General features: G+C 37.4%; 1 protein-coding gene across 3 annotated transcripts; it reads right to left on the reverse strand.

Moving 5' to 3' along the window:
- Positions 1–33,430: 33,430 nt before the first annotated feature.
- On the reverse strand, positions 33,431–120,695 carry CD109 (CD109 molecule). Of its 3 annotated transcripts, XM_070932903.1 has the most exons (33): positions 120,358–120,686; positions 119,555–119,715; positions 108,237–108,265; positions 103,920–104,150; positions 102,122–102,247; positions 101,652–101,691; positions 101,031–101,112; positions 98,578–98,671; positions 96,413–96,536; positions 95,688–95,797; positions 94,771–94,989; positions 93,740–93,841; positions 93,579–93,641; positions 81,031–81,207; positions 77,551–77,703; positions 76,657–76,731; positions 75,883–75,943; positions 73,279–73,420; positions 70,967–71,081; positions 62,929–63,042; positions 61,566–61,784; positions 60,483–60,621; positions 58,965–59,141; positions 57,331–57,412; positions 56,820–57,048; positions 55,052–55,217; positions 52,734–52,924; positions 50,664–50,819; positions 50,506–50,571; positions 41,955–42,097; positions 39,575–39,731; positions 37,301–37,403; positions 33,431–36,190 (listed from the first exon to the last, which is right to left on the reverse strand). In XM_070932903.1, the coding sequence occupies exons 1-33, from the start codon at positions 120,465–120,467 to the stop codon at positions 36,018–36,020; spliced, it is 4,329 nt and encodes a 1,442-aa protein (XP_070789004.1). In that variant the 5' UTR covers positions 120,468–120,686; the 3' UTR covers positions 33,431–36,017. The 3 variants fall into 3 exon arrangements, with proteins under 3 accessions (XP_070789004.1, XP_070789005.1, XP_070789006.1); XM_070932904.1 differs by lacking the exon at positions 61,566–61,784 and having other exon boundaries at positions 120,358–120,695; XM_070932905.1 differs by lacking the exons at positions 61,566–61,784; positions 62,929–63,042 and having other exon boundaries at positions 120,358–120,695.
- Between the last annotated feature and the right edge of the window lie 1,714 nt (positions 120,696–122,409).

Raw genomic sequence — 122,409 nt, forward strand, 5'->3', positions numbered from 1 at the left:
TAGTAGTAGTAGTAATAATAATAGTAAAAAGGGGGAAAGTGAAAGATGTAAAGAAGAAAAATGTAGAAAATTGAAAAAAGAAAAGTAAGAATATAGTAAAGAAAGATAAAATAAATATATAAAGAACTGATGTCCAACCTTCATCGAAACAAGTATAATCCAGAACTTTTTGTAACTCTTTTCTCCCTCTTAGTTGTCACTTCCCACAAGAATCTTCAAAGCTATAGCAAGCCTCTTTTGTAAATCTAATATTTTTTTAATTACCCAAATTACTCTTTGTTTATTTCTATTTTCCTTTTGATTTTTGAAATATCAACCCATTTTATATGTATCCTTTTCCATGTTATTTTCATACTTTATCATTTATAGATGACTTTTGATACTATCTCTGTCTTGCCAAATAAAACTTATTCTTCAACTACCATTTCTTCCATAATATATTTTGGACACAGTTTATCCATAATAGCAAACTTTCTATTGACACTAATTTTTGATGCCATTTTTCAAAAATGTCCTTCAGTATTTTCAATGTTTTTAATATTTTATGCCATAAATCCCAATTAATTAGCTTTTAATCAGGCTTGCATATTTTTCTTCTTTAATTAAAATCCTCAGTTCCCTCATGTCCATTTTTTAAAATTATTTACATCTTTATTGTATCTTGCAAAAAGTCTAAACAAAACCATTTCCCACAGGAAGGATTCTTTAGAATTAATTCCAAAAATCTCATTTCAGATTTTTCTGGACCCTTAATCTATTTATAACTTTCTAAGATCAAAATATTATTTAACTTTTTACTGTTTCTTTTAAATTGTTTAAATTCTTAAGCTTATAATTAAATTTGTTTTGTTAAGGATGGAAGGCAAACCAACCTGGCACTTTCAGATTTGTTAATCTGAAGGATTCCAATAGCCTAAAAGTAGTTAATAAGCAATTTCCAAATGTGATTAGAAAAGACACTTTGCAAATGTAGTGTCCTTTAAAAGGCCACAAACAAAATGGTTATTTTCATCATCTCCCAGTGCTCATAATTTGCCAAAGATTTCTGTCTTGTGGTATCCTTACAAGAAGTAAGTGCTCAGAGTGCCTATGGATGATCTCCCATCCTTTCATTCAAAGGTCAAGATTCTGAAGAGCTGGTTTATTTACCAGTTCTTCATTCTTCACCACTGTCATTCGCTTTTGGCACAGTTACCTACAGTTCATTATTTCTTCCTCCAGAAGCCAATACAGCACTTTTCAGATGCTTTATCATCTGTCCTGTACTATATATCAAACTCTTTCTGACATATTTTGTTCAGCTATTGGGGGGGGAAATGTCATTGATTCAGCAGTTTTGCATCATTTTTTAGATTTTACTGGAATTAGAGAGAGGAGAGTGTATTTTACCAGTTTGAGTTTTTCAAATAACAACTTCTATATTTCACCACATCTCCCTTTTCCTCATTGTGGTACATAATTTGTCACAGTTCTTACATAATATGAGAAAGCATGACCTGAAACGAATATGCAATTAATTACAACTGAATGAAAAGAAACTAACTGCTGACAGATCAAGAAATATGAATTTAAATGTTCCATTAACTATGGAAAAAAAATTCTCTGGTTCCAATGTAGATTTGGCCATTCATCACAATAGCCTTTGTGTAGGACTTGTGAAATATCTTCTGCATGGAAAATATTTCCCATGGATTCATCCAATTCCAGAAAATGTAAGAGAGTGTGTCTGTGTGTGTGTATGTGTGTGTGTGTGTATGTTTGTTTGTTTGTTTGTTTATTTAAAGCAGCACCTTCATCTTTTCATTTTATCCTCAGGGAGTAAAAAAAAACCCTGTTAAGGTAGTTCTAGCTGTGAAATAATGCTTGACCAAGTTCACCCAATTCATCATGGATTATTTAAACTGGATTTCTTTCTCCCTAATCCAAGACTAGCTTCCATATCTGTCATCATGTCACAGATGGGCAGTCATAGAAATAGCTCTCTGGCTTTCTCAGTTTCTACATCTAGATTGTTTCAAGCGATCTCCTTCACACACACTTTTTTTTTCAATACTGTGCATATATCACATTAAATTATGGCCCAGTTAGGAGTCGAGTGAGAATGATCATGTGTGATTTGATCTTGGTCTAAAATTGCAGTTTAATTTTTTCTAGTCTTCTGCTTGAAGAAAAAAACAATTACGGCAGAGAGGAAAAAAAAAACCTGAGACAACCAATTCTCATATGTACTGAAGACAGAATGAGACGTTGATAAAATAATATAGGGTGTATTACAAAATATATGTCATCACGTGATAGAGAATGGAGAAATTCACTGTCATACTATCTACAATATATGAAAGCAAGAATATGCTTTTGGGAGTAGGGCAGCTATAAGAAATCTAGATGATGATGATGATGATGATTGATGATGATGATGTTATTGTTGTCAAAAGGGGGGGCATTAGAAGCAGTGTTGAATCCGAGACTGAAAAGAACAAACTTTTATGAAAATTATCCAGAGTTGGTCAGAGCAAAGTGGTGGCTTGATTCTAAGTGACTCAGCTGTTACCAAGCTAAATATTTGAAGGCAATCCCATCCTTATAAGACTTACTTCATGATGGAGTTCAATTAGAAAGCCCATCCTCAATCAAGGATCTCATGGAGTGAGTTGGGGTCATTTTCTCTCTCTCTCTCCCTAATCCAACCTCACTGGGTTATTATTGGGGAAGGGGGATAATGGGAGGAGGGAGTGCTGTGTATCCTGTCTTCACCTTCTGAACAACAGGCAGAATATGGATGAAAAAATACATGGACATATTTTATTGTCTTGGTTAGGTCTGGGGCCATGCTTCATCGGTCTTCCAGCATTGCTGAGTCACACATTAGACTTCTTTCAACACATTGCTTTGGTTCTCCAACAGGTCCCCGCCATTTTCAGCAAATGAAGCAGGGAAGATGGGGCATTAGCTACTCTGTTATTTATGACTGAACTTACACTGCATTCCTCATTTTTGCTTGCAGGTGCAGTGAACCTGGAGTTGCCTACAGGGGGAAAAAAAAGAACTATGGTACGTGCTTGGGATGGGATAAATTCCTCATTAAAGCTGTACAACAGCAGTTTCTGTCTTGCCTCCCATGATATAGTTTGATATATAGAATATATCTTAAACATAGCAGCTGTAGAAGTACAGAAGTTACTGTACTACACATTACTCATGGTTAGGGAGCAATATCAAGAGAAGGCAGTTATCTTCTTGTTCTGCTGATCAACTCCATGGAAACATCTATTTGTCATAGATGAAAAACAGACTAGAATATAAGGTAGGAAAAAGAGAGGATATACTGAGTTTAAATGTGATCTTTGTTTACTAACCCCACTGACCTCTCCAGAACATGTTTCTTTGCTTCATTTTATTTCCAGGGAAGCAGTCAAATAAGAATGAAGAAAAACACATTATTTTTCTATGGCTTTTACAGCAAATATTTTAATCCCAAACATAATTGTTATAGAGGGCCGTGAAAGTAGTATTGCTGAAGACAGCAGGTTGGAAAGTAGCCATCTATAGTCTATGTTTGCAGTCTCTTGGGTTGCTATCAGCTGTGATTCTATCCTAGTTACTTGGAATATTGTCTACAAGTTTATTATAAACGTTGCTCAGAGGGAGTAACAAAAGACTATTCTGACATATTCATTACTGAAAGATGCAAATGAGGCTTGAGACCATCTCTCCAGCAATAGGATCTCACCCCTGAGTAAGGCAAGACTCCTTTGTATGTCTTGGCACTATCCTCATTTTGCTATTGCTTAAGCAAAGGTTCTTGGAACATCCCACTAGGTAGCTGTGCTGACTGGACTGGGCTTGGAAAGTAAGCAGGACCAGGCCTCCTTAGCACTTGGATCAGAGACTGCTAGGGAGGGCCAGAGCTGTAGGCTACACTGGGAAGTAAAATGCATCCCCAGAATAGCTTGGAAGAAAGCAGCCGCAAGAGCCTTCCATACTGATGCCAGGAATGCTGCAGGGCTACAATCATATATGCCCCCCTCCATCCTGGAATTTTTACCTTTGTGCTCTTGGGACATTGCTGGTCTTTTCATTCAACTAAAATCAGAAAAACAATTCTAGGCACAGCTTCCTGCCCAACTTCATATGGAAAGACTGATCGCATGTGCATATGTCTAAATCAGACAAAAATGAACCTTGAAGTGCCAGCAACCATCTGTCCTGATCCACTGAAAAGTTGGTCAAGAGTGGCACCTACTGGCTATTTCATACAGAATTTTGGAATTATGTGGCTCTGTCCAACTAACCTGTAGCATAGCAGTCATTCATTTCTCTTATCTCAACATTAGGCTTGTGAGAGCCTTCTTGGCTTCCTCCTGTTGCCAGTGCTCTGTGAGGCCACTTATTCCCCTCAGCAAATGGTCTTCTACCATTCTAATGCACACTGAAGAGGCTGAATTCCTATTACTGCAAGGTATACCTGATTGCATGAAGCTCTCTATTATTTTTATTTTGATTCAGATTTCAAATTTGATGTATTTTAGGATTCCATCTCCTAATTCTCTCTTTGAAGGACTTCTCAGCTCAGTTCTGACTTCACCAATTAAGAACCAGAGAAGGGGAGAACCCTCAATAAATAAGGGCTAGAGCAGGAATGTCCAACCTTGGCAACTTTAAGATTAGTGGACTGCAATTCCCAGAATGGGAATTCCAAGCTGTCTGGGGAATTCTGGGAGTTGAAGACCACAAGTCTTAAAGTTACCAAGGTTGGACACCCCTGAACTAGAATGTGACTAGATCGATGCAGCAGTAATCTAAGCACAATGTCCTGGCAAAGTCAAGAGAGCTATATATCTAATTTAATAACACTGTATCTCTGAGTATAGCTATAACATTAAATTGGTATTTGCCAAATTTAGATATACTGTATCTGTGTCCTCTCTAGTTTCTTTTTTTCAATCCATACCTGGATCCAAAACAGTGGTGGAATTCAAAAAATTTTATTACCAGTTCTGTGGGCGTGGTGTGGCTTGGTGGGCATGGCTTGGTGGGCATGGCAGAGGAAGGATACTGCAAAATCCCCATTCCCTCCCCACTCCTGGGGAAAGGATATTGCAAAATCTCCATTCCCTCCCCACTCTGGGGCCAGCCAGAGGTGGTATTTGCCGGTTCTCCAAACTACTCAAAATTTCCGCTACTGCCAGAACCTTATCAGAACTTGCTCAATTTCACCCCAATCCGAAAAACACATTTAGAAGAGATAAAGACATTTCAAGCACCTCCACATAGGGAATAAGAGCTCTACTTCTAATATGGTTGATCACTTGAAATCTATGGTGATTAGTCTTCTTAGTAGGCAAATATGGAAAGTGGGTGAGAATGAAAAAGTGCTTAATACAATTACCTTTAAATCTTGACTATAATTTAATTTTTATGCCTACAGGAGACTGTTCAGAGAAAAAAATTCTGACACCTTTTTCAGAATCGGCTTTGGCTTCCTCCTGCCTCCACCTTCCAAATTCTCAATTAAAGAGCCAAGTCTTTTAAAAATGATTTAGATGGTAGCAATGCAGTTTTGGCTGGAAGAACAGCCTCTACACTTATGTCAGCAAAGTCTGATCCCAGATGACTTTGCTTTCAAGCTCTAACCTGGCTGCCTAAAAGGAAACTTGCCTTCCAGATGTCATAGTAATTTCTTAGGCCAGGTTTCCATGAGGGAAAAGAATCCATTTTATTGAAGACCTAGCCTCTTAGTGCAAGTTATGTATGTACAGGTATGTATGTATGTATATATGTATGTATGTACGTACAATATATGATTCTCCTCAGGGCAACAGGTCATGCCAGGATTTATCACTCTCTCTTTGCTGTGTGTGCATATATACACATTTCTCTGTGTGTGTGAATGTGTGTGTATACACACACACACACACACACACACACACACACACACATATTCTTTGTGTGAAGAATAGGCAAACAAGATTCCTGCAAAAGAAATTTCCTGGCACTTTTGAGGGTATGGAATCCCTTCCCAGAGCTTTCTTGAAATCTTTCCGGGCTTACTGCAAAACCAGCCAGGGGAAGAAAAAAAAAGTTATGGGCAAATCAGACAGATTTTTTTACAATTAATCTTGAAGTTAGAATAAATTAAAATACCATAGCTACCTACCAATATGTTTTCCAATAATAAATCAGAAGCGATCTAAAAGTGTCTGCCACATCATATCTTCTACTAAGCCCATAAGTGTTCAGTCTCAGTGAGAAAAGGAATCTAATTTCTCTTCAATTCCAGTTTGGCATCCTTTGCACTTGTGAAGCAGACGCTGATATGTAAAGCAAAATGTGATTAAGGAAAGAAAAGGCAACATTCCAACTAGCTATTTGTAATGCCCCCTCCTTCATAATACCCTGAGTTTCCAATTGCTAATGATATCTTGGCGGTAATTTGTAGCTGACATAGGTATATGGTTATTATTACGATTCTTAATAGTACTTTTAGTAGTATTAATGGTATCCCACCTAAACTCTGTGTGGTTGGATGCAAGTCGTTCCCCAATGCCTGCATACTAACTTTTCCAGATCCTTGTTTGATGGAACAGAGGCACATGTCTGATGACTGAAAGAGCAGATAAATAAATGAGAGGACAAGAAAAACATTTCTGACAGGAGGCAAGGGCTTCCTAGTGACCTATAGCATCTTCCAGAATCATCTAACCATTTTTCTGCCAATATAACAGTAATAAGACTTGATTTTTTTTTCAACAGCTACTAGGTAATGCTCTTAGACTCTGAGGAAGAAATAGTTTTTCATCATCCACATTGGTTCTCCCCACCTCCTTGCTCTGTGATCAAGCTTTAAATAAACTTCCCTGGTTTTCAAAAAGGAATACTTTTAATCTGAAACTCTCTCTCTGCTTTTGTGTGTCTTTTATGTGTAGGACAGAGAGAGAGAGAAAGAGAGAAAATATAGCAATTTTTCATTCTTTCTGTGTATGTGTGTGTGTGCGTGTGTGCTTTCAAGTCAATGTACTACATGGTACTACATGGACTAGTCTTTACAATTTTCTTGGCAATATTTTGGAAGTGGTTTGCCACTGCTTGCTTCCTTGGGCTGAGAAAGAGTGACTGGCCCAAGTTCACCCAACTGGTTTTGTACCTAAGGTGGGACTAGAACAGCCAGGTACCTGAACTACTACATCAAACTGGCTCTTTAGTATCTAGTCATGCATTATGCTAAATTGTGAAGGCTTCCATCTGGATTATTCTTTGCTGACTTCATTTTGATTTTGGTTGGAACATTGTTATTATTTGTGGATGCCTGATTTATATTATTGAGGACATTTGATGTAATGTAATTTTGTTTGTTAGCTGTCTGGAGTCCTAGCAGATGGCTTAATGTGATGGGGGACTCAGGACTGAATGTGCAAGGACACCAAAACCTATATACCCATGAGGGAGATTTCTTGCTGATTGCTACCTTATGACCTTTGACATTTTTGTTTGAAGCCGGTTCAGTTCTTCACTGAAAGAAGTTCTACACTCTTTGTATAATTTTTCTCTTGGGTTCCCCAGTATAATTTTTCTCCCTGCTTATAGGTTTCTAGCAAACACATCAAGTATACAAAAGATGCCTCCCTGAATCCCCTTTCCCAAGAGCTTGTTCCATGCAAGTAATACTTTTGCCTTTGCCAATACACATGGAACTAAATGGATAAATATGATCATGAAACTGTGAACGTAAACGCTTTTCAAGACCATTACGGCATTGCTCAATTTAACTTTTTGTAATGAGACTGTAGGAGGTCAGTCTAAGGTTATTTATGGTAATGGAAAATATCTGGCTGGCACGTTTAATGGAAGATATTGGCAATATTTTCGAAAATCGCTAGAAGCACAAAAGTATGGTTTTTATAGAAAATAAGGAGCTATTGGCAACATCTTGAACTGAAGACAATTCAGTGGAAAGTTCTCCATTCTGAAAAAAAATAATGTAAAAATCTGGTTATTTGATTGGGTTCTGTGACAATATACTGGCATCTAGTGGTCAAGACAAAGAAATGTAAAAGCAAATCATGCATTGCGTTCAGGGTTTTGAACTCCTCTGGAGCAACAAACAGTTTCTGGGTTTGGTTTCCTTTTGTGAGTGTCTTAGAACTGTGAAGTTTGACTCTCTATAGTAAGATCTCTGTAATAACATCTGCTATATATTCTGTATGTGTGTGTGCGTGCGTGCATGTACACATATATACACAATGTACTTTTCTATGGGTGAAATACATATTATGGAGAGTCAGAAATACTGTACAGAGTAAGATTTAACTTACACATTGAGACCCTCAAAAGAGTTTTGTGTATAAATAAGTCATTCATTTCAGTAAGAGTAAACTAGAATGTTTTGTGTGTATATATATGTGTGTGTGTGTGTGTGTGGTATGTGTGTGTGTATATATATATATATATACACACACACACACACACCTTTCTTAACAATACAGTGTGTGTGTGTGTGTGTGTGTGCATGCTTGTCTGTCTGTCTATCTATCTATCTATCTATCTATCTATCTATCTATCTATCTATCTATCTAGTCTTCTGTCTTGCAATCTCCTTTCAAGAAGCATCTGCCTAGAGTTCATGTGGACAACGTCAAGTCCTCTCCTTATCTGAAGAAGAATGATTGAAGAGCAGGTCAACTTGCCGACTCTTCATTCTACCACAGTCATTGACTTCACTTTTTTGCAGAGCTATCTTCAACTGGCCATTTCTTTCCTGGAAATTCCCTCCATTTAGATCTCCAAAAGAAATGCATGGGAAATAGATGTCTCATCTCTCATGCATAAATATTAAAGCATTCTGCTACACTATGTGTAAAATACCATTTAAGAGATTGAAGTGGGAAGTATGAATAGAAAGTACAAATAGGAATCATGGAGCAACTAGCAGTCTAATCCAGAACTTTGTAGAGTGGAATTTGGGAGTTGCAGTCCTAACATTTCTGGTGAATTCCAGGCTGAAAAAATTGGATTAAGATTATTGTGTATGAGATTTGGAGAGACACAGGAAAGAAAAACGATGAGACAAATAGCATAAACGAAAACATCCAAAGCAATGACAGCTTTTTTATAAAGCCCTGCCAGATTAACATAACATAATTAAGCAATGTTCAAACTGAAGTGATTATTTCTTTTTGCTAGTCCTCATATGGTTTAAAATACTTTAATGCTTCATGCAGATATCCTTCAAACATGTCTTTTATCGGTGTCATAAATTTTGCATCCACAGGCATATATGGAAATATATTTGCAGGGACTTGGTGGATTTAAAGATAAGGTCTTAAGAACTTGTCTCATGTTCTTTGAAGTGTCTCCTCCCTGTGAATTATTTGGCTTCCTCACCTAGGCCTAAGATAAATGGGATGTAGGATGTTCCACTTGAATCTCCTGGAATTTTTTCTTCAGACTTAGAAACAGACTTTCCAATATGAAATTCTCCAGATACCTTGACATCACAACATCCCAAATTCCCAACGAATTTGCCTGAGACAAGTTATGCAGGCTGGAAATTCTGTCACCATGCTGAAAGAAGCTGATTTGAAGAAGCAAATTCCCAACAGAGAGAACAATCAACCAATGGAATAGCTTGCTTTCAGAAGTTGTGGGTGCTCCATCACTGGAGGCTTTCAAAAAGAGACTAGATAACCATTTGTCTGAAGGGCTTCTTGAGCAGAAGACCTAAAAGGTCCCTCCAACTCTATTGTTCTATGTTCTAAAAACAGTGGGAGGGATAATCCTTCCTTCCTTCCTTCCTTCCTTCCTTCCCAAACTACTACTGAAACTTCAAGTTACCAGTTTTCAAACAGTCTTTATCATCAGACCCAGGACCTGTGGGGGCAACCTAACTCTAGAGCCTGGACTCACTCCTTACCACCATTGACCATTAACTCCTCATCACCATCACCATTAACCAGCAATGTTGCCAATACTAGTAGAAACCCCATGTCTCCAGACACCTAGTTGGCTTTCTGAAGTAAACTTACCTGGTGCCAGGGGTACTATTTGGAAAGTTGCTGTGGACAGCAGGCAGCTGCCATATGCTATTCCCTGCAATAAAATGTTTAGTGCCTAATGTAGTTACAGTAGATAGAATGCTGTTATCTCTAATCTCCAGGAATTATATTCCAATCCCTGTTATGTGCACCTGATTCAGCAGGAAACCTTTGCAACCCCCTGAACTGAATCAGAAGCACATAATAGGGATCAAGGTGTAGGACTTACTGTACCAGAACAAAACCATTTTCTGTCCATTTGCTCCCAGTATGCTGTGTATAACAAACAGTCATTGAGAGACAAAAACTGAACAGATCTACTGAACAGATTGAGCTCCAAAGTTGCTTTTATTTCAAAATAGAAGCAGCGACAATTGTATGCCCTTTTTAACAAAAGGGCATACAATTGCAAAAATATGATGACACTTGACAGCCGCAACAGGCCAATGACGTACATTTCGCTGGAGAGCAAAGCAACCTCCATCCTTAAAACAGAGTTCCAAAGAGATGTTTGTGTCCTTTTTTTGATTCCTCACCCCAGCAGTGGATCAAGACGGCCTGCAGATCAGGGACCTGCCTACCCCTTCATCACTAAGAGGGCTGTCATTACCAGTGGCTACACTGTTTTGGCAGAGAGAAATGTCAGTTTTTCTCTAAGCATTGCCACGTCCTATGTAAACAAGCTTCCTATTCTGATAGATTAGCCTATTTTATATTGGCTAACTGTCCGTATTTCACTTATGTCATTCTTTCACCCTCTCCTATTTTTATCCTTTTTTTTCCCTACTGCTAATTCTTAGGCATTTTATTTCTCCTTTGAGTAGTGATTTATATCTATTCATATTTAAAGTCATTTTTTTTTGCTTCCCTCTAAGATCTAGAGATTTTCATCGCTGGGTCTGATTCACTACATCTGTTCAACAGAGTGTTAGGTTCAGCTGCAACCTCCCTATCTAGATATTGGGAAACGTTTGCTCTGGTTTTTTTAATGCTAGGCCTCAATCTGGTATTCAAGAATAAAGCTGACAGGACTTTGGTAATTTCAGTTCCATGCTGAATTAATTAGTGGATAATTCATGAGATTTGTTTCTGCTTTAAAGTTTGAGAAAATTCTTCCTTGAGAAAAATAATAAGAAGATAGAAAATTTCAATATAAAAGTTTGTACAGATTGGATACTCCTATAGAGAGTCCTGGATTTACGACCACAAATGGGCCAAGAATTTCCATTGCTAAGCAAGGCGATTGTTTTATGACCTTTTTGCCATAGTTGTTAAGTGAATCACTGTAGTTGTTAAGTGAATCATATCCACTTATTCTAAACCACAAAAGGAAGGTGAGTTTTTAGTTAAATGATATTTGAAGCACCACAAAATCCCTGACTCTGGCTTAGATACCATGTAAAGATCCATCAACAATATACTTATCATCTCCTATAAGGCCTGATTTTTGTTAGATAACTATTAAAGGGATCAATCTGTTATTAAAATAATTCAAGACAATAAAGCACACTATGTAAGAGATGAAAGTGAATTTGACAAAATATTAAATATTCACACTTACCCAGTGCTTTCTCCCCATCATTTCCTCTTCTATGATAACCTTCCTTAGGGCATGTAGTCCCAAGCCCCATTGTTGTTATCTGCAAGTCCTTTGAGATTTCAGGCTCCCTAAAATAATAACAAAGTCTTTCAGCAATGCCTCTTCAGGTCACCAATCATCATTAAAATCTCTAGCTGTAAAAAGTTTATCTACCCCGACATTTTAAGCTTGTAAAGATACATGGTGAGACTGGTAAAATGAAAACCAATAAATGTGGAACTTATTTTTAGTGATTCATCAATGATGCACGTACGAAAAATAATAACACATGCAAAGTTATATACAGAGACAGAAAAGATTTATTAAAATGGATTTTTTAAAAATTTACTATACTACTCTCTTTCTTCAGAAAATATCAAATGCCTTGGCTATCTTGTCTCCCGCAGATCAAGGCATGTTGTAGAACAGTGTTTCTCAACCTCGGCCATTTTAAGATGTGTGGACTTCAACTCCCAGAATTTCCCAACTGGCTGGGGAATTCTGGGAGTTGAAGTCAAGATATCTTAAAATGGTCAACGTTGAGAAACACTGTTGTAGAGAAAAGATCAGGGCCAAAAGCTTCTTCAATTACTCCAGCTCTGACTTATTCTGAAAATAAGGAGTCTTAGGAAAGATTTCAATACTTTGGCCCACCCCACTCCACCTGGCCTTCTACTCATGCCTATTAGTTGTGGAATGTTTCTGTGGCCAGCAAAGGCTGAAGTGCGATGCCTTGAGAGTCATATTATTGCATAGTCTGGAATGCTTGGCTGCTGCCCCTACAAAACAGAACTTCCTAACTATTTCTACAAATTATTTTTGACTATTGTCAAATGCCTAATTAAAAACCAGCTGAGAAGAAGCAGGTTAGGTTAAGATACCCTTTTGGCTCCATTTTCTCCGCTGACAAAGAATAAACTTGGCCTTTTTGTTTTTTTACTGTTGGCTTGCTTTAGGCCTTCCATCCAGGAGCAGAATTTATTATATTGTTAAACGTTTAAGAAGCCAGATGCATAAAATAGTTGCCACATCACATCATGTAACCCCAAGTAGCTAATGGCAAAACAGTTTTCAATTATCCTCTTCACCACCCATAAAGAAAGTGGTTAAAGTTTAAAATATGGCTTTTCTGAAAAGTACTGCAAGCTGTACCCTTGCTAGAAAGCTTCACACTTAAGAACACTAACGGAAACCTTTCATAATGAAGAAGAATAAGGAACCAATTTTAATCGAGGGTTACATTTGTTCAATTGTGTATCATAGTCATTTAGGTGACATACAATGAGGCCAAGGTAAACACTGCTTATTGCCCTTAATTCTATCATTCTGTTAAGTTCTTACTGCATACTGCCCTATCTTACACAGACATAGGAATACTTTCTGTTTTACACACATTAAAGCAGCTGTGTAGCCCATATTTCTGGATAAATTCTGAGGTTAAAAAAAGTTACAAAACTATTTTGCTCTTCAGTTGTTTCAGAGTAGAATACCATAAATTGCTGTGATTCACAGCTACAAATCTTTTATTTTTCGTTTATTATGCGACGATTTTTCCATTCTTAAAAAAAGGAGGCATTTATTTATCTAACCCCATCCCACCGTGCCCCAGTATACAAAACTTTGCAGAATACAAAAAAGAAAGGTCTTTCTCTACTTAAATACTGAAAAATGTAATAAAAAACAAACAACACATTTACTATAGGAACTTCACACTGGTAAGCCTCATTCCATGCTTTTGATGGATGTAGAAACCATGCTTCTTCCCTTCCCTTCCCTTCCCTTCCCTCCCACATATTGAAGAATTTGTGAAATGAGACTGGCAGTGTTATATCTAGAGACCAGGCCATGGTCCAGCAACTGCTGGCATCTCAGATGTGAATAAGCCAAACAGTAAACTTTCTCAATATGTGTCGGTGTTACAAAGCTTTCTATATTCTACAACCAGGAAATAAGGGTGGACAATATTTCATCTGACTATTATATACTCTAGACAAATACCATTGTGAAACATTCTAGAATATTCTAGAAAAGATGCAAAGTGTTTTCTTTGTGATGGAGACAATATGGAGTTACTAGTAGATGCAGATCTTGCCTGAGGCAAAGCTGTAAAGCTGGCTACCGCTGTGGAAGCTGCACTGAAAAATGGCCAAGTCCTGCATTTTGTTAAAAAAAAAAAAAAAAGTCCAAAAAAGTTCAGACTTCAAACCCCAAAAGAAGTTTAGGAATGTGGAATGTTGTTTCCCATTACTACCAATCCTAGGAAATTGGCTAAAGGAATTCCAATGAAATATTTTGGTCCAGCCACCAAAGACCCAAGAGATCCATAATAAATATTATATCTATTCTGACCTAGGCTTCCTTAGAAAGTAAACAGCACAAACTTAGTCCCGGCAAACCTCTTTTATTTATACAACTGTAAATTACTTTCATTTACAGTCCGCAAGGCTTGATAAACAGTCTTTCAGAGGAAGATTATTATCAACACCCAACTATCTCATGTGGAACGCTGCCAGAGAGCTAATTTCCAGATGCAGGGCAAGGCCAAACTTGGCACAGAGTCACAAACAGCATTTTCACATCTTGAATCAACCAGATGATCTAATTGCTTCCTGCAAAAGCTCATGTTCCATTTGCTTCTATTTTACATCTTATGGGAGGGGCCAATCATCTCCAAGCCTTACTCCCAACTCGACCCTGTTTTCTTAATTGTTCCTGTCTCCTGGCAGCTCTGCGCGTGCGCACACTGGGAACAGGCTCACGCTGTTCCTCTGCCTTACTGATGTCAGACTCCGGAGACTCCGGAGGCAGCAAAGAACTACCAGATGGCCTTGCCCTCCCCCCCCTGACTCTGACTCAGAGCCATCGTCCGAACCTTTCCCAGACTCCAGGACTGGCCCACATTCCTCCCCAACCTCCTCACCATCCGAATCTGCTGCCAGCTCTGGTGGCCGCTGGCAGGCCACAACAATATCCAGGAGGAGAAAGAAGAAGGAATGGATGAAAAATCTTCTATGTAAAGAAAGAGGAAATGGAAACTTAGGAAATTATTGTGATATGTAACAGGCAACCTGTACACAAGAAGATAGATGTGACTTCTTTTGAAGAAATTATCAATACAAGAAAGGAGACTGACTGCAGTAGCCATGAAAAAAGCAAGATTAAAAATTTACTCTGAAGAAACTTGTTTCCTTATTAGATTCAGCCATATATAAAGGACATACTGTAAATACACAAAAAATAGCTGACAAGCTTGTGTGTGTTAATAGCACAAGGAGGAAGATCTAACGTGTACAATCAAAAATGGCTGAAAGAATTTAAGATTATATGGGCCTAAGATCTTAAGTGTCACTTGTATAAGAAACCTTCAAAACGTACTGCATGCAAAGCAGATCAGGAGAAGCTAGTTACAATAATAAGGAAAGCATACATTTCTGTTCAATAGGGCTACCAGCCAAACCAGTTTTAGGCCAGAAAGTTCTCTATGCTCTCCAAGACAAATCTAAAATAGAATTGGAAAAACTGAAAGACAGCAGCCTTACCTCATCAATATGTTTTCTAAGGAGGCAAGACCCACTGTTCCACTGGAACCATCTGCTTTTGTGAGGACTGCAAAGTCCCTGTTAATCAAATCTTAAGCAATATTCCCATTCCAAGAATACTATAAGAAAGGCTGAGCGCCAAAGAATTGAGGCCTTTGAACTATGATGCTGGAGAAGACTCCTGTGAGTCCCTTGGACTGCAAGGCGAACAAACAAGTCAGTCCTAGAGGAGATCAACCCTGACTGCGCCTTAGAAGGTCAGGTCCTGAAGATGAAACAGAAATACTTTGGCCACTTAATGAGAAGGAAGGACTCACTGGAGAAGAGCCTAATGCTGGGAAAGATTGAGGGCAAAAGAAGAAGGGGACGACAGAGAATGAGGTGACTGGATGGAGTCACTGAAGCAGTAGGCATGAGCTTAAATAGAATCCAGAGGATGGTAGAGGACAGGAAGGCCTGGAGGAACGTTGTCCAAGGGGTTGCAATGGGTCGGACACAACTTCGCAACTAACAACAACAACATTGCTGCTGAGTTCCATCAGCATCTGATATTTTGAAAAAGCCACCCCAAACCTCTGAGAAACGTAGCGTAAACACAAGCAAAAGAGATCTAGAACTATCTATAACACATGAACAATGTTTGAAAGAATAAGAAATGCAGGGTTGTAATTGAAAGAAAACTGTGCTTGGGATAAAAATTTAACAAAGATATAGTTATCCTGTGGCAAAGTTTTAGTCATTAAAAGAGTACAAAATACATCAGAACCTCAGTGCTACCTGCAGATGTTTTATGTTGTCCTGAGTAAGGTTTATAGAACTGGTTGTGGTTAGAAATTTTCTTTTACCCAACTGAGAAATGACTCTTGGGTTTAACAAATATTTCCCATTTTTAACACTGATTTGAACTGCCTTTAAAGTTCTTCAACTAAGGAAATTCTGTGAATGATTTTCTATCCCTGTGTCTGTCTCATGGCAGAGCTAAAACATCTTTATTATTGAAAATATATTTGTTTTGTGGCAGTTAAAGTAATAGGAGTCCTAACCCAGATATGCAAACTATGGCTTATTGCATATGGTACAACTGGATAAATCATACATTTGATTAGATTTAGTTAAGCATGTTATATATCTCTGGTCAGATTCATGCTTTGGGAGTCCTAGATTCCTGACTATTTCAAGATAGGCAGTCGAAAGCAACAATTAGGGTATCCTGTGTTCTGCTCCAGTTGGTATTGCCAGTTGCAATTCTTCCTTCCAGAAAAAAAGAGTAGGAGAGCAGAAGACAAAGTTTATAGCAGCAACCTTAATGCAATAATGACATGTAAAACTTTAAATAAGAGCTAGCTTTTTCTGAAGGTATGACACAACTGGCACTAGCACATTTCTTTTTTAAAAAAGTTTTTTATTGTAAACATAGTTAAAAAGACATACATAGACATACAACATATACAAAAATCTTAGTTTCTTTTTCAGCTACTTAACAGTGATCAATTTCTTACTATATATTAATATTTACAGATATTATAATATTACTTATTTCAGCCTTTTTCTCCTATTATATTACATTTCTACTAATATGTTAATTGATCTATCACATTTTTCTCTTTCCCTTCTTCATTCCTTTAATTTATTTCTTTATTTTTCAACCATTCATACCAATTAATCCACACTTTATAGTATTTGGTTTCCTCTTCCCCCTGTATTTCTTTAGTTAGTTTATCCAGTTCTGCGCATTCCAAGATCTTTTTAATTATATCCTTATCTGGTGGTAATTCTTCTTCCTTCCAGTACTGCACATAAATAATACGCGCAGCTGTCAATATATGTAGTATGAGATACTGTGTTTCTTTAGAATAGTTTTCTATTGACATCCCTAATAGAAACTGTTCAGGTTTTCCCTCTATTGAATTCTGAATTATTTCTTCAATCCAATTTTTGATATTCTTCCAGAATTTTTTCGCCACCGGGCATGTCCACCATTGATGATAGAATGTTCCACAACTGATCTTACACTTCCAGCATTTCGGAGAATTGCTGGGGAACATTTTCGCTATTCTCGCTGGTGGGAGATGCCATCTGTGAAATATTTTCATCTGGTTTTCCTTGTATGCGGTTGAGATTGTTAATTTCATATTGGTTTTTCACGTCTTCTCCCACTTCTCCAACTCTATCAGGTAATTAAAATTTTGGGCCCATTTGATCATTGTTTCTTTCACCGTTTCCTCTTCCATTTTATACCATAATAGAAATTTGTATATTTTACTAATTAGTTTTTGTTCATTCTTTAACAAGATTTTATCAAGATCAGTGTATTCTACTCTAATTTGATCCATTTTCTTTTCTTCCATATATTTCAATCTTATTTGTAGGTATGACCACCATTGTACTTCTCTACCTAAATCCTGTTCCAGTTCGTATTTTGCTTTTAAAGTTCCCCCCTCATTAACAATATCCCTATATCTAATAATTTTGGACCAATCTAGTAAATTTGGATGTGTTAACATTTCTTCTGGAGAGATCCAGGATGGTACACCTATGTAGTGATGTTTCTTAACTTTGTTCCAAATTGTTAAGAGTGAGTTCCTAATTACATGTCTTTTGAAATATCCATGAGTGCTCTGTTTTCCCCCCCATAGAAATGCGTGCCACCCTACATGAAGATCGTGTCCCTCTAGTATTAAGAGTCTTTTATTTTCTAATTCTATCCACTCCTTTATCCAGACTAAGCCAGCTGCTTGATAATAGGTCTCCCAGTCTGGGAAAGCTATTCCTCCTCTATCCCTTGTATCTTGTAATACTTTTAATCTAATTCTGGCTTTCTTCCCTTGCCAAATAAATTTAGTAGTTATTCTGTTTAGTAAGTCAAAAAAAATTTTTTCTATTCTAATCAGTATAACCTGGAAGAGGAATAAAATTTTGGACAAGATACTCATTTTTATTGCTGCCACTCTTCCTGTCCATGAAATTTGCAGCTTTGTCCAATTTTCCAAATCCTTCTCAATTTGCCAAATCAATTTATCATAATTTTCTTTTTTGATTGATGAACTTCTTGCGGTTAGCCAAATTCCCAAATACTTTATTTTTTTGGTAGTTTGTATATCCATAGTCTTTTCTAATTCTATCTCTTGTTCTTTTGTAAAATTTTTAGTTAATAGTTTTGATTTATTTTGATTTATTCTTAAACCCGCCACTGCTCCAAATTCCTCTACTTTTTTGATCAATTTAGGGCCTGATTTTAGCGGGTCTTCAATTATAAAAACCATATCGTCTGCATAGGCTTGAATTTTATATTCCTCATTCTTAATTTTCAAACCTTTAATCTCTTGATCTTCTCTAATTCTATTTAACAGTAGTAGAGAATGAGCAGAAAGTCAAAAAAATAGAATCTAAAATAGACTTATTGGATCTGAAACTAGAAATGGCAGAACAGGATGCTCGACAAACAAATAAAGAACTGGCTGATTCTATCGCATTTTTAGAAATGGAGAAAGCTTCCTTCTTTTTGAGTTTTCAGAATGTGGCGGAAGAGAAAGAAGAAGATTTGGAAGGGAAGATGAGTGAAATAATATCAGAATTAATACAATGAGATAAAGAGGAGGTAATAGATTCGATAGACAAAATATTTCGAGTACATAATAATTATATTAGAAGACATCGATTGGCATGGGAAGTACACATTAGGTTTAGTAAAAAAACAATGAGAGACAAAATATATAAAAAATCCAGAGAGAAAACAGTAGTTTATAAAGGGAAAGAGATTATTATATTAAAGCAAATCCCACGGAGAATACGAGACCAAAGAAAACAATATCATCAGCTGACATCCCAACTAATGCAACACAAAGTGATGTTCCGATGGATTATGCCAGAAGGAATCCTTATTACGTGGCAAGATAAAAAATTCAAAATTGACTCAGTAGAAAAAGCGCAGGAGTTTTACAAAAATTATTTGGAAGACGAACAAGAAAGTAAGGATGAATTAGAAAGCAAAAGCCAAGAAGAGGAACAAGAAGAAATAGAAAGAGAGGAAGAATTAAAGAAAGCCCAAGAAAAAGAACGAGAAAAAAGGGAAGGAGCAAGAGAAAGAGCTACAAGAAGTAAAAAAAAAAACAAGTACAGTAAGGGATGGAAGAAGCAATATTGTTATTCTCTGTAAATATTAATACCTTAATTATACAGAAAAAAAGAACACAAACCTTCTCAAAATTAAAGAAGTTAGACACAGATATTATTTGTCTACAAGAAATTCATATAAAAAAAGGCACTAGCACATTTCTAATGTCACAGAGATGCTATCATCAAAAATGCAATATTTTAACATCTTCCATTTGCTAGCTGAAAAGTAAATTATCCATTCCATCCCCTGTGGGACTTCTGTAATACCAGTACTATATTCCCAGGACTAAGGGTGGAAATATGGAATAATTTGACTCAGAGTAGATTCAGATGTTCCTATGTTATTAAACCAGGAATTCTGTCTCTTCTTTGTCTCTTCTTTGATAGTTGTCTCATCGTTTCTGTTTGTTTTTGAATGGAAAGCCTATGTTGAATCCAAGTAATGCCTGGGCTGTTCTGTTCTTGAGTAGCATACCAAGTGTTTGTTTCAAAAAATGAAAAGCAAAAAAAGAAAAGCAAGAAAAAAATGTGTTGGGTTGAGACAGTTACATTGTTCTATTTCTCTAACACTTGCTCCTTTTCTAACCAAACCTAGCGTGGTTATCAGACAAAGAGGAGAACAGAAGGAAATAGCTGTTTTTATTTAATTAGGGTATTTAAAGGCAGCAGAGAAGTTGTAGCTCTTCCCCAGTTAATTTAATTAATATCCATTATTCTTCTTAATAAGGATTGAATGGGATTGTTAAAGCATCTCTTATGTGTTACATTCCTTCACAAATGTATCTCCATAATCTCAATACCATTATATTGACAAGTAAATGAACAAAGGAAAACCACTTTAAAATATTCAGTTTGAAAAACTACAATAGCACACATTCAGAATCTATAAACATTTTTAAAATTCTTAACCCAGAACAGATTAAAAGCATTTAAACGCATTTAAACGCATTCTCCGGTCCTTGAAGAGGTTTAACAGGAGATGTCCATTTAGGCGTAGAATGAACGTTGTACTTAGAACCAGATGATCATATCATACAGTAAGGACACCAAAGTGCAATTGAATTTCTGTGGGGTTTTTTTATGAGATCAGATCACAAATCTGGCTTCTTGTCAACAAAAGCTAAATGGATAAATTATTATTAGCCCCTTGGGTTAGAAAGCAGATACTCTGCCTTATCTTTTCATATTTTCTTGAACTGGTAACAGTAAAGGAGGGGAGGATGGCATCATACCCAGCTTTACTGAGCATTCAGACACCAGTCCACTGCTGTTTATATAGATGGTTGGATATATACTTCTGTTTTAAGCAATAAAAGAAAGGGAATGCAATAATGGGTTTCCCTTATCGTGCCTAAACTGGCTTAAGGCAGGGGGTCTCCAAACATGGCAACTTTAAGAGTTGTGGACTTCAACTCCCATAATTCCTCAACCAGCATGACTGACTGAGGAATTCTGGAAGTTGAAGTTCACAAGTTTTAAAGTTGCCAAGTTTGAAGACTCCTGCCTTAAGGTGACATTAAAGATCCCAAAGGTGCTGTCCAAAGGGCAACTGAACTTCCATGTTTTCTTTTTTCCTTGAAAATGTTTCATTTCTCAACCCAAGAAGCTTCTTCAGTTCTAAAACTTCTTCTTGAGAAGTGAAACATTTTCAAGTAAAAAACAAAAAACAGGGAAGTTCAGCTGCCTTTCGAAAAGTACTATTGGAACAACCATGACCTGGATGATTGAGATCTCCATAGACATTATGACATTGAATAGGCTCTAGCTTAAAATAGTCCTTGAATATCATCTGATAGGTATGGACATAAGTTCATGTGAAAGAGACTACAAAGCAAGGTCAAAGGTGAAGACACAGTATTGACAAAAATCCTAGCTTTTTAACTTCTTTTTCTCATTGTAAGACAAAAAAAGAAACAATGTGTAAATGAGTCACTTGCCTTGCTGATACTTAAGATTATCTATGTTCTAATTATCTTAGAACTGAACCCCATTCTCCCTGTAAGGAAAAACTATAGATATAGCTTTATTGCTGTAATCACATAATTTCCTGAATTCAACGACATGTTGATCTAAAGTTTGGAAGTTAGGAGGATTCAAGTTCTTTAAAAAGTTCACTGACTTTTGACAAAAGTTCTTTTTTCTACCATAGGACTAAGATTGGAGTGGAATGTCAAGAAGCATCAGAACTCAAAATAATAACAGATGTAAGGGAAAAAAATGACTGTGTCTAAATTCTTCATGGCTTTTTGTTCAGAACTCTCAGAGTGAAAGGTTATGCAACTTTTCTCTAGAAAATATATTTTCTCTGTCCCTGTGCCAACTTGTTTGTAGTTACGATGCTTCCAATAGGAAATTTAAATGTTTGTCTCATATTAGGAAGAAGGAGGTGCTATTTAGGTTACCTTAAAAACAGAGACGGAACAATGAGTCCTTACCTACAGCCTGATGTGATACCACTCTGGAATAGATTGTTACTTGTGTAGGAAGTATATTTTAAGCTAACAGGATCCTGTTTAAAGAGGGTAAATATTGTAAGGGACAGTCTACTACTCCTAACTTTTGTTTTCCAATTGCAAAAGTACAGGGGTGCCACAATGTCATTATATTAAGCATTTTCTCACATTGTGGATTCTTACAAGAAACAAAGGTATGGCGACTGTCATCATTTCACAGGATACATGTTACGTACACATTAGAACCAAAAAGAGTGTGGGTGATTACACTGCACATTTTCCATAACGATTACTTATTCTTTCCTATCCAGTACAAAGACCAAAGGTTCATGACATTGTTTCTGGAAACAATGTAGGAAGCTGGAAAATCTTATCCAGCAGGAGACTTTCTGCATACTTTCTTGTCGCAGCCCAGAACCAAGTTCATGACGTTTTCAGTCCTTCACTAGACAAAAAGTTCATGTGAAAAGAATTTTGAGAATCTGTATTCTGAGAATCTGTTCTGCATGTAGCTCAAGTTTGTTCCATTCAGCTAATTTACACACCAGTTGGTATAAAACCACCACATCTGAAGTGCATCAATAATATTTTTTGCTCTTCCAGTAGTTATAAAAATAAATAATAATTTCTTTATTCTCATTCTTTCGTTCCTCCCCAAATCTCCTGCTTTGCCAAATAATTTACATTACAAATAAGAATAGGCCTTAATATAAGTAGTTTTATAAGGCCATGGAGAAGAATATGCAAGGAATTTGGCAAATAAAGTTAAATGGACTCATTCTAAGTTGGTATTTGGCCTTGTAGCAGGTCCTCTGGAGGCTATGGGGCTGGCTTGGTCATTTGGGGGAGTTTGATCTTGTTGGGCCTGAGATAGTGGACAGGATTCTCGTGGCTGTTAGTTCAGCTACCTCTGCATTTGATCCATGTCCCTACTGACTGGTGAAGGCTACCAAAGAGGAGATGTGTGGCTGGGTCCAGTGGTGGTTAATCCCTCTCTGAGAGAAGGGTGGACCTACCATCTGATAAGGAGGTGGTGGTGCACCATTTCCTCAAGAGGTCATCTCTGCACCTCACTATGACATCATAATTCACAAATTATATTTTTCTTCATAATATACCCATCAATGAGTATGTATATATCAGTTAGGTGCGTGTGTACACATCTCACGTCAATTGAGGATTATACTTCATGGTTCGGGTGATGTTTTAAATAGTACATTATAGTTATTTTTTTCACTAGTAAATAATGTCTACTATTGCAACCCAAAATAAAATGATACCTTTAGATTTATTTGTTTGTTTGTTTGTTTGTTTATTATTATTATTTTATTTTATTAGAGTTATAGGCCAGTCTAATTTGTGCAGACTCAGAGCAGCCTACTGCTTGACTTGATTCGTATTCAGTCTGTAATTTATTCTAATGCAGTATTTGGTCTGCTAGACACTTCCATTCTGTATTTTCTTTTTATTTTATTTTTTCTTGTGATATTTTACATTTGTATTTCATGGCTTTTATGTATGGTTTCAAACATAGCTCAAAGAATTTCTTCAGACTATTCCAGTTTCTGGTTCTGTTCACTGAACTATAATCATATGCTTCCAATTTTACATGAATGATCACAATCCTAATTTTTGGCAGAATTCAGTTAACTGATCCAAATAACTTCAAAGTTACGTTGTTCCGAGCCTCATTGTAAAGATGGGAGCCCAGCTGAAGTTCTCTATTGAACACATTTTAATTTGTCCAATCTGGTATACAAGCAATGTATCAAGAAATGAATTTTCTGTAATGGTAATCCTAGGTCTGCAGGTCCAATCATTTTCTTCTGATGGATTTCTCTAGGCAGGAAAGGGCACCTCCATTTTTGAAAAGCAAGAGGCTTTTATCTGGAAGAAAAATTCCCCAGTGCTTGCTTCTTCCCTCTAGAAATTCACTTGCACAATATCTGTTTTTCCACTGCTGTAAACACCTTAAGGAAGATGAACTAAAGTTTATAAAGTCTTAACAGCCCCTCTCTCACAGGAGGCCAATTTGGCTCTTTCTACCTTCCTTTGTACTTATTCAGTGGCCAGGAAATCAATATATTTCAAAACCAGGGCATGGGCAAAATCAGCCTTAAAAAAAAAAAGAATCTAAAATGAATAAAAGTTCAGAGGACTTGTTTTTACATTTTCCCTGTCATTAGACATTTATCAGTTAATATACTTTTAATATAATGAGATGTGATCCAACCAAACGTGAATACTTCGAAGCTCCAGCTATCTCACAAACATCAAGTTAACATTGATGTCAAGTATATTTAATTTTTTAAAAAAGATTATGAACTTCCCGTGTCTGCTCTGTGTATTACAACATTTTAAAGAGTAAGAATGGTGAGAATAAGCAATTTGATATTTAATCAGATATCCCTGCAAGTTTTATTACTGCTACAGAAGAAACTCCATCTCTCATTGGCAGAAGATAGACATTTGCAATGATAAATAATCATATTTAGTTTCTGTATCTTTATTTTTCTCAACAGAGGCAAGAAAAGTTTCCAGACTAAATCTTAGAAGATGGTGGGATATCTTGGGTGTAATTAAACATCACAACTTCATACTTACCAGGTATATTGGACTACAAGTCCCACAATCCCAGCTGTTGAATATATTGCAGGGGTTCCTAAACCTTTTCCCATCTTACTTCCTTCTAGTCCAGGGGTATCAAACTCGCGTCATCACAGAGGTGTCACGTGACATATCACAACTTCCCCCTTCGCTAAAGTGGGTATGGGTGTGGCCAGCGCGTGACACATCCGGCTCGCAGGCTGCAAGTTTGACACCCCCGCTCTAGTCTAATCTTAATGTACTCCCCTAAAAAACACCGAAACGCACACAAATGAATAATGAAAACAACACAATGAAACTTTGGGAAAGGTGGATTTATTGTAACAATGTACAATTCCTCTAGACTTTGTCTGCACCTTCCCAAGGTGTATTTCACAGTTTGGGAAACCGGCTACATTGACTTGGTAACTTTTCCTCCATCTACCATCCTGCATAAAGGTGAACATTCCAAAGAACATACCCTGCTCTTCTCAGAAGATTGATATGGCACTGAATATCAGGATGTAAATCAGGGGTGAAATGCTACCGGCCGAACCAGTAGCGATGGCAGTAGGTGGTTCGGAGAACCGGCAGCGATGGCAGTGCAAGGCTCCGCCCATCCACCCGGTCATCGTTACTTCCTGGTTTTAACCTGATTTTTACCCTCTGCGCATGCGTGTGCACTTCCAAACCAGTAGGGAAAGTAAGAAGATTTCATCCCTGATGTAAATTTTATATAAACAACTGGATCAGTTTACAGTGCATTTTTCCAGATCAAGGGATCAGTCCTTAGGAAACCTTGCCTCAAAGGAATGGGTCACTCACCTAAGAAATTTCATAGCTCTGAAACCTTATAACTACCCCAGCTTCTTCAGTGTGGAAAGTGTGCACAGTCTTTGCACTGCTGAAACATTTGGGATCAATTTATTTAGTACATTTCATTAGCATTAATTTTAATTTCTGAGCCATTTTATAACTCAGTTTGACATGTTTTATTCTGCAAGACCTTAAGAGGAAATGAAAAACATTAAATTATTATTTTGTGGAATTCAGTAATCTGGGATAATATTCCTGGTACATTTATGTAACACCCCATTAGATTTCAAGGACAAGGGAAAATTGACCTATACTTTTTACCAATTTAAAAGCTTGTGGTTTGGGAACGACAGTAACAGCATCAGCAAGAACGGCAATTTCCATGTGGTTTTTCTACTGGAAGCCTGCAGTTCTCATACCTTTGGAGGCCTGTATCTACTTTGGGTGCCTCTTGCCTATCCACTGAAGTCAGCCTCGGTTATGCTTCGGAGGCATATCTCTCCCCTAGCTTCCATCAAATATTTCAGACCAGATGGCTGGACGGAAGGATTCAAAACTGCAGCTGCCAAAGGGACCAAATGTTAGGGGGGGAAAGCCATTTTAGATATGTAAAACCTCTTATTCAGGAGAGATGTTGGTGGGAATAAGCACTTGGTTTGTGGTTTGCATTCACAATGGGCAGCAGAGTGGACAACCAGTCTTCTAATATGTACATATTTTTTTTGGCAACAAGTTGAAACTGCTGCTCTTTTATACCCCCAAAGCCATCAGGAAATAAAAATTGAAGTTTCCCTAAGCACCAGTGGTGAGTTTCAAAATTTTTTACTACTGGTTCTGTGGGTGTGGCTTGGTGGGTGTTTGCTTGGTGGGCGTGGCAGGGGAAGGTTACTGCAAAATCCCCATTTCCTCCCGATCAGCTGCGACTTGGGAGGCAGAGAATAGATGGGGACGGGTCTAGTCAGAGGTGATATTTACCGGTTCTCCGAACTACTCAAAATTTCCGCTACTGGTTCTCCAGAACTGGTCAGAACCTGCTGAAATCCACCTCTGCTAAGCACATCTTTACTGTGTGCACCCAAGAACACGTCTGGGTGCTGCTATCCATGCAAAGTTAACATGTGGCATCCCAAGAACTGTGATTGGCAGTTTCAGCCCCATCCAGCATCATCCAGATGAAAAGCCAATTGGCACGATAGTCTCTGGGTACTGCATACGCTTCATTTTTTTTTTCTTTTCCAGTCATGCAATATTATGATCTGTTCACAACAGTGTGAAATTAGTTGCTAGTTCTTTAGCTGGTGTTGGTCTTCATAGGCATCGAGTTCTTCCCAAGAACCTAGGATGCTGTAATGTAGCAGCGTATTATATGTGCAGATTCGAGTAATTTTTATAATTCATAGATGGAAATTTTGTCAATGTGCACATTATGTAGTGCCATCCAAGGTTTTTGGGTATGACACCAAATGTGTCCATAACCACTGCAACCATCATGGCCAGTTCATGCCATAATCTTTCAACTTTGATTTTCAGATATTGACACTTCGTAATCCTCTCCAGTTCTTTGTTTTCTATTCTGCTATCCCCTGGTATTGCCACATTAGTTATCCACACTTTCAACCATAGTTAAATCTGCTGTGTTATGAGCCAAAACTATCGTTTGTATTCTGAAATCCCACAATGTTTTAACCTGCTCATTTTGTACTATTTTTTTTAACTCTGTTCTCATCAATTTTTACCCACTAGTGCACAATCATTTTTGCAGACGTTCCAGTGAATCATTTTCGTGACTATGGTATGCTGTTGTTCATAAATCAGTTTGCTTTAACTTTTTGCATGAGCTGAGCATATAAACTACTATTTATACTTTTATTTTTTTTGTACAGTCTTCACTTTGAAACATTTGACTATTTTTCAATTATGGCTTGATTGCATAAGTTTGAATAGTTTATTCTTGAGCAGCCAAAATCAAGCCTTTGCTTTCTTTTTTAATGTTCCAGTTGTGAGATATTGTCAGGTCTTATCTGTATCCATTTTCCCCTCCATCTTTTGTAGAAATTGACCATGAAATGCTTTTCCTTGCCAGCATTCTGTTCGTGTCTTTATTCTGTTATTTCGATACTCATTTTTGTTTATTTAATAAGTTCCAGTTTGTAGATTGTATCAGTGCTTGTTTAGGGCTGTCTTTTATATAACCAGCCAATGTGCAATGTGCAATCTTCTTCTTCAACAGTTTGACTTGAAGTAAATCTCTGCCTCCATTTCTGTGGGGCATGTCTATATGCACCTTCAAGTCAATGTTGACTTGAGAAACTGGCAAAAATGTTTAAAGATAAATCAGCCAAATGTTGGAAATGTCACCAGTTACCAGGGTCATATTACCATATGTGGTGGACATGTTCAGAAGCTAAAAACTATTGGAATAAAATTAAGATATGGCTGGAAGAAATGACACAGCAACGTACTGAATTTAAACCAGAGCTGTTCCTATTGGGTATTGTCCCCGAAAAAATTAGTAAAGAAAATATTTATTTGATTATACATGTAATAACAGTTGCAAGGATTGTTTATGCACAAAATTGGAAAGCAGAGAAAATACTGTACCTTTGGAAGGAGAAGTAATTAAAAAAATTCTAGATTATGCAGAAATGAACAAAGAGTCAGAATATTTTAAGATATGGAATCATTTTTACCATTGGTTAGAAAAGAGATACAAATAATTAAATTTATAGCTATGTATAAAAAATATTATGACTAGAATATTGTGTTAGTGATGAATTGCTGTAATGGACTGGGCGAGAATGAAGACAGAAGAAACAACAACAAAAAAAGAATCTTGGGAGATAACACTGAGATGTCACTAGCCTAGTGCCTTTAACCACTATACCAAACTGGATCTTCTTGAGAGGTGAGGGAATGACTTGTCAACTAATTCATCAAACTGCTAACCTCACAGATGAGTGACATAGCAGTTAAAATAGCAAACATTTGGAAAGAATTGCAAACACTTAGAACTGGCACAAAACTGAATTCAAACTGTCAACCCAGTTTCTATTCTATGAGTCACTTTAGGTGTAAAGCTTTTTTTTTTTGTACAATGGGTTTCTGAAAACAATTCCAAAGCCATCTTTTAAAAAATAATCTGCTAATGAAAATGCTGATCCAGGGTTGCAAATCCACTTAAATGTAATATTACACTGTGGTGCTCAATTAACCCAGACCAATACTCTTTCTGTATCCTAGCTTCCCTTCTACAATTGTTGTAGCAGAGAATTTTACCACTGTATTGTTAGCAAAAATGTGAAGCTTTTCAAGGAAAGTTAATGGTCTTCAGAAAACTAATCACTGAGAATATATAAGGAGCATTATATTTTTTACAATATGTTAGCAGTAGAACTTCTCTTCCTGGTTGCCACCTAGTGTCTCCTTAGTTCATTGTATCTTTCTCAGATTGTTTCAGAAATGACACTATGCTAACACATGATGACAACTTTCTATGACAGGGAGAATGCAGGTGATGAAACAAGAGGGTCTTGTGTCACTGTCACTACTGCCAGAGCAGTAAATAATCACACCCCTATCAACATCGAACCTTTCTTTAAACACAATAATTATCTAGTATCTATGTTTCTTTTCAGCCATTTGAAAAATGTGCATTGCAGAGGACATGTTGCAATTACTTAGTCAAATTATCCGAATACATTAATGGAAAGAATTTCTCTGAAAGTATTTCTCTGAAATTCTTTGATTTTATTTACTCTCAGCTTGATTGATGAACTGCATGCTACATTAATTTTAGTGAGAATTATATATGAAACTTTTCTAAGAGGCGAAGTTCCAAAAGAGGTCATCTAACAAAAGAAATGGTTAGGATAATGCATTATTATTTACATGGTATATTTGTAAATAAATCACATGCTTATAAAGTAAGCAGTTGATGAATTGGCTAAATACCTTCTTGATAAAATAAGATAAAACGGCTTATATTTGTTCTTTTCCAATCTCCTGTGAAGGGCACCTATTGTCCATAAACTTGATAATGATTTTTTAAAAACTTGTTTATTTAGTGGGGTCTTAATCAGAACTCCATCTTCATTCTGCAGGGCAAAGTGCCAAGAAGTTGTGTGTCTTGGCAATGAATGAGACACACACACACACACAACCAACCAACCAATCAATCAATCAATCAATCGCATATGATATTTATATCTTGATGCAGATTTTCCCTTTCCATGTGCCTATCTGTAACACTATTGTCTTTGGCCTAGTTGCTGTGCATAAAATCCAGGGGAGTCACATATTTGTTCCTAAAAGACATGTTTATATTTTCAGAATGCTCTTTAGTGACAACTGGTACAAATCAAGCAACATTCTTATATTTAGCATTTAACTCTGAATTCCATCAGCCATAACAAAATCTAGCCGTCAGTATTTCCACAAGCCACAAACTTGGCCTTGAGCAAGGAACACGGCATTCCTTATTTCCAGGAATATTGCCCTCAATATTATGCCCAGCTTGATACCTTTGAACAGGAAAATAGATTTTTGGGATCTATCTGCATTCGAATATGCATGACACATGTTTTGCAGCCAGGCCTGATCCACACATGTAGCCTATTCTGCAACTTGTCATATCAACACCCTTAAAACAGCAGATTGTTATAGCAGAAACTACAAATGTCAAGAACGTAAGATATTCAATAGAATCAGAACAAACATGACTTTGATCCAAAGACTTCCCAAACCTCACTGTTTAATTACCTCCAATCTGCAAAGCACTTGCTCTGACATCACGCCAAGCAAACCTGTTTCTTATTTTCCAATAGAACTTCTTTTAATCTCATAAATATATATATTCTCGACTCTAAGGGACAGTGCTCATCTCCGTTTCAAAGCGACAGAGCCAGCGCTGTCTGAAGACGTCTCCGTGGTCATGTGGCCGGCATGACTAAACGCCGAAGGTGCACAGAACACTGTTATCTTCCCACCAAAGGTGGTCCCTATTTTTCTACTTGCATTTTTTATGTGCTTTTGAACTGCTAGGTTGTCAGAAGCTGGGACAAGTAACAGGAGCTCACCTCATTATGTGGCACTAGGGATTCGAACCGCTGAACTGCCGACCTTTTGATCGACAAGCTCAGAGTCTTAGCCACTGAGCCACCGTGTCCCCATATGTGTGTGTGTGTGTGTGTGTGTGTGTGTGTGTGTGTGTGTGTGTGTGTATTTGTTTTCGTAGATTTTCACGGGTACAGGTATGCAAGTCTTAGTGTATTCAGGTCTTTTCCCGTGTAAGATTGAGATATCTTGGCGACGTTTCGATGAGGTTCCACTCGTCATCTTCAGGCTGGTGTCTTCGGCTTCATGCATCTGCGAGCAAAGCATGATTGGAGATGCCGTCTCTCTATAAATACTGGTGGGGAGGTGGGGAGTGCTGGCTCCAAACAAACTTTGCCAAGATACTCTCAATCTTACATAGGAAAAGACCCGAATACACCAAGACTTGCATATATAGAATCCCAGAGAGATAGGCAATGCACTTACACAAAGCTATGCCCTACATCTGTGAGCTTTAATTTTATATAGTTGTGCTAAGCACAGTTAATTGCTAGCTATCTTCAAAGCAATAAAAATGATTGACTTGGCTTGGTAATTTATAATTCAAATATGAACTGAAGCATGCCTGGGAGGACTCGGCAATAGTTTTCTGAATTCCACTAGTGACATATTTAACTACAAATACACCATAAATGGAAGTGTTTCTTTTGGGCTGTCATTTACACCACACATGATGCTTTACATATTATGAATGGCAGGGGGCATATGATCTTTTTTGAACCATACTTGGTTTTTGAGTGGTGAGGCTAGAACAGAATTGGTTCAACTACATTTTTAATTTCAATCTATTTTAAATTTAGTTAAATATAACTCATATGATCACTTTTCTTATATGTAATAGTTTTCTTATTGTGTCTCGTTTTATTAAAACTTGGCAGCAACTTTTGGAACAACTCAGAAGGCCACCTCAAGGCTATGAGCCTGTATTTTGAATCCTTCTTAAAGGGTCTTAAGAGGAATGAAGTGGTCCACCTTATGCATCAATCATCTAAACACCCTTGTGGCTACTTGGCCCCGATTGCTAGGAATGGGGAATAATATTCTTAGGCGATGAATACAAAATGTCAGGGAGCAGTAGCTAAGCAAAAACTGAGATGTTGAGACCTGAGATCTGGATATTTCCCATTTTCATCTTGTCCTCCCTGAGCTTTAATGATCAACTATTACTGCTTTTTAAAAATGCTAATTATAAATTAAGTCGTTTTCTGAAGGTTTGCCTCAGAACACAGTTGTGTTTTTCTGTTCCCCATGTACTTTGGAAATGCATCACTTTATCAAGGAAATTTTTTTATTTAATTCTAATATAGCCTAAAGAGCTAGACATAACTTTCTTACCTGAATTAGAATTGAGATTGTTCTGGTTAGGTTTTTTTTAGAATTTTTAAAAGCAAGTACATACGTTCTCTTGTTAGTGAGATGTTTCAAATACACCAAGTACAATTTTTTAAAAAATTTGATTTATATGCCGCCCTTCTCCGGAGACTCAGGGCGGCTTACAATGCGTTAAGCAATAGCCTTCATACTTTTGTATATTTATACAAAGTCAGCTTATTGCCCCCACAAACTGGGTCCTCAATTTACCTACCTTAGAAAGGCTGGAAGGCTGAGTCAACCTTGAGCCTGGTGAGATTCGAATTTACAGTAATTGCAGACAGCTGGTGTTAATCACAATGCTTTTAGTCTGCTGAGCCACCAGGCCCGGTCCAGCATTTATTTTTATTTCACTAGAGCTTCTACCACTTTTTAACATTTTTGTATTTTCATGTTCCCACCTTATATATTTGTCTTCTTTGACCCTTAAATTACATGCCTATGGAGTAGATAAGCAATCTTTTCATCTTTTTTAATCTTCTGGAACATTTCAGAGAGGATGATGCTGCAGAAATAAATAGGAATGCCACTGAACATCTCCAGGATCATTAGCCTAGTCTCAGTAAATGCCAACAAATGGCCTCAAAAGAGGATACTCTGAGCCCTGATTTTCCTGTATTGTCCAGATCGGAATCCAAATGAGAAATCCTCAGTTTACCCATCTGCCTTTGCAAATGTACAAATTACATTTCTGACAACCCATAGCCATCTCCTGGGCGTGCTTCCCTTCTGTACTCTGCAACAACACAGAAGCTAAAATAGACCTTCAACACCCTCTTTTCAAATGTTCTTCGGAACTCTTTCAATATAAAATGCTAGCATTTGAGCACGGTGTGGGTCTTATCATTAATTTTTAAAGTGGCAAGTTGTGCTAAATAATTGGGTTTTTGTCAAGAGGCAGAGCAATTTCTTTTTTATTTTGGGGATGATCCAAAAGAGAAGCATAGACCTGAATTACTTGACTGAATTATTTGGAGAAGAGGGATTGCATGACCTTTTGGTTTTTCCCGCCACTCTGTAAGTGGAGAAGAACTTGGGTTTTTATTTCATTAGGGAACAACATAATCTTCCAGTGGGTTAACTATTATCAGTTTGACATGTGTTTGTAATTTGCATAAAAATATTACTGATTTGCTAAATATCCTGCGATGGCTGTGGGGAGAATAACTTTCAGAAAACAGACTGTGGCATTTTTGTTGCCTGGGGATTTCACTTTACTTTTATGTGGCTAATTGAAATATAACCATCAAGTATTCTATAGAGGGACCAAAACCATATGGTGATGTGGGTGAATAGTACAGTACAGCTATTCTGTTGTAATTATTTGGTAATGCAAAATAATCTCACATTCTTCTTTTTCATCTGAGAAGTTAAATAATTCAAAGAGAAAGCCTTTCACGTTTCAGATATTGGTGATCATCTAGTGGTAGAAAAAAGCTAGTGAACATAATGTGGTAATGCATTTTAAAATTACTGTTATCAACAACTAAGATAACTATGTTCATAGCTATGGTAACAACTTACTAATGTATTCTGTCCTTCATTCTGTCTCCGTAGTTTCTGATTCCCCTACAACCATGACTCCATCTTTCTGTCCTCCTAGCATATAATGAAGTCATTTTTTAAAATTTCTTCTAAACGCCAAGGATCCAAGATCCAGCCTTCTATATTCTGTAGATTCCTCCTATACACTAGCTGTACTTAACATCAGTAATTTGATAATCCTACAAGTAGGGCTTACTTAACAATGGAACAATGCAGTCATAAACTTTTGAAGAATATATACAGGCCTGACTCAAAAAAACACTGCATTTATATCAATATGAGACCAGTTTTATAGATATATTTATTAAACCATATGAAGTGGAGGTTTTTCCTTGATCTGGCAAGAATGCATATTTTAAATTTTCAGCACAAAATATATATTTTAATACAACATAATTAAAGACCTCATTCTCATATACATGTAAATCCTGAAATCTTAAACATGTATTTTCTTGCAGCCACAACACATATTTCTTTATTCAATATTAGGCAGATGTGTACATATATGAATAGAGAAATTTGTATTTCCAAGTGTGTGTGTATAATCTTTATTCCATGCACTTTTTCCTCAGGCCTATTCAATATAATATTCAAATTAAAGCATACAGTGCCAAATAAAATAGGCAGATATGCCAAACCCCTTGAGAATTGATTTTATGCACTTAAGATGTAATGCAGCTAAAGTTGCTTAAAGTTCTTTTATATGAATCTTAATATTCACCACATATTTGTCTACATTTGTTCATAGTTTCCTTTCTAAATGTTTAAACCTGTGCCTTACCACATCATTATTTTAATCCAGTGCTTCACCTCCTATCTAAGTGAATTTGACTATTGCAATATATAGTTGATATTTGATAGTCCTGCATCACTGGCAGCCTACAAACACTGGCATTTGTGAACATGGACACAGCTTTACTCTCTACTGGTTCAAGTTTTCTTTTCATTCATTTATTGAACCTTAGTTTTAAGGAAGATGGAAGCAGATTTTGATCCTATTTCAGTGACAAGAACACTGTTGTTTTTACTTCAGATTGGGCTCTTCTTTGTATTCTATTTAGACTGACAGAGACTTAATTCCAGCCATCTCAATGTCAATATTTTGCTTGTTCCTATAGAAGTCCTCGATGTACAACCATAATTGAGCCCAATATTTCTATCGCTAAGCAAAACAGTTAAGTGACTTTTGCCCCATTTTATGACCTTTCTTGCTTACGTAATACTGTTATTAAGTGAATCAGGCTTCCACATTGACTTTGCTTGTCAGAAGGTCATAAAAGCTGATCATATGACCCCAGGTCACTTGCAATCATCATAAATACATGCCAGTTGCCAAGCGTCCAAATTTTGATCGTTTGACTACAGTGATGCTGTAATAGTCATACGTCATTCACTTTTTTCAGTGCAGTTGTAATAGTCACTAAACAAACGATTTTAAGTTGAGTACTACCTACTGTATACTGCTAGTCTTTCTTGTTCTGCAAGGTGTTCTATCTCTGAGTAACTTATAAAGTTTGTACCACATTAAAATTCTTCAGAGGTAGAGTTCCTATTGGGTTAGTCTTCTAGTTTAACAACAACTTTTGTTTTTTGTCCATAGGATTAGCAGGACAAGGTGCGTTCAGTTTGAAGCAAGCCACTAAACTGCCTAATCTTACTCTCTAGCAACAATTAGGACAAGCAATAAATGTCATACTGTAAAAGAAAATACAAGATTTCTAATTAAAAAGAAGCCTTTATCATAATATAAATCTGTTGCTTTCTTATATTTACTTTTAACACACATACAAAAATAATGCACTCCAATGCATAATGAGGCATATTTTATTTTTAGCAGTTTAAGCATTTTTCATAATGTGACTAGTCAAGTATGAATTATGGCCAGCTGCTTGACATGTGGTTTTTTTTGAGCTGTAATTTAGTAGGTCTCCTTATGTGCACATTGTACAATCAATGCATATAAGAGTAATTTAGATCTTTAGAACATAACTGAGGAAATCAGTAATTATTGCAATGAATGTTAATCTGGCCCAAAGTACTTATTAAACTGCTTTGAAAAAGAGGCTCAGTCCTGTACCAGTACAGTCAATAACACTTATAAATTAAGTGTTAGCCTGAAATGTACCATAAACTAAATCCCATAAATTAGGAATGTAGGGCTTAAATAATATATTGTGTAAGTACTAAAACTAAACAATATTCCTTTAAAAAACTCTCAAATTCACTATAAAAATAAGAAACTAATACAAAATATATACTCCATTTTAGTTTTTTCCCCCTGAATATCAGTTTGGCCTCATTCAGACATGCTTTAAATTAAAAAATGATTAAAGTTTTAGACAAATCAATTTAATTTTAATTTAACATTATCTAATTCAGAGCAAAGGTTAGAGTCTGGATCCTCCCTTATTTCACTGGAGAAAATAGTTTAGGTTTCCATCTTATATACACTTATTAAAAGTACTGTAAGAGCCCTTCAGACTTATTACTAAACATATGCAGTATATAAGATTTTGCAGAAAGTCCCTAAGCATTTAATAGATAAAGAACAGTGTTTCTCAATCTTGGCAATTTTATACTGTGTGGATTTGCTGTCTGGGGAATTCTGGGATTTGAAGCCCACACATCATATAATTGCCAAGGGTGAGAAACACCAGTATAGAAGATGCCAATGAAAATAAAAATGGTACAAATGTGAAAAGTTTTCCATTCCGAGCAATTTACCCTTACTTAATTTGAGATGCAAATTCTTTCACAGAGTTTAAACCCATAAGTCAATTTTCATAGGGTCCAGACTCTCCTTATGCAGGAAAATACAATCAATGGTACTCTCAGCAGTGCAATAAGCGTCAGTCACCCAGTTATTAAATCAGACGAAAACATAGCAAGTTGACAGCACTAGCAGTACTAACAATTCCGAAGTGAGAGAAACGGATAAGGAGCCATCTGTTTTACAAAAATTACATTCATCGTCTTCACAGAAAGTACAAGATGACAAACTCTGCATCACCTGGGAGTTGTAGCTTTTCACTGTTCTCCTCCCTATTATGAACAATTGAAAAGCAAAGAAAAAAGGTATTAAGGCCCAACATTTCAAACAAATTATTATTTGATAGTATTTATATGCTGCTGTGAAACAATATCAGAAGCAAAACTATCCCATAACTTCACCACTGTCCTCTGTCAGGTTATTGGGGGCAGCATGCTGACATTATAAACTGGCCAGAGTGGGCTATAAAGCACTATGTGGGTGATATATTTATTTATTTATTTGTTCAACTTGTATGCCGCCTTTCTCCGAAGACTCAAGGCGGCTTACAATGCATTTAAAAACCATATATAAAACATTAAAAGTTAAACCATTAAAAACAATTAAAACCCATTCACACCATTCATGGCCGGATCTCACCAAATCGCAGCAGCAAGATCAACGGCCCCAGGCCTGCCGGAAGAGCCAGGTCTTCACCGCTTTTCGGAAGGCCAATAGGGTGGGGATGGTCCGGACCTCAGGAGGTAACTGGTTCCAGAGAGCTGGGGCAGCCACAGAGAAGGCCCTCCCCTGTGGGCCCGCCAGCCGGCATTGTTTAGCTGACGGGACCCTGAGGAGACCAACTCTGTGGGATCTCACCGGTCGCTGGGAGCTATGCGGTAGAAGGCGGTCTCGAAGATACCCTGGCCCTGAGCAATGTAGGTCTTTAAATATATAAGTCTAAGTGCTATTGCTGTTAGGTATAATGCCCTGATTTCAATCTTCTATCTGGACCAGATGAATAAAAGTCATTTTTTTACTATATATCCATGAATCCGTACTATTGCTAAATTTGTTGAAATGAGGAATGCTTTAAGTAACAAAATCATTCTTGATTGAAGAATTATATCCCAAAATATCAATCTTTCAGAGAACATAAATTTAATGGACCTTATGTTCCACTGAACACTGCCCTCTCCTCACCACCTCCCCCTTCTTCAAGGTTTAAGAGAATTAACATTATTTAAGTTCCTGTGGTTTCCAGTCATGCTTATTTCTCATGTACAGTCTTTACTGTAACTAATTGAATCTGGTCTTTCCTTAACATACAACAGTTCATTTTTCCCTTTCCCACCTAAACTGCATACTTGAGCACTGAATGCATAAAAGTGATTGACACATACTAGGTTCATAATAATCCATCACAGTCACTGAAGCATCCTGGGTATTTGCCACTTTGAAGTCTCTCACAGCTGGAATGTCCACACAAACCTGTGTTTCGTTTAACTACCAAAAAAAAAAAAAAGATAATTTTCAGAGAGGTCTACAGTATATGCTTCCATAATTAATGCATATGAAAAACTAGATGTTTAATATTAAAAAAAAGAAACTTCCTATGCATCCATCTTTAACTGCATTACCCAGAACAGTAGATACAGCTATATATTTACAAATAGCTGCCCTTTCTGACAATCTTACTGTATACTGTTTGCCAATAAGAGTAGACATATTGCACAAATGTAGAATCACAAACAGTAGCTGATTCACACACATAAGCGCAACAGTCCATATCTGTCACAAAGAATCATGCTTACCAAAATTTATTCTTATTTCTCTACTTGTTTTGAAACTAAATACAAGTAGATCAATTGCCTTGGACAGCAACTATTTGAAGTTATAATGATGATGAAAAAGTAACTTTGTGACCAATCTCCATACTTATGACCTTCACAGTGTCTCTCTCTGTTACATATTCACCAATATAGTCCATTAGAATATATTGTCCTGTGCCTGACCTCTTTTATTCTGCACAGCTCCCAGATTGGAATGATTGCTTAAACAAGCTATCATTTCCTGAATTGCTTTTCTCTGCAGTACAGCAATCCCCAAAATGTGCTAATTGCAATTTAACAAACTCAGCTCTGTGACCTTCATTAACCAGCTTATAGCTGCTGCCTGTAACTGACAAGACCTTGGATCAGTTTCACACTTTTGGCTTTTGTTTGCCTTATAAGCTATGGAACGCCCAGCCCTGAACTGCTAAGCAGACAATCAATGCCAGCACATTCCTTTCAATGTGCATTCTCTATTGTGTACCCACTTATTGTTTTATAATCCCTTTGTCTCAAGACAAACATCAACTTTCCTCTTGCTAATTATCTCAGCACTGGAGTGAGCACTCCAAAGGGTGGGGATTAGGGAAAAAATGGGCTACAAGATTTGCCCTTTTACCAGGCTTCCTTGCGAGTCAGGTTCTGGAAACCTTCCCCATCTATTGGACTCATCTGTCTGTTTAGGTTCATATCCTTGTGACACTAAAGCATGGGTGTCAAACTCACAGTGTCACTTTGTAATCACATGACGTATCATGACTTTTCCCCCCTTCACTAAAATGGGGTGGGCGTGGCCAGTATGTGATGCATCCAACCCGCAGGCCAAGAGTTTGACACCCCTGCTGTAAAGGAAAGAAAACCTGAAGTAAAATCATAAGCACCGTCGTAGTCACATGATTTTCCACTTAGTGACTGAATTGCCAGTCCCAACTGTGGTTGCTGAATGAGGACTAAACCAGTTACATTATACTTATTGGCTGCAGCTGTGACCAACAACTCTGTTGCTAAGCAACAATGTCTTTAAGAAGAACATCACGTGAGCACAACTTACAACTTTCTACAGGCTTCTCCATTGATTTTGCTTTTGTTGGAAACAGGCTGTGAAGGTTGCAAATGGCAATCATGTGACCATGAGACTGCATAAATCAGCACTGGTTGCCAAGCACCTAAATCATGATTTTGTGACTTCCAGTTTGTATCTATATGATTTTTTTAGTTTTTGTTTGCAGAAATACAAAACATGCAACTTTGTGAACTGGTTGTCTTGCTTTTTAGCACCGTCGTAGCTTCAAATGGTCACTGAACAAGTGGCCAGTAAGCAAAGACCACCTGTATCATGTGAATCCACCTTTATACATCTATTTATACTTTATTCTTTATCCTGAGTAAACACATAAATGCTTGCACTATTAGTGTGCTTAATCTTGGCACAGTACAGTATGGCCTGTCAAACAGAAAAACCAGGGAGAACAAGCTGGCTATAGAACTACTTCATTCTCGTTTCTCTTTTCCTTAACTATGAAGATAAAAAGTTTAGAAATATAGGCTTCCTATCAGAGCCTATAATTTGATAATTTTAATTTGGTCTTTTGACCCTTAAACATCTCTTTCTACTTATTCTTACAAGGCCTGGTCAAACTTATGTAAATATACTTCATAAAATATGGCCTCTCTTGAATGAATTGGAGGATTCCAATTAAATTTTAGCTCTAAATTTTGTCTATAGTGTTGACCAAACATAATGTTTATTTTAAATGATAATTTAAAAAAAAACTTTTCATAATTTTAGTTTTTGAATCAAAGTTTTATCATCATTCTGACTAGTATGTCTTTATTTTGACTTACAGAGTCCAGATATAAATGGATTTTGCCTTCCTCTTTTTCCACTTTTTTAACTGGGTCAGCTAATGACACAAAACTGGGTGACAGAGAGAAGCCACTCAGTAATCCAATCTCCATGAGAGCCATGCCGGTCTTTGAAGATGAGCCAGTACCCAGATATCTAACAAAGAAAAAGGTATGAGTTACATAGAAATAACAGTGCATGCACATGTGCACACACAACCATGCAATGTTTTTAATTCCTAGTATAGAATTAAAGTATAGACCTTAATTCTCCATTTGTACTGGAGGAAAATAAAATTATGAAAGAGCACAATTAATTAATTAATTAATTTTTGTTTATAGTGTTTCTATATATAATATTGTACGCCCTCCAGAGTTATTCTGTGGAAAGATGGGCAGTCAATACATTTTAAAAATAAATAAATAAATACCTCTTCCCCCCACCCATTTTAAAGGTACCAGATATCTAAATCAAGAACAAACATTGATTTACAACTATAACATTATGACAGGAACTACTGAGAGGACAAGCGAAGTGAAAGCATCAAACGGCAATGACAAAAAGTCATTGGATATTTCTGCTATAATTTTTCCACAAAGCATTTGTCAGGTTTGTGCCCTGAACGCTTGGGAACTGAATAAAACAATATTTCTTGTTATCAGGTAGTCCTTTTTGCCAGTTTTTAAAGTGAATCACTGCCATTGTTATGTGAATCATGTGGTCTTTGAATGACTCCAGCTTCCCTCATTGCTTATCAGAAGCCAAGCTGGGAACATCGCAAATTTTATTTATTTTTATTTTATTTTATATCAAATTTATATACCGCCCTTCTCCCTGAGGACTCAGGGCGGTGTACAGCCAAATAAAAACATAAACTACAAACATTAAAATACTATTAAAAAGATATATATAAATTTGGCCCCGTAATTAAAAAAAAAAAAACAATGACAAACCAGTTAAAAACATTTAAAAGTGTTAAAGCCCGGCTTGCTGAAAAAAGAAAGTTTTAAGGGCACGGCGGAAGGCACCGAGGTCTTAGATTCTCCTTATCTCTGGGGGCAGTTGGTTCCAGAGGGTGGGTGCCCCCACAAAGAAGGCCCTCCCCCTGGGGGTCACCAGCCTACATTGTTTGGCTGATGGCACCCCGAGGAGGCTCTCTCTGTGGGAGCACACAGGTCGATGGGAGGCCGTCGGTAGCAGCAGGCGGTCTCGAAGATATCTAGGTCCTATGCCATGGAGCGCTTTAAAGGTGATAACCAACACCTTGAAGTGCACCTGGAAGACCACTGGGAACCAGTGCAGCTCACGCAGGAGAGGTGTTGTATGGGAGCGCCATGCAGCTCCCGTAACTACCCACGTGGCCGCATTCTGGACCAGTTGGAGCTTCCGGGTGCCCCTCAAGGGGAGCCCCATGTAGAGAACGTTGCAGTAGTCCAGGCGAGAGGTGATGAGGGCATGAGTGACTGTGCGCAGGGAATCCCGATCAAGAAAGGGCCGCAACTGGCGTATCAGGTGAATCTGACAAAAAGTCCCCCTGGCCACAGCCGTCAGATGTTCCTCCAAGGACAGCTGAGTATCCAGAAGGACTCCCAGATTGCGAGCCCTCTCCGAGGGGGCCAAAGACTCGCCCCCAATAGTCAGAGATGGAGTCATCTGACTATATCGGGATGCCGGGAACCACAGCCATTCAGTCTTGGAAGAGTTGAGTTTGAGCCGGTTTCTCCCCATCCAGATCCGCACAGCCTCCAGGCACCAGGACATTACTTCAAGGGCATCGTTGGGGTGGCCAGGGGTGGAGATGTACAGCTGGGTGTCATCAGCGTACTGGTGGTACTTCACCCCAAAGCCACGGATGATCTCACCCAGCGGCAATCACATGAACCTGGGATGCTGCAATCATCATAAATACATGCCAGTTACCACGTGCACAAATTTTGACGATGTGACTATGGGAATGCCGTGGTAGTAGTCCTAAGTATCAGGAGCAGCCATAGGTATCAAACTCATGGCGTCATGTTGTTGTCACATGACATATCGTGACTTTTCCCCCTTCGCTAAACCAAGGGTGGGCGTGGCAAGTGTGTGACACATCTGGGCCACGAGCCACGAGTTTGACACCCCTGGCCTAAGGGAAGAACTTGTGAACTGAGCTGTCTCTTTAGATTTAACTAAGCTTTAACTTTGGTAGGAATTTTTGTTTGATTCATTGATTCATTCATACATTCATTCATTCATTCATTTAGAAAACCTGGCAAAATATGATGGAGTGGTATGCCCAAACTTTGATTTCTCTGAAATCTTAAAAAGATATATTTGTTAAAGCTCAAAAGTCATTTTTTAAAATTGTAAATAAAAGAGAATGGATAGCTTAATACTTACCTGGTGCACACATTTAAAGTTAAGCTATTTATGTCTTCTTTGTCATCCTTTACATAGACATCTAAGTCAAAGGCTTCTTGATTTTGTGCAGATCTACGCCTTTTGCTGGTATGTGAATTTTTCACATTGTATATAACATTGAGCTATAGAGAAACAAATTTTTTTAAAAATGATATTCAGTGAAGATAACAGCAGAAAAGAATAATAATAATAGCTATTTCAGAGTTTATCAGATTAAATTCATATATGCAATACTGTAACATACAATCCAAAAATAAATGTGGGACATTTCGCATCCTTTTCTGAAATAAAACTTTCAGTTTCAAATTCTCAAAACAAATCTATCAAAAGCACCTCAAAATGACAAATCAAACATGCTTTCTTCTTATTGGACCTGCTGTGAACTTGGTCAAATCAAGTTGGAAATAAATCAAAATGTTGTCATCACCCAAAATGCTATTGCTTTAGTGTTTGCCAAGAAAAGCAAAATGGTAAGAATTTACTGGCAATTCAGGAACACCTGGATCAACATACAGGATAGCCTCTTAAACAACTATTTTACTGGAAGGAATTTTACATTCAATTTTTCATTCCTTCTTGGCCTTAAACAAAGATAAATCCACGAAGAAAGAAAACTCTACAAAGGAACAATCAAGCATGATATCCTGTCATAGGCAGAAAGAATTTTACCAACACATTTTAAAAGATATTTTGATATGACAATTTAAATGACAGTGGTAGTAGATATGCATGCAGCATATATTCACTAGCTGGTACATTCATAATGATTGACATCCTGGCTTATACTCATAGCTGTCAATATGTAATTTCTGGAAACTGCAAAACATCATTCAAGACATCTGGAACCTCTGACATAATTCGTACACATTTGCCTATTCCTGTGTCAAACCACACATCTTTCCTTAAAGATTCAGTTCTGTTATGGAATTACTGATTTCTCTAGGCTATGCAACCACTGCTTCTATGATGGATTGTGAATAAGATTGTGTGAGTCTCCCACATCTGGGTCAATGACTCAACTAAACAGATTATGTCATTTTGTAATTCTTTTCTTCTTCTTTTTTTCAAAAAAATTGATTTCTGCTCCAAAACTAGAAAGATAAGCCAACTACATTTTTCTAAATGGCATAGACATTTAGTTAAACATTTAGTTAAACAATAACATTTTGCATCAGTTTTTATATTCGTTTTATGTTGTAATTAAGCACTCTTGGGGAGAGGCAAGTAGCTGTTATAACAGCTATCTGCAAGGGAAAGGGGGATCCAAAACAATGAACAGGAAGATTCTTAGCTGATAAGAATTATCTGGAAATTATTATTTCTGCCAAAGTACTATTGTACTTGTTATAAAGTTCTGCACTTGCCATATTCACTATTTTCTTATTCTGAATATGTTGACAGCTACATGAGAAGAGTTTGATTTACTAATTAAAGGCAAACCACTCCAAAAATATCTTGTCAAGTAAACTGCATAGGCCTATCTATGTAGTTGCAAGAAACAATGACATTAATTTATAAAAAAAGAGTTCTGCATAAGTAATTATGCATTCATATTTGCAGAAAGTTTAGCTTTGTACTTGTGTTCTACTGTTCATTTAGTGTGTCACTCAAACATGCAATTTGACCACAAATGCTAAATTTATGCCTGTGTACATATATTTTGCATGTTATAAATTTATACATTTTTATTTCTGTAGTAAAATTCCTTCATGGTCAGATAAAACATTGCAAACTTGGAAGCTTGAGCAAACTTTAAGTAAACCAGAGTGTATTCTCCTTAGCATGTCATGTCCAGGTTCATTTTCAAAAAACATATGCCATTTTAAAATGCATCTTTCTCATCTACCTATAATTCTTGTTTATTGCATATAGAGACATTGCATATAGAGAATTTTACCTAAGTGAATAGGAGGTAGTTTAGTCTTCGTGAAAGATGCTTGAAGTAGAACATTTAATACACATAACATTTAATATACACATTAAACTACAATATAGGTTGATTTTGGTTTAGTGTGGTATGTAAACCTAGTTATTCTAGTTGGTAAACTATGGTTATGGCCAAGCCATATATATAAATGTAGTCATTGTGGCTTCAACAAATATTAAAATTAATCTTGGCTTACTATAATGCGTTAACTTGGCCTTAGTTTTGCCAGTTCTTGATTGGAAAAAATCTCCAATGCTTTTCCAAGATAAATGGCAGGAAGATGGTATCCTTCACATTTATGAAACTGCAAGACTTTACGCTTCTGGAACTACTTTGCTTCAACAATTATTGAAAACAAGGAGCTTTCTTGTGAAAGCATTATCGAAATCCTTTTAGCAGCAGCCTTTACAATATTCCAGCTAAAAAAATATCAAAACTTTGGAAAACTGCCTGTCAGTCCAGGAATCTTTGCTCTCTCATGTTTATCCTTATGGTTGGAATTTAAACAGATGTCTGGATGAAAGTTTATGGTTAAAGGGTTATTTTCAGGAAGAAATTTTTGGCAGCATTTTCTTTGGCTACTGAATTAAGCTTTGAGAAAGAAAGTAGAATGCTAATGAGCTTGCATTTTAAAACAAATGAACTTCAGCAGGTGTGAGAATGGATGAGAAGATTCACACAATCCTGACCTGGGCTTTTTCTTTTAAGAGGCTTCAGGTATATCTTGTTTAGACTTGATAAAAGTGATTAAAACCCTAACGTCAAAATAAAAACTAATATGAATGTATTCACTTGCTTCAGGAATGAAACACAGACAAACACATTAAGCATGCTAGTGTCTCATTGGGCCACATTTTTTTCACTTTATTGGCATATGTAGAATTGAAAAATCAGGGCTGCTCACTAGGCTGAAAGCTGAAAAATATCTCTGAAGAAGACAATTGGAAATCTCCTTGCTGACAAAAAAAAATGTCATGGATGCAGTCAGAAACCAGACACAGGACCATCTTTATTTTTTTAAAGTTGAAGATTGTTGTTTTTCTTACATTTTGGAGAGCAGTCTGTATATTTATCAACAGTAGACACATAGAAAGCATAATTTTGTTTCATCCAAGATAAAGGTGAGGGGTGCTACATGTTACCTAGTTTGGGTAATGAAATATCTGCAAGAAAATAACCAAGCTCAGAGAATACCAAGGACTCCTCATTTCAACCCTTACAAATATTTTCTTATTGATAAAGTTTCAGACCAATTGGGCATCCATTTGAATTTCTGAATGCAAATTGAATTTTGAATGCATTCAATTTACGGATCAAACAGATGCAAAATAATGAAAAATTTGCAGGGAAAATTGTAAGATTCTTTGAAAAATCAGTTTTATGGAAAAATGTACCAAGAACTGGCATCTCCCTTGGAAGTGGATGGTCATTAGACTTTGCTATATAATATAATACATTATCCAGAAGAGATTCAAAAAGTGAAATAGAGTTCTAAGATGACATGATTCATTCTTCCCAGATGTTTAAAAAGCTTCTCTTTCCCCCTTTTTTCTGTTCCATCCTGTATAGGCATAACTCAGGAAATCCCTAGACATGGTTGAAGGATTGCTTTTGACTTGAATTACAACTGGTAGTGTTGTCATTGCTAACTCTAAAGGAAGGGACAGGTTCCTCTTTACACATGATGCAATGGTAGTAAAATATATCCTTGCTTCACTTCATCTACTCCGAAATTCCAAATGTGATCATTCTTTATAGACAGCTCACATGTAATTCATAGCAGATGATAAATCATGCAATGTTAATTGCTGTTATTATCAGCCATTATTGCATTCTGTATTAGTACAGATTTTTTTAAAATGGGAATTTCATGTATCATTTGCTTAAAGTTTTTTATTGTATTTTTTGGCATATTAATATCAATTCTAATGTTAGAGTACTTTACTAGAAAAGGGTAGGTTGCTTGATTTGACTATAAATAAGTCATGAATCATATTATTAATTTATCTGCCTACTTTTCTCAAGAGTAACTCAATCCTGATAACAAACTGCAATCATTCTTAAAGGATGGAACATTTAAAAGAACAAGAATGGCATAGTTTAATTTGATTTTATCGGGTTTTTAAATTTTGTGTATTTATGTATTTTATTGTTGGCTGCTCACCGCCCTGAGTCCTTCTGGAGTAGGGCGGTATACAAATCAAATAAATAAAATAAATAAATAAATAAAATAAATAGTTTAACGCTCTCCAGCCTAGATGGTATGTCTTAGGATGCTTTAGGAAGAGTTACCTTCAGCTTGCAAAGGTTCTTTGTACAGAACAACTGTGTCATAAATGAGAAAACATTGGTCAAGTAGTCTCTTAATAAGACTTGTGGTAGAATTTAGAGTGCTGCATCTACACGTGAGGACAAACCATCTTCCACTCCAGGTGCCGTGGATTATGAGCTGTGGTTAAGCTCTTTGGATAAGGATTAGAAGTTCTGTTTAATTTCACCAAGAGCCTTGGTGGCACCAGCTGCCTGCAATTACTGCAAGTTCAAATCTCACCAGGCTCAAGGTTGACTCAGCCTTCCATCCTTTCTAAGGTAGGTAAAATGAGGACCCAGTTTGTGGGGGCAATAAGCTGACTTTGTATAAAAAAGAACACTGCTGGGGGGGGGGGCGAAAGCCCTACTAAGCAGGTATATACAAAAGTATGAAGGCTATTGCTTAATGCATTGTAAGCTGCCCTGAGTCTCCGGAGAAAGGGCGGCATATAAATCGAACCAATAAATAAATAGATAGATAGATAGATAGATAGACAGACAGACAGACAGACAGACAGACAGACAGACAGACAGACAAATAATATGCTGTCCTTTCTCTTTATGGAGGTTATCAAAAGATATTCAGGTAGTCCTCGACTTACAACCATTCATTTAGTGATCGTTCAAAGTGACAATGGCACTGAAAAAAGTGACTTATGACCGGTTTTCACACTTACGACTGCTGCAGCATCCCCAAGGCTACGTGATCAAAATTCAGATGCTTAGCAACTGGTTCATATTTATGACCATTGCAGTGTCCCGGGGTCATGTGATCCACTTCTGCGATCTTCTGACAAACAAAGTCAATGAGGAAGCCAGAATCGCTTAACAACCAGGTTACTAATTTAACAACTGCAGTGATTCTCTTAACAACTGTGGCAAGAAAGGTCATAAAAACTCACTTAACAACTGATTCACTTAGGAACAGAAATTTTGGGGGTCAGTTGTAGTCGTAAGTGAAGGACTACTATAACAAGTAAGAATATTAAATGTACCTCAAAAACCTTTAAAGCCTCAAAAACCAGTTGGCTGACTGCACTCAGGGCTGACCTCTCAAAAGGTGATTTCCTCAACTGATGAGACTTTAAATTTCATTATGACCACTCTGAACTGAGTCTGGACAGCAACTGGCAATCAGTGAAATTGTTTCAGCCAAGGGTGACATGGGACCTCCAGGGGACACCACTCACTACCTATATCATTTTTCTGCAATTTTCATTCTCAAGAGCTGCTGCTAAAAAAATGCATGGGCAGTAAATCAGCCTTGAGGTTATCACTGCATGGATTTTAGGATTCTTGGTTTATCAGCTAAAGCTGCGGTGGCTGTCCAATGTTAATGCTGAATCCAGAAGACCCACTAGACTACAAAATTGATTCAAGGGAGTCTCCTTCTAAAACAAGTATTATAGGAAGTTCTTGATTTACAACAGTTCATTTAGTGACTCTTCAAGGATAGGGGTGAAATCCAGCAGGTTCTGACAGGTTCTGGAGAACCGGTAGTGGAAATTTTGAGTAGTTCGGAGAACCGGCAAATACCACCTCTGGCTGGCCCCAGAGTGGGGAGGGAATGGGGATTTTGCAATATTCTTCCCCTAGGAGTGGGGAGGGAGTGGAGATTTTGCAATATCCTTCCCTCAGGAGTGGGGAGGGAATGGGGATTTTGCAATATTCTTCCCCCAGGAGTGGGGAGGGAGTGGAGATTTTGCAATATCCTTCCCTCAGGAGTGGGGAGGGAATGGGGATTTTGCAGTATCCTTCCCCTGCCATGCCCACCAAGCCACACCCTCCAAGCCACGCCCACAGAACCGATGGTAAAAAAAATTGAATTTCACCACTGGAAAAAAGTGACTTATGACTTACGACCATTACAGCATCCCCATGGTTACATGAAAAAAATTCAGACGTTTGGCAACTGACTCATATTAATGATGGTTGAAATGTCCCGGGATCATGAGACCACCTTTTGCTACCTTCTGATAAGCAAAGTCAATGGAGAAGCCAGATTCACTTAACAACCATGATACTAACTTAACAACTGCAGTGATTCATTGAACAACTATAGCAAGAAAGGTTGTGAAACAGGGTAAATTCACTTAATAACTGTCTCACTTAGCAACAGAAATTTTGGGCTCAATTGTGGTCATAAGTCATATTTATAACTGTATTTCCCAAATCCCGATGTCCAACTCCCTGTGTTATAAATTGCCATGTCTTATTTTATTCCTCCACATCTAAGTCTAGGGTCATCTGGAGACATTCAGAGGCCCTAGAAATCTCAGACCTTAAATCTCTAAGAAAGGAAAGGAAAGCTAAATATTATCAGCATATTGGTGGTTTCTGGCTCTCAATTTGAGAACGACACTTCTATGTGATTTCATATTGGAATTAAACAGAATTTTCCCGTCTTTAACCATACACTGACATTTCTGATATTGTCATCAAATCCTACAAGCTGTCTTTTCAATGCTACTTAAAAATAGATAAATATACTGGTAATATCATATGCCTATAGACAGTTGATCAAGTAAAAGACCCTCTTGTTCCATGTGTTAATTACAAACACAGGATAGGGTTTGAGTCTGTGCATTTGGCATCTAATATTTATTTAGATTTTTCTTAAAAGTGTTTTAAGTTGTTGATAACTTGATTGCACATCAATTTTGATTGTTTTAAAATAAACTAGTAATATTTTTGCATGTGTAGACAACTTGCAGCAATTTGACTGCTGTTAAAAACAATTCCAGCTGAGTCCACCACTGTCAGATATGATGGATGAACAATTTATTGCCTGCTGTGTTATTTTCAAACGTTGGCCTTCATTAATGGACCTGAAGTTATTTTCAAATGTATATTTTTTTGATAAAAATAAATATGATTTCTGTAAATGCATATACCCAAATAATGGCATTTTATAACAAGCCCAGCCCCCTCTGAAATTTTATATATAACCTATTCTTCAAATTCTGTTTGTGGGGTTGCATTGCTAATGTCACGTATTCTACTGTTTATTTGTACTGGATGCTAATCAACATGGAATTTGACTCATGTAACCCAATTGTTTTACAAGGATTAAAGATAAAAAGATGTAAAACAGGCCTGGGGTTTCTATGCTAACTGGATTCTGTGTCCCTAGTATCCCTTTGATCCACAGAGAACACCATTTCCTTTGACAGGAGTCCAAATATGGAGACAGGTCTCACATGCCAAGATACTTTTGTAAGTTGTTTTCATTCTCCTTCTCATCTTCCCCTGGGCTACCAGACAGCATTTGATTTGCTATGTCGGGTAGCGTTGTGAGAATTGGACAAAAGAGCAATATGCTACTGGCCGACAATAGAATGATGTGTATGCATTTTGCCAGGGTTAAAAAAGAAAGATATATAATGAACACTGAAAAATCTAAGCAACAATTTTTGTGGCAGGGAAGAGAGAAGGGAAGCTTCTCCTGGAAAATCAAGTGATTATTTTTTAAACACAGTGGAGTGGGCAGAAAAGCTGAAGAACGGGAGGAAGACAGTGCTGCAAATAAGGAATTGCATGAAAATTACTGCTACCACATTCCACACTGCTTACGAGAAGCCCAAGATTATCATATTGAATTATGGACTGGGCAGCATTTTTATAAAGGACAACCACTTCAATACTGATAGTAGTGATGTTCAGGATTTCCTGAAAGCCACTATAGATCCAAAATGAAGTTAACAACATATCTGCCATCAGAGTTCACTGTTATGCTGCAAGCTGTACTGCAGTTCAGAATAAAACTGTTCACATCAAGAAGTCTTGGTGCTGATTTAGAAGATCCATCCTTTACATAGAATAATAATCTTAAAGTGACATTTAACAGCATCCTAATGCTATTACAATTGCCTTCTGGGAAAACACCAGGAGTTTAGCAGGAAAGGAGAAACAAAATCTCTTTTGGTGAGACATTCACACAGAGTAATTAGAATCTAAATCATACTTTCCAATATGATAGGTACATTGGGAATATTACATAATTACTAGAATTAATTAATAGCATTCTATTAATATATAATTGCTATATTAATATGATATTAGTAATCAAAGCAGTTTTAAAAAGACCAAACAAAAGAATAACATATGGAGAAAACAAACTAAAGTAATAAAGTCATAAGGACAGCTGTGACTTGATTCTGAATCTAGTTTGTACTTAATATAATATTGACTCCACCCTTGATAATTCAAATATGATCCAACCAAATGGAGTATCTAATTCAATCCAAAATCCTTAGAGAAAGAAAAGAGACAAAAATGACTATATACGCCTACCTGAAAAATAGCAAAACCACGGCCATTTGCAGAAATTGTAATTCTAACAGGCTGTGCAGCTGGAAACTAAAAGAAATGGCAGATTTTATTATGGTCAAAAAAGCATTCCAAATTAGATGAATTTCCTGAAATCAGTTTTTTTAAAAAAAATTCAGTACCTCTTTGGTCTTGAGAACTAAACGGTTTTCATGATCAATTCGGAAAACCGTTGGATTTTCTTCCATGGATCCACTCACTGTAACATCTATTTCTGTCATAGAATCAGCTGTAAGTGTTGCAAAGGTACTCAAGGCTTGCAGAGCCACTATAGTGTCCTATCCAGAGAAGAAAGAACAGTTTTGTTAATATGAATATGAAGTAAGTAGGTCAACCAGGTTAGCAAGAGCACCTAATGAAGCCTGGTTGATTTCAAAAGCTAAGCAGGTACAGATCTGGCTAGTACTTAGATGAGAAGTCATTTGGAAATCCTGGAGCAGGGGTGTCAAACTCAGGGCCTGGGGGCCGGATCTGGTCTGCAGGGTGCTTAGATCTGGCACCCAGGGCTACCCTTGAAACATTGAAGGACTGGCCCATGGTGCCTCTGCCAGCAAAAACGGAGCTTGGGAGAGCCGCAGGTGGCCCTCCCCAGCTCTGTTTTCGCTGGCAGAGGATTGCAGGAAGCCGTTGCAGGCAAAAACAGAGCTCGGGAGCCAGTTTTTGCTAGCAGAGCGCTCAGACACCAAAGGCACCCTCAATATGAGTGATGTTGAACTGGCCATGCCCACCCTGGCCATGCCCCCTGTTGTGGCTCCGTTACCTGAGCCTGTGTCATCGGCAGGAGAGGACTCCGAGAGTGAAGGAGAGGAGTTGGCAAGGCCTCCCTCTCCAGGACCCTCCTCTTTGGCAATGCCTTCGGTGTCCGCCAAAGGGCAAGAGATAGGGCCGGGGCCAAGCATGTCCACGCAGCCACAGGTGGACAGTGATGAGAGTAATGAGTCTTGGCTGGATCCTTGACAGCGTCGCAGAGATAAGCGCACGCAACAGAAGAAAAGGCGTGCCCGAGATAAGGCTGAGTCACTGGACCACACCCCACAGGGTATAAAAGGGAGCGTGATGGCCAGTCAAGCCTTGTGATGAACAAAGCTGAAAGCTTCCACGCCATTCTGCATTGCCGGACTTTTGCTATAGACTTTGCTGGATTATCTTTGAACTTAATTCACTCTGTAATTATTGAACATTTTACTTTGATGCACCAGAAGCGGAGAGAAGTTATCTCTTCCCTTTGTGAGTAATAAACTCTTGGCAGGCAGCCATTAGGTTGCTGCCAAGTTCCGTTATCATAAGGAAAATGATTTTGTCGGCTGGTTTGGTTTTTAACTCTTGGACGTCTGTTGGTGTGTGTGCATGTGAGACGGGGACAGAACATCCCCCTGGCCCCACAAGATCAAATGCAACCCTCATGCGGCCCGCAATGAAATCAAGTTTGATCCCTGTCCTGGAGAAATAGGTTACGCTGAGATTTTTTTTAAAAAAAATCTTCACATATTCAGTCCAAATGCTCATTTAAGTATTGTGTTTTATTATTAGAAAGGGCAAAGTCAGCAGGTAGTCATTCATGACAGCAATTATAGTTTTATCTTGCAAGGCACACATTTGCTGACTCAGTAACTCTTACAGAAGTAGGACAGATGTAATTTATCATAATTGATTTGGTTTGGCTTAACACGATGCATGAGCTCAGTCAGTGGGCCTTTATCATCATATCAGAATCAGGCCTCTTTTGCTTCTCTAATAAAGCACATTTACAAAAAGCTTATCTTAGCAATGTGTATAACATTGCATAATAACCCATAACATTGCCTTGGTGTAAAGATATGAACTTAGTCTTCCCAAGCCAGAATTCAATTTTCTGACATTTTAAAATAGGATTGATGAATCAAATGCATCCATGGCTTTGGCCCATGTAGAAAATTAACTGAATCTTTGGAACGCACATAGAGTAGAATATTCTGGCTGGCTTTCCTTAGAGAATCGAAATCTTTTCTAATTGTTTTTTGAAACATGGATATATACACATTTCTGGCAATGCAGAAGGCCCTAAGTGAAAAGCTCATCAATCAAATTTCATATAGGGTTTGAGAGATTCCTGGTTCAAAATTTTAAATGAAAATAATATATTCCTAAGGCCATATAAAATTTTAATGATTAATTCCATAAATGAATTAGTTTTTTTTTGGATGATTTTTAACCTGTGTTGAAGAATAACCTCCCAGATGATTTCTTTGCTTGCTTAGCCATTTCATAATTGGAATCCCCTCTAATAGTCTTCGTTGAATAAAATGAGACAAGAGAGCATATCCTGCAACTTCAATATCTGCAGCACGTGGCTGCCAGGAACTGGAGAGTCCAGAAGATAGTGATGTCCAGAACCTTAATTCTCCTGGGAAGAAGAAAAACAGAAAGAAGCTTTCACGTCATAAGAAAAGTATACAACTTTGTAAGGTTGGAGAGTTTATTCTTCTAAAGCTTTTTTTTTTTTTTTTGAGCAGAGTGAAATCAATTACTTCTTAATCCTATAGTTTCTCATATTTAACGGTAATCATTCCCATCCATATCCCAAAATCAATTTCACATTTATCAAATTAATAAACTATAATTTGTTCTACTACATATAAAGTTTTTCTGTACTGTAGCTTTTGGCTGCTTGTCTTTTACTGGCTAGAAGTGAAACTGGCTGAAGAAATCCATTTCTGAATTACAACCCTCTCCTTTACTTTGGCCACACTGATGACTAGATGTTCAATTCAGTGTATAACATGGCTCCCAACTGGTGAATTTTTCTGCTTTTTTATTTTCAACCATGGCAGGAAAACAAGCACCAGTTATTTTTTCTTCCATCTTTAAGTCGCACTTAATAGTTTCATTTGGGCTAGAAGGAGAAACTTGGTAAAATTCTTGTCAATTTCACCCAGTGTAAAAACAAAGAAAGAAATGGCCAGTATGTCACAAACCATCTGCTGAATTTTAAAAAACAAACAACCAGGACACAGGAATGGTTGCTGAAGATAGTCGAACTCGCTGAGATAGTCAAATTGACCTATGTGTTTAGAAAAAATACTACCTATCTTTTTACTCTATTTTATTTTGTATTAATTTTCACTTTAAAACTTTCAGTGAGATTACAGTAAACAACAACAACACAACTATAGTTTCTCATCACTTGAGCTAAAAGGAGAAACTTGGCAGAATATTTGTTAGTTCAAACAAGCAAACAGAAAGAATACAAAATGGTGATCGAAGGAAAAAAAACGGAGTCTCACTAAGGACATGGATGTAATCCATCCTGTAACACACTTCAAGCATTTGGAACAGAGATATTTGTATAGGATAGAATGAAGCCCAGCAGGCAGATCAGACTTCCCTGCTTGTACAAGAAAAAGAGGAGAAAAGAAAACCACTAATTTTGATGCAATTTTGAAATCTCAGGTGGGGTTTGCCTTCTCAGGAGATAAGGGATCGGCTAAGGACAATATCATCTGTTCCAATCATCCCCAAACAGCAGTTGGTCCATTCTCATGTTGGGGCAAGCAAGAAGAGCAGACCAGATCATAATCAAACAAAACCCATTCCCACTATATATGTTTTCAGGCCTGCTTTTCACATCCATATTTCACGCCGGCTTTGTAGTTTACATTTGCTATTGCCAAAGTGGCCTCTAAATGCAAGAATGTTTGCTTATTAGAAATTTTTCCCTCCCTGCAGGTATGTCTTCATATCATTACATCCCACATATATAGTATATATGCTAATTGTACACGCTAACTGGAAATATGTTCTCTAAGACTTGATTGCTCCAAAAATATCCAGTGATATCAGCAGCAGTAGAGAAATACTCAGGTTTACAGAAGTCCCTAAAGAAAAAGGGACATTCTTATAGAAGGCAGCCAAAAATAGCCCAATGGGAAGTGCATATATCAGGATGGGAAACAAATACATTAATAAGAACATGACTGACTTGCAGAAATCCTGCTTAAGAATGTGGCAAAACAGGTGAGCGTGGAGGTTTGCTGTTCTTTCAGAATATGCGTTAGTAAAACCTGCATTTTGTGATAAATATTCTACATCAAAAAGAATATACAAATTATAAAGTGTTACTGTTGGAATGTGCCATTTAGAATCCAAATTATCAGATCCAATTGTTTACTCCGTTCTGTCTTACTAAATTTTAATAAGTGGCCAACTGAACAGCTAGGTACAGATTATAGGCTCAATGAATGTGATCTTCATTTTCTTTACAGAAGCAGAGATTTTTAATTTAAATTAATTAATTTAAATTAAGAGAAATTTTTAATTTAAATAGAGTCTATAAAACTGTGGAACTGAATTGAATTCCTGTAATTGAATTGTAACACTAGGCATTTTAAACATGACCATACATAACTTTTAACTAGATACTCACATCAACCCATTTTATGTTTCCTTTCTTTTATTCCATTGGCATATATTGCCTTAAGTGTAACTGCAATGTCAGATGACTCACCTAGGCATAAAGACTATTTTACACTACCTTGTCGTTCTGATCTCTCATTCAGTTTGTCGAGAGCTCCCTTTGCTGCTGTACTTTTGGCAAGTGATAATGCATAAGTCACAAGAGCCAGTGTATGATTATCCGATATGATGTTATTCAATTGAAATTCAAGAAAGCCCAGTGCTGTTTTTATAGGTTTATCATTCTGGAAAAAGAAATGTAACACCTTAAGAAATACTTTACAGTTAACCAGAGTAACTAGTAGTAGTCTTTATGGCAAACAGTTACATTGCAATTTTATATTCAAGATAAAAACATAATGCTAAAATGTGGGATGTGCTACAAAACATCACAGAATTGAGCAAGACACTATTAACTGGGGCCTCTAAATATGCTTGGGAGGAGTGGACTATAGATACTTTGAAGTTATGACCAACCTCAAAAAAGGGATTTACAATCCAACATCCATCTGTACCCTTCCCCCATGGTCAAGTGGCAACTGACCCACATTTTTGGCCATTGCAGCATCCCACAAACATGTGCTTACTTCCAGTTTCCAAAAAAAAATGTGTTTCCTTTAACGGCCACAATGTTCACCTAATGACTACTATAAAAAAATCATAAAATCAGGCATGGTTATGTGATGGCTTTATGACCATCGCAATTTACAACAGAAATTGTGGGCTCAATTATGGACGCAAGTCAAGGACTACCTGCATTGAAACCTTAAAAAGCAGAAGACAATTAGCAAGGAAACGTATTGTTATGAAGAGACCATATATTGTGATTTTCAAAATTCCATTTTTGCTTCCTGCCTTAATTTAGGGTCTAACAAAAACATCGGTATTACTGATGGCGGTGGCGATAACTGCAAGCCATATGCAGTTTGTATGTTTCTTTGCATTATAATCCCTCAAAATTGATTTGCAAAAGTGCCTTAGTAATAATATTCTTATGTTCCAATCATTCATATAACTATTAGGAGACACATAACTATTGACTTAGAATGAGATGATGCTGGAGGATTTTGAACTAACCTTGTTCCTGTTAGAATGCATATAGCAATACTATGGCTTCTACCTATTTCTGGGATCTACCTATATTTATCTTGGGCCAAGCCAAGTTGTTTAATTCCACACAAAAGAAAAGAGAAATTATTTCAGAAATGTAAATGTGAATCTATGCTATTATGTCATGCAGCATAACAATCAATGCCCAGGTGCTCCTTCATTACAAAATATTTTGAAAAGATATTTACTTACTAGGAGTGTGACCCTTTAGGAAACAAAAGTCAATTCATGCTGCAAAAAACTTTCCTATCCTATTCCACTTTGTAAAAGATAAAATTTCCCCTCCAAATAAAAAGCTTCCTGTTTCAGCACAACTGTTAATTAATCTCACCATTAATCAAGCAGAATACTGTTCTGCAAAGATAAAGCTTCATTTGAGAAGAACAACACATAATATACTAGCATAAGATGTTCCAGATTCAATTCCTGGCCTTTTTGAAGTAGAACTGGAAATAACTCCCAATTAAATCCGTGAGCTTTTGGCAATCAATATAGATCACCCTTCCTCTACTGAGCAGATGTTTTTATACACCCGTATTCCCATAAAACTAATCAGATGTGTAATCCAACACATCTGGAAGAAATCAGGTTGTGAAAATAGGATTGGTTGCCTGACTGAGAATACTACAACTTCAAATGCATTCTTTGGCATTATCCTAATTTAAAGCGCTAGCCTATATTGTAAACAGCTTTATGGTAATTTGTTTCAAATACATTAAGATCACTATCATTACTACCTCATTGAACTGATACTCTAATAGAGCAGTCAAGATATAAGCTGTCCGTGAAACAGAATCGCTAGTGCCTCCTTGAAGCTCAGTATGTAGAACTCGTCCAGGCTCCTCAAAATCTCCGCTTAATTTCTGATGACTGAGGATCCAAGCAGCTGTTCTCTCCGGGATATATGGATCAATATCAATGTATGGTCGTGCTTGAATGAAACTTCTTAATACAAAAGCTGATAACCTAGAATGAAAGTATAATGAAATTATACCTTTAAACATGTTTGCCCAAACTAATTCTTTCTATTAAACAATTGATTTAGATCAGTGTTTCTCAACCTGGGCTATGTTAAGATATGTGGACTTCAACTCCCAGAATTCCCCAGCCAGCAAGGCTTTTAATTTGGAGAAAATTGAGCTCAAAGGCTTACACAGCCCATTTTATGATGTGAATTTGTAATAAGTTATAATTTTAAAAATTATGAAAACTATATATTGGGTACTGTGCAACAATATAGGTACTCACCATGTACTCCCAGAGGGATCACTGTTTCCAAAGGCACTGAAAGAGCCATCAGGTCTTTTATAGAGAAGCTCTCTTTGATAACCTGAACAAATGAAATATGAGAAGCATTTTGAAAAAACTAAGTCTGAATTGTCAGGAGATGCAGTTCTGAAAGATTTATCCCTCACTGAAGCTAATAGCCTAATCTGCTAAAATCTACAAGGATTGAAGTTACTCAAACACTGTTTATATGTTCCCATTATGAAGTATAAACAACATAATACAGAGACAGGCAACTTCTGAGAGCTGGAGACTAAAATTTAGTTTCCCAACCTTCTGAATGTAACATCACCAGAAAGGGCATTTAAGGGATTAAGAGTGAGAATGGGAACAGAGGGAGGCAAAGACCTACTATTTCCTCTATTAACTTCATAAAACCTGACAAGTAATATGAAGTAATGCTATCCCAAAGTGGTCATTTTGCCAGGGAATATCAACGGCACCACTTCAGGCAATGAAAGGTCTACAGGTAAGATCCTGAAACATGGTCTGAAGCCTATAAGTAATAGGAGAATGAATAGGCCCATGACGAAACATAAAGCCAAATTTGTAAAAAACAACAACAACAACCACCTGGGGAACAGGTGGAAGGACTTTTTATAAAGAGAATATAAAGCTGAGAATAATAAAGCTTAAATTATTATTTAGCAAAACCTCAGGAAAGTGGGTGTATAACATTTAAGCTAAATTGGTTGTCTACTACGTATTGTGTACACATAATTCACAGTTAAGTATCAGCCTTAAAATGAGAAATAGAAAACAATTAAATGCTACTACTGTACCAATAATAACAAAGCCATTACTATTACTATTATTAGCCAACAATGCAAAGATGAATACTTGTTTTTAACATTAAAGGCAGTTTCTGTTTGTCTAGAAAATAATACAACGAACATGAATTATTTGAATGTTCTCAAAGAATATTAAACCCCAAACCAAGTAATGTTTAAGTGAAATAATAATTACTAAATTTCAATTTAGCATACTATTTTAAATAACTTTAATAAAACTAATGTTTGGAGAATTTTAACAAAACCATGGCAAAATAAATCAATCTACAGGGAGTGACAGACTGCTTGTAGACTTCAAAGAGGTTTTTAAAAAACAGATGTTCATCATTTTTGAAAATAACTGTGCAACTTTGGAGTAGCCAAAGTTCAAATGTCAGGTGAAATGTAACCCATGGAGTTAAAAAAAGCAAACAAAACTGTTTCTGTGGTTGGTAGCTTTTGTTCTATCTTTGTGGGAGACTGATCTGGGATGTCAGTCTAAATATAGTTATTCCTGGTATGATACTACCAAACTTAAACAAATTTAAACTAAAATTTAAAATGGGCCAGTTGTATTCAAAAGGCAACGATGTAGTCCAGGGACATCTTCAAGTCATATGGACTGTAACTTCATAACAATACAGAAATGAAACAACTATATGGAACCAGCTTCCTAAAGTAAGTTTTTAAAGTCTCTAATATTTATGCTACATAGTGTTAGAGTTTCTCTCAAACAAAACCTCCTTCAAGAATGAACAGCTGGTCTAAATGCTTTCAAAGGAATGCACATTGAATTGTATGTTCGTTACCCAAACATATCCTTACCTTCTCTCATATATGACACGATTTTTGATTTAAATTGGGTTTGGAGGTTGCCTGTTTTACTCAAATAATCCAGAATATAAATATTAGGTGCAAAGTTAATCATGTTTTGTTCCCCACAACCATAAGGCATCTTGACCAGTGACTCCAAACCACTGATAGAGGAACTAAGTTTGTCACCTGAAAGATAAAATTTGCAAGTCAGTGATGGAAGGGGCAACACTAACAAGTAAACATGTAAATAAAGACCAAAGGGGGGGGGGGAATTAAAATGTTCTATAACAAACTTTTTTAAAAAAATAAATAAATCTTTATTTACATTTCATTTAAAAAGAAAGGACAAACAACATAAAATGACAAACATAACCATACAACCATAAATATATGAACTTCCATATAGTACCCTAGTAAACACGTATTTGGTACTATAACTCTAAATTATATTCCGGAGAAGGCAGAACATCTTATATCTCTTAATGCGTCACTTAGGTCTATCCGACCACACTTGTCTTATATAGTATGTATTTCTCTTCCAATACCAGTCCTCATCTAATGTGGGTTATAAATTCCTCTTTTCTAACCATTTATAGAATTTGTCCCAAACTAAACCTACTTGTGTTTGCTCTCTATCCTGTAACTTTTTAGATAGCGTATCTGCTTCCGCACATTCCAAAAATTTTTTTATAATAGCCTCTTCTGTTGGGATATTTTGGTTCTTCCAAAATTGAGCGTATATCAGTCTCGCCACTGTAATGATATGTAATGCCAAATACCATAGGTCCTTTTTTATATTTTCCGGTTTGGAGCCGAGCAGGCATGTCTCTGGTTGCCAGTCAATCTTTAACACTAATATCTCGTATAATAACTAATATAACAAACTTTTTAATCAATTCTCTCAACCAGCTAGCTTGTTTTTAGGGTCAAAATCAATGTAAGTATTACCATGAAAACGTATTTTAATTATAAGCATCCCCAATCTAACTAGTCTCTTAATGTGTAGACTTCAATTTTCAGAGCACCCAGCCATGTGGCCGTTACTGAGAATTATGTGAATTGGGAAATTTACATGTCAATTCGGAAACGCTAGGGTACTATAGGAATCCTCCATTATGATACTGACATTCAACCATGGAAGATTAGAGCAAGAATAGATAACATCAGCATAACATCATAATTCTTTTTAAAAAAAAAAAAAATCTGCAAACAAAAGCAATAATATCAATAAAAAAGATATTCACATATGCAGCAGATTAAGAATGACATGTTAATTTAAGCAAGAGAACATTAGTGTTAGTAAACCAAAATGAAATAAACCAGTTACACAAACTGATATATAAAAGTATCTCAAGAATCATCTTTTCCATCCATACAATACACACACACACACACACACACACACACACAAGCAATTCTAAAATAACACTAGTAACTAAATAAATAGTTAAATAACTAACCTGATGATTCACCCAGCAATTAGAAATAGCTAAAAACTGTATTCCGAGGAAATACAGTTATGCTTACCAGTAACTGTAACTTGCACTCTTTCACTGCCAGGAACTACATCAGAGGGGAAATTGAAATTCAAAACTTCTGTAAGATTACTTCTTTTGGATAAGTCCAAAAGAACTGTCTCTGAGTAAGTTTGTTCTAATCCTTCAGCCTATTAAAAATAAACAAGTATTACACATGTAAACAATAATTGTTTATGTCCAAGAACCTAAGTTTTGATCACGTGTCCACTGGGATGCTCCAAGGGTTGTAGGCCTTAGGACAGGTTGTAAGTCACTTTTTTCAGTGCAATTGTAATTTCAAATGGTCCTTAAACAAATGGTTGTATATCAAGGACTACCTATATTAACCATTGATCCTCATTCTTCTATGAATTGCTCCAGGCCGTTTTTGAAGCCAAATCGAGCCAGTAACCAGCACAACATTTCATGCAGTACACATTTTATGAGGGAAAAGCTTTGTTTTTGAATGACTGTGGGGAAGGGGGAATATATTCCAAACACAGAAAGCCAACACACAAATTAAAATTCCTTTAATTTAATAGTCTCAATTTTTTCATCCCTTTTCATTCTGTCTATTAAAAGGTATAATTCAAAAATTTCTGAAGGAGCGCTGAGAACCATATTCAAGCAAATGAAAAATATTGCAAAAGTAAGCATTTTTTCATACACTCCTGTTTCAGAAACTTGAAAGATTTCATCACAACTGAATCTTATTATATATATATATATAAGTGTGGCTTTGTCCAGTTACTCATGGTCTATATCAGGAACTGGCAATATAGATTTCAAAAAGTCTGCCATCACCTCATTTGGCAAACCAGAAACCCTTGCCTTACTTAATAAAGTCTATAAGGAAATTTATCTAAAAACTGTGAAGCTGGTTTATTAAACCTTACTTCAAACAAGACCGTACCCCAACCCTCAGCTTCAAGGCAACCCCAATCTCATCTTCTTCAATATTTTATTGCAAGATTTTCTGACTTCTTTTTGAATGATCCATAGGCGCTTTTAAAAATGATCAAAATGGGACTTGGGTAAAAGCTTCTCATCTGTCCCAGAAAAAGATTCTTGAAATATGGCTCCTTTAAATTACCTTCACTAATAATCTCTGGAGAATAGCATCAGAAGCAATGGTTGATATTGCCGTCACTCTGATGGGAATTTCTCCAATCTGCTTTGGCATAATTGGAAAGAAGACAGTCTTCCCATCTTCACTTGGTATCCAAACAGTATGTTGGTTTCCAATGGCATTTATATCATTAGAGATAACAAAAATTTCAAAGCTATCACTTGTATCAAGGGTAACTGTCACCTACAAAACAGAAGTGGTTAGTTAATGTTTTGTTCTACTAGCACCAATAGTTAACACTATAACTACAGTATTGGAGCTGGGGGAATGAACAGAAGACTGAAAACCGTATTTTAAAAAGAGAGAAAGAAAACAAGATATCAGAGGAAAACTCCTTCTGGAAACAAAAATAAATATAGAATTACATCTGGAAGTTCCTAAACTTGGCAGAACATAAAAATGCTCCTACCAAAACACTGATAGATGTAAAGGATATGCACACCTGGGCTTGGCCATAACATTGCAGCATGAAGTGGCCAAAACAATTTGAGCCTCATTAAAGCTTCAATTGTAATTCAACATTTTGAGATAAGATAGAACTTAACTGTATTGTTCCCTAGAAGAAAAATGCCAGAATGAATAGCAGAGTAGGGATCGGAATGATTAATAATTACAAAGGAGCAGTTTATCTGGTTTAACTCTCAAGCTGCAATATTTGGGGAAGGGGAACTTGCTTTGTTCACATCTCTCTGTGCTCATCTTTAGTTCTGCTTATCTTAGAAGAATTTTGAAGTGCTTTACTGAGCTCTTTCAGAAGAGCAGAGGTAAAACTGACCCTTGTTATCAACCCTATTCTCTATGGATCTCTATTCCCAATTTCTCAAATCAAGCATCTGATGAGGAGGAGTACTTGAACAAACCAAGCTGTTTTCCATATCTGCCTCCAAACTAAATCCTCGGATTGATGCAAAATCCTAATATACGCATAAGTATAACTATGCTCATATTTTCTTTTAAACTAGGGAGATAACAATACAATCCCCTGAGCCAGGGGAGAGATTAAGTGTTCTATCGAGACACCTGGTCTACCCCAGCATGTGGGAGGGAGCACACTGCATCCCTTTGCTCAAGCTGATGAAGGGAGGAGAACTTGTGGCTCAGAGGTTAATACAACTGCCTAACATGCAGGAAACCCAAGTTCGAATCCAAGTAAGGGTATGGCTAGCTGATGAGAGCTAAATAGCTTGAAATAGATCTATACTAGTTTCCCTTTATTTCTTTATCAGCGATATGTATGTATGTATGTATGTATGTATGTATGTATGTATGTGTGTATGTGTGTGTATGAATGATATATGTATATAAAACAAAGTTTCAATATGTTTACCTCAGTGCTTTCTTTCAAATAATTGAAGATGTTTACTTCCAATATAAATTGTTCTCCTCTTATGACACTAGGAGGAAGGTTTAAGGAAACAAAAAAAGGCTGGAAGACTTCTAACTGAAAAACAAAAGTTATACATGATGAAATTTGTTAATCGAGAATTAGAGATTTGAAGATCAGGGAGGAGAACACTTCCCTGTTTTTGAAGAGTTTTCTCTGAAAAAATGGAAAATTCTGAGAAAAGGATTATAAAATATATCCTAGCTTTTACATTGTACCTAAAAAGACAAAGAGATTAAATATATTTGGCATGCTTTGAAATATGCATGCCCAATAAATTAGTTAAGAGATAGAGAAGCTTGCTTCAAATTCTCAATTTTCAGACATCAAAAATAGGAAGAATCAAGTGAAGCAGAAACAGCTGGTAATGATTATAATTAGTTGGTGCTCCATGTTACAAAAATATATCCCGTTTCTCAACTTCTTTTCTGAAAAGTAGTGCTTTCTATATCTGTTTGAGGCACAAGAAGTCAAAGTATAAAATATGCAAGCTTACTTCATTTCAGTACTGATGGCATTGACTTTTTCTCTAAAAGAGCAAAGATAAGTGCTACATTCCTTAAAGTTCAGCAGCTCTTCAGCATTACTTGTACTCTAAGTGAGATCATGATGCTTACAACCCACCTCTTCAAGATGAATATATTGCATTTTTTCCTCATGCCAAAATATGAAATAATAATGAGATCTATGAGATCTCAGACATGAGCTGAAATTAAAGAATTATTTCCCACATATTTCCAAGGTTCCAATTAGCATTTGGACTGGCTATGTATTTATAAAGCAAATAGTCAAGTGGTTAGCAGAGTGATGAATGTAGAGGGAGATGAAGTTCAAAGAGGGAAGCCCATCTGTATATGCAACTCTTGATTAAAACTTATGACTCATATGATATTCACAGTATAGTCTTCATCTGCATTACACCTTTCTTCTCCTGCCTTATCTTTACATATTTAAATCCTTCATCAGCTAAGGCAGTCTGTGCATCTGATTAAAAGTTGCTACCAGACACTCTCAGATTTTGAGAGAGAAAGATCTGCAAGGCAACTTAGCAGGAAAATAAATGGGATGGATTAGATTATAGCAAAGCAAAATTAAACCACACAAAAGTAATTTCTGTGCTTGGAGCCTCACAGCACCAAGCTGATACTATTCCCATGTCATCTGAGAAGCCCTGGAGGAGGAGCCAAGAATATAGAATATTGCAGATCTTGTAGAGAATGGGCATTGGTCTTACCTTAAATGCCAGATTTCTTGAGGGGGGTGACATTGTCCAGATGAGGGTTGTATCAGTCGGATCTGATGCTGGCTGAGTCATAATTTTTGACCACTCCCCTTGCTCCGCCCCTTTCATGCTCAGTTTTGACGAAGGAAGGCCACCAGAAGTATCTCCAACAGGAACCACCGTTATCAGGAGGAAGTAAATCGGTCCAACGGGACAACTGGAAAAAAACTACTGAACAAGAACAATAAACTGTACAGGCACTGAGACAGAGGGAGGGGCTGGACAATGTCACCCCCCTCAAGAAATCTGGCATTTAAGGTAAGACCAATGCCCAATTTCCTTGATGAGGGTGTGACATTGTCCAGATGAGGGACATACCAAAGATTTGGCTGTCTCAAGGGCGGGATGTCGAAGGGCCTGGAGAGACCCTCGCACGATGCACCTGCTGCAAAACCCTCCTGCCAAATGACGCTTCAGCAGAAGCAAAGGTATCTATCTTGTAATGACGAATAAATGGCGAGGGGGTAGACCAGGTGGCTGCCCTACATACCTCCTCAAGGGAGGCCTGAGTCGCCCAAGCTGCTGAGGTAGCAGCACTCCTAGTGGAGTGGGCAGTAATGCTATTGGGAACAGGAATCGCCTGGGCCTGATATGCCGAGGCGATGCAAGCCCTGATCCATCTACCAATTGTGGCAGAAGAGACTTTGAGCCCTAGGGAGCCTGGCAAAAAGGAAACAAACAAAGCCTCTGACTTCCTGAAGGGAGCAGTCCTTTTGATATAAATCTTTAGGGCCCTCCGTACATCTAAGGTATGCCACCTTCGTTCCAAGGCATGAGAGGGCCGGGGACAGAAATTGGGCAAAATAACCTCTTGGGCCCTGTGAAAGGGGGAATTAACCTTGGGAATAAAGGAAGGGTCCAATCTCAAAATAACTGTGTCCGGCCGGAAAACACAGAGATCCTCCCTAACTGAGAGGGCTGCCAGCTCCGAAATGCGACGGGCTGAAGTTATGGCTATAAGGAAAACCACCTTAAGGGTGAGAAAGCGAAGGTGAACCGTACGGAGGGGTTCAAAGGGAGTCTCAGTTAAAGCGTTAAGGACCTTGGGCAAATCCCAAGTAGGGTATCTATGAATCGAGGAGGGCCGCAAGAGCCTGGCTCCTCGCAGGAACTTTTTTATCACAGGGTGCTGAGTGAGTGGTCGGCCGGATGGACTGGACAAGGCCGTAGACAGAGCCGCCACATGTCTCCGAAGGGTACTATGGGCCAGACCACGGTCAAACCCATCTCTGAGGAACTCCAAGATCTGGGCAGGTGAGGCTGAAACAGGATCTATCTGCCGGGAGCGGCACCACCTATAAAAGGCGAGCCAGGAGATATTGTAGAGTCTGACTGTGGATTTACGTCTGCAGGCTTGAACAATGTGAATCACCCTATCTGAATAATTGTCCTGCCTTAGACGGGCCCCTTCAAGCGCCATGCAGTCAGTTGGAGCCACTGAGGGTCCGGATGAAGAAGGTTCCCCTGACGCAGGACAATCTCGTCTGGTGGAATTCTCCAAGGGTGAAATGTGGAGAGACTGACCAGGTCTGCGAACCACGGACGGCGTGGCCAGTGGGGAGCCACGAGGATAATTTCTGCTCTGTCGGCGATGACCTTCCGAATCAGGGCCGGAATCAGAGGCAGCGGTGGAAAGGCATAGTGAAGACCCGGCGGCCAGGTGAGACGGAGAGCGTTGACCCCTTCCGCCCCTGGCGTCGGGAACCTCGAGAAGAAGCGAGGAAGCTGATTGTTCAGGTGTGTGGCGAAGAGATCTATGGCTGGGATGCCGAACCTGTTGCAAATCTGATGAAATATGTCGGGATGAATCTGCCACTCGCTGTTGTCCACCTCTGTCCTGCTCAGGAAATCCGCCTGTGTGTTTTCCGACCCCGCAATGTGGTCCGCTCTGATGGAGAGGAGGTGTTGTTCTGCCCACTTGCCCAGGCGAAATGATTCCTCCATGAGGCGCTTTGAGTGGGTGCCCCCTTGACGGTTGACATGTGCCTTCGCCGCTATATTGTCTGTCAACACCAGAACATGACGGTGTTGCACGAACCGGTGAAAGTGCGTGAGAGCGAGACGAATGGCCTTCAGCTCCAGCCAGTTGATAGAGTTGGCGAGGTCTGATGCAGACCAACGGCCCTGAGCCACGTGTGATGCAAGATGAGCCCCCCATCCGTGAAGGCTGGCGTCTGTAGTGAGTACAAGTCGGACGTGATTCATGAAAAGACACCCCTTGTCGAGAGAAGGCGATGTCCACCAACCTAGCGATCGCCTGACTGAGAGTGGAACTTTGACTGTTGACATGGTGTGAGCTTGGCGTTTCTTTTGAAAAGGAAGCAGGAACCACTGCAAGTGGCGAGCGTGAAGGTGTGCCCATGGGACGATCTGGACGCAGGAGACCATCTTGCCTAAGAGCTTGGATAGAGTGGCCAATGGAACTGATGGAGTTCTGCGAATGAGAGCTACTAGGTCCCTGATGTCTGACCGTCGTTCCAAGGTTAGGTAGACGGTCCCCTGGGCTGCGTCTATGATGGCGCCAAGATGTGTGATCCTGGTGACTGGCACTAACTGACTTTTTTTGTAGTTGACCAAGAACCCATGGTCGTTCAGGGTTTGAATCGTGAGGTGTAGGTCGTGTAAGGCTTGCTCTTGAGAGTGAGCCTGAATCAGAATATCGTCCAGGTAAGCCTGGATCCTTACCGGTTGTTGTCTCAGGTGAGCCGCCACCACCGCCAGGACCTTTGTGAAGACCCTTGGTGCAGATGCCAGTCCGAAGGGAAGAGCCCGGTATTGAAAATGCTTTCCTGCATAGCTGAATCGGAGATACTGTCGATGCTTTGGCAGGATGGGAATGTGAAGATAAGCCTCCATGAGGTCTATGGAAACTAGAAAATCGTTGGGACGAATCCCTTGAAGAATAGAGGTTAGTGAACACATTTTGAATCTGCGATACACTATGTATGAGTTGAGATTTTTTAAGTCCAGAATGGCTCTCCACCCCCCTGACCGCTTTGGAACTACGAACAGGATGGAATAATACCCCTGTTTCCATTGATCGTGGGGGACCTCCTCTATGGCGTGAATCTGTAGTAGGTGCTGAACTGCTTGGTTCATTAATTGACGTCTGGATTCGCTTTTGGAAGTTGGACATTGAAGAAAGCGGGTTGGAGGCCTGGAGAGAAATTCCAGGGGGAGGCCGAATTTCACAACTGAAAGAACCCAAAGGTCTGAAGATGACCTTTCCCACCTGTCCGCAAAGAGGGACAGGCGACCCCCTACTGGAGGATTTGGTAGTGAGTCACTTACGACTGCGGGACTGGCGGAAACCAGAACCCCGAAAGGACCGTTTGGGCTGGAATTGTCTGCTCTTGTCCCGAAAATATTGACGGTCCGAGGATCGATAGGATCCCTGAAGATATTCCTGCCTGGAGGGGCCTCCCTGGGGGTAGGAACGAAAGGAAGGCCTTCTGTAATATGGAGAGGGTCTTCCTTCAGCCCGTTTGTATGTTGAGGGCAAAATTTTTCGCTTGTCCCGTGTCTCTACAAGAAGAGGGTCAAGTGATTCCCCAAATAGTTTGTTTGCAGAATATGGAGCTGCAGCCAAGCGCCATTTGGCCTTAAGGTCAGCAGGCCATTGGCGAAGCCAGAGCATCCTGCGGGCTGAAACTGTAGAGGCTAAGGCTCTGGATGCAAATTTGGCTGAATTCAAGGTTGCATCAGCCGAAAATTGAGTGGCAGCAATGATTTTATTAATATCCTGATGAAGGCGAACCTCACTGGGGGGTACCCTTGCCTGTAACTGTTGAAGCCAAAGGATGGTAGTTCTATTAAAAAATGAGGCTGATGAAGCTGATTGAATTGCCCATGCCGAGGCCTGATGGTTCTTTTTAAACAGAAATTCTAACTTTTTGTCTTCTGGCCTTAGACCTTCAGAAGTATCCCCAGTTACGTATGAAGAAGAAGAGGAAAGGGCCGCTACAGGACTGTCTACAGGTGGAACTTGCAAGAGTTGAGCAAACTTTGGAGCAACAGCATAATATTTCTTATCTGAACCATGTGCAGATGCCATGGTTGCAGGCCCAGCCCACTGTTTCTTTACCACATCTATGAACAGTTGTGGAGTTGGTACATAACAAAGTTCAGGGGGGGGCTCAGAAAAAGGTCCCTGTAGTCCACCCTTTTGAGCCTCCTGCATCTCTTGAAAGTATTCATCTTCCTTTAAGGCGGCTGTTAAGCGAGCCTTATGCAATAAAGACTTGAATTTATTGGGGGGAAATAATCCTGTAAAGGCAGGTTGATCTTGGATTATCCCCTCATCATCTGATAGGTCAGAATGTCTCTCTTCCTCAAACACAAAGGCTTCACTAACTCTGGAGGCTGCAGGAGAATGAGAGCCAGTAAGACTTACTGCAGGAGAAATTCTAATACAGGCAGATCGCTCTGAAATAGCAGAGCCAGAGTGGTGACCATGAATATTGGCTGCCATTCTAGAAGCAATGGCCTGTTCAATCAGAATTCTCAATCCTTCTGGCACATTTTTTAAAGGATCTTCGGGGGTTAGCACAGGCATAGAGGATTCACCTGTTGAAGCAGCTGCAGCTGCATGGCCACCAAATACAGGAGTTGCAGGGGTCATTAATTGACTTGCAAAGGGGTTTTGCAAATTGCTTTGGTCTTGTTGAAGAACAGAACCCTCTCCCTCCGAAGACCAGGCCTGGCTAACAGTTGAAATGGGAGGAGGGGGGGTAGATGGGGGGGGGGTCCCCTTACCAGGCTCAGTTGCAGGCACCTCACTAACTTGCTTTTCTAGAGATTTATGCCTCTTTGTTAAATCCTTCTCCTCAGGTTTAGAAAGGTGCTTACGTTTGGAAGTTGATTTCTTCCCAGTGTACATAGTATTTTCCTCCCCATGGGAAGAGCGATCTGCCATCTTTAGTATACTCACTGCGACCACGATGTCGACTGGAGAAATAGCTTTTGGTTTCAGTTTCGCCACGTGGTTGAAATTTGAGATGGCAACGACTCTGGCGTTAAGCACGATGGCTGCCAGGTCACACGTGAGCAGGAGGAAACTCTGCTCCGGAGGTATCTGTCTAGGCAAGCCTAGAAACGGACCTCCTCAGCGCCCCCACAGCCACGATGAGAAAAATACTGGCTGGAAATGCCACAGGGGGAGGCAAGAAGAAGCTTGCTGCCCCCCCCCCAAACTTGCAGACTCGTTGGTGGCAAAGCGGCAAAAATTTTTCTTTTTAAAATTGCCGCGGCGCTTCAATTAACCGCTCTACAGCTGATCAGCGGTTTTGGGATCGCTGTAGCGTGGGCGGCGGCCCGATTTGGTGATTTCCCTTAAAATTAGGGAATCGCTATTATTGTTGGTGGTATTGTGGTCTAGGGCCCCTTAAACAATCGTTGGTGGGATAGATCAAAAAAATCCCCCCCAAAAAAGACAGGAAAAAGAAAAAGGAAAAAAGTTCCCTTTTAAAATGGGGCTTTCAAAATGGCCGCCGCCAGGAGCGAAGCAAAGCCTGCAGCTTAGGACGCTCTAGTAAGGCAAAACCGGCAGGCTACAATAGAAGGGGGGGAAAAAAATTTAAAGGGGAAGTAACAATTTTAAACTAGAGAAAATAAAAGGTGGTCAAAAAGACTTACAATTCTGTGAAATTGAACAGACCTGGGCTGTATAGCCAGATCTGTAGGAGATGTTTCTCTCAGGCCGACTGAGTCTAAACTGAGCATGAAAGGGGCGGAGCAAGGGGAGTGGTCAAAAATTATGACTCAGCCAGCATCAGATCCGACTGATACAACCCTCATCTGGACAATGTCACACCCTCATCAAGGAAATCATGAAGCCTTCTCTATTTTTAAGGCAACAAAAAGTTAACTTTACTGTGAAAACACTTTGGTTGTTGACTCGCCAACCCTTTTTCTTATATTGGACTGCCCTCTACAGTCTTGCAATGTTCTAGTTGCTTTACTAGTTTTGCTTTTCTAGACTTCTAGATTTTTCTAGACACAACATACCAAAAGCTCTTCTCAGCAATTTGCTGTGCTCCCCTCATCTTGTTTCACCCTCTCTACAATTTCAGTAGAGATTGACAGAGTTTGCTGAGCTACAGTATGCTGGGACAGATTCCTATGGAAGTGGGTTTGAAAAATCCACCAAAATAGATCCACCAGTGCACTGAAAACAATGTTACATTAAATCAGCTAGCATCTTTTCACTCTTTGCTAAATGTCCATAATCTCTATAAAAAGCAGAAGAGTCATTATGTCCAACTACCCAATACTATTAATATATGACTGAAGCTCTCACTATTTCAATATGATTGAGTTTCACTTAAGGAATTTTCTCTTATGTGACTCTGTCCTCCAGGTCCTTGGAACATGCAAATTAATCTTTGAATTATTGGAAAGATGTTTGAAATGTCCCAGCTTCTATATTATGCTAAAATATAACATCTGAAAATTATCTTATTTTAAGGCTGTTATGTTCATAGATATTTGGGTTTGATTTTTATTGCATTAAAATAAACTATCCTGATATAAAATGTTGATAAGTTGTATAGAAATATTTGTAAAAAAAACAAATGAATGACTAAGAGACTTTAAAGAACTACTGAACAGAAGCTATGCTACTAAATATGAACTTCAAAAAGTGTCTGTAAATTCTTATTTTCACAGCAAATGAGTAGAATCAACTTAATGATTTATTACCTCAATGGGTATTTTCATCACACCCAATCCAAGATTTTCAGATATTATAAATGCGCTGGCTACCCAGGATGTAATGGTATCAGGAACAGTAACATTTATTGTTGCTTCAGTAGATCTAAAGATGAAAAAAGACAAAATAAAAGGGACAGCAAATCTAGAGTGACTTTCCTGGTACAGGAATTTTGTTTTGTTTAATTAAGTTAATTTTTTACAGGAATAGTAAAGAATTTGCACTATGCTCGTGGGAGACCCAATTTGCACTATGTTCATGGGCTCCAAATATGAAGGTAACTGTCACATATATGTTTTGAAGAGTTGAAAACATTACAAGACATAGAAACACTTGGTTCTAAACATACATTTAACATTTTGTAATCTAAGGATCTTCTTTTGGGTATATATTACAGCAGGCATCTGTTACATTTTTAGACATTATTTTTTCTTACACACTTTATCATTTACCACAATACACTCTGTAAGATTGTCTTCAAGTTAGTTTTGATTCCTTGCAACTATCTGGAAAAATCCCTGAAGTTTTCTCAGCAAGGTTTTTCAGAAGAGGTTTGCCATTACCTTCTACATAGGGCTGAGAGAGACTAACTGGTCTGACTTGCCCAAAATCATCCAGCCGGCTTCTTGTCTCAGGTGAGACTAGAACTCTTGGTCTCCTTGTTTCTAGCTTGGTGCCTTAACCGCTATACCAAACTGGCTCTCACAATACCCTGGTCCAAAGAAATATATACATTTGGAGAAATATGAAACAAAATAGCCATCAATTTCAGCTTAGTTCAACTCCAGTTCAGGGAGCTAGGTGATTGGGAAAAAATGACCATCTGATAAAACTGTTTTCTAATAGAACAGTCCATTTTTCAGAAAAAAATAACCTCCGATATCAACTATAAATAAATAAAACTTGGATATGTAAGATTTAATTTTCCTTGGAGATTTCTGGGTGAGGCAATGGCAAGCTAAAACTCCAGAGGAACATAAATATAGCGAAGACCAACAGACTGGCAATGCTGATCCCACAGAACCTCTTCAGATAAGTAAAGAATGAGACTGTCCATCTGGGCTCCAAATGATTGTTTCTCATAAAGAGACTGCAGGACAGTGGTTCTGGGAGAGGTTGCATGTGTGGGGAAGAGACTTACCTCAGTAGCTTGTGACCTTCCCTTCTAGCTTTCCTACTGGCTTTCAGGAGAAGCCCTCAGGAAAAGTCACAAATGGCAGTCACATGATTGTGGGTCACTGCAACCCATCATAAGTGCAACCTGGTTGTCAAGTGTTCACATTATGATCATGTAACCATGCGGAGGTTTGCTGGGAAAGCTAGAACTGAGGACCAGTCATAATCACCCTTCAATCAGTGGCATCATAATTTCAAACAGTTGCTGAATGATAAAATCAAGATTCAACTACCTGTATTTTTAAAGTCTTTAATAAAATGTATTTAATTCTGTTCACTTAATGCAAATACTAAAACAAAGTCAGAACTCAATGAAAAGCCATCCCACCATTTGCAAAATAACCAATAAGCTGCTGAGGTTAGCTTGAAACCAATTAAAGCACTTACGCCAAAATAAGCAGAATCGCTTAAGGTGGCAAAGGATAGAAGTGGGTGTCAGAGAAGACACGCTCTATGGAGTAGAGAGTTGGTCTCTGACAGAAAGCCACTTGACGAAACTAGAAGCATTTGAAATGTGGAGTTACAGACAGCTGTTACGTATAAGATGGGTTGACAAAATCAGAAATGAAGTGATAAGCCGCCTGGGAAAGCCAAGGGAAATCATCAAAACCATAAAAAAACAAAAGTTAGAATATTTTGGACATGTGATGTGACACCTGGAAAAGTACGGCATACTTCACTTAATCCTCTAGGGAAAGATTGAAGGCAAATGAGGTCCAGGCAGAAGAAGAACATCATGGCTTCAAAATCTAAGGGACTGGTTTGGCCAAAACTCAGCAACACTTTTTCATGCAGCTGTCGATAAAAATAGGATCACCAACATGATCGCCAATGTCCAATGATGGATATGGCACAAGAAGAAGTCAGAGAAAAAGCAGAAAAATGGGCCCTGAGGTCACTTTGTAGATGAGGGGGGAACAGAGGGCAACATAATCACTTTTTGCTCTTCAGAAACTGATACCTTCACTATAAAGTTACACAATTAAGAACTTTTCTATTTGCCAGGTCTTTATTTCACTTTTATCAAAACTGTTCTTAATTCGCAATTTCTTCCCTGGAAGTCCCACAAACATTTATGATTATCTGTAAGGGAAAATAAAGAAAGCATCTCCACACAAGTTTATACCTTGTCATTATTTCCTGCCAAAGCCAAGTCTCTGGAAAATTCTTCCTCACATGGAGATTACCCTCATTCAGTGCTGGGATATATTCATGGAGTACAGATAGGCTATCCGTGTCGTAATCAAAATCATAATCCAGTAGCACTACTAATGAAAAAAGAAAAGGGTGAGGGGATGCAAGAGAGCAGCATAAATTGGATCAGATAGTTTAATTTCTGTCACAAGAATGACTTATTCCATCCCCAGATGTATGATGAGATGCCACTGATGAAAGGCGCTTGATTTTTGTCATTTTCCCCCTTTTTCTATTCCCACACCCACCCAGCAACATTGTTCTGAGAAGTACTCTTAATAATTTTAAAAAAATACAAAGAGTTGAAGGGCAAACTTTTAAAACTTAATTTAACCAAAATTCCTCCCACAGGAAAGGAAGACTCACAAAACTAACACAGAACATGAAAGCCATGAGATCAAACTGTGCCAGCACAGCTGGGAAAAAAAAACCTCTTGTCAATTTTAAAGGGAAGTTAGAAAAAGACATAAGCATCCTCTCTGGTGTCTTCTTGCTAAAAGAAGTAGCATTCATAATGGGCTCACATTAAATAGCAGTCTTAAACAAATAAGAAATTGTATATGCACCGAGCAGGGGAAGAGCTAAGGGATTCAATTCATACCATATTTCCCTTGTATTATGCAAATGATGCCACACCTTCACTCACTGAACAGAATACAGATTTCAGATATTAAGTTTAATATCTACCCTGCACTGTTATAAATTATGTTTCTCTGTTAACTCCTTTTTTGTCTAAACATCTCAAGCCACAAACAAACTATCTATTGCAAGAATTTGCAGCCTGGATCTGCACTCTTTTTAATTTCCTCTGCCACGTTTTGTGCAAACATCTTTCACTATACTGTGTCTCTACTTCATTAGCTGATCAGTATATGTACTAGAAAATATAAACTGATGACTACTAGTCTCTTAAGAAAATAAGCAGGATAAGAACCAATAAATAGCTAAATGAAAAGCTAGTTGACAAATCAACTGTAAACTGAGATTAAAAATTTCTTTGTCTGCCTGCCTACTTATCTATTTACAGCATTTGGAAAAGATGTGCATTTTGCTGTGTGATTTACAGTTCAACATCTAGAACAATGACAGACTAGCATTAATCTTTTCCCAGTAAAAATCTATTGTACAAACTCTTACTTTCTGAAACTTGCACCCAAGCTGAGAAGTCTCTCATATTTTTTATAACTTTTGCCAATTTTGTATGATCACATAACTAGGCCAAAGTCTCCATTCCTAAAAGGGCCTATATAAAAGCGTCTATAAAAAAAAAGTTTGCTCCAAAAGAGGACATTTGAACTGAAGAACTAACCCACTTATCCACTGTTAAGATTTGCTTTGGAGGGCAACAGAACATAAAAAGCAGCAAACACAAAGAGAGGATAGACCAGTGGTTAAATTCAGCCAGTTCTATCCGGATCGCGCGATACATCGCCGGACATCATCACGTCCCATTTTTGACCCTCTGCACATGCACAGAAGGCTCTGCACATGCGTGGAGGAGGCGTGTGCTCACATTTGCAAACCGGTAGCGAAGGTAAGTGAATACCACCCCTGGGGTAGACCATTAGAAGAAAACCAGAAGAGTGAAGAAATTCAGACACGGGGGAGCACTCTGAGGGAACTGAAACCACAGCCCTAAGATCAGATTTGCAGAGATCAGCAAAATTTTTCTGCAGTGAGCTGAATGAAGATCTTGAAGAAATAATAGAGGGAAACCTTGAGTAACATAAAAGTAGTACTATGACTGCACATTTTTTTCTGTGAGAAAGAGAAGATGCTTTGGAAGAAACTTGCATGAATCCAATATTCATCGGGCTTGTATAGCTACAAATAGGAAAGGTTAGAAAAAAATGGCTGGAGACCTTAATGTGCTAATCAACCTCCACTGATGGTTAAAATGGGCAAGAGATTTACACAGTAGATAAGGAATCCATTCTACTCTTTCTTTTTCTCTCTTTCAACATATGTAAATAAGAATAAATGAATTTAATCTAACTTTGTGACTATATTTTTTATTTATTAGAATTATTTTATCCCATTTTATTACTTTATAAGGAACTGAATGTGTGAAACATTCAGAATACTCCTTCATCTTCCTAGGTTTCCCACAACAACAGTCCTGTGAGGTAGATTGGGTAGAGAAAGAGAGTGACTAGCCCACATTCACCCAGTGGGCTTTCATGTTTGAGGCAGAACTAGAACTTGAGATTTCTAGTCTGATGCTTTAACCACTAGATCAAACTGGCTTAACTAGTACACCAAATTTTATTTCGAATAAAGTTATCCTTAGCTGAATATTCAGTCTGTCTTTGATTCTGTCATCTTCACTACTGTATGGATTAAAGAGTAATTGGTATTGGAAAAGATACATTTTGATCTCCTTTGAGATCAAAAAGAGTATGACAGGGAGTAATTAAACAAAATAAAGGAAAGGCCTTTTTTTCTGAGGCAGATAAAGAAGAAGTGGAGGTTTGAAAATCAAGTAGGTATCTACCCAAGAAATGCTGGATTCATTTCTTGATTTGTCTTTACTTACCATCGTCATAGTCCTCATGTTCTGAAAGGTTGGCATCAGTCCATATCCAGAGATTGTTATTCTGAATGCAGTACATAAAAGATTTCTCAGTTTAATTACATGCAACATATCAGTATATGCTGCCCAGAATTGCTTCAGACCATGAGATGGGCAGCATATAAATAAATAAATAAATAAATTAATTAATTAATTATATAAATAAATAAATACATTTTAATTACTTTTCAAAATGTATTTTAGAGCACACAGAAAAAAACTGTACATATATACACAGAATGGGAGGTGACATGATAGCTGTCTTCCAGTAGTTGAGGGGCAATCACAGAGAGGAGTGGGTGACTGATTCTCAAAAGCACCTGAGGGCAGGACAAAAAGCAATGGGTGAAAGGTCATTAAAGTGAGATCCTACCTGGAACTAAGGAGAAACTTCCTGACACTGGAAGCAATTAATCAATGGAGTAGCTTGCCTCCTGGAATTGTGGATGCTCCATCACTGGAGGTTTTCAAGAAAAGATTGGACAGCCATTTGTCTCGGATAGAATAAGGTCTCCTGGCTTGTGGGGCTAGGGTGGACTAAAAGACATCCAAGGTCTCTTTTCTATGTTTCTATGATACTACCTTATGGGGAAGCTCTTGTGTGTGTGTGTGTGTGTGTGTGTGTGTGTGTGTGTGTGTGTGTGTGAAAGAGAGAAAGACAGAGACTTTCATATTCTTTCAGGAACCAAACACATCGGGGAACATGAAAATTAGCAGCTATATAATATGCAACTGTACCTGAAAGACACTGAAAGCACTTCCAGCTTCTCCAAAAGATGGTTTTGTATCATATAAATTTAGCTCATGGTGTATCTATTTTAAAAAAAAGTAGAAATAAATCAAAGATAAAACAGTGAACCAACTTTTTTGAAAAAATATTTACATCTTTCAAAGAAAATTTAACCAGTGATAACACAATGTATTAGTATATATGTTAATGGGCCACACACGTTTTTCAACCCAGGAACTGGATAAAATAAAATAGGACATGGTGAATAATTACTGTATGATATTTTAATATGTCAATGTGGAAACCATATGAAAAAAATCTTCAGAACACAATTAATTCATTATGACCTTTCTCTGAAGAGAGTTGTTTGATGGCAGCCTAGTAATTGAGTTGCTGTACAAGGAAGTAATAAATTTTGAACCAGGGCAGTGAAGAATGCCACCAAAGACTGAGCTGTAATTGGCCATCAGTTTTACGATCGACATACAACTTCTTGGAAGTGTCTAAAGACATTTTATTTCTTTTTTATCATTCATTAAGAGGTTGCTGATGATTTGTAAATGCATGTGAACTCATTACATTTGTTTTTAGTTTCCATTATTTCTTTTGCTATGAATATTCTACTTTAACAAAAATGAGAATTACATATAAATTCCTTCTTAACTGCATCCTTATCAGAAAATGAAGTAAATAAATGCAAATGTTTGCTATAGAATATAACGTTACTCAGATAATCAGAGAATGAAGTTTATTGCAAATAAAATAGATTAATATTAATGCATATTAACTGTTTTTTAGTTTCAATTTGTTTCAATATTTTAAGGAAACTAGTCACAATAAAACAGTGCTTCTAAATCTAAACCAATGCACTCTTGCAAAAGAAAAAAGAAAAATAAACTTACAGCATCTTCTGTGATATCGTTCCTTTTTCCCAACAAATTTATACTTTTGTCAATAACTAAAAGTCCAACTGAGGTTTGGGGTTCTGTCACTTTGATGTTGAGGGTGATATCCTCAGCAGGTCCAGCTTTATTTTTACTCCAATGCATGTTAATCTGGGAAATATCAAATATTATACATTTGAAACAGATTTACCTATGATGCAATTGAACAGGTCCCAAAATTGTGAAAGACCCAAACCAGATGCAGAAATGGGACAATAATACTTTACTGTATATACTTCCTGAGAAATATCTCTGGAACTCAGTGGTTCTACTTCTGAGTGGAAAATCATACTTTTCCCCCCCTGATAAATAGAACTATAAATTAAGGAAAAAGATTTGAAGCCTGTGTATTAGAGAAAGCATTATATTATTTCTATGTGTACTATTCTCCCTAAAACCCTTTTACACACACACACACACACACACACAGAGAGAGAGAGAGAGAGAGAGAGAGAGAGAGAGAGAGAGAGAGAGAGAGAGAGACAAACACACACAGACACAAACCACTTCTAAATATTTTCTCTCATGGGGGAAAAATAGCTCAGAATGATAATCTGGATTATGCAACGGCTGTTGAGGAGTAGAGAGTGTTTAAAAAATTGACCATTTTGAACATAACATAGGACATCTGAAGAAAGAGAATAAGTAACAAGAGAACAGACAAGGAATGTAAGGGACTGGCGGTTACATGTTGAAACTAGGAAAGGAAAAGGGGAAGAACAGATGGAGGACAAGACAAAGAAATTTGTTCCAGCAGTCAACTGGCCACTTGATACTATAGGGCGACAAGCATCTTGCACTTCACTTTGGCTGTGCTTATACAACAGCTTAGATTACAAGTGTAAACTCAAAGTAGCCTCAGGGTCTTGTGTATTTCCCCCCCCCCTCTCCTGATAGAACCAGTTCAGAAGTCTCAATTTCTATTTTAATTTATAGCAAGTAAAAATAAGTCACTTTCTTAAAATACAGATTCAAGTTGGTTTGTTAGCATTACCTGTATTTAAGATTAATTGTGCTTTGTCTTGTTTCACAGAGCAAGCATTATAATTAATCAGCAGTGGGTTGTTGTTTTTTTTGTTTTACAATCCTATGTATGGAAGTTTTTTGGATACACTGAAATGTTACATCATTTTTGTGTTTTTTTCCTTTGCCCTTTACTATATTGTACCATAAACCATAAACTGTTGATGGCCCAGAAACTCAGTAACAATTTCAAGAGAAATATATAAAATGCAGACTAACTTACTGATGAAGGATTTATTTTTGAGGTAATTTTAAATATCCAAGGAAAAAGAAATAGTTAATACAAGTAATAACAAATCACCTCCCATCCAGTGCACAGGGAAACTGATCAGGAAGCCTCCAGTAGATTGAAAGGAATTAAAAATAAAGACGATTTCATGAATTAAAAAAAAACTGGAGTGAATGGTTTAAATATATGTATAGGAATAAGAGAGAAATATCTACGAGTGGAATTGAAACAAATGCAGTAAAAGTTGATGCCCTAGAAAAGGAAAATCATAAATGGTCTGAGAATGTTGAAAAAATGGAAAGCTTGCAGAAATAGTGCAATAGGAGAAATATTAAAATATGGGGTGTGGTTCAGGGGTTGATTCTACTTACCTTTACTACCGGTTCACATCACACCCACACACGCGTTCTTCTGTGCATGCGCAGAAGCTTCTGCGCATGCACAGATCACCTATGATGACGGTCGGGTCAGTGAGTGGAGCCTCCTGCTGGTTTTACTACCGGTTCTTGCGAACCAGTCCTAACCGGGGGCAACCCACCACTGGTGTGTCTTGCTTACTGAATTGTTGTGTGAGTGTGCCTGATGCCTGGAAAAATAGTATGAAAAAGGCAGCAACAGTGAATATAAAAACTGCAGGGAGATCCATTCATGAAATGTGCCTAGATTGGCAGAATTCTGACTGAAAAGCAATAAACGGTGACAGTAAGCAACATTTGAGAAATGCAGTATGGCTTTATTCTGGACAAGGGATGTACAGTCAAGATTTTTGTGGTTGAACTGTGGTTGAAGGCCTTAAGTGCACCTATATAAATAAGCTTTGCTGCATACGGGAAACTGAATTGGTAAATCTTATGAAGCTGGAATAAAGTTCAGTGTATTATGCAGATTTCCAATAGGTAAAGCAATTATGGTGTAGCTTTCAATCATTTTCTTCAGTAAGTAAATGAACATGTACTGTACAATACTTTTGACTCATCTGCTTAATTGAGTTCTCTTTATCTAATTTTAGGCATTAAACAGAGAATTGATTAGGTTTTAGGCCATATTTATACAGAAATATTGGAAATACAAACAGATTCACAAACTTGCAAGCACCACTGTGTGGTTACCAGTTCTGGGCTACAAGAAGTTGGACAACTGTTGAACAGCTATAAAGATACAGGAAACGCCATGCGTTTGCTGCCATCTAATGGCTGTTTGAATATCATGGTCCTAACTCTGAATGCAGTAGACCTCAGTCCATTCAAACTACCAGCTTTACAAAGGTTCTTCATGGTTTGGTAAGGCTCTACCTGAAGGACTGTATCTTTCCATCTATTCTTATCAATATTTTAAGTTCACTGGTTAAAATACTTCTTGAAGTTGCTATCACTTACAAGCCTTTTTAGTCCTAGCCTTCTCCCATGTACCAACCTTCATATACTTTTTATGACTATCAGATAAGTTTTTATTCCCTCAGGTATTCCCTCATATACTATTACCCTGTGGTTTAGCATTAAATTTTTCCTTCTTGTGGCTGTAATTATTGTTCTTGTAATAATTCTATAGCTCAACAGTGGGATTTAAATTGGAAAAATAGTACTAACAAGACAATAATATTGCTATTGTTTTATTATTTTGTTTGATTTTTAAAGATACTTTATTTTATGGCTATATTTTCTACTTGCTCTAACCTTCATTTTAATAAAATGTAATTTTAATATGTGTTATTTCACTTTCTTAGAAAGCACTGAATATAGTAAGATGCAATTATGAAATGCAACATGCACAATTTATATGATAATACCTTCCTTTTCTTTCCTTTTTTTCCTTTGGTTTTTCAAAATAAACATATAGTCTATAATTCCCCAAAGGAAATGTAACTAAACTGATAGGAAACACTATCAAGGAGAATATGTCTAGTTGTTCAGGCGCTTAGTTAATTATCTAGTATGTCAGGAGGACTTGGTTAATGGTTTATGCTAGCTACAGATTTAGAAGAAAATACTTTTTTTTAATAAGAGAAATAGTTTTCAGTATTGTCTTAATCTAACAACCCTCCTTCTATGCTTTTCTACTGGAATACATCTTGGAAGATACCAAAGTCCGTCTCTGGAGCACTGATATAACCCTATGGTCTATTAACACAGCTGGTTTGTAAAATTCCACCTCTCCATTTATTATGAAAGGAAGGCCGGTACATTTACCTGATTTTTAAAAGTCAGTTGAATAGGAATATGTAGAGCATCATTTATTATTTCCCCGTTTTCATGCACATAGAAGACAATTATGCAAGCCGTAGGAGCCCAAGAATTTTCTGGAATTAAACTGAATGTTGTGGTCTTCTTTTTCCCTGCATCCACAATCTGACCTCTGGACATCACCTATGAGTAAAAAAAAAATAAAAAGTACCATACTTAAAACATATGAAGCCCTTATAAAAATAATGTGGATAGGCACCTAATGGTTTCTAATACAAACATCCTTTTTTAAAAACAAAAATATATAAGGTTACTCTGTCTCGGAAAAGACAGGATCAGATATACTATTTAATTTGTAATTAAAGCTTTTATCAGTTGATCATATCAACTCAGGGACAAACTGAGTTTATGAAACTTTTTCTCAGACGATTCAAAATTATAGTCTAAAAATGTAGTTAAAGTGGCCGTTTCTTTAATCAGTAATAGTTTGGTTTAAGGAAATATCGTTAATCAGAGATACAAGTATTAATTTTTTTTAAAAAAAAAAATGTTTCAATGTGTACTTTTTTATATATTAGAACTATATTTGCCACCTAATCGTATCAATTTCTGTTTGTAAAGAATTGTATGTTTAACAGTGGATCATTCTATTCCTAGCTGTAAGTACTACATTTACTAATTCTTTAAATATATTAAAAGGTTATAAAATATATCTACCGTGTTTCCCCGAAAATAAGACCCTGTCTTATATTTGTTTGAACCCCGAAATAAGTGCTTGGCCTTATTTTTGGGGAGGTCTTATTATTTTGGGGCGCGTGGAGCAAGATGGGGCTCCTCTTGCTGTCTTACCTGATTTCCAGTTCTGCGTTTAAATATTTTTGGGGAGGGCTTATTTTTGGGGGGAGGCTTATTTTAGCGCATGTGGTCAAAACCCGATTGGGCTTATTATCAGGGGATGTTTTATTTTCGGGAAAACAGGGTAGTCAATTACTTTCAGATGTTAACAATGAAGGCCTAAGCAGAATTGTTGAGAAGTAAAGCTTACTGAATTCAGAAGCATAAATATGCAATCTAAGTGTCAGGATCAAAAATTGATTTGAAAAAATCATATTTTTTTCCAAAGAAAATAACTATACTTTCACAAAATATATGCATTTGTTAACTATATCTGATGAATTAATCTAAGTCTTTAACTGCAGCATAATTATTGTTACTTGACTACTCTTTGGCAAGATGGACTTCCAATAAACAAACAAATAAATAAATAAAATAATCAATAGAAATCCTCCCTAGTTGAATAATGATATGTAAAAAATTGGTCACTCAATATTTTAATTTTTTTAAGTTCCCTTTTTTAGCATTAGTTACAAAAATTATTTATTTTTAATTCTCTATTTAATTATTGCTATTTTTTCACATTGCTTTGGGACATGGACAGATTGGACATTGACAGGTAATCAATTTTGTAAAGATTTCTAGACAATTTTACTCTTCCAAACAAATCCTCTACATGCAAATTTCTCAATTCCCAATCTCCCCAAAAATACTCATGCGAGCAAACTGATGATCATTATACAGAATGAATAAGGCAAATAACAACACAGGTTGCAACTATAATTCTCTACATAATTTTTCTACTCTTTCGAGAAAAAGTAGACATTCAGCTCTTCTACTTATCCTTTTCTTGTTGTTCTAAGGTAACTGAAGTCTAATGATATGCTTCAATTATTAAAGGACACAAGTGCATCTGAAAATTAGTCCCCTCAAAAAAACAGCTTATCACTTTTTTGCCTTTGTTTACCTATTTATTCCTTTGCCCCGTTTTTCTCCTTGACTATACCCTATCTACACACCAAGCGAAAAAGAACATGGTCCTCAGCTAAGGAAGAATCAGCTCTGGGTGCTTCCGGCGGTAACATCAGAGCAAAGTGGGTGAGGGTACAATCTGTCGCTCCCGAAAATCCCAATTTATCCCGATAAGGAGCCCTTTAGGGGCATTTCTGATTCTGGAGAGATCAGAAAACAAAAGGGGAAAGTCGGAAGACTTCGGACGACCTGCTATCGTCCTGGAGGACAAGACTGAACCCCTTAAATCTGGCGGGGAAAGAGTTCGTCTTCAACCAAGAGCGATGGTGGCCACACAGTGAGGAAGCAGAAAAGTGAAATCAGCATCAGGTGGTGAAAGAGTTAGAAAAAGGAAGGCGGAATCTGGCTGAGCAGAGGCACGAGAGGAGAGAGACGTGGAGAAGAAAGGCGGTGACAGAGAGGAAAAAGTGCAAGACGGAGAGAGGATCGGATGGAGAGGTTAGTGCAACAGAAAAGAAGATCCCATAAAGTGGATACAAAGTAACGGAGAGAAACTGAGACTGGAGCGAAGGGCTTATCGTAAAAAGGAAAGTGAAGAGGGCATGAAAAGGAAAGAAGACATCGAAGGAGAGTCAGTGGAAATAGTGCAAGAGACTTAAAAATACCAGTTTAAATAAGACTATAAGAACTATAAGAACTAATATAAAGACTAGTGACTATGGAAAAGACAGACTAAGGGCGGAATAAGGACAGAAAATACAAATAAACTCATGGATATTTTGGTGGATATTTTGGCGGATAGCTATGGATTTATAACTTTGGATAAAAAAGGAAGATTGTATTGAGCAGAGAATAAAAACCGAAGGACTCAGAGGGAATACTGTGGAGAAGACGGAGACTGATGCAATACGGACTTAAAAGGAAAGATACAGAAAAGAAACAGGAAACTTTGGAAAGTCTCTAAAACAATTGTTGATTGTGTAATAAGGGGGAAATAACTCTGTTAAGCTGTCTTAATTTATTAATCAGTCTATTGACATTGAAAGGGGAAATTTGAAAAAAATCTTAAAGGACTAACAAATTGTAAGAGGATTGTTTGGATTGGAGGTGAAGGAACTAATGTAATTTATATATCTGTATTACTGCTTTAAGATACATATAGAAAAAATAATAAGATAATTATTGATAGAGATTAAGAGGATAAAATATATAGATTGAATATTATTTTATATATTATTTTATATTATATATTATATAGGAGCCTGGATAGCTCAAAGACAGAGCACTGTAATTTAACACCAGCTGTTTGCAATTAAAGTAAGATCGAATCTCTCCAGGCTCAAGGTTGACTCAGCCTTCCATCCTTTCTAAGGTAGGTAAATTGAGGACCCAGTTTGTGGGGGCAATAAGCTGACTTTGTATAAATATACAAAAGGATGAAGGCTATTGCTTAATGCACTGTAAGCCGCCCTGAGTCTCCGGAGAAGGGCGGCATATAAATCAAATAAAAATAAAAAAAAAATTTAAGTTTTTCTTGAAAAGATATTATAACTCTTCCATTGAATAAGTATAATTTACTTTAAATATTAAATAAGTATATGAAAAGTGAAAAAGAATAATACAAATCAACTTCCTAAGAAAGAAAGAGATTAATCGAGAGGCTTATAGGAGAAAGAGGAGATACCAATTGAGTAATTCAGAAAAAAGAGTATAAATTTAAAAAGAATATTGTGTTTGTATGATATTGTGGAAAAATTTCACCCGGAGTTTAAAAATGTCATCCACAGCAACTGTAGCTAAAACAGGGAAAAAACCTACTACCTACCTATGGCCTCCCCATCAAATCAAAGGTCAATAGAAAATATGTTGGGGAAAGAAAAAGATAGAACAGAGTTGACAGTAAATAGCATGCAGAATATGTTACAGATGATACAGGAAACTCTGATGAAATCACAAGAGAAAATGGCCGACAACCATGAAGAGGCGAAGGAACATCACAAAGAAATCAAGAATGAGATAGGAGAGGTAAAAGAAGACATCAAAAATATGAATGATAAGATAGAAACTATACAACAAGCAATGCTAGAGAATGAGCAAAGAATTAAGAAAATGGAAATAAAAATAGATCAAATAGACCTTAAAGTAGAAACAGTGGAACAGAAATAAGTACAATTGAATAAAGAACTCTCAGATTCAATTGCATTTCTCGAAATGGAGAAAGCCTCGTACTTCTTACAATTTCAGAATGTTGTGGAAGAGAAAGAAGAGGACCTGGGTGAAAAAATGGCTGAAATATTGGCAGAACTAACAAAAAGAAATAAGATGGAGATGAAAGAATATATAGACGAAATTTATTGTGTGCACAACAACTATATAAGAAGGCATCGACTGGCAAGAGAAGTCCATATAAGATTCACAAAAAAAGCAGTCAGGGATGAAATCTACAAGAAATCGAGAGATGAAACAATAAGATATAGAGGTAAAGAAATTATAATTTTGAAACAAATTCCACAAAGAATTCGGACTCAAAGACAACAATATCAGTTCCTCACAACACAATTTACCAAGTATAAAGTGATGTTTAGATGGATAATCCCAGAAGGCATCCTTATTACATGGCAAGATAGGAAGTACAAGGTAGACTCGATAGAGAAGACACAAGAATTTTACAAAAATTGTCTCTCACAGGAAGAAGAACAAGAGAGTAAAGAAGAATTGGAAAGCAAAAGTCAAGAGGAAGATCAGTCAGAAGAAACAGAAAGGGAGAGAGAGATAAGAAAAGTGCAGGAAAGAGAGTGAGAAGAAAAAGAAGGAGTGAGAGGGAGAGTAAAAAGAGAGACAAGAAATATTAAGAAACAATTGCAGTAGAAATGGAAGAGGCACTAAAGCTCTTCTCGGTGAACATAAACAGTTTAAACTCACCCAAAAAAAGAACACAAATTTACACAAAATTAAAGAAACTCGAAGCAGATGTGATATGCCTCCAAACCATTAAAAAAGGTTTTCAGAAGCTATTAGAAAATGCAAAACTAGGAAGACTATATACATCACTAACACAAAAGAAAAAAAGAGGAATCGCTATATATGTAAAAGAGAGAATAAAATCAAACTTAAAATACTCAGACGAAGAAGGTAGAACTTTGATGGTAGAATTAGAGACAGAGCAAAAACAAACACTATTAGTAGTGATATATGCCCCCAACAAAAACCAACATGAATACTTTAGGAAATTATAGAACAAGGCCACGAGAATATCTGCTTAGTAGGGGATTACAATGCTATAGTAGATAGTAAAAAAGTCTAAATAGTAATAAGAAAAATAAAAAAAGGAGACCTTACCCAAAGAATTTTTTAATATGGTAACAGAATTAAACCTGCGGGATGCGTGGAGAGAAACACACAATGAAGAAAAACAATATACATTTTACTCCCACCCGCACCAACTGTGGTCCAGGATTGATATGGCCTGGATGACAACAGAGATACAAATAGGATTGGGAAAAATAGATAGGAACTAATGAATGGGCAAATCATAATCCGATAAATATAGAACGGAATGGACAAAAAAAATATAAAAGATGGACAGTCAATCAAAATATATGTAAAGATAAAGAGTATATTCAGATGCTGGAAAAGGAGTTGAAAATATTTCTCAGGGTAAACAAAAAAGAAGATACGTCAGTTCAAAATCTTTGGGATACATTAAAAGCATATAAAATTAAAAATAATACTAGAATAATAATGAATACCCTAGAATTTTACGAAGCATACCCGGAAAAGCAAGCTTCACTAGTTTTCCTGGATGCCCAAAAAGCATTTGACAACTTGGATTGGAAGTTTATGACCAAACAACTAAAACTTATGGAATTTGGGACCAAATTTGAAAATATGATTGGGAAAATATATACAAAACAAGCGGCAAAGGTGATTATTAACGAAGATATGAACAATAAATTCGATATAAAAAAAGGGGTGAGACAAGGATGCCCACTTTCCCCACTTCATTAGAACTGCTTTTAAAAAGGATTAGAGAGGACCATGAGATAAAAGGACTAAAGATAAAAAATGAAGAATACAAACTACAGGCCTTTGCCGACGATCTGGTCTTTATTGTGGAAAAACCCTTAGAATCAGGCCCAAAATTTATAAAAAGAATAGAAGAATTTGGTGAAGTGGCTGGACTAAAAATAAATAAATCTAAATTATTAACTAAAAACCTTACAAAAAAACAAGAGGAAGAATTGGAATGTATAACAAAGATTCAAACAACTAAAAGAATTAAATGCCGTATTTTCCGGCGTATAAGACGACCCCCTATTTTTCCTGTTAAAATATAGGGTTTGGGCTATACTCGCCGTATAAGACTACCCCTCTTCCAACGCACACCAAATAAAAATTAAAAAACATCAGATTTGATTTCAATATGGTAATTTTAATTCAAATGCTTATGACATGCAGCCTTATAAACATAAGGCTGTTTGTCATCAAACATGTAAACATAAAACAGTGCAATTGGATTAAACTTTTCCTAATTCATTCTAAAGATGAAAGGAAGGATAAGACAATAAACCCATGGGAGCTGCCATGCTGTTTGTTTTCTAAACTGTCAACTAAACTGGAACTGAGTAATCCGGTGGCTCCGTGATCGCCGAACAGACACTCCTTTAGGAGCTCCAGGCCTGTGATTTCGTTAGCCGCTAGAATAGTGAAAACCCGCTGTTCAGCGGCTTGAAAATCTCCCCCTGGGAAAAAGGGGGAGAGAAGAGCCGAAGGGTCTGGGTAGAGCTCCCCTAGACCCCCAGGTTTGTCTTTTTAAGCCTGGGGATTGCAGGGTGAGCTCCCTGTAAGCCCTTCATTGCTCCGTATCCGGGATGAGTCTGCTTCATGCAGACGGAGGCATCGCGTCCACACCAGCAACGCAATTTTAAGGATCATAAAGAATTTGGACTTTGGGTGCTGGCAGAGCAAATCAGGAGAACAAACAAACAAAAAAAAAAAGGCAACACTCCGTTTAAAAATGCAGAAAATGGCGCCTGAGGGCGTGAAAGCCAAAGCTATTAGTGAAAGTGCTTGTTAACGCTTGTTAACACTTGTAACATTGATACAGCTACTGGATTACACCCTAAGAAAAAGATTTAAAGTGGAAGCAGCATGGAAAAGAATTTGGTATTGACCTGAATTAATTTACATCTTTACACTGTGTGGAAAATAGTTGGTATTTGTCGACCTGGTAGCTGGATAAATATAAAGTGAAGGCTGGAGAATCACTGTTTGGTGAATCAGCAAATTCTCAAGTTGTAACTGTAAAGATTTTTCAAGAACTTTTAGACTCTTTTAACTCTGCTCTTTTGGAAACAATTGAAAGAGCTTTTCAAAAATGTAGCTTGGAGAATTGTAAAGATTTGCTGGCTGGGAAACAGGAGGAAATTAAACAGCGGATTTTGATTCCGGAGGACAAAGAGGCTGTCAGGCTTGAAATGGAGGTTGAAACAGAGGTCTTGGCAGACGCTTCCACTCAATTAATAGAAAAGCAACAAGTAGACTCTTTATTGCAAGCTGACAAACTTTATGGTAACAATTCTTGGCTTTACAGACAAAGGAATGAACTGATTGATTATACAAGCAAGAAGAATCGAAATGGGGGTTTTAAACCAGAGAAAATGATTTTCAGAAGAGAGCGAGCTTTCAAGATACATCAACCTCAAATCAAAATTCAAAAATTTTTGAAAATAAAATTAGGGGGAGGAGCAATGTTGAAAGAATTATTGAAGGAGGAGGACTGGAAAAAATATAGAAAGAAGGGAAGAATAGAAGATTAATTCTTTTTGGGGGGAGGATTTTAGTAATAAATTCAAAATCTTAATTAAACTGGTATTTTTAAAGGTTTTTCTAAGACAATGATATGAAGGAAGTGTTTTCTTACAATTCGTTTTGGATATAAAAACTTTTTAAAAGTTATGGAGGTATTAAAATGGTTCATTGAAAATTTGAAGGATATCTTCCTGCAGGTTTTGAAATTTATATTTTGTGAAATGAATTAAGAATGTTTTATTGATGTATTTAGAAATTTTTAAAATGTTTAATATAAGATTACAGTATCTTAAAAGGTATACAAGAGAAAATGTTTAAGATTTTAAAATGTTCTATTTTATGAAGGATTAAAGAGGATAAATGTTAAATTTAGAATTTTATTAGGGAGTAATGCTGAAAAAGAATGGTGTTTGAGGGTGTGGAAATGAAACTTATCCATGATTTTTAATGTTCGTAATATTGTTAAATTATTGGATTATACATCAAGAAAAAGGTCTTTATATTTAGGAAGAATGAATTTAACTTGATTGATTTTGAGAATTTATAAAAGGGAGGTTGATGAATTTGCAAAAGAGGAGTTAAAGAGCGTGAGGGAGTTTTGAATTTTGTAGTTAGTATATTTTAGCTTATGCTTGTTAAATGTAATACCCTGTTTTCGCTCTGGGAAGTCGGGGGTGGGGGTGGGGAGGGAGGGACAAAGGTTGGGTTGGGATAAAAGTGTTGAATAGATAAATGTTTTAATAGAAAAGTAAATGTGGGGGAAATGTAATAATAAATAAAATGATAATATTAAAATATGATAATTATTGGAGGAGTAAGATGGAAAAAAGATGTATTCAGATGATATATTGACTGATTGATTATATATTGTATGTATTTATAAAATAAAAAACTTCTTTTTTTAAAAAAAAAAACCAAACTGGAACTCATGATGATAGGAGGAAGATAACAAACAATAGAGAGCAAGTGCCAGGCAAGTCCCTGGCGAGTCAGCAACGCCCATCATAACTGCAAGCTATTTTTACAGGTTTTGCTGGTGTGACAGTTTCCCTTTAAAAGCCTTCAAAATCCTCCTGTTCATCATCTGATATCATAAGTACATCAATGACATCTTGTGATAGATTTGTAAGGCAGTCATCATATGGATCTAATTCCGTATCAGATGGTGTGGTCTCAGCTTCGGCTTCCTCTTCACCTTGCCACAAGTAGTCATCCTCCATACCATCTAATGAATTTGATATGCCACACTTCTTGAAAGACTTGATTACTGTTTCTGCTTCAATATCATTCCAGGCTTTTATGACAAACTTGCACAAAACATCCAACTGTGGAGCACACATGTTTCCTCCTTTTGTGACTGACTTTTCGCCGCTAACCATCCACTCATTCCACTGTTCTCGAATGCGATCTTTAAATGGCTTGTTTAGGCAAACATCCAGTGGCTGTACCAACGATGTCAAACCTGCAGGAATAACTGCCGCATCTGTGTTTATTCTAGCAAGCTTTTGCTTGGTGCTGGGAGTTAAATGAGCCCTGAACATATCCCACACCAGTAGACTACGTTTTTGAATAAGTCCACCTGGTCGCCTGCTCCATACATTATCAAGCCATAGCTTTACCCCTTTTTCATCCATCCAGCCTTTTTCATTCACATGTACAAAACAACCAACTGGGAACTTGAGTTTCAGCATTGTTTTTCTTTTAAAAATAATCATTGGTCTCAGTTTGGAGCCATCAGCTATGCATGCTAGTACCACTGGACTTCTCATGTCCTGTTGTTTTAATTAAAATTGTTTTTTCACCTTTTGGATGGACAGTTTTATTTCCAATCATATCAAAATTCATTGGAGTTTCATCCATATTTCCGATACTACTTAACGCATAGCCATGTTTATTACGTATCGATGGAAACTATTTACTTTGGCATCAAGATCTGCAGGTAATTTTTGTGCAATTTTCGTCTTTTGCCTCAGTACCATATTATGCCTTTCCAAGAATCTAGTACACCAGGATACAGTGGCCTTAAATCTGTTGCTGTGATCTGGGTTAGATTTGGCCCACTGAAGTGCAAACAAACATATTTTATTTCGTGTCACTACATAACCGTTTTGGCGATGCTCATTCACCATGTCTGCTACATGTTTTTCGAGTTCTGGCCAATGTGGGGTGCCTCTTCTTAATGCACACTTACCACTTGGCATACTCTTTAATGCTTTTACATTTGCTTTCCAGTCCCGAACCATCTTTTCTGTTACTCCATATTGTCTTGCAGCAGCACAGTTATTATGTTCCATGGCAAAGTTTACAACTTTAAGTTTGAAACTGGCTTCATATTTCTTTCTTCTTGCTGGTGGAGCCATGATGGGGTCTTGACTGTTAGCCATTTGTATACTGTACTGTATATACTGTTGCTGTACTGTATGAACCGGTACAGATACCTACGAGCCAGGCTGCCCATCTGTCAAGGTAACGGGCCACGTGTAGCGGCAAGAGGGCTATTTCGTACCAGGTTTTTTTCCTGTCACCCTGTCCTGTCACCCATGTCCTGTCACCCATGCAGCCTTGACGAGATCGGCACAGCTTCCTGTCAATGTTGTTGGCGCTCCCGTAGTGTCATCGGTCAGCGCCGGCAACTCAGATTCGGAAAGCTGTGCCGATTTCGTCAAGGCTGCATGCTGCTCAATGCTGGACCCAGCTGGTTGCTGCGCGGAGCTTCCCCCAGTCCCAGCTGGGGCTCACCATCACTTGGGATCTGGGGAAGTCGGAGCGTCAGTAATACCCACCTGGATGCCTGGAACGGTGGGGAAGCTCCGTGCAGCAACCAGCTGGGTCCAGCATTGAGCGGCATGCAGCCTTGATGAGATCAGCACAGCTTCCCGTCAATGTTGTCGGCGCTCCCGTAGCGTCATCGGTCAGCGCCGGCAATTCAGATTCGGGTTAGAAATCTCTAGCAATGATTAGAGATGGTAGTAGCCGCTCTTATCGCCTCCGTCAGTCTGTCAAGGTAGATATCGTAGGCTTATACCCGGTGTATAAAATGACCCCCGACTTTTGAGAAGATTTTCATGTGTTAAAAAGTCGTCTTATACGCCGGAAAATATGGTATTTAGGCATCTGGCTCACCGCAAGAGGTTCTTCAATTAAACATGACAATTATAATAAATTATTACTGCAAATTAAAAAAAGGTCTAGATAATTGGAAAAACTTACAAATCTCACTCATGGGAAGAATTGCCACGATTAAAATGAATATCCTGCCCAGAGTCTTATTCCTCTTCCAGGTTATACTGGTGAAATTAGATAAAATCTTTTTCAATACATTAAACAAAACAATTACAAAATTTATATGACAGGGAAAAAGACCTAGAATCAGATTAAAAACCTTGCAAGATTTTAAAGATAGAGGAGGACTAGCACTGCCAGAATGGGAGATATACTACCAAGCGGCAAGCCTAGTATGGTTGAAAGAATGGATGGAATTGAAAAATCAAAGAATATTAGTAATTGAAGGGCATGACTTGCAAGTGGGATGGTATGCATTCCTGCGGGATGATAAATACAAAACACATGGATATTTTAAAAGACATATATTAAGGAATGCACTGCTACTGATTTGGACTAAAATAAAAAAAAAAACCATTATACAAAATTACCAATTTGGATTTTCCCTACAGAAATATTAATACACCCAAATTTAATAGAATGGGATAAGATAATTAGGTACAGGGATATTCTAAAAGATCAAGGAAAATTAAAAAAAAAACAAGAATTAGAACAAGATTTAAATAGAGAAATAGATTGGTGGATATACATACAAATTTGGTCAAAATACAAAGAAGTCATAAAACTGAATGAGGTACAATTGGAACAAAATGAATTGGATAAAATTATACAAGGGACGGAGCAGAAACTAATTAGTAAAATATATAAATTTTTACTACGATATAAAATGGAAGAGGAAATAGTAAAAGACACAATGACTAAATGGGCGAAAAATTTTAATCATACAATAGAATTAGAGAAGTGGGAAAAGATGTGGCAAACAAATTTTAAATTGACACTGTCGACAGCATACAAGGAAAACCAGATGATGTTTCACAAATGGCACTTACCGCCAGCAAGAATAGCTAAGATTTCCCTAATAAATCCCCATTATGTTGGAAGTGTAAAAACAATTAAGGAACATATTATCACCTCTGGTGGACGTGCCCAGCAGCAAAAAAAATTTGGGCCAAAACCAAAAAGTGGCTAAAGAAAATAATACAACCACCGATAAATGTAAAACCTGAGATGTTCCTACTAGGAATATTCACAGAAAAAATTACAAGAAGTAAAATATTTAATATTACATATTTTAACTGCCGTTCATATAGTCTATGACCAGAATTGGAAGAAAGAAAATGTACCATCTGAAGACGAGTTAATAAAAAATATCTTGGAATGTGCCGAGATGGACAAACTGACAAAAGAACTTAAAGAAAAAGAGGATACAGAATACTATAGGACTTGGCACAAGTGGTATAAGTGGTTGGAGGGAAGGAAAAATGAAGAAGAAAATTAGGGGGGAAAGATAGAAATGTTAAAAAAGACAGAAAGGAAATGTTAAAATATAAAAAATAGGAAATAGATATGAATGAGAGAAATATATTGTATATATAGTAATTAAAATGTTGGGGACATTTTAAATAGTAAAGTAGTAGTAAGTAGTAGTAGTAGTAAGTAGTAGTAGTCGATTTAAGTAGTAAATCGAAATAATATAAAGAGAAAGAAGGGTAAATTGTGAATAACAAAGAAGATCACCATGCAATAGCTGTAAAGAGAATGTGTTTATAAATGTTGTATGTCTTGTACTGTTATATTGGTATTATAAAAATAATAAAAAAAAAATTAAAAAAGGATCAGCTCTGAATTATTTTGCAAAAATAAAAAGTAAGTACCATATAATTGATCTCATTCAACGGCATGCTGCTCTGAACACTGAGTTCCAAAGGTACCCCAACCTAGGAAAAATAAAGAAGTCTTGAGTGAAAACACCAATCAAAATGTAATGGAGTAATTTACTTTAAAAACTTGTTCAATTACTGATAGAGGCAATTACTTTTAAATCCTTGCTTGTTTTTCTAATCTGAAGATAAGACAAACTGGGTGAGTAGAACACATCATGTATCCTTATGAAAGTCTGACTCTCCAGAAATTCAGCCTGTTTTTTAAAAAAAGAAAGGCAAAAAAAGAGTACATAAGACAACAATAAAAAGTATATCTCCCTTAAAAATGAAATAGTACAGGTGTACTAGTACTTAGCATAGTTCCTGAAATACAACCCTACCCTTTTTCTTTGAATACTCATTTGGAAAAACGAAGGATGAATTTTGCTAACAGCATACCTATAAGCATTTGCCCTGTTCAAACTACATGTAGTCCTCGATTTACGATCACAATTGAGCTCAAAATTTGTTGTTAAATGAAACATTTGTTAAGTAAGTTTTGCCCCATTTTATGACCTTTCTTGCCACAGTTAAGTGAATCACTGCAGTTAAGTTAGTAACACGGTTAAAGTGAATCTGGCTTCCCCATTGACTTTGCTTGTCAGAAGGTCGCAAAAGGTGATTACATGACCGCGGGACACTGCAATTGTCATAAATATAAGTCAGTTGCCAAACATCTGAATTTTGGTCATGTAACCATGGGGATGCTGCACCAGCTACTAAGTGCAAAAAATTGTTATAAGTCACTTTTTTTGGTGCCATTGTAACTTTGAATAGTCACTAAATGGACTGTTGTAAGTCAAGGTACCCTTTAATGCAGTTTAGATTACAAATAAGCCATAGCAAACCATGGCACTCCCCTCCCCATATATTTGCCTCATCAACTTTGGGAAACTCCATACCCAAACCACAATTCTTAAAGAGTTTTTATCTAATGGGAAACTGTGGTTTAATAACAACAGCAATAGAAGAAACTTTCCTTCTTACATTCTATTGCAATTATTACAAAACAACATACATATCCAATGACTACCGAGATAAATTTGAGGAAGAAGACAGGCATTAAACAAGTTTCCATATTGAAATTATTTTCACTAGCCAGTTAAAGCTTTCCTTTAGACAAAACGACAGGAAATGAATATACCTTAATATACAAAACTGTTGTATTAGCTGAAACTGGAATATCAATCTGAATAATCCCATTTTCTGGAACAGGATAATTTAGCTCATAATCTGTGTTCTTTTTCTGTAATTCATTTTCATATAGCTGATAAGAAATTTTTGACTGTGTGACCGTGATTGTGACATTATTCTTTTGTTCAACAGACGTTAGTGGATGATTATCAGTTCTTCTTACTTTCAGCTGAAAACAAATTAAACTTTTAATTTAACTTTTAAATTAATCTCCACATTTACTACAGACATTACTCCTTTTTTGGGGGGGGGTCTCCTTTTAACACTTGTTTTAAGAGGGCTCAAGTGGGTAAGAAATGTTCTAGATTTTGAATTGGTTTACATAACCCATGGCTGTAATGGCCAGGCACTTGGTTTAGCAAGGACAATTTAAATCTTGTTTTAAAAGAACTCACATTTTACAAGGCAAATAAATTATTTAAAACAATAATAACCGTTATGTAGAGCATTTATTTGAATTGGCAATACTATCTTTGGTAGCAGAGAACAATTGGTATATCTGGTGACTTCATTGTTGCTCTAACTTTCCACCCTGAGTTGTGGAAAATAAAGGCAGAATATAAATCTAATAATTACCAAAATAAAGGAATATTTATGGGCAACCTTGGATATGTGAATGTCAAATAAAAATACTAAATATTATAGCCCACACTCTACATATAGACTCCAGGTGAACGTGTCAGATGGAGATGAAGACTTTTGGCTTCTTTAGTTTTGGTGTGGAATTGGAGGTTTTGAGAAATACAATGACTGCCTTAAGACTTGTAGCTTTTTAAGAACATAATTCCATCTTTCTGATGCATCTTTCATTCAGTCCATTTCTGAAATGATACCGAAAGAAGCAAACAGTAACACAACACTACTCACCATAGCAATGAAGTTCAGAGAAGGCTTCAAGAATCTTGGATACTCAACAAAGTCTAATGCATAATCGTGCAGCTGTGGAAATACTGTAGCACTTGCATTTTGGGAGATTCCTATTATAACAATCAGAGATCTTTTTAAAATGATAGACACGGATTTATTTGTTTTTAACTGAAGTAAGATAATTCACACTTACTATTATAAGTGACAACAATCTGTGATTAGATTCATACAAGATGCTAAGACAAAAAAAACAAATCACTTAATGTCTTAGTGTACTATGTCATCCTAAGCCTTGTGTTTTGTAGATGGTTTATGGTTTTGCATAGTAGTAGATGGTATATCTTTATCTGTTTCCAGAGCCTTTAAAATTATGAAATTTAGCTTCAAATGACCAGTGTTAGGTGATAAGATTTTCACTTTTATTTGTTGAGTAAAATAGGTAGAATAAGCTTTTGCAAATCCCATCAGATGTCTCTCTCCAACAAATAACAAAAAAGACCCCATCCATAGCAATAAACTATGATACCTAAATTAGAACCACCATGCCTCCAAATATCAATTACTAAGAAATATGAATGTGATTTAGTGACTGTACTCAGTCTGAGACAGTATATTGTGTGCTTGTGGGATTATGACTGCCCACTGTAAAAGGATACAGCTGGATTAAATAGACCTTTGATTTTATCTCTTCCAATGTTCTATAAAAACCACATTAAACCACATACCTGTAAGAGATTCTGTAACAACAGCTATAATTTCTATAGGTGCTGGGTGCAATACATCCTCATGTTCGACAGTTACATATTTTATCTCTGAACTCTCCAGTGTAAAGTTTAAAGAACCATTAATCTGAGATCAGGAAAAATAGATTGATTAATCCTATGTGATATTTGAAGCAATATAACCAGAAATAATATTAAGATATAATGTTTTTGTTACTGCATTTCACTGTGAAATCAAAGCAATATTCATAAAATACCATGCCAACATCTGAATCTGAGTCTCAATAGAAGAGAATATATGTAGCTCAGGACTGTGGACAAACAACCAAACTCAGAGAACACCAAGTACTTCACAGAATCTCAGTCTGGGTACATTTTAGGTTGAAATTCATTCTAAGCACTATTAGCATAGGGCAATTTAAGGAGTTGCCTTAAATGGCATACAACATCACAGAATCCTTTTTATGTATTATAAAGATGAGGTATCCCAAAGATAGATAGATAGATAGATAGATAGATAGATAGATAGATAGATAGATAGATAGATAGATATAGAGAGAGGGAGGGAGGAAGGGAGGGAGGGAGGGAGGGAGAGAGAGAGAGAGAAAGAGAGAGAGAGAGAAAGAAAGAAAGAGAGAAAGAGAGATCTGATTCTCACAATAGCCAAAACATTTAGAAGATTTGTTCTTGACCATATATCATTACATTTTTTTTATATTAATAATAAACAAACATACATATACAGACATACACATTTAAACAAACTATACATAAACTAACTATACAGTAAAATCAAGTCATACAGCTTGAGCTTTGAAAATAGAGCTACTTCGGTAATTCATATATCTATGTATCTATGTATATATATCCTTCATCATATAACTATGTTTATATAACAATATTTCATTTTATTTCCTTATTTTTGTATCCTTGGGTGGTATTCCCTTATTTTGTGTTCTTTTTTTCTAACCAATTGTACCATTTTTGCCAAATTAAATAGTAATCTGAGTCTTCTTTTCCCTGTATTTCTTTGGTAAGTTTGTCCATTTCCGCACATTCCATTGTTTTTTGTATTATTTTTTTCCTCTGATGGCGTATCATCCAGTTTCCACATTTGTACGAAAGTAATTCTAGCTGCAGTCAGAATGTGTATTATCAAATATTGTGTCTCTTTTTTGTAGTCCTTTGTCAGTATTCCTAATAAATATGTTTCCGGTCAAAGGGGCACTTTCTGGGTGGTAATTTCTTCCAGATGATTTTGAATCATTTTCCAAAATTTTTTAACCTTTGGGCATGACCACCACATGTGGTAACAGGTCCCCTTATGTGTTTTACACTTCCAACAGTTCTGATTAGTATTGGGGAAGGCAAAAAAGGCCCAGATATCTATTAATACAACATTCCTCTCTCTTGGTTTAGCTACAGTTTTACAAGATATTTGTGGAAAGAATAGCCACCATAGCTGAAATGTTATAAAACTAATACAAAATTAAAATTAGGGAATTATTTTCAGTGATGAATTTAACTTAGAAGAAAATACCTCAATTTGTCCCAGTCGTGATATTTGATTGTAGTTAATCTCCACATTTACTACAGACATTACTCCTTTTTAACACTTGTTTTAAGAGGGCTCAAGTGGGTAAGAAATCTTCTAGATTTTGAATTGGTTTGCATAACCCATGGCTGTAATGGCTAGGCACTTGGTTTAGCAAGTACAATTTAAATCTTGTTTTAAAAGAACTCAGATTTTACAAGGCAAATAAATATAAAATATCATATTTCTAAAACAGATAAAGAAAAGAGAATCTTAACCCTAATCCTTCATATAAGCTTTTTCCTAAAACTCCTGCTAATAAGCTATTGCACATGGTCTCTGACCCAACTTCATTCCAAAACTCTGAAATGCCACTGGATCTAGATATATGTCAATTTTGAGACAAAAAAGCAAGAAATAGTAAACAATGCAAAAAGTTTTTTTAAAATTTTTTCTGATAAGGGTTTAAAGTAGTAGTATGAGGAAGAGGAAGAAGCTATTCTGGATCAGAAAACAGCAAGGAAAATAGAAAGACCACAGGAAAAATCACTAGAAAATGTTAACTGAGGGTGGGCCATGATGCACAATTTTCCTGAAACCATAAGTATATTGTCAAGAACTGAGTATGGCTCACCTCCATTATTTTAGTTATCTTTGTGTTCTGTCTTTGAAACAATGAGAAGAAATCAATAGTGACCTTTCCTTTCATAGGTTTTCCATATACGTACCTGAAATGAATACCCAAAGCACCCAAAAGTATCAGTTGGAAATTGTTAGTTTCAAAAGACAGACTGAAAACATATAATAACCCATCATGTACTTATTAACCTGGACAGTTTATTTTGCAAACAATGGTTTCCTTTTTTCCTCTCATCTTTTTTCCATTTGAACATCTCTTAACCAGCATCTAATCACAACTTTTTATCACCCTCTTTTCAATCAATGCAGTCTTTATCTATATATTTGTTTTGCAATTTGGTTATCATGCTTTCCTTTCCATATGACCAAACAGTTTCACTTTTTAACTATGCCCTTCTCACAGCAGTCAATTTTTATTTTTCTCCTGTCATACCCAAATCTGTACAGTAGGACGTACATCTCTTTTCACTTATTTTGACAAACATTAATTCCTCCCAGTAGACCACATATTACCCAACAACATAGTACCTTGCTGCTAGCATTTGAACTTAAAAGATGCACAGCTTGATATACCTGCTCTAATTTGTCACCATTGATGGTTAACTTACAATCATTCACTCTATTTTCCTAACACACATTACATGGGGCTAGGATATCTGAGGGACCGCCTCTGCCCAATTACATCTGCCCTTCCCATTAGGTCCAGCAAAAGATGTATGTTGCAGGTGCTATCTGCAAAAGAGATTCATCTGGAGGAACCCAGAAGACCAGCCTTTTCTGTCATGCCACCTGCCATGTGGAACATTGTTCCCCCTGAGGTAAAACTGACTCCCATCTATGACATCCTTCTGGAATTCCCTTACAGCAGATCTGGGGGTCTCAAGGAGACGGAGTTTTGATGAGATTGCTGCATTATTTTTAACATAAATTTTCTCCACTGTCTTGTTATTAATATTGTTGATGATTTTTAATTGTAGTTGTTTTAATATTTTGAGGTCATAATTGTTTTTATTGTAAGCAACCTAGAGTACTTTAATATGAGATGAATAGCTATATAAATGTGATAGTTAAATGAAACATTTTTTTCACTGCACATTCCTACATACCTAGCTGATACTCGCCAAGCAGTCACCATTCTCATCGTTCTTGCTACTCAATCACATCTTCTATAACTCATTCATCTTGTCTTAGCCATCTATTCATATCGCCTATCAGAATAATATTCTTCCCTTGGAAACATTCATTCAGAGAATTATACCATTTTTCAAAAAAACTAATTTCTGGGTTTTCTATCATTCCATTCACTGAATAATAATATGAAACCATCACCAACATATGGATTCCTATTTTCATATGCAGTAAAAAAACTGAAAGGCAATAATTCCTATTTTCTGATATACGTGTTGTCCTTTTCACTCATTGTTAAACCTCTACCTTCACTTCCTACATGAATTTCACTCCATGTGATCAGTTCATTTCCATTCAGATTACCTGTATTATATCATTCCCCTTCTCCTTCCTCTTAGTTTCACAAATATAAAATTATTTTTAATTAACTGGTTCATTAATTCTCTTTAACATTTATTCCTATTACATTACAATTACAATCTTCTATATAAACTGTAGTTGTAAAATACAGACGGTATAAGGTATAGGTTATGAGTCCTAATTGTACCTGTGTCACAGATAGTTCTCTCTTTTAATAATCTGAATAATACTCATCAGGTCATGCTATTGTGCATAAATCAGAATCTTAATCTATAAAATACTGTGCCAGCCAATACACCACTGCCCACATTCCATCAAGTAGCAAGTTATTATTTATTTATTTAGTATACATCATCTACAGACATCATGCAATCAGTGATATATTGATTTAGTTTAAATAAAGCATCAGCAAACATACACACACTACAATGTAGGACATAAGATAAAACCATAACAAAATCACCATAATATGCCATACATAAATATATGCAATATACTGATGCATACTCTGGATATTTTTTGCTGCTACTACACAATAATGAACTGTTTTTACCTACTTGCATCCCACCTCTTCCAAATCAAAGAGCCTTGATAGTACAGTGGTTTAGTGCACCCTGTTATTAACACAGCTGCCTGCAATTTCTGCTGGTTCGAATCTCTCCAAGGCTCAAGGTTGACTCAGCCTTCCATCCTTTCTAAGGTAGGTGAAATGAGGACCCAGTTTGTGGGGGCAATAAGCTGACTTTGTATAAAAATATACAAAAGAATGAAGGCTATTGCTTAACGCATTGTAAGCCGCCCTGAGTCTCCGGAGAAGGGCGGCATATAAATCAAAAAAAAATTTTTTAAAAAAAAAATCAGAAACATTCTAAATAGAATAATTTACTCCAGCATTACATAATTTTTATATCTGACACATAGATATAGCTTTCAATGCCATAATATTTATTTTTTACTTACTTTGCTGTGATAGTGCCATTCAACATACTTTGCATAGAATAATAGGTAGGTGTTGTTAAATAGACTTCAAACTTTGGTGCCACTGAAAAAACCCAAAAGCAACAATTAAAATTACATAATGGAAAAACTAAAGCAACTAAAAGATTAAGCTTGAGTGCTCCACTACTATATATTTATTATTCAAGGAAGACTTCATTGAATGAATGAATGAATGGATGGACCTCAGAATGACTTTTGGTTTTGCAAGCTGTAAAAGATAAATTTAACATTACAAACAACTGGATACTCAAAGCAAGATCTGACCTTGTTCATACTAGAAGAAGTTAATAATGATTACTTAAGTCCCACCCAGTGATTTCACTTAGTTTACTCTAAGAATTACTGTCAGGATTCAAGTTATTAAACTTTATGCAAAACAGCCTTGCAATCTGAATATTATAATTTTTATATTTATTTATATTTATATATATTTATATAATAATATATTTTTTTAAATGATAATATTCTGAATTTCAGTTTTGTGGAAGAATCATTACCTTCTTAAATTTAAAAATGTATTCACCTTCTACCCTAAAAAAATTATAAGCACCTATTTTTAATGAGCAGAGTGTTATCACTTACCATATTCCATTACTGCAAATGATTGATAATAGGCTTGACCCTATGGAAACACAGGCAAAAATAGAAGTCTATGAAAAGCATGTTGAATTCCTTTAGTTTACTGAATCTAAGGAAAAACCTTGTTCAAAATTATCTTGACCATTTAAGAATAAATGCATGCTGAGATATATTTTTTAAAAGTGATACTTTTTTCATGATATTCTCATTTTCAACAATCAAGAACCAAGTTCCTTAAATTTACTATCTAATGAATCATTCAGATTATAAAAAAGTGAAAAGTGTACCATCACTTCTTAAATCACAAGCAGGCAGTCTGTAATCGTGAGTCAATTTTGGAGTCCTTGGAGCTTAATCTAAATGTGATCTAGCCCCACCCACTTTGAAGCCTTTTACTCCTCCTTAAATTAAAGCTGTCATCAAAAGGCTGCCCACTTCTACCTTAAATACAAACACATCTTAATTATACTCACATTTACTTGAACCTCTATAGACCAATCCCCCAAGAGAGGATGTTTGGATAATTTGAAACGCTTAGCGATCTTGCCCAGTTTTCCATTCTGTGTCAACCATTGCTGAATCAAATTTCGCTGAGGATCCTTACAAAAAATATGTTAAACTACTGTATATATTCAGAATACAGAATTTAGTGTAATATAAAATAGGTTCATGGCAACAAAGTAATATAAAATAGGTTCATGGCAACAAAGTATCCTTCAGCAGAAAATATCCACCTAGAAAACTTCACCATCAATTCCGCTATATAATCAAAAAGATTGTAGATGTTAAGATTAGAAGTTCCTGTGGCAACAAATTTTCAGAAATGCTTTCACTTTATCATTATCCGACAAGGAATTTCATCATTTGTTATAGACCAGGGATGTCAAACTCAAGGCCCGTGGGCTGGATCCGGTCCATAGGGTGCTTAGATCTGGCCGCAGGGCCACCCTGGAAACAGTGAAGGACCGGCCTGCAGTGCCTCGGCCAGCAAAAACGGCTCCTGAGCTCCGTTTTTGGCTACGACAGCCAACTCTCTGCCAGTGAAAGCAGAGTGGCCCTTCTGAGCTCCGTTTTCACTGGCAGAGGATTGCAGGAGGCTGTCACAGCCGAAAATGGAGCTCAGGAGCCATTTTTGCTGGCAGAGCGTTCAGGCCAGCACAGGCACCGACATGAGTGACATTGGGCTGGCCATGCCCACCTTGGCCCGAGGTCAAACACAACCCGGATGCGGCCTTCAATATAATCAAGTTTGACACCTCTGTTATAGACCCTCAATGCAATTGTTTATTTGTTTTGGGCAGATTTCATTTCTGAAAAAAGTTTTCATCTGTTATCAAGTCCTCATGTCTTACTTAGCTATGGTTTGTTTAACCACAACTCACTGAAACCAAATAGCTATATTATGGCTTGCTGTACATTGCATATCAAACCACTGAGGCACATTTTCTGGTGATAAAGTATTTTCTACCCATAAATATACCCATGAATAAATCTAATGAAGTCTCAATAATTTTAGAATGATTCTTTTATGTCACCCAGAGTCATGCTGTGTGGCCAGGTAAATGCTTTAAACAAATACATAAATAATGAACGCTTTCCAAAAATCTCTTTCCCTTCATTCTCTTACTATATCTCTTTTATAAATAGCAATAAATTTTATCCTGAATTTATATCAATTGTGTTCTAAAACATAAATTTAGCGTGGAAGAACATATAATTTGGACCATTGTGAGAACATCTATACTCTATAGCCGTGATGGAGAACCTATGGCACGTGTGCCAGAGGTGGCATGCAGAGCCCTCTCTGCTGGCATGTGCACCGTCGCCCCAGGTCAGATCTCCATGGCGTTTCTTTTGTGAGCTTCTGTTTCCCTGCAAACGACGAAACGGAAGCTTACGAAAGAAAAAGATCTTACCTCTTGTTGCAGTGCTGATATTGGGATGCACTGCCTCCCACCGGCCAGCTGGTCTTCAGGTCTCTGCTGCGCATGCATGAATGCATGTGTGCGCGCACATGTTGGTGCATGCACATGTTCATGCGCGCGCAAACACCTTTCAGTTTGGGCATGTGCTCACACCATTTGGGCACTCTGTGTCTAAAAGGTTTGCCATCACTGCTCTATAGTATGTACAAATACATATTTATTTAGGGGGTCTTTTACAAGAAATCACCCTCCTGTTGCTATACCTTGGTGTGAATGCACAAGAGTAATTTTCACATATTCCGCATGAAATCCCTTCTTTGCCAAATAATTTTAAATCTATGCTTACCTGAATGTATATATTTACAGGCGTATTATATGGTTTGAGGTCAGAATGCAGAGTAACAACCCGTATTTTCACCTCTTGTCCTGGTTTATACATTGCCTTGTCAGTCTGGATGAAGACTGAAAAACTTTTGCTTGCAAATGGCAGTGATGTACGATTAGAAAACAGCAGTTGTTCTTTTGAATATCCATTCACTAATAACTCATAATAGGCATCAGTACTGCCCAATGGGAGCTGAGGAAGAAAACTCATTTCATTACCATTGCTATTGTTTTATTTATTTGATTTTTTTAATCCCAGCTTTATTATTTTTTAAATAATGGCAATCATACCTAATGCTCCTTCCTCCTTCCCCACAATAACAACCTTGGGAGGTAGGTTGGGCTGAGAGCGTGACTGGCCAAAATGATCCAGCTAGTTTTCAAACCTAAGGAAGTACTAAAACTCACAGTCTCCTGGTTCCTAAACTAGGCATCTTAACTATTAGGCAGAACTGGTTCTAGACATTCTTACATATCCTTGGAGACATCAGGAAACAGATGACTGGAAGTCAAAATACATAAAGATCATATACATTAAGATTATGAGTCTAAGAGTTAACCTCCACTGCCTAGTTGTTCTGGCACCTGAATCAACAGAAAATTTCTTCTAAAGGGCAGAAAGAAATGAAATCATGCTCCATTAATTTCTTATTTACCTTCCAATCAACCTCAAGTCCCATTTGTCTGCTCTGCTTCTGAAGTACATTTTTCCCTCTTGTGTTGGCAAAATGAAAGTGTTAGAATTGATTTGAAGTTTGAATATCATTTCTTGAGAATTAAACTTATCTGAGGGACTGTCTCTTGCCGGTCACATCTATCCAACCCATCAAGAGTGGGGAGGCAGGGAATGCTGCAGGTCCCATCCCCAAGGGAGATACACCTGGTGGAACCTAGAAGAAGGGGCTTCTCCGTGGTAGCTCCCTCTCTCTGGAACATCATTCCCCCAGAGATTAGAACGGCTCCCACTCTAATACTCTTCTGGAAGGCACTGAAGACCTGGTTCTGCCAGCGGGCCTGGGGAACCCAGAGCGGGATGGAGGTCATTAAATGGCTCGTGTGATCTGCTGTCACTGGGGAGAGGTGTGATTTTATTATATTATACTATATTAATTTATTTGATTCTTTTTATTAGTTTTATTGTTTTAAATGTAGTTTTATATTCTGTAAGCCGCCCTGAGTCGCCATGGGCGAATAGGCGGCAATAGAAATTCAATAAATAAATAAATATTCCAAATTTTCTTAACTAGCTGCTCAGTGCTTTACTGCCACTATTGTTAATTTTCACAACCTTCCCCGTTCCCCAAAATAACTGAGTTTATACAATATATAGCATTCCTCTCACAAGAAGTGCCTGAGGAAAGGCACTATAATTCACAAAAACTTATGCAATAATAAAGTTATTAGTCTTTAAGGCAGGGATGTCAATTCTAATAGTTATGAGTAGTGTAGGATGGCTTGTTCAAGGGCTACAAATTGCAGTCATTTCACACTTCGATAGAATTTTCTAGAGCAGGCCTGTCACATTTGCGGTACTCAGGCAAGATACGGGCCACGCCCACTTCGGCTCCACAAAAGCAAAAAACATCCCGTTATGGCCCGATATGTCACGATATTGCCTGTGATGCGATCGGGTTTGACACCCCTGCTCTACAGAATCAAAAATGTCTAAAATGAAGAATATCTTTCTATGCCATTCCATTAAATGTACATTTGTTAAATTAAAAAATCTCCACTGTAAAACAAGCTTCTGGCAATGCTGTGAAACAGAGCCATGTTACTTTGCCATTTAGCTGGCAGCACTTTTCATTAACCAGAACACCAACATTTGGCTTTGTTCCTGAGCTAAAATGTCCTGTTATTTTCAAAAACATATTTGGGTTGAACTAGGAAGCCCAACTTGACACTGTCCAAATTCTTTCTTCTCTCTCCTTGCTGAAGAGAAAAATCTTTCTTCCCTTTCTTGCTCACTCTTCATTTTTGCTTCTTCTTTCCTGCCTAGCAGAGATCCTATTTGCTTGCAAGGTGACTGGCTGTTTCTTCCACTCATTGTTTGGCAAGAGACCCACACTCACTCCCACCTTCTCTCCCACCCTCCTTTCCTTTCTTCTTTCCCTCCCTTCTTTGGCAGTCCTAGACCTAGCTCATCTTTCATTGACAAGCCTCACTTCCCAGCTGCCCTATTTGAAGAGCAATTACTAACAGCACCTCCCATAAAGCATGGAAGTAGGAAGGCTCCCAGGCTGTGGTGATGCCTGGCACCAGGGGCCTCAGGCACCAGCTATGCAAGCATGGCTGACAGGGTCCTTTTGTGGCTTGGAGACCTGCTGGGTCAGGCCAAGGTAAGCCACCATGGCTCCCCTCATACTGCAGGGCTTACTTTGCATATCTGCATGACCTTCAACATCTCAACCTTGTTAGATATAGAAATACTATACAGCAGGGGTGAAATCCAGCAGGTTCTGACAGGTTCTGGAGAACTGGTAACGGAAATTTTGAGTAGTTCCGAGAACCGGCAAATGCCACCTCTGGCTGGACCCAGAGTGGGGTGGGAATGGAGATTTTACAGTATCCTTCCCCTGCCATGCCCACCAAGCCACACGGTGCCCACCAAGCCACGCCCACAGAACTGGTAGTAAAAAAAATTGGATTTCACCACTGCTATACAGTATTTCAAAAGCCATGTATGTTGTACCATAATGTGTATTTTTTTTTTAAAAAAAATTCTCCTCTCAACTCAACCCTAGGAAAAAGAATGGCAAATCAATTCTGAAAATCCTTGCCAAGAAGACTGCAAGGACTTGTCCTGGCAGCTTTTGAAAATCAGACCTGATTGAACAGAAGCAAAAAAAAACAAAACCTTAGAAAACAAGTTTTAGAAGCAGAACATTAAATGTTTATTCAGTTCCTACTTGTTACTGGAAACATTAATTTTCCACTGATTAAAATACGTGACTCATATCAATTATGCTGTTCCTGCTCTACTTTATTAGGGTGATACAAATATTTTGTTCAGAAACAAAACATTCTGGAATACAGATGAGGAAAATTAGATGGGGCACCCAGTTATTCTTCCCTATATAAATAATCCTCAATTTATCACCAATCCTTTAACCAACATTCAAAGCTATAACTGACTCAAAAACAGTTACTTACAACCTGTTCTTGAAGTTACAACTGCTGCATCATCTCCACAATCACATGATCGTATTTTGGCCAGCTCACATTTACAACTATCCCACAGTCATGTGATTATGTTTTGTGATTCTTTTTTTGCCATTTTCTGGCAAAAAACACTCATTGGATAAACTGATGGCCATATGATTCACTTAACAATCATGTGATTTGCTTAAACACTGTGGTGACTCGCTTAATGACCGTTGTAAAAGCTTTCATAAAATTGAGTCATATAACTCAAATTACAACCGCAATGACTTATGACCAAAACTTCTCTCAGTCCCTTTTAATTGTCCTTTCCTCCCAGTTTTTTCTATTAAGTTTTCAATCATCTCCTTTCATTAGTAACTTCTGAAATATTTTAACAAAGACCAAGAAAAAAAGGCACTGAAGGGAGCTCTTTGCTATTTGCAATTCCAAGTCAACAGGAATTATTAATTATTAGTAGATTCAAAGTATTACTGAAACCGAAAACCTTTTGACCTAAAAAAAGACTATTTTGGGTTCTTAACCAATATAAATTTTAATGTAACATATAATACGTTTTACCCTGTATTTAACATGTAAATAGTTTATATTTTGGTGATGTCAGATTGCGATTCATGGACCAAATAAGCTACTTTACAATACACCAAAGTTCTTGCTGTATTTCACTAAATAGATTTTAGGTTGTGTGAATTTCTCCATGTTTGTAGATCAGGCAAAGAACTCTCTGCAGTTTGAGATTAAATAAGAGCAAAGCCCGAAGACAGACTTTAATTAATACATCCAGGCATAGAGGAAATAAAATGTTTTGGATATAAGTACAAATTAAAATTTTTGCATATATTTCTCATATTTTATTAATACACAAATTTGTTAAATTGAGTACATATTGCTGTTTGCCCACAACATGAGTATGCATTTAAGACGTTCAAATTGAAATCCCAGGTTCTTCTGTGCGGGCACTCAAACTACCGTAATTATTAATCTAAATAAACAAAATAACACTTACATAGTGATTACTAATTTGAAGCTATAAAATATAATCAAATTAGTCAAATGAAAAATAAAAGCTATGCTAGAAACTTATGGTTTATATTTGTAATAGTTTAAGAATACTTACAGATGGAAGGACTAGTGTACTAAAGGAATCTATATTTGAAAAAAAAAAAAAGAATAGGGAAAAATTAAAAGATTTCACACATCCATATGCCAGATATTCTCCCTATTCAAGCATGAATTCTTTATATTGCTTATTTAAACATATGACTCCAGCAACATTCTTTTTAAAAATATTCAACAATGAGATATCCAGACAATGAAACTACATAAGATGGGAGGAATTAACCTAGGTTTTACAAAGTAGGAACATACAGATAGCCCTCAACTTTCAACCAGTCGCCTAGCAACCATTTGAACTTACAAAGGACTCCCAAGAGACTTACAATCTACTTTCAAAGTTCTGATATCACTCCCTCCCACAGTCATGGGTGCTTGGCAACCAGCCTGCATATATGGTCATTCGCAGTGCCCCATGATCACGAGTACAATTTATGAAGGCATTGCTGAAAATCAGAGTTTACTTCCAGTTTATGGAAAAAAATCTAACCCAGTTAATAGTGGGCTCGCTTAAAAACTGTAGTGTTTGCTTAACAACCGCAGCATTCAATTTACAACTGCTGAATTCGCTTAACAACACCGCAAAAAAGATAGTAAAAATAGGTCTGGTCATGTGGTGAGTTGCTTTACAACCATCATGACCAGTGGTGGGTTGGTACAGGTTTGCACCGGTTCGGGAGGACCAGTAGCGATAAATTGGCGAGGGTCGCAGAACCAGTATTAATGGCTGGCTGGCCACACCCCCGAACCAGTCCCCCAGTCGCAGCCCCACCCACTCACTTCCTTTTTCTTCCTCCTTCCGCGCTAGCCCCCCCAGAGCATGCTGCACCACCCCCACCATGCCCACCGGGCTCGTGACCTTACCTTCCCCGCTCCTTACAGGAGTCCCCCCCCCCGGCGCCCTGTTTTGGCTCCCAGTGGCTGCAGAGAGGTTTGTTGAGCCAAAATGGGGCATGGGGGGGTGCGGCACCCCCCCCGCGCCCTGTTTTGACTCCTAGGGGCTGCAGGGAAGCTTGCTAAGGCCAAAATGGGGCATGAGGCATGCCTAGCAAGACTCCCTGCAGCCCCCTGGAAGCAAAAACGGACTGCAGGGGGGGCTTCAAGGGAGAAAGAAACAAAAAAATTCTCACTGTTTAGGGAGATCCCCAGATGCATTGAGCTTGAGTTGAGAGCTTATTGTAAGTCCTGCACTAGCTATCTTTGCTCAGGCTAAGCTACAAAACATTTTTCCTCGCTGTTTGGGGATCCCCACATGCAGTGAGCTTGAGTTGAGAGCTTACTGTAAGTGGCTGCTAGCTATCCTTTTCAGGCTAAGTTAATCAATAGTGGAGCTCTACGAATACCAGATGATCAATGGGTATGTTCTGAGTTTCAAAATGTCTGGCTTTTCTTCCTCCTATCAAAGACCTTCTGGGGTTCTTTACAGGAAGGGAGAAAGAAGAAAACTCTGTGCTATTATTTTTAATTGTTCCAGTATTTATCATGTGTTAATATTTTACACTGCCCCTACACCTAGAGTGATTTTACTGCCTTTCTTTTGCCCACGGCTACCACATATTTTTCAGGGATTTACATGCATTCAATGTCTATAGTCCAGAGCATAAATGTGTGTGTGTTTATTTTGTACATCAGGTTGCATAAGTCCATCTTAATATGCTATTCCTGGTATGTGATGTTTTGTATACATACAGAGAAAGCAGCACTCTTGTAATCTTTGACTTTTGCGCTTTTTTTTTTTTTTTTTTAATTTGATTTATATGCCGCCCTTCTCCTGAGACTCAGGGCGGCTTACAATGCGTTAAGCAATAGCCTTCATACTTTTGTATATTTATACAAAGTCAGTTTGCTTGCTGTCAAACATCAGCCATAATACTAATTACTGTTCTGAACAATATGCACGAATGGCTATTTTATATGTGAAATTATGACTGAAATATTTCTGCACCTATATTGGTTCTCACTGTCAGGAAGTTTCTCCTTAGTTTTAGGAGAAAAATTAACTTCTCTCTTTGTTCAGTTTCCATCCATTGTTTCTTGTTTTGCCTTCTGGTGCTTTGGAAAATACATTGCCTATACATTCTTTCTGGCAGCCCCTTAAAAGCCTGGTGCCTATCACACTCTTGGGCAAAGCATGTGAGCCATTTCCTCCTTTCAGTGGTCCATGAAACATCTATAGTATGTAGATAATAAAGTTGAAAAAAGGTGAACAACATTTTTACAGAACTATAGATACGTTTAATTTATTTATTTATTTGTTTGTTTGTTTGTTTGTTTGTTTGTTTGTTCAACTTGTATGCCGCCTTTCTCCGAAGACTTAAGGCGGCTTACAATGCATTTAAAAACCATATATACAACATTAAAAGTTAAAACATTAAAAACAATTAAAACCCATTCACACCATTTCATGGCCGGATCTCGCCAGATCGTAACAGTGAGATCAACGGCCCCAGGCCTGCCGGAAGAGCCAGGTCTTCACCGCTTTTCGGAAGGCCAATAGGGTGGGGATAGTCCGGATCTCAGGAGATAACTGGTTTCAAAAAGCTGGGGCAACCACAGAGAAGGCTCTCCCTCGCGGGCCCGCCAGCCGGCATTGTTTAGCTGACGGGACCTGGAGGAGACCAACTCTGTGGGATCTTACCGATCGCTGGGAGCTATGCGGTAGAAGGCGGTCTCGAAGATAACCTGGCCCTGAGTCATGTAGGGCTTTAAAGGTAATAACCAACACCTTGAATTGTGACCGGAGACCAATAGGGAGCCAGTGCAGCTCGCGGAGAATTGGTGTAATGTCGGTGTATCTAGGTTCACCCACGACAGCTCGTGCGGCTGCGTTCTGGACCAACGTTGAGGCTGTGTGTGACAAGGAATGGCTGGGAGGGGAGAGGCCAGGCGAGAGACCCCTTGACGTGAGTGACATTGAGTTGGCCATGCCCACCCAGTCACATGACTATGAAACCACTTCCATCGTCACATGACCAAGCCACGCTCACAAAATAAGCCATGCCCACAGAACCGGTAGTAAAAAATTTTAGAACCCATCCCTGATCATGATTTATGACCATAATTGCCGGGTTCAATCGTAAGTCAAAGACCACTTATAAAAAATAAGGGAACAGACTTTAACAACAGGCTCTCTTTTATCTGATCTACCATGAAAAGAATAATTAAGGAAGTCATTTTCTATTCAGCCTGCGGGAAGGAATTTTCTCAGGCATTATTCATATAACTAGAATCCATTCTATGATAAGGAAGTTGTGCTAAGTTTCTGGTTCTTTCTTAAAGGTAAAGGTAAAGGTTCCCCTCGCACATAAGTGCTAGTTGTTCCTGACGCTAGGTGGCGGTGCTGATCTCTGTTTCTAAGCCGAGGAGCCAGCGCTGTCCGAAGACGTCTCTGTGGTCATGTGGCCAGCATGACTAAATGCCGAAAGCGCATGTAATGCTGTTACCCACCAAGGTGATCCCTATTTTTCTACTTGCATTTTTACATGCTTTTGAACTGCTAGGTTGGCAGAAGCTGGGGCAAGTAACTGGAGCTCACTCCGTTATGTGGCGCTAGGGATTCAAACCGCTGAACTACCAATCTTCTGATCGACAAGCTCAACGTCTTAGCCACTGAGCCACTGTGTCTCCTGGTTCTTTCTTAATACGCAATTATGCTAGCCCCAGCTTACTACCATACACTGAAAGAATAATTCATGTTCATGTGTTTGATCTAGTCACAAAATATTATTCAAGTCTAAAGAAAAAATAAAAACTACCATGTTCCATTTATGGTAGTATAATGTAAATAAACATCTGAAAGCAATATGTATGTCGATGAATAAGCAACCACATGCTTTTTGGGTGGGGTTAATCACACAAACAGAGAAGTGTATCATTAATACACAGAGAGAACTGGAATCATTCTGATAAGTAATACTTCTCAGCATGTCACACCCTTTTTTTTTTTAAATTAAAGGAATAAAAAAATTAGGGCAATGAGATAACTAAAGTATAAAGCATAAAGTCATAGCAATATTCAGCCCAAGAGCATCACATTTTTTTTTATTTGATTTATATGCCGCCCTTCTCCGGAGACTCAGGGCGGCTTACAATGCGTTAAGCAATAGCCTTCATACTTTTGTATATTTATACAAAGTCAGCTTATTGCCCCCACAAACTGGGTCCTCATTTTACCTACCTTAGAAAGGATGGAAGGCTGAGTCAACCTTGAGCCTGGTGAGATTCGAACTTACAGTAATTGCAGACAGCTGGTGTTAATCACAATGCTTTTAGTCTGCTGAGTCACCAGGCCCAGCATTGCCTACCTTTAATCTAATTTCCATTGAAAACTACTCAAAGCCCTGCCTCTCAGAGAAGTGAATAGTTTTAAACAATATTCTTCTACTTTTCAGAATAAATTGAGAGGCTGAGAGGCAAATATTTAAAAACAAATTTTCAAAAGCAGAATTAAGTTGTGGCTTTGTCCCTTTGAACTAACTGCATAATTTTTACAGATTTCTAATGACAGGCATTTAATATTTCTTTGATTTTGAAATTTTATTCTTAAATTCTTATTATCTGTTATGCAAAGTATTTACCAACCAAACTGCAATATTAACTTAGGGAACAATAATGAAGCTCAAAACCAGAGCTTTTTAATGATACAAATAGTCCATTGGATTTGAGGTCAACTTGATTCATGTATCACACTGTGGCATAGTTTAATCAACATAGTTCCCATGAGCACAAACGTGTGAACAGACACATCCCTTTACTATCTCCATCCATCCCACCCCTCATGACTCCTGTTCGATCAAATTCAATTTTAAAATGTTTTACTATGTAAGAGAACATTGAAAATAAACAGACTGAAAACTGAACTATGGAAATGTTTGGATGGTGAGAGTAACCAATTGAGCTAACCTGGGATATAATAAAACTGTGAATGTAATATAACATAGAGCAGGGCTGTCAAATTTGTGGCCCATGGGCCGGATATGTCATGTGCTGCCCACACTCAGAAAAAAGGCGCAATACGTAATATGACAATGCCATGATGATGCGAGTTTGACACCCCAGACAGAGGCTACAGCAAGAAAAAAAACCCTGCAGTGTTCATCTTTTGTCTCTTGTCAATCTAACCCTATTTTCAATGTAAGTCGCTCATGCAGATTCCCGTTTCCAATAAATGTGCACACATATGCATACCAGAAGCCATATTCTATAAAAGGTCAAAGTCAAGATGAAAATATGCATGAATTGTAGTAACTAACATTAATAGGGATCCGAAGGGAAATAAATTAAGCCAAATTATTCACAAAAATTGAATTTTTGTAAAAAAAAATGGATCTCAGAAATATAATTACAGACATACATATATTTAAACATACATACTGTATATTTAATTTGTTTATTGTACAATTATACATTGTACATTGTACATTATATTAGGTACTATAGAGTTCTCAAAATGAAAAAGTACAAAAAGTCATAACATAGGTTTTTGAAAACTCCATGGTACCTTATATTAATTAGATAAAGAGTTTAATAATTTTTAATAGTTTGGATCAAGGATCAACAAAGGGTCAGTCGTGATGCACTGGTAGACTTTTGTGCAAGTTACAGTATGTCAGCCTCAGGATTAAGCCCTCTTCCATGAAACTTTAGAGCTCCATAAGAACTTAATGGATTTCTGTGAGAGACTGAAAAATAACTAACTGAAACATGGCCAATTTTCTGTCACTAGAGGTTTGCCTCTTGATCAGGTGCTCCTGGGTTTTCTTTTTAACTAGCGATGTGAAAAAGAACTAATACCCCTGGTCCAGATGACTAAACACCAGCAATACAGCAACAAAGCTATTTTCCCCTGAAAAAAAAATGGCCTTTTGAAATTCAGCTGATTTCTGGGGAGTGGGGGGGGAGAATGCCAATTGGGTGAAAGCTCTGTTTCTGGTAGTAAAAATAAATTCCTGCCCAATGTATTTCCTCAGCAGCATCCTATTCCATATTTTGTAGAAGCTAAACTGGTGCAATGGTTAAGATGTTGGACTGGCAAGATAGAGACCCAAGTCAGTCACAGAAGCTCATTGGATAACTTTAGGCAATTTGCCCTCTCTCTCACCAGCCTACATCACAATGTGTTGTGAGAGAGAAAAAATGGGAAGATAAGAGTGTTATGTAGACTGATGAGTTATGGAACTCCTGAACAAAAGACACAATATAAATCTAACAAAATAAATAATCTATCAAAGGCTTTCAATTGCAAATTTGAAGGCAAAGATTGTTCCGTGAATTAATACTAAAGGAAGAGAATAATAGATTTATATATATCTGAAACTAACATTTTGAAATGAGGAATTCGTTTGGTCACTGCAACCCTATCATCTTCCACAATTTGAATAATATCTGAACCCAACAATTGGCCTATGCAGTTCTTAACTGAGGAGAGTAAAATCCAGCCTAAACTTCAACACTGGTCAGATGCTACTGAATTCACAATCAAAATATGGCATTGCACTTATAAATGTCATTTGTTTCTAAAGGAAAAATTGGTTTCAATATATCAGAAAACTTTTATTATTTGGGTGCAGGGCTAAAATCCAGCAGGTTCTGGAGAACCAGTAGCGGAAATTTTGAGTAGTTCAGAGAACTGGCAAATTCCACCTCTGACTGGCCCCAGAGTGGGGTAGGAATGGGGATTTTTGCACTATCCTTCCCCTGGAGTGGGTGGGAATGGAAATTTTGCAGTATTCTTCCCCTGCCATGCCCATCAAGCCACAAACCCACCAAGCCACGCCCACAGAACCTGTAGTAAAAAAATTTGAATTTCACCACTGTTCTGGATTTGAATCTGAGAAATGTAAATAAGAACTCATGAATTGGATGCCACTATTTGCTTCTGAGTGTATTACAAAACTTGATTATTATACCAATTTGAGAACGTGTGTTATTTGTTAGCTTTTGTTTTAATCAACAACACAGAAGCATTGGAACTGTTTCATTTACACTGATTAGCTAATGGAAAATTGTACTCAAGAATCATTCTTCTGGGATTATGTCTTTAAATTTTTCTAGGACCAGCCCTGGAAATCAATGTGTCATCTGGCAGGGTACAACAAGTGAGTTTTAAACCAACATTTATATTATAATTGAAGGCTCAGATGGCTAAATATAATCTTTGCTGCACTGTTTTTACAGTTTAGCATTCATCAGCAAATTCTAACCTGATGTGCAGTTTCAACCAGGTTATATTCTTACACAAACAGGCTTGCACAGATTTCCCCCCCCCCCAATATTTTATTATCTCTGCTTGTTTCAATTTTTTAGAGATTTGCTTGAATTTTTTCCTAACTTCCTTGTTCAGCATAATTTCTTCCTTCACTGAAGCAAGAAGCAATTATATCACTTATTTGTTGGATGGTGCAAATCATTCTTACCACTTGAAATTTACTTTCATTTTTTGAATGCGTTATAAAATATAGAAAATGTTTTTCTTCACTGATGCATCCAGTGACCTGGTTCTCATACCTGACTGGCCCATATTTTGCTTAACTTTGGTTTACCGATTGTACTTGACTGTATTGTGATTTAGTCACTAATAAGCCAAGATAGTTATTAAGGAGATTATGATTTAGTGTGGTATATAAATCTAACCATATCTGTAGCAGCCAATTTTCATTGTTGCAGAACAAACCATATAAAAAATTGGAGCTGTATCCTAGTCATTAAAAAATGAAGAGAAATGAAATTTAACCTACATGAAGAGAGATGACAAAATAATTTAGCAATTCACTAATAAACACCTGCATACCAGTTTTAGGGTTCAAATAAATAACACATTTAATATATCTGGGATGTATAACATACCCATAAATCACTGAGTGCATTGCCAACAGGGAATGGAATACAATGGAATAGAATTATATCAGATTTTTTTTCCTCTTGAATTATTTGCCTTGCAAAAATCTTTAGGGTTTTATTAAAAATGCTTTTAATATTAATCCTCTTTTGTCATCTAAAATTCTGTGAGTCGTATCTAATTTGCCATATGATAGCTCAAAAAGAATCCATGGCTTTCTTGTATATACAATATGATAACTGTTAATTAAATTTACATCTTGTCTTTCCTCTATGGGCACAAGATGGTATGCAAGACAGCTTCTCAATTTTTTTTTCTGTAACAACCTTGTAGCAAGAATCAAGCCTAGAGGAGAACAGCAAAGGGCCAATCAGGATTCACTGGTAATTTTGTGTAAGATAAAGAGATTTTTTCCCAATTTTGACTGATGTACTAGTGTCTATTACAGCCATACTTACTTTCAGAGTGCCCTGGAAATAGTAATTAATGCCTTAATCATTGCTTGGCTGCACTACTGTTGATACAAAACCCAGTGGCTAGATGTTAGCCCACTAGGTAGACCAACTTCAAAGGAACGCTAGAACTATATTTTACTGAGATAGGTTGCAATAACAGAATCTTGCAAGGATGATTGTACTTTATTCCTCCATATTCTTCAGTGAATCAGGGAGGATCCTGCCTGAGTAGCTTCCAAATACTATCTTACTTCTCAGTACGTATGTTTAAAGTGTGAATTTGGGGACCTACAGCCCATGCATCCACGGAATGATTCAAAATCTGCAAGATGGGAACTGAAGCCCCCATTCCTTTCTAAATGCATGTGATGTTAACACACTGCAAAGGTGCAGGGCTTCTGTAACACCCCTCTTGCATAATTTGTATCTGGATACTGCTGATTCTTCAACTACCTCATTGGCTATGGACCAATAGTGACAGTAGAGTGCAAATAAAGAATTAACAACTTAATCTACCCCCTCTCTATCTATCACTTTTCCTGTTGTTTGTTTAGGAAATTACTAATCTCAGTTCATTTCCTTCTGTCTTTGCTCCCAGGTAAAGCTGCACAGAGTACTTTTTTTTTTAATTTGATTTATATGCCGCCCTTCTCCGGAGACTCAGGGCGGCTTACAATGTGTTAAGCAATAGCCTTCATACTTTTGTATATTTATACAAAGTCAGCTTATTGCCCCCCACAAACTGGGTCCTCAATTTACCTACCTTAGAAAGGATGGAAGGCTGAGTCAACCTTGAGCCTGGCGGGATTCGATCTTACTTTAATTGCAGACAGCTGGTGTTAAATTACAGAGCTCTGTCTGTTGAGCTATTCAGGCTCCTGAATACTTGCTCTCTGTCTTTCTTTGCAGTGTATAGTTAGCTACATGCAAAGAGTGCCTACTTCTATACAGGTTAATGGTTATTCGTTCAGCCACCATTCAAGGTTACAATAGCACTGAATGAGTGGTCCTCACGACCAGTTCTCAAAACTGCAGCACAAGCAAAGTCAATGAGGAACACAGTAAGAAAAGTTATACGTCATTGGTAAGTCTCCCACACCCTTCAGCAGTCACACACACCCCACCAGTACACTTGTATCACACCAACAACTCATGAGCCTTCACGTACCCTCCCACACCAGGCAGCAGTCATTTACTGCTGATTAGCTTACTTGTGAGCTGCCTGGGACATGCAATTTCCTGCTGGCTTCCCCACGGACTTTGCTTATTCGAAGTCAGCAAGAAATTGTACAGAAGTTGTCAGTTAAAGACCTGTGAACCTCAACAATAGCAACAGGGACTTCTGAATCGTCATCGCTAAGTGATGTTATCATATGATGTTGCATTTTATAACCATATCGCATAGTGACAGAAATTCCAGTTCCAATTTCCATTGTTAATTGGGGATGATCTGTAATGTTAACAACCTGTGACTATCTTAAATAAAACTCCTTTTCATTATAAAACCTGCTTCACTAATCATTGGTCATGTCAGATTTTTACTCGTGGATCAGTTTCTCAAAAGGCACACAGTACAACTTCATCTTTAACAAGGGAGACCCAACAGAAAAATGAAGTTGCCAAGGTGTGTTAGAAACAAATGGGAAAAGATCCTAAGACAATTTTATATCCCACTTGGACACACTGATTTTTTTTCAATTTGATCTGTTCCCAGGAATTTCCTTTGTATATGGAAACTCCCATATGTTGTAAAGCTACCATTCTTTGCTATGGTTTTGGAAAAGAAGTTGCTATTAATACTGTTTTCAAAATGTGTTTGAATGACTGACTTATTTGAAAATAGTTCACAGAGCTGCTATTCATTTGTTGCCAAGAGGTCATAAATCTTGCCTCTAAAGTTGTGTTCTTGTTGTAAAAACATTACATTTCTTCTTCTATTGAGGAAATGCAATATAACTCCCCTCATACTTAATTTGTGAAAAACAATATGTTGATAAAAGAGGCACAGATTATTAGCAAAAGGTTTTGCTGCCAATGCTTTTGAAAGTTAGCGCTCTTCCTTTGTGAAAACCAATCAGTAAAAGAACAACAGCTTTATCTTTAATAACACTCATCTCTCCATTGAATTCTTTGAAAGTATCAACTGCATACTAATCAAGCAGTATTTCTTTTAAAAGAGGTATTATTGAAAAATATAATATCTCATCTGCTCTCACTGAAATGCATGGAGGGGAGGAAGAAGGGAGGGAAGGTGGAGGGGAAGGAAGTGGCTTTATAAAGCCACTTCTACCATTAGCCATTTATTATATGTCGACAGCAGCAACAACAGACAAGAAACTGTGTTCATACATCTCTACTTAACTACACATACACGTTTATTCTTGACTTGTTTTAAGAATAATCAGTTGGGCAAGGGGAATTTTCATTCGGATAAAAACAACTGTGGGCACACTGCCCTGACCTATAGATGATAACCCTATATAAATTAATTTGAATGGGGACTTATTGAACGATCATGCAAAAACATATTTTGACTTTATTTCAGATGTTCTGTGGTATTAGGCTCAAAGAATCACAGGTAGATGTTATATTAATGGCAATGATTCCTTATGCAACAAAGTCAAGGAAAGAGGCGAAGATAATGTCTAGTTTTCTCTTCCTTCAGAATTCAAGACCTAATATGTATAAACTGCTAATAGTTCAGCAAATAATTATATTTGTAATCCCATATAGATTACGCCCACATACCTAGCGCATTTGTGAACATTCTGAATTCAAATTGCTATTCAGTTATTTCAACAAGACCTCATCCAAGTGCCATTTTTGTCTGCCATCCTAAGGACGAGTAAAGCACTTGGAATACGGTGAGAATTGAATAAGCAAGTTTAGAACTGTACTGTAATCATAGAAGCTAATTACTGACACCAAGAAACTTTGAGTCACCTTGGTTAGTGAGATAGGCGACATGTAAATTTAATAAATAAATTAACTGAATAAACTCATTGCATTCATTCCAGACCAAGGTCTTACCTCTTTGAAAGACTGCTTCTCCTTGCAATATGGATTTATTTGCCAAGAGTACTTGCGCTTGTATTCTAATGCTTGAAGGGCTTTCCTTCATCAGCCTAACTCCAATAGTTAGATTTGCTCCAGGTCGGATTATTTTAGGAACTGCCAATAGGTACGTGGGTCTATAAATCACAGAAAGAAAGAAATAGTCTTGATACTTACTGACAATTGTTATTAAAATGCATAATATTATAAGTTACTATTGCTATCTATATGAACTACAACAACCTTGAGGGAGCTAAGGCAACTCATCAAAAATTGTGTCTTGCTTTCATCTCTCATGCCATTTTAAATTCTTAAAGTGTTTGGGGGGGGAGGGCAAAATGAAAGCAGAGGAAGATTGTACTATATATCGGAAAAAACTTGTTTGCATTCTTATATAGTTCTAGATTAGGAAATGATTAAAACTTAAGCAACAGAGACCGCAATCTCCGAGATATACTGAGATGAAGATATAGAAGCATAAGGAAGGAAGCTTTCCTCCCTCCAATAATTAAAAGAAAAATAATGTCTCCGTTAAAGATGTTTCCCCAGGCTTCAATTCATGCCTGCATCATCTGCATCCAGAAAATAGTTGTTTGGGCAACTTAAACTCAGCGCCTAATAACTCTGCATCTTTGCACCAGATTAGCAAAATGCAATTTTAGGCCTCCCGTGGAGAACATAATCCCCTCAAAAATGGTCTTCCCCAATTTTCTCCCCTCCTTCCATAATTCCCCTTCTCGTCCACTACCTCTCCCCACCCCCCCTTTTTTTTTCCCTACCCAGCGTTAACAAGCGAGGAAGCTATCACGAAGCCCCAAATGAAAGGGAGGATGGGAAACAGCCAAGAGCTCCTCCGGGTAGCGGGAACAACTTCCATTAAAAGCCGCATCTTCCTTCTGGAGAACCGGGCAGCCGAACTGGAGACAACGGTGCTCCCCCTTCCACTCGCGGCGCCTCCCTGCCTTTTCGGAGTAAACTGTGCTAACTCGGGAAGTGAAAGCAGCTCCTTGTGTCGAAATTGGGGTAGCGCCTTCTCCTCCTTCTCCGCCCCTCCTATTCCACTCGGAGGCTCCTGCCGAAATGAGGACGGGCCTTCGTGCCCACGAGCCTTTCCCACCCTCCAACTGGAAAGGCCGGGGAGAGGGAGCTGGAGAGAAGGTAGGGTCGGCGGGGTTTTTACGTGGTGCCTTTCTGGTCCACGATGCGCGTTCCCTCGCTGCGTAGGTCTGTCAACTGAAAGAAACTGAAGTTTTTAAGCGGTCCAACCAAGCCCAGCAAATTAGGGGAAAAGAACGTAGATTGCTAGAAGAAGAGGTGTGATGGGTTGAGTCAGAAATAGAAATAACAGACTCCAGCAGAGGGATGTTCCCGCTTAGCTGGTTTGCAACAGGCTGCGACCTGCCTTGCTGAAGTTGGTAACTAATCTTCAGTTTATTTGGAATATGGATCGAAGTAAATAGGATCTGTGATCTAAAGCTGATTAGAAGATTTTAAAACATAGCTCCAGTTCTTTGTGCTTTGTTGCCTTTATTATTATGGTTCATTGCACAATCAACCAGATGTTTATATTGAATTGGACATTTTAATCCACCCTGTTGAGTCCTTCCCAACTACTTGGGATAGGTCAGGGATCTGCAACCTTAAATACTCAAAGAGCCATTTGGACCACACCAGGAGCCACAAAACTCTTTTGACATATCTCTCTCTCCACTCCCCCCCCCCTCTCTGTATCTCTCTATGTCTCTCCCCCTCTCTCTGTATCTCTTTGTCTCTGCCCTGGCCACTTCTCCATCCCCCACGGTTCCCTTACCTTCTCAGGCGGAGGCGAGGAGTGACTGGGAGGGGAGGGCAAGGAGCAGGGCCAGCCAATGGTGAGATCATCTGTCAGGGAGCCACAGCAGAGGGCCCAAAGAGCCCCATGAGGCTCCAGAGACGCAGGCTGCTGACCCCTGGGATAGGTGATATTGTTTAATGATGTGCAAAGGTATTGTTGCAGGTTGTAAAACATCAAGGTTGATCTGCTAGCCTCCATTCCATTATTTCCAGTTCTGGAATTGTATTCTTTTCAGATACCCTCTTCATATTGGACTTGATTTATAATAACAGCTCATTTTTTGTTTTGTTTTCAATCTTTCTATATTTGTGATGGGTAGGGAACTTTTTTTTGCAGTAGTCCTGCAGCTTAACAATTATGGTCTGAAGTATTATGTGGCAGGTGGTCCTCTGTTTGAATACTAATTATCTGTCAAGGTTTGCAATACTCTTCACGCTCTGCATAAAAAAAGTTTTATGGTGGATGCCAATCAATGATGGTACTGTCTAAAACATGGAGGGACTATGATTGAAGGAGGGTCATAGTTTCCTATGGAATAGATAGCAAGAAATCCATGTATGATGGTGTTCATATGAAAGTCATTACAAAAAAATTCTGGACAAGTAGGTTTATTATTTCAGATGGCCCACAACTTACTTTTGCTACAACAGAATTAGTTTCTGACTGATTTGCCTTCTGGTAAATCATCAATATATCCATGTTGATAAAGAGAATGACTTCTTATTTGTGAAAATGAGTTGTCACAGGATTACTACTTTTCAGGAACATACAGATAAGATGTTTGGAACTTCTGCACCCGAACAATACTTGAAAGTTGATGTAATGTTCCAGAAAGAAGCAAAGGGCAGGGGAATGTTTTAATCTAAACTTTACCACTATGCTCATTTCAGACATCCCAATTTCAATGTACGCAGTATGTTTTGCTTATCTATTTAAAAAATGTATTGGCCTAATTATTTTTTTTAAAAAAGAGCAAAAAAAAAAAAACATGCATCTA

Source organism: Pituophis catenifer, unplaced genomic scaffold (genome assembly GCF_029215685.1).
Source record: "Pituophis catenifer annectens isolate HBS135680 unplaced genomic scaffold, rPitCat1.0.hap2 SCAF_1, whole genome shotgun sequence".
NCBI classification, from domain to species: Eukaryota; Metazoa; Chordata; class Lepidosauria; order Squamata; family Colubridae; genus Pituophis; species Pituophis catenifer.

Bases quoted from the DNA above. Each gene is read 5' to 3' on its own strand.
- CD109 (XM_070932903.1), bottom strand. From the start codon at position 120,467: ATGCGGCTTTTAATGGAAGTTGTTCCCGCTACCCGGAGGAGCTCTTGG. The intron at 77,704-81,030 runs GTAAATGTACCG...GATATTTCCCAG, and splicing joins AACTGACTTTTAAAAATCAG to ATTAACATGCATTGGAGTAA. The intron at 75,944-76,656 runs GTACAGTTGCAT...TACTGCATTCAG, and splicing joins GTGCTTTCAGTGTCTTTCAG to AATAACAATCTCTGGATATG.